Source organism: Pteropus medius, unplaced genomic scaffold, assembly GCF_902729225.1.
Source record: "Pteropus medius unplaced genomic scaffold, Ma_sr-lr_union100, whole genome shotgun sequence".
Lineage (NCBI taxonomy): Eukaryota > Metazoa > Chordata > Mammalia > Chiroptera > Pteropodidae > Pteropus > Pteropus medius.
In genome coordinates this window covers 370130-514308 of record NW_024355327.1, presented here as the reverse complement: position 1 = coordinate 514308, position 144179 = coordinate 370130, and the positions used below count along the sequence as shown (strand labels likewise).

Genomic DNA, 144179 nt, shown 5'->3' with positions numbered 1-144179 from the left:
AAAGGAAGAACAAATGAAGCCTAAAGTCAACAGAAGGAAAGGAATAATCAAAATTATGGAAGAATTAAATAACATTGAAAACAATAAAAAAGAAAAATAAATGAAACAAAGAGCTGGTTCTTTGAGAAAGTTAGTAAAATGGACAAACCCCTGGCTAGACTCACTAAAGAAAAAAAAGAAAGGACACAAACAAACAAAATCTGGGATGAAAGGGGAAATTATGACAGACACTGCAGAAATACAAAGGATCTTACAAGAATACTATGAAAAAGTATATAACACCAAATTTAATAGCCTAGAAGAAATAGACCAGTACTTAGAAAGATACAACCTTCCTAGACTGAATCTAGAAGATCTGGAAAATTTAAATAGACCAATCAGTAGTATGGAAATTGAAACAATCATCAAAAACATACCAAAAAGTTAAAGTCCAGGACCAGATGGCTTCATCAGTAAATTCTACCAAATATTCAAAGAATACTGAATACCTATTCTCCTCAAACTCTTCCAAAAAAATTTGAAGAGAAAGCAATACTCGCTAACTGATTTTATGAGGCCAATAGAACCCTGATACCAAAACTTGGTAAAGATAACACAAAAAAAGGAAAATACAGACTGATATCTTTCATCAAAACAGATGCAAAAATTCTAAATAAGATACTAGCGAATGGAATACAGCAACATATTAAAAAGATTATACATCACGATCAAGTGGGCTTCATCCCAGAGGCACAGCGATGGTTCAACATTGCAAATCGATTAATGTGATGCACCACATAAAAATATTAAATAATAAGAATCATATGATCACTTCGATAGATGCAGAAAAAGCCTTTGACAAGATGCAGCATTCATTTATGATCAAACACTTAACAAAATCAGTATAGAAGGAAAGTACCTTACATAATAAAGGCCAATTATGACAAACCCTCAACCAACATTATACTTAATGATGAAAAACTAAAAACCTTCTCTCTAAGATCAGGAACAAGACAAGGCTTTCCACTAATGCCACTGTTATTCAATATAACATTGGAGGGCCTAGCAAATGCAATCAGAAAAGAGAAAAATACAAGAGGCATCCAAATAGGAAATGAAGAGCGCAACCTCTCACTATTTGTGGATGACATGATTCTCTATATAGAAAACCCTAGACTCCACGTGAAAACTACTAGAAACAATAAGCAAATACAGTAAAGGTTCTGGATACAAAATCAATGTTCTAAAATCCATAGCATTCCTATACTCTAATAATGAATTGTCAGAATAAGAAGTGGAAAAATAATTCCTTTTGGAATTGCACCAAAAAGAATAAAATACCTAGGAACAAATTTAACAAAACATGTGAAGAACCTATAGAATGAAATCTACAAGACCCTATTAAAAGAAATCGAAGAAGTTACAAAGAAATGGAAAGATATTCCATGTATGTGGGTGGAAGAATCAGCATTGTTAAAACGACCTTATTACCTATAGCATTATACAAATTTAATGTAATTCAATCCCCATCAAAATCTCATTGGGATTTTTTGAAGAAACATAACAAAAAATCATCACATTTGTATGGAACCACGAAAGACCCCAAATTGCCAAAGCCATCCTGAGAAAAGGAACAAGACTTGAGGCATCACTCTTCCTGACTTCAAATTATACTACAAAGTGATGATAATCAAATCAGCATGGTTTTGGCAGAAAAACAGACACACAGACCAGTGGAACAGAATCAAGAGTCCAGAAATTAATGTGTGTTTATATGGGCAAATAATTTTTGACAAAAGAACCAAAAACATGCAGTGGAAAAAAGAAAGCTTCTTCAAAAGATGGTGCTGGGAAAACTGGAAAGCCACTTGCAGAAGAATGAAACTAGACATCAAAAGTAACTCAAAATGGATTAAGGATCTGAATATAACACCTGAAACAATAAATTGCATAAAAGAAAGCATAGGAACTATATTCATGAACCTTGGACTTAAACAAGATTTTAGAATTTGATCTCAAAGTCAAGGGAAGTAAGCAAAAATAAATGAATGGGACTACATCAAACTAAAAAGCTTCTGCTCAGCCAAAGAAATTGTCAGCAAGGTAAAGAGATAGCCATCCAATAAGGGCCTAATATCTAAAATATACAAAGAACCCATACAACTCAATAACAACAAAAAGGCAAATGATCCAATCAAAAAATTAGCAGAGGACTTGAATAGACAATTCCTCCTAGAAGACCTACAAATGGCCAACAAACATATGAGAAGATGCTCAACATCACTAGCTATTAGGAAAATGCAATCGAAACCACAATGAGATACCATCTCACACCTGTTAGAATAGCTATAACCAACAGGACAAAATTATAACAAATTTTGGAGAGAATATGGAGAAAAAGGAACCCTCATACACTGCTGGTGGGACTGCAAATTGGTACAGCCACTATGGAAAACAGTATGGAGGTTCCTCAAAAAAACTGAGAATTGATCTACGATATGATCCAGCAATCCCTCTACTGGGTATTTACTCAAAAAACTTGAAAACCTATATACAAAAAGATATTTGCACACCAATATTCATAGCAGCATTATTCACAGTGCCCAGGACATAGAAGTAAGCGAAGTGTCCTACTATAGATGATTGGCTAAAGAAGCTGCGGTACATATACACAATGGAATATTACTCATCCATAAGAAGAGATGAAGTTCTGCCATTTGCGACAACATGGATGGACCTGGAAATAATCATGCTAAGCGAAATAAGCCAGACAGAAAAAGTTGAAAATCACATGATATCACTTATATGTGAGATATAAACCTAAAAGCAACAAATGAGCAGGACAAACAAACAGAGACTCATAGACATGGACTATAGGCTAGTGGTTACCAGAGGACTATAGACTAGTGGCTACTAGTGGAGTGGGGGAGGAGCAGATAGGTAGACAAGGTAAAGGGTGGTCAAATATAGGGGGATAGAGGGAGAGTGAAGTGGGTAAAGGGGATCAAATATATGGTAGCTGAAGTTAAATGGACTTTGTGTGGTAAACACACAATAGATTATACAGATGTCAAATGATAATGTACACTTGAAAATTATATAATTGTATTAACCAATGTTACCCCAATAAACTTTAAAAAAGAGAAAAAACTAAAAAGCTTCTGCACAGCCAAAGAAGCTGTGAGCAGGGTAAAGAGACAACCATCTGAATGAGAAAATATATTTCCAAGCAATGTCTCCAATAAGGACTAATATACAAAATACACAAAGAATTCATACAGCTCAAAAGCAACAACAACAACAACAAAAATCTAATTTAAAAAATGGACAAAAGACCTGAATAGACACTTCTCCCAAGAAGTCATACAAATGGCAACAAACATATGAAAGGAAACTTAACATCTCTAGCTATTAGGGAAATATAAATCAAAACCACAATGTGATACCATCCCACACCTGTTAAAAAAGCTGTTGTCAACAGGACAAGTAATAACAAATGTTGGAGAGGATGTGGAGAAAAAGGAACCCTCATTCACTGCTGGTGGGACTGCAAATAGGTACAGCCACTATGGAAAACAGTATGGAGGTTCCTCAAAAAAACTAAGAATTGGGAGAGGAAAAAAAATGGCATAGATGATAGAGGCTCTGTTCATCCCTCTGGTGACCAAATTAAAGTTGTGACAAAAACATGGAACAAAGAGGAAGGAAAAATTGCCTAGGATCTAGACGAACAGCTATACAAATAGGGAGAAATCTAAGAAATCACCCTGCAATTACAAAAGGTAGGATACGGCGAGGACATGAAGCTGCCCTGTCCAGAGTGTCTGAGTGGGACAGAGGCTGCAGCAGAGGCAGTGGCAGAGGCAGTGGCAGCTGCAGACACCTCTTAAATGGGCCATGTCCACAAGCGAACTTTCACAGTAATGGACCTGCTCACCCTTAGCACCAGTGCAAGTTCAGCTGTGCACGGGGCACCAGGAATTTACAGAGAAACAGTGAGTTATCTGAGTGAGGGCTGCGGCGAGATTCCCTCTGTACAGAAGTGCCAGCGGTATCCATTGTTCCTCTCCTGAGCCCTCCCTCCTCCCAGTGTTTAGATGCAGTGCAACCATAGACAAGCCATCATCAAACTCGATAACAAGGTCTCTACACCCAGAGGAGTTCCTTAAACTCTGCCTCCCCCAACTCATGGCCCTACTCAAGCTGCATCTAGGTGTGTCCTTGCTTAGTCAGGTGCCCTTGGCTGAGCAGTGCCTAGACTCATACTGGTGGCAGCTGGCCTCGGTTTCTAGTGTGGCCTTTTGAGACAACTGTAAGCACAGCAACTATGGATTGCTTGCTGAATATTAGAGGTGGCCCCACAAGGGCACAGGCTTGAGCTAAATTTGGCCTGTAGCTGAACCCCTCTCAGGACTGTGCCACTGGACACCTACCACACTAATAAGACTGACAGACTTAAGAGCTTTACTTAATATATAGAAACAGACACAGAAAGGCAGCCAAAATAGGAAGACAAAGAAGCAGAAACCATATAAGAGAACAGAACAGAGATTCAGAAACAATGGATGCAAGCAATCTAACAAATGCAGAGTTCAAAACACTGATTATAAAGACACTCAATCAACTTAGTGGAAGTGTGGATGAATTCAATGAGAACGTCAAAAAAGAGATAAAATAAACATAAAAATGGAAATGGAAATTATAAAAGAGAACCAGTCAGAAATGAAGAACACATTATCTGAGATGAGAAGTATATTAAATGTAATAAACAAAGTGAATAAAGAAGAGGATCAAATGACCTATATAGAGGATGGGAAAGCCAAGGACACTCAATCAGAATGGCAAGAAAAAAGAAGCATAGACTATAATAATAATTTAAGGAGCCTATGGGACACTATTAAGGGTAAAAATATCCATGTCATGGGAGTACCTGAAGGAAAACAAGATGTTGAAGAGCTATTTAAAGAAATAATGATGGAAAACTTTCCTAACCTGGTGAAGGAAATAGACATCAAACCCCAGGAAGCTCATAGTGTTCCAAAAACCAGGAACCCAAAGAGCCCCATAGACACATCATAAACTCTGATGGCATTAAGAAAATGCCAAACGTTAAATACAAAAAGAGAGTCTTAAAAGCAGCAAGAGAAAAGCAGTTAGTTACCTACAAGGGAGCACCCATAAAACTGGCAGCTGAGTTCTCAAAAAAGACTATGCAGGACAGAAGGGTTTGGCAAAAAAATATTCAACGTGATGAAAACCCAGGATCTACAACCAAGAACACTTTACCCAGCAAAGCTATCATTTAGAGTTGAAAGACAGATAAAAAAATTTCCCAGACAAAAATAAGCTAAAGGAATTTATCATCACCAAGCCAATATTACAGGAAGTGTCATAGAAACTGCTTTAAGAAGAAAAAACATGTATCAAAAACATGGATAAAGAATGGTAATAATTACATACCTATCAACAAGTACCTCAAATGGAAAAGAATTAAATGCTCCAACCAAAAGATACGGTGGCCGAATGGATAAGAAAACAAGACCCCTACATATGTTTTCTACAAGAGACTCACTTCAGATTAAAAGATACACAGACTAAAGGGAAGGGCATGGAAAAAGATATTGCCTTGATGGACCTAGAGAGTATTGTGCTAAATGAAATTGGTTGGATAGAGAAAGACAAATATCGCATTTCACATACATGTGGAACCTAAAAACAAAATCAACAACAAAAGCAGAAATAAACTCATAGATACAGAGGATATTTAGAGGGATACTACATAGGAAGATGGTTAGAGGGGACCAAAAAAAGGCAAAGAGATTAAGTGGTACAGATGGATATTTGCAGAATAGACATGGAGATGTAGAGTGTAGCATGGGGAAGATGGGGAATAATGTCATAAATATGTAAGGGGGGAGAGGGGTACTAGATTTAGTGGGGTGATCACTTTGCAATTTACGTGGATCTCTGATCACTATGCTATACAGCTGAAACTACTATATTATTGTATGCCAACTATAATTGAAAAAATACCCATTGAATTCTACAATGTAAATATAAGCAACTAATTGTCTATTATATTTCAATAAAGACAAAAAAAAAGCGCTAAGAATTGATCTATCATATGATCCAGCAATCCCTCTCCTGGGTATTTACCCCCAAGACTTGAAAACTCATATCCAAAAAAGATATTGGCACACCGATGTCTATAGCTGCATTATTTATGGTGGCGAGAACATGGAAAAAAACGAAGTGTCTTACAACAGATGACTGGATAAAGAAGCTGTGATACATATATACAATGCAATATTATTCAGCCATAAGAAGAGATGAAATACTGCCATTTGCAACATGCATGGATCTCAAGATAATCATGCTAAGCGAAATAAGCCATACAGAAAAGTTGAAAACCAAATGATGTCACTTATATGTGAGATATAAACCTAAAAGCAACAAACAAACAAGACAAGCAAACATAGACTCATGGACATGGACAATAAATTTGTTGTTACCAGAGGGTAGAAGGGGAAGGGGGATGTAAATGGAGTAAAAGGAGTCAAATATGTGGTGACAGAAAGAAATCTAACTATGGATAGTGAACGCACAATTCAATATACACATGCTTTACTATTGAATTGCACACCTGAAACTTACTGGATTTCATTAACCATTGCCACCATAATAAAAAATAAATTAATTAATATAAAAAAATTTTTAAAGAAAAAGAAAAAATATAGAAATAAAAATGATGGGTCAACAAACCAAATCTTATGTGATGCAGTTAAAAAGGGGCTTAGAAAAAAAATTTACAGCTATAAATTTATATTTTAAAAAAGAAGAACAGTCTTCAATTAATAACCTAAACTTTCCACCTTAAGACACTGGGAAAGAAGAGCAAACTAAAGTTAAGCAAGCAGAAGGAAGGAAATAATAAATATTAGAGTGGAAATTAATAAAATAGGAATATAAAAATAATAGCGAAAAATCAATAAAACCAAAAGCTGGTTGTTTGGGAAAAAACAAGATTGACAATCCTCTAGGCAGACTGACTAAGGACAAAAGAGTCGACCGAATGCAGTAGGATCAGAAATGAAAGAGAGAACATTAATACTGGCCTTAATGAAAAGAAAAAGAATTATAAAGAAATACTATGAATAATTCTATACCAACGACATTAGGTAACTAAATGAAATGGACTAATTTCTAGAAAGACAAAAATTACTGAAATTAACTTAAAAAATTAGACAATATAAATAGAGCTATAATAGATAGAACAAATAACCAAGAAACTACCCAGAAAGAAAAGCCCAAGTCCAGATGTCTTCGTTGCTGAATTCTACTAAACATTTAAAAAATAATAGATATCAATTATTCACAAATTCTTTTTAAAAATAGACATCATAAGAAAATTATAGACTAATATCTCTTATGAACATGGACCCCAAAATCCTCAACAAAATACTAACGAACAAAATCCACAACATATAAAAAGAATTATACACCATGATCAAGTGGGTTTTATCCCAACAATGCGAGGTTGGTTTAACATCCAAAAATTCATGTAATATGCCACATTAATAGAATATAAAACAAAACAAAGAGAAAACCCCGATAATCTCAGAAAACATTTTACAAAATCAAATACCCTTTCCTGATGCAAACTCTCAACTAAGAATAGAAAAGAATCTCTTCAGACTGACAAAGGACATCTGTGAAAATATCTCACAGCCAACACTATACTTATTGCGACTTTTTTCTCATTATGGCATCTCTTGACTAGCTAATTAATTTTTTAATGTTGTCAAACTTGTCAATCATATTCTTTATTGTTGTGCTTGTTTATAAAATTCTTTTCTACTCCAAATTTACAAATATATTCTTCTTATAATGATCCAAATTTTTATATATTTGTCTTTTGCATTTAAGTCTTTAACTCAAATTTTTTCTATATGATAAAGTATAGGTCAATACATATATGTCCATTTTTCTAGAACTATTTATTTAAAAATTCACTCTCTCCCATCTGCAGTGTATCTTCTGTTCTCTATCAAGTGTCCACATGAGCGTTAGCTCTCTATTATGTTTGATTTCTCTACTTACCTATCCTGTGCCAATGCCTTGCTTCTTTAATTACTGTAGAGATTTTGAATGAGTCTCAATATCAGATGGAGCAAATTCTCTCATTTTGTTCCTTATTTTCACTCGTTTTAGTTAATTGCTCATTTATAATTCTATATATATTTAGAACTAAGTTCATCAATTTCCAAATTAGTTAGATTTTGATTGAGGTTGCTTTGAATCTGTGGACTATTGAGAGTAAGTTGCATTTTTATAATACTGGGTATTTCATTCCATAAATTTGGTATGCATCTCCATTTATTTGGGTCTTACTTAAATTCTCTCACGAAAATTTCATGGCTTTGTCCATAGATGTCTCATAGATCTCTATAGGCACAATTTCATTAGATTTAGTACTAAATATTGATTTTATTTGGTTTATTACTAAATATTACACATTCTGTGCAATTTATCCCATAACAATCGATGTATCATTTTATTTTATAATTGTCTATTACTTGTATATAAGAATACAATTGATTTTTGTACATTTATTTGCTTCTAGTACCTTGAAAGTCTCTAATTTTAATTATACAATTTTAGGAAGAACAAGAAAAAGAATTATAGTACTACCTCTTTGATTACAGAACTATGACAGTTAGCAAAATATAGTAACACATACTAACAAGGTAGATGTCTTGGTCAGCTCGGCCTGCTGTAACAACATACCATAACCTCGGTGGGTTAAAAAACAGATGTTTATTTGTCACAGTTTTGGAGGCTGGGATGTCTAAGATTAGGGAGTAAGCATGGTTAGGATCTGACGTGGTCCCTATTTCAGGTTTGCATATGGCTGCCTTTTTTGCTCTATTTTCACTTGGCAGAAAGAGGAAACTCTTGTGTGCCTTCCTCTTCACATAAAGATACTAATCCTATCATAATGGTTCTACTCTCATGATTTGATTTAATCCTAATTGCCTCCCAAAGGATCCACCTTCTCATCTCATCATATTGGGAGGCAGGACTTCAGCACATGAATTTGGGGGCATATTCTCAGCCCATAAAGTAACCAGAGTTTCAGTTGTTTTATAACTTGCAAACACTTAATATTTTCATTCTTTTCAAATGTTTGCCATTAGGTGGCATCTTATTGAGGTTTAATTTGCATTTTTCTGATGATTTGACATTATTCATCTTTTCATATATCTACTGACCTTTGGATAATCTTTGTGTGTGTGTGTGAAGTGCCTACTCAAGATTTTTTTCCATTTTTTTCTTGGTTTGTTTGATTTTTTCTTTATTTGTAGGAATTCTTCAAATATTCAGGATATGAATTGATGTCAATGTTTCTCTTATTTTGAAATTACTTAAAAATAAGTGTAGTTTATGGTGTACTAAAACACATAAACCTTGCTTTTAATTGGACTGTGCTTAGCAATTGATTTCTTCTAAGTGTAGTGCAGCCTTCTGGTCAATAGCAATTTCAGGATCTCAAATTTGTCATTAATCAAAACCAGCTATAAATCATATACAAATTTAATCAGCACACATGGTATATCTTCCACCAAATCAGTTCAAATATAGCAAGACATATCCAAACAGAGCTTATATCCCAGACCTGGAATTCTACTTCAGCTTGACTTATGTGTTTATCTTATAAATTGTCCTTTGTAAATCTAAGCCTTCACCTAATGATTGCCACATTCCATAGGCCTTCACAGTGCATTCTACTAAAAAAATAAGTGTGAAAAATCATAGAATCTCTAAATTAAGCTTGCCTTTTAGAAATTAAAATTTAATTTAACCTCTTTGTTAATTCAGGATATTTTTCTATCTCTAAGACTTCTTGCAGATATAATTATAGAACTACAGCTGACTAATGATGTTTTTAATATCCTGAGATACAATTTCCATGGGTATGTAACCTTAAAAACCATAAGTAAGTAAAAGCTCTCTTATCTATTCATACCTCAGCCTCATATTTCCCCTTAATCTTTTCCTTTTCCACTTTAAATATTATTTTATTTCTGTTGGAAAAGAAGGGAGCAAAACGGGTGTTAAATAATACTGCTTTCTTCTGCCAAAAGTAATATAACACCATTTTCCTGCTACTGTGAATTTATAACTTTCTTGTTCCTTTCTGCTATAAACTTATTTTAAAGCATGTGCACACACAAATACCATAGTTACTGTTTACTCCAAGGTAGAAGTGTGTGTGCAATTAAAATATATCAATATTTGTTTAATTAATAAGTGATTGCTTTCTAGAAGAGTCTGAGGTCTAAATGAGATCAACCATAGCTCATCTGCCATTCCAGTGTTGAACATTGAGTACCTTCTTACAAACTGGTTCTGAATTTGCTGCATCTCCTTCCTCTTCTCCTTTCTCTCCCCTGTATGTTGCCTCTACTCTCTACCTTTATTCATTACTCATCTTCATTTCTTTCATAACATAAGTTTTCATTATTGGACAGTGAAAATAAATTGGAACATTTAGGGCTGAGTTCCAGCTTATCTTCTTATTAGATAAATAAATTTAAACATATTATTTATTTTCTCTCTGTGTTGACTTTCTTAGTTTTATAATGGGAACAATAATAACCACCTGATTATTAGTGTGGATTAAATGTGATGTATTTAAAGATAGCTGACACACAGAAGGCAGCTTGTGAGGTCGGTACTCTTCTTTCTTCCTGATTCTTCCTTCCTACTCTCTTTTTCTCCTTCCTTTTTCTCTCCTTATTTCTCTCCTTTTCTCTGCCTTCTCCCCTTTCTATCTTGTGGTCTTAAACTCCCACAACACCTTCTGCTCCCATTCAATCTGTCTTGGCTAGGATGTGGGCCAAAATGGAAACCTCAGCTCTGAGATGACTGAGAACTATAGGATATTACATTTCACTATTGGCCTTATATCTTTCAGTAGTAGCCTACAGGCCCAGGAAAGGTATGGATCCTGTGAGTAGGCAAAACTCTTTTGATTTCTATTTTTTTGCTCCTGGTTTGACTGTAATATGGATATGTGATGCTTTCAGTTGGGAGTTTTGACATAAATCTACCATGTTGCCCTCTGAATCTAGACTAGTTTCTCTTCGTATGCTCCAAAGGTACTCAAAAGCTTATCAGAACTATTGAAACAAAGAGATATGGGAAAATGGTCTTCAGACTCCTTGATCTGAACTATGAAGTGGGGCCTGAAGAGAGTCTCCTTACCACTCAAGAGCCAATTATTACAAGACGAGCAAAGGTTAATAGTCATAGATGGTGAGGGGTTAACCCAGAAAATAGTCCCTCCACATACTGAGACGACAATTGGCTGTCTGGCCTGCAGCCATAAGGAAAGCAGTATACAAAGAGTTCTCGGCAAGGCCTGCTCATAAGGACACTCTCTGCTTCTGTCTTGCTCCCAAAGACGTTTTCTGCTCCTGTTTCCAAGCAGCACATCCTGCTCCAATCTGCCTGGGAAGGAGGCTGCTCCCCCAGTGAGATTATCTCTCCCTCTACTTGTGTGCCTAAAACCTTGCTTGCCCTTGGCCGTGTGTAGCCGCCTTCAGAGTGCCTCTGTATCATGAGTAATAAACAGCATGCTTCACTCCTCTGGTCTTCCTGGTGGTATTTTAAATGGAATATTCAAAGCCTAAGTGCAGGTTACTGGCCTGGAGCTCCTTCATTATAGATGGTAAGGAATTAGTAACATGTGAAGGGCAAGATAAGGTAAGAACATAGAAATTGGATTCTTTCTACCATTATTAACCATATGATCTCAGTATATCACTTCACCCTCTCTGAACTATAAATTCATAATGTAAACAATAAATATCATTTATTGTATACATGTCAAATGTCATGCCTCATGCTCAGTGCTTTATGTACTAATCATATTTTTTTTAATTTTCCATATTTCCTGATGCAGAGAATCTTTGACATCTTGTGGCCTTGATGACCCCTGGAAAGACTGTCTCTCCTGCTGAGGACAGTCATGTATTAGATCTTATTAGCTATTCTATTGTAATAGACCTAATTTCTACAAATAGTAAAAACTTCCCATGTGACTATGCCTTTCCAATGCAAACCAACTAATAAAGGTCATGCTTCAACCACTTTTTATCAAACTCTCACACTCTGGGCCACTATTTTCTTGCTCTAACCATTCCAGGGCCAGGTACCAGACAACTAGCTATAGCCCTTATGCCCCAGAGCCTGCCAAATTATTTAAACTGGTCGATCATTAATTTGTTTACCTTGTCTCACTCATTTCTTCCCACAAAAATCCCAATGAAAGCTCTTGCCCATATTTCCCCCTCACTCCCTCTTCCTCCTAACTGACACTGGTGCTTCCCCATGTGGCCCTGTGTGTTTTCCATAGCTTCCGTTCTAGGGATCTGTACAAATAAAAACTTCTTCATGACAATCATTGATGACAGATATTTCCATGTCCATGTATTTTTTTTTTTACCATACCTGATTAAAACAGAACAGGGTACATTTTATAACAATATGTTAATTCATTTAATCTTATAAGGTAAGTATTATTACTACCTGGTAGTGTGGGTTTGAATTCCAAAATCTCTATGGCCATAGTAGAGGAAAACTTTTTCATGGTTTCTCTAAAGGAATTTGAGTGTTTTTGAGTTCAGTGTCTTTTAACTATTATGCTCTGATTACAAACCCCAAGAAGAGCTCAGAAGTCTAGAGAAAGGAATGAATTTCTATCTTCAAACAAAGATCTCAAAGCCTCATAATCCACCATCTTTGGCTCAGGCCAGGAACTCTACTTGGAGTTCAGTTTCAGGAAGGACCTAGAAGACACAGGATTATTGGAGGGAAGGGGGTCAGAAAGGCACTTAGAGAATGAACAGGGGAATTTTAGCAAAGTAGAGTGATTTGGTTTTGGATTATATTACATGTTTGTCAAACTCCCTAAAGGAAGTTTGCCAGTGATTAATTAAAACAAAAAAGTAGAAACTGTTTAATAGATAAAGTTTATTTGTCTATCACATTCCGGGGTTTATGTGGAGTAAAAAATAAAAGGGTTCATTGTATTTCAAAGTAGTGCAGAGTTTATTCTCTAACATCTTCATTTTCTCATTGCATGTAACATCTGCTTTATGGTTTATCTCTTCATTTATTTAGGCCCAATATAATACATTTTAATGTATTAGACCTTCCTAGCTATTCTATTGTAATAGATCTATATAACGTAATAATTTACCTTTGTATACAGTCATATCATCTGAGAATAATGACAGCTTTGTTTCTTTCTTTCCAATCATTTTACCTTTTATTTCTTTTTTTGAGCATGATTGCACAAGGCAATGAGTGAGGTACACAGGAACCTGTAATCTTGAATAGAAGTGATGAGATCTGGCATCCTAATTTGTTACCAATCGCAAACAGAATGTGTTCAATATTCCTCATATAAATATTAAATATTTCACATTTAAGGTTGATGTTTACTATAATTTTTCAAAGATGCTAGATTAAAGAAATTATCTTCTATCACTAGGTTGCTTAGAGTTTTTATTATGATTGAATGTTAGGTTTTATTAAATACTGTTTCTGTCTCTATTGAGGTGATCACATGGGTTTGTTTGGGTTTTTTTCATTCTTAATGTGCAACTTAGAATGGTTTATTTTCCAATGACAAACTAATCTTGCAATCTTGATATAAACTCAAGACCAAAGTGACTTATAATTCATTTTAAACATGACTGTGTTCCATTCCTTAACTCTGAGGATAATTTGTATTTATGTTAAAGAGTAAGACTGACCTATGATGTTCTTTTACCATAATGTCCCTATTACTGAAGTAATTAATACCAGCCTCAGTTTTGCAGAAAACATTAAATATAGGCCTACCATATGACCCAGCCATTCCACTGCTAGGCATTTATCCAAGAGAAATGAAAGCAAATAACCATTCAAGATCTTATACATAAATGTTCATAGCAGCTTTATTTATAACTGGAAATAATATATTCATCAGCAGGTAAATGGATAAACAAATTGTGGTATATTTATGCAACAGTATAATATGAAGCAATAAAAAGAAATGAACTCTTGATACAAGCAACATGGATGAATTTCAAAATAATGATGCTGAGTGAAAGAATTGAAAAAGAGAGATCTTTAGAAACATGGCAGAGTGACAGACATCCCCAGATCTCTACCCTTGAAACAACAATAAACCGAACATGTAAAACTCAACAAAAAACACCCAAACTGCGCATGAGCATGTCTGAGCATGGGATCTGCACATAAGAGCAACCACAGGTCAGAATCCAGGGTGTCAGGCAGTGGACTGTGAGAAATAAAGAAGCTGCCTCTCGCAGCTGCCAGAGCTACATGTAGGAGGAGGAGGAGAAGAGAATAAGTAGCAAGTTCCCTGAACAGCCCTGCTTGAAAGAATTGAGAGTTCCATGAAGCCGGCAGCCCAGTCATAAGGGGAAAAGGCAGAGAAACGAGAAGTCAGAAAAACAACAGTTGATTATTACTGGGCGCAGATGCAAAACTGAAACTGAGCCACGTCCCCCACCCCCAAACCAGACAGACACTCCACTATACTCTCCAAGACCGAACACCACAGAGTCCCAATGGGAATCTGAGAAAACACTATGGAAGCTGTTGCTAACACTGACAGGGACTGAAACTGAGGTTAGCAAGTGTGATTAAATATCTATCAGAAAATAAAAAGGCATTGTTAAGGCTTTATATAAAGCAGGGATCCAAAAGGCTTAGACACCACCTACTGGAAACCAAAAGAAAAGTGCCTACTTTGCAGCAGGCTAAAGATAGACCTTTATATAATACATCTTCTTTTGGAAAGAAAAAAAAGCAGAATACATTTCCATTAATGCCCAGGCAGAGAAATAGTCCATTAAACACCATGAACAACCAAGGTGACAAGGCATTGCAGAAAGAAAGAGAAAAATCATCAGAAAATAACCTTACAGACATAGAAATATGTGACTTAAATGACAGAGAATTCAGGATGGTACTTTTGAAAAAACTCAGTGAATTCTGAAACGAATAGTATCAACAATTTCAGGAACTGAAAAAACACCTAGATAAGCAGAGCAAGGAGATCAAAACCCTCAAAAAGAACAGAATAGAACTTCTAGAGGTGAAGAACACACTGCAAGAGATGAAAAATGAAATAGCAAGCTTGAGGAATAGAGTCGACCAAATGGAGGAAAGGATCAGTGATATCGAAGACAGAAATCTAGAAATAAATCAGAAAGAAGAAGAGAGAAACCAAAGATTGAAAAATATGAAAGAGAAATACAGGAACTATCTGATACCATCAGGAGAGAAAACATAAGAATACTGGGCATTATTGAAGGTGAGGGAAAAAAGCAAAAACTAGAAAGCATTTTCAGACAAATAATTGACAAGAATTTCCCAAATCTAAAGAATGAGCTGGAGCTTGAAATTCAAGAAGTCAAGAGAACACCCAATTATTTCAACCCAAAAAGGCCTCACCAAGACACATTGTATTAAAATTATCAAAAATCAACGACAAAGACAGAATTCTCAGGGCAGGCATGGAGAAGAAAATGGTAACCCATTAGATTATTCTCTGACTTCTCAATGCAAACCTCACAGGCCAGAAAGGAATGGAGTCAAATATTTAAACTATTAAGTGAAATGAACTACTAGCCTGGAATAATGTATCCAGCTAAGCTCTCCTTTAGATATGAAGGAGAAATTAAGACCTTTCAGACATACAAAAATTGAGGGAATTCTCCACTACAAGGCCTGCACTACAGGAAATACTGAAAGGGGTCAGTTCACCTAAAACTAAATGACAAAAAAAAAAAAAAAAAAAAGGAGTGCAACCCTTACTAAGAATAGATTATTATAAACTTAAACAATAAGAAGAGAATTATTATAACAAGATAGTAATTAATGTTCAGCATACATAGGGACAAACTAAGACAACGATGACTGAAAAAGGGGGGATTCAAAGATCCAATATCACAAAGTGGAATGGAAATAAGGTATGCGCAGAAGAAAATGGATGACTGAATATATATAACTATCCTTTACATATTCGTAATGATAACCACACACCAAAGATTTGGAACTGAAGTATATAACATAAAACAAGAAGAACCAAAGGCAAAACCGACAAAAACCAACCAAAATAAAGAAAACAGAAATACAAGGACAAGGAAGCAATGGAAACACCGAGCTACCAGAAAGCAAAAGATAAAATGGCTATAAGAAGACCTCATATTTCAATAATCACCCTAAATGTAAATGGACTGAACTCACCAATAAAAAGGCACAGAGTTGCAGAATGGATCAAAAAACAAAATCCAACAATATGCTGCATCCAGGAGACACATCTCAATTCCGAAGAAAAATATAGACTCAAAGTTAAAAGGTGGAAGATGATATTTCAGCAAATGGTATTCAGAGAAAAGCGGGAGTAGCAGTATTAATATCAGACAAAATAGACTTCATAATAATAAAGGTAAAGAAAGATTCTGAGGGACACTTCATAATTATAAAGAGAATCATACACCAAGAATACATAACAGTTATTAATATCTATGCTCCCAATCAGGGAGCCCCAAAATATGTAAAGCAATTACTAACAGAACTAAAGGGAGAAAGAGACCAAAACACTATCGTGGTAGGGGACCTAAATACTCCACTATCGGACATGGAGAAATCATCCAAACAGACAATCAATAAGGAAATAACATCCTTAAATGACACATTAGACCAACTGGACATAATTGACATTTACAGAGCCTTCCATCCCAAAACAACTGCTTATACATTCTTCTCTAGTGTACATGGAATATTCTCAAGGATTGACCACATACTGGGACACAGATAGCTTCAACAAATACAAGAGAGTTGAAATCATGCCAACCATATACTCTGATCATAAAGCTTTGAAACAAAAGATCATCTGCAAAAAGAAATCAGGAAGAACCACAAATACATGGAGATTAAGCAACATGCTACTGAAGAATAACTGGGTCAGAAAAGAAATAAAAAGAGAGATCAAGAGATACATAGAAACAAATGATAATGATAGTACACCATATCAAAACTTTTGGGATATGGCAAAAATGGTCATAAGAGGAAAGTTCATATCATTATAGGCCTACCTCCAAAAACAGGAACAAACCCAAATAAACAACTGAATGCTTCATCATAAAAAGCTAGAAAGAAAGAACAAATGAAGCCTAAAGTCAGCAGAAGGAAAGAAATAATCAAACTGAGAGCAGAAATAAATGAAATTGAAAACAAAACAGTAGAAAAAATCAGTGCAACAAAGAGCTGGTACTTAGAGAAGATTAATAAAACTGACAACCTCCTGGCTAGACTCACTAAAGAAAAATAGAAAGGACACAAATGAATAAAATCAGGTATGAAAGAGGAGAAATTACAACTGACATCACAGAAACACAAAGGATCATACAAGAATATTATGAAAAAGTATATAACACCAAATATAATAACCTAGAAGAAATGGACCAGGACTTAGAAAGATACAACCTTCCTAGACTGAATCAAGAAGAACTGGGAAATCTAAATAGACAACTCAGCAGTACAGAAATTGAAACATCATCACAAACCTACCAAAAAGTAAAAGTCCAGGACCAGATGGCTTTACCAGTGAATTCTACCAAACATTCAAAGAAGATTTAATACCTATTCTTCGCAAACTCTTCCAAACAATCGAAGAGTAGACAATACTTCCCAACTCATTTTATGAGGCCGATATTGCTCTGATACCAAAACCTGGTAAAGATAACACAAAAAAAGAAAAATACAGACCAATATCTCTTATGAACACAGACGCAAAAATCCTAAATAAGATACTAGCGAATGGAATACAGCAACATATTAAAAAGATTATACAACACGGTTAAGTCGGCTTCATCCCAGGGGCACAGGGATGGTTCAACATACATAAATCTATTAACGTGATACACCATATAAACAAATTAAATAATAAGAATCATATAATCATATCAATAGATGCAGAAAAAGCCTTCAACAAGATACAGCATCCATTTATGACCAAAACACTTAACAAAATCGATATAGAAGAAAAGTATCTTCACATAACAAAGGCAATATATGACAAGTCCTCAGCCAACATTATATTTAATGGTGAAAAACTAAAAACCATCCCTCTAAGAACAGAAACAAGGCAAGGCTGTCCACTATTGCCACTGCTATTCAATATAACATTGGAGGTTCTAGCAAGTGCAGTCAGGCAAGAAAAAGATATAAAAAGCATCCAAATAGGAAACGAAGAAGTCAAACTGTCTCCATTTGCAGATGACATGATTATATAGAAAACTCTAAAGATCCCACAGGAACACTACTAGAAACAATAAGCAAATTCAATAAAGTTTCTGGATACAAAATCAACGTTCAAAATCCATAGCGTTCCTATACTCCAATAATGAAGCATCAAAAAAAGAAATGGAAAAATAATTCCTTTTGGAATTGCACCAAACAGAATAAAATATCTAGGAGTAAATTTAACAAAACATGTGAAGGACCTATAGAATGAAATCTACAAAACTCTATTAAAAGAAATCGAAGAAGATACAAAGAAATGAAAAGCTATTCCGTTCGTTCATTAGAAGAATCAACATAGTTAAAATGACCATATTACCTAAAGTATTATACAGATTTAATGCAATCCCCATCAAAATACCATGGGCATTTTCTAAAGAAATAGAACAAAAAATCATCACATTTGTATGGAAGCACAAATTTGTATGGAAGACCCTGAATTGCCAAAGCAATCCTGAGAAAAAAGAACAAGGCTAGAGGCATCACTCTGCCCGACTTCAAATTATACAACAAAGCAACAGTAATCAAAACGGCATGATATTGGCAGAAGAACAGACACACTGACCAGTGGAACAGAATCAAGAGTCCAGAAGTAAACCCATATTTATATGAGCAAATAATTTTTGACAAAAAAGTCAAAAACATACAGTGGAGAAAGGAAAGCCTCTTCAATAAAGGGAGCTGGGAAAACTGGTAAGCCACCTGCAAAAGAATGAAATTAGACTGTTGTCTATCACTATACACCAAAATTAATTCAGAATGGATAAGGACCTGAATATAAGACCTGAAACAATAAAATGCATAGAAAAAAACAGGAATGAAACTCAAGGACCTTGGACTTAAAGAGGATTTCATGAATGTGACCTCAAAGACAAGGGAAGTAAAAGCAAAAATAAATAAATGGAACATCAAACTAAAAAGCTTCTGCTCAGCAAAAGAAATTGTCAATAAAGTAAAGAGACAACCAGCCAAATAAGAAAATATATTTGCAAGCAATACCTCTGATAAGGGTCTAATATCCAAAATATCCAAAAAACTCATACAACTCAATAACGACAAAAAAACAAACAACACAATCAAAAAATGCGCAGAGGACCTGAACAGACACTTCTCCCTAGGCCTACAAACATATGAAAAGATGCTCAACATCGCTAGCTATTAGGGAAATGTAAATCAAAACCACGATGAGATACCATCTCACACCTGTTAGAATAGCTATAATCAACAGTGTAAGTAATAACAAATGTTGGAGAGGATGCGGAGAAAAAGAAAGCCTCATACACTGCTGGTGGGACTGCAAATTGGTACAGCCACTATGGAAAATAGCATGGACGTTCCTCAGAAAAACTAAGAATTGATCTACCATATGATCCAGCAATCACACTACTGGGTATTTACTCCAAAGACTTGAAAACCCATAAAGATATACGTATGCCAATGTTCATAGCAGCATTATTCACAGTGGCCAGGACACAGAAGTAATCGGAGTGTCCTACTGTAGATGATTGGCTAAAGAAGCTGTGGTACATACATAAGAAAAGATGAAATACTGCCATTTGCAACAACATAAATGGACCTTGAGATAATCATGCTAAGTGAGATAAGCCAGAAAGAAAAAGTTCAAAACCACATGATAGCACTTATATGTGGGATATAAACCTAAAAGCAACAAATGAACAAGACAGAGACTCAGGGACATGGACAATGGACTAGTGGTTTCCAGAGGGTAGAGGATGAGGGTAATGAGAGTAGGGGATGAGGGGACAGGTAGATGGGATAAAGGGGATCAAGTAAAGAGGGTAGGGAGAGGATGAAGTAGGTAAAGGAAAACAAATATATGGTAGCTGAAGTTAACTGGACTATGGGTGGTAATCACATAATAGAATATATAGATTATAAATTACAATGTATACCTGAAAATTATATAATTGTATTAACCAATGTTACCCTAATAACCAATTTAAAAATAAAATAAAAGAGTCCGTACTATATAATTCCATTTACATAAAATTCTAACAAATACAAACATATACCGTTCCATAGAACCACAAAGTAACAGAAAGCAGTGGTCATGGGAGGGGGATAGGGATTACAAAAGGATACGAGGAAACTTTTGGAAGTAATATCTATGTTCAGTATCTTTATTGTAGAGGCATTCTGCAAGCATAGTTATGGGTCTTTTCCTCCTCTCTGCCTCTGTCTCTCTGTCTCTCTCTCCTTCTCTCCCTCCCTTCTTCCTTCCCTCCATATTGTGAAAGTTCTGTGTCTGATTAGATTTGTTTCTTCTTTGAATGTTTTAAGGAAGTCTCCAGTAGATAATGGATATGGAATTTTCTCAGTAGGAAGTCTTTTGACAACTAATTCAACTTATTTCATAGTTTAAGACTATTCATAATTATGATTCCTTCTTGAATCTAATTTGATACATCATATTGTTCTAATATTTGCCCATTTCATCTAACTATTCAAATGTATTTGGCCAGATTCTTTCCACTTTTGTAGAAGCTGCTCCCTCTTCGTCTTAATTTGCCTGGCTCCACTCTTCTCATGGTTTCAGGTCTCGGTTTTAAACCTGTCTGGTTCTTCAGATATTGCCGGAAGTGTAATTCACTCATCTGGATGGGTAGAACCCACAGGGGATCTTTTTCAACGTTGTTTCTCCAGCTCCTTTAAAATGTGTGTTTTCCTTTCGAAAGGGGGCGACATTTAAACTAACTTGAAAAAAAGACAAATCTTTCAACAGAGAGTCAGTCACAAATTTACGAGCGCCAACTGTAAACAACAGAATGAGAGTCATCTGGGGCTAAAATAACCGACCCCTCCCGGGAACTGCCTGACCAGATGAACAAATTTTGACACGTGCCTTGACGTTCCCACCTCGCTCACTGGACTCACTCAATCCACTAGAAGAGTGTCCGCAAGATTTGTGGGCATGCCTGGCCAAAAACTCTCAAAGTACGGGAAGTTGGAGGTGGGAGAGGACCCTGAACCCACTCTCCGACGGATCCGAGGGGAGATCTTCTGTGTGCTGGGATGCTATAATTTCAAATTTGAGTTGGGACAGTGACGGAAAGGAAAGCGAGAGTGTGAAGAAAACATACAACCACGAAGGGATTCGAACCCTCAATCTTCTGATCCGAAGTCAGACGCCTTATCCATTAGGCCACGTGGTCTAACAGTTTTTTTCTCCTCAAAATGTATAACAAGCATCTGTACTATTTGGATTATTATCTAATGTAATTTTAATAAAAATATTATCTTCATAAGTAAATTCTCCAATGTTACACGGTAACAAGTTAAAGCTAGATGGGTATTCTGATTTTCTCCAAACTCCTGCCCTTTACTTCACATCAATTGCATTGAACAAAAATTTACACTTTTTGCCTCTCAGCCAGCTGCCTTAAACTGTAAAGAAATAGGAAGGTTTTGAATGTCCCTATGTAATCAAGGTCACACACACTCAGTTTGCCTTCACAATGGAGACTAAGTCAGAATTGGCACCCCCAGGAGTAAATGAAAATCATCACAAGGCAGGCCCCACTTCACCAATGGTCTCCTGACTCTATTTTAAGTGACTCTCTTAGCAATGTTTGTTTATTCCATTTCATTTTCTTCATTATCATGAGCAATTAGAAAATGTGTCTTCTTGTGAAGTCATGCGGTTGTGTTACGTGGGAGTCTGTCCTTAACCCAGACTTCAGTAAACATCCCAGGAATTAAACTTAAACTGAGACCTGAAAGGCGAGAAAAGGTAGCCCCCCTCCCAAAAAAAAAGAAATAAAGAAAGAAAGAAAGAGTATATCCAGTAGGTAGAATTTTGCCCAATTAATTTAAAAATTTAAATAAAATAGTAAATTCTGTAACAAAAATATATTAATTTCTAAATTTGACTAAAGAAAAAATAACAAATATGAATAGCTCTAAGTCATTAAATAAATTGAATAACTAGCCAAAAATCTTCCCACAGAGAAAACACCAAACCTAGGCATTTTCACCTTGAAGTCCTACAAAACATTTTGCAGAGAATAATTTCAGTTAGACATAAACACTTCCAAATATAGTAACAAAAGAAAGCCTCTCCATCTCATTTTGTAAGCCTAACTACATCCTAATATCAATTTTGGAGGCAAAGACAATGTGAAAAAACAAAGTCATGGGTCAGTCTCATTCATGAACATAAATGCAAATATCTTCTTTAAAAAAAAATGCAAACTGGATTCAACAATGTTTAAAAATTGTGAGACAAACTTGGGTTTATGCCAAAGAAGAAATGTCAATTTAACGTTAAAAAATAGTTGTTATGATTCATCACATCAAGAAATTAAAGGAAAAAAGTTATGTTCATCTCAGTACAGGTAGAATAAGCATATAATAAATTTCAATGTCCACTTATGATACAATAATCTAGAAATAGAAAAAAAATTTCTTTAACCTGATTTTTAAAATGCAAAAAAAAAAACCCTGCAGAAAACTTAATACTTAAAGGCAAAAATTCAAAACATTCTGTTTGATGTTAGTAACACATGGAGTATACCAAGAATCAACAATTCTATTCCCTTCTAGATAAAAGGAAAGAAAAAGTGTAATAAAAGAAAGAAACAAACAGAACTGTCTTTAACAGTTTGCAGGCTCGTGTACAAAGATCGATTAATCAAACAAAAATAAATGATTATAGTTAGTAAAAGAGTATTAACACATTTTCCTGACAACTATAAAAATTTTCATATACTATAGACTCTTTTTATGCTTTCACTCGACATCGTTGTTTTGAGATTCTTGTGTCTCAAAATAGTGTTGTTTGTATTGAGTTCATTTTTTTAATTGCTAGAGAGTATTCTGGGATAAAATTTCTCAGACAAAAAAATTTAAGCAAATTTGTGGCCAGTAAACCTGCCTTGCAAGAATTGTTAAAAGATTTTTTTATAGAGGGAAAATAATATAGATCAGAAACGTGGATCTACATTAAAAAAGAAGAGCATCCAAGAAGGAATAAGTGGTAAAATAAAAATTTTTGTTTTTTTAATCTCAATTAATCCAACAGATACGTTTGCTCAAAATAATAATAGCAGCATGTATTCAATTATATATGCTTATGTATATATGTGCTTCTGCATGTTTATTCATAGGTAAACTGATTGACAGCAGTGATAAAAGGGATATGAGAAAGGAATTAGAATTATTTTGCTCTTGTAGGGTACTCACATTATCTATGAAGTCGTATTGCATTATTTGAAAATGTACTTGGATTAGCTGTAATACGTATGTATTATATACTCTGAGGAAACCACTAAAAAGTGCTTTTTTTTTTTAATATAACCAATATGCTAAGAAAGAATAAAATGCAAACATATAAAGTGCTCAATTAAATACCATAAACGGCAAAACGGAGTGGAAGCCAAACTTAGGAACAAAGAACAAAGACAACAAAAAGAAAACAGTAATGAAGTGGTTGATATTAATCCAACTACGATTGGCCTTTGAACAACATGGGTTTGAATCCACTTACACGTGAATTTTTTCCAATGCATATACATTTGGCCCTCCAGGTTCACATAGCAGATTCAATCAACCTCTAATTCAAAAATAGCATTTTTGATCCGTGGTTGGGAATCCAACTGCATGCATTGTTCTTTGCCATTTTATATAATGGACTTGAGCATCTGAGGATTTGGGTATCTGTGATGGGAGATAGGGGTGAATCCTGGAACCAATTCACTGTAAATACTGAGTGACAATTGTAGTTAAGTTTTTAGAGAGTCAAAAGTTGTATGCAAATTTTCAACTGCACAGGAAGTTGGCATCCTCAACCTCTGCATTGTTCAAGGGTCAACTGTATATCAATAATTAATTTGAATGTTAATGGTCTAGCTGCATCAATTAAATGACTAAGATTGTCAGGGTGGATCAAAAAACATGACCCAATTTTATGTTGTCCTCAAGAAACCCCCTTTAAATATGAAGACGCATATGATTAAAAACAAATGGATGGCGAAAAATATACCATGCTAACACTAGTCGAAAGAAAGTAGGATTGGCTATATTAATTTTGAACAGAGCAGAATTCAAATAAGTAAAGTTATCAGGGATAAAGAAAGATATTATCTAATGATAAAGAGGTTAATTCTCCAAGACATAATTCTTTACCTGTAAGCACCTAACAACAGCGTCAAACTATATGGGGCAAAAATTCATAGAACTTCAAAGAGAAACAGATGATCCACTATCATAGTTGGACGCTTGAACAATTCTCTCTCAGAAATGGACTGATCAGCAGGCAGAAATCAATAAGGATACACTTGAACTCAACAACTGAATATAATTAACATCTATAGACTAATTCATCCAACAATAGCAGAATGCACATTCTTCTCAAGATCACATGGAACATAACCAAGATAGACAATATTCTGGGCCATGAGAGATACCTTGAAATTTTTTAAATAATAGAAATCATACAATATCTGCCCATAGACTATAACAAAATGAAACTAGAAATCAATAACAAAGAAAAGTGGAACATTCCAAAACACATTGATATTAAACACATACACATCTAAATAACACATGAGACAAACAAGAAATCTCAAGAAAAATTAAGAAATATTTTTAACTAAATGAAAATGAAAACATATCTTAACAAAATTTGGGGGATACAGTAAAAACAGTGCTTAGAAAGAAATTTATAGCAGTGGATGCACATATTGGAAAAGAAAAAGATCTAAAATTGATCATCTGTTTCCACCTTAGGAAACTAGAAAAAGAAGTGCAAATTCAAAGTAAGCAGAAGAAAAGAAATAAGAATTAGTGCAGAAATCAATGAAATCAAGAACAGAAAATCAATAGAAAAAATCAGTGAAATGAAAATCTGGTTCTTTGAAAAGAGACATAAAATCAAAAGCCTCTAATCAGATTAACTAAGAAAAAAAGAGACAGTACATTAATTACTAATATCATAAATAAAGGAGAGCATCATTATAGGTCCCATGGACATTAAAAGGGTAATAAAGAAATAGTTTGAAGAACTCTTTACCCACAGTTTGGATAACCTAGGTGAAATTAAACAGTTCTTTGAAATACACATTCTGCCAAAACTCACACAAGAAGAAATAGACAATTCGAATAAGCTTACATCATTAAAGAAATTAAATCAATAATTAATAACCTTCCAACAAAAACAACAAGCCCAAATGGATTCACTGGTGAATTCCATCAAACATTTAAGGAAGAAATTATATCAATTCTCTACAGTCTCTTTAAGAGGATAGAAGGAGAGGGAATACTTCCAAACTTGTTCTATGAGGACAGCATTACCCTAATACCAAAACCAGACAAAGACAGTACAAGAAAAGAAAACTACAGACCAATATCTCTCACAACCACGGATAAAAAAATCCTCAATAAAATATTAGCAAATCAAATCCAATAATGTATAAAAGAATTACAAACCATGACCAAGTGGTATGCAAAGCTGACTTGACATTTAAAAATCAATTAATGGAATAATATCTCAACAGGCTAAAAAAGAAAAATCATATGATCATGTCAATAGATGCAGAGAAAGTTTTTGACAAAATACATCTTTTCATGATCAAATAAATCAATAAAACTCTCAGTAAACTATGAATAGAGGGTAACTTTCTCAACTTCATAAAAAATATCTACAAAGGACCTACAACTCATACACTTATGGTAAGAAACATTAAGATCAGCTACAAGGCAAGGATATTCACTCTCACCACTCCTTTTTGACATTGTACTGGAAATTCTAGCTAATGCAATATAACAAGTAAAGAGGAAAAAAAGTATATATATTGGAAAGGAGAAATAAAACTGTTTGCAGATGACATGATAATTTGTGTAGAAAATCCAAAAGAATTGACAAAAAAATAAAACCCTCTTGAAACTAACAATCAATAATAACATGTTCTTAAAATACAAGATTAATTTACAAAAGTCATTTGCTTTCCTATATACCAGCAATGAAAGTGGAATCTGAAATTAAAAATGGGTAGGAAAAGTTAATATTGTCAAGATGTCATTCTTCCCATTTTTATCTATAGATTCAATTCCACTTGAACTTCCAACAAGTTATTTTGTGGATGTTGGTATCTAATTCTAAAGTTTATGTGAAGAGGTAAAAGGCCCAAAAGGGACAACACAGTATTGAGGAAGAAGAATAAAGTTAGAAGACTGACACTACCTGACTTGAAAATTTACTATAAAGCTACAGTAATCAAGACAGTGTGGTAATAGCAAAAGAATAGACAAATAAATTAATGGAACAGAACTGAGAACCAAGAAATAGACCCGCATAGACAACTGATCTTTGACAAAGGAGCAAGCAATACAATAGAGCAAAGAGGGTCTTTTCAGCAAAGAGGGTCTTTTCAACAAATGGTGGAACTAGATATTCACTTGCAAAAAAAAAATGAACCTAAACACAGACTTTATGTCCTTAACAAAAATTAACTCAAAATGGATCATCGATCTAATATGTAAAATGCAAATCTATAAAACTTCCAGTAGATAACAAAGGAGAAAACTTAGGTGACCCTGGGTATGGATACTACTTTTCAGATATAACATTAAAGTCATGATTCATGAAAGAAATAATTGATAAGGTGGACTTTATTAAAATTAAATACTTCTACTCTACAAAAGATAATGTTAAGAGAACAAAACAAGCCACAGACTTATTTTGCAAAACACGTATCTGTTAAAGGACTGGTATCTAAAATATATAAAGAAATATTAAAACTCAACAAAATACCCCACCAAAGAAGGTATACTGATGGCAAATAAGCATATATAAAGATGCTCCACATCATAAGTCATTAGGAAAATGCAAATTTAAATAATGAGATACCACTGCACACCAATTAGACTGTCCCATGGATCCTGAGAAAGAAGATACCTACTAAGAAGGGTGCCTGGTGGCTAATTGGGCTCAAATTTTTAAAAAATGATAAAATAAACAGAGCCCAGCACCCATTTCTGCACACAAATTGCAGGTCAGGGAGAAGTATGCCTCCTGCACTGTACTGCCTGCCTACATTGTGTTCTGCCACCTGAGCCAGTCCTTATAAAGGAGTTCCTGCAATAGTACTTCAACTACTAGGACTGAGGCTTTCCCCAACCAATTAGAGCTGTGCAGCGATATTCTATCAACATCTTCACTAACCAATCAGAGTGGCTCCATTCTGACCAATCAGGACAGTGCCTTTTTGACCAATCAAACTGTGAAGATTTGGAGCCCTCATTTCTATGACCATGGACCAGTCAGGGCCCAGGGCCAGGGACTTCTGTCTATACAAGTCAACTCCTCTCTGGCTTATAGAGTACACTTTCTCTTTCAATTGAAGACCAAGCTGGAGCTGATACAATGAAGATATCTTGCCAGAGTGAAGCAGACCAGAGCAGAGCAGAGCTATCTGGCCAGACAGTCATCTGACCCAGGGCCATTTACAACCATGCTACTTCATAATTAAGTCTTAACACTATTGAGCTGTTCCACAGCCGTGTTGTTCTTATAGATGTGCTATATCACAATTGAGCTATTTGCACTGAATAAAGTTTCCTTCATCATCACACCCCACATTGGGGATTCCTGTTGGTATTAAATTAAAGCCAACAACCATTGATTGACAGGCCAAAACCCAGAACACTGACAACATCAAATGCTAGGGAGGATGGAGAGCAACCGAAACTCTCATACATTGCTGGCTAGAATGCAAAATGGTACAGCCACTTTAAAAGACATCTTGTTGGTTTCTTACAAAACTAAACATACTCTTACCATACAAGCCATTGGTATTTACCCAAAGGAGCTGAAAACATATGTCCACATAAAAACCTGCACACAGATAGATGTTAATAGCAACTGTATTCATAATTACAATACTTGGATGCAACCTACCTGTTCTTCAGTAGGTAAATGGATAAATTAGCTGTGGTACATCCAGGCAGTAGAATATTATTTAGCACTAAAAAGAAATGAGAATTCAAGCAGTGAAAATACATCAAGGAAACTTAAATGCATATTACTAAATGAAAGAAGCCAATCTATAAAGGCTGTATATTGTATGATTTTATCTGTATAACATACTGGAAAAGGCAAAACTATGGAGACAGTAAAAAATTCAGTTGTTGTCAAGGGTGGTGGGTAGAGTGAAGGGATAAATAAGCAAAGCACCAAGGATTTTTAGGGTAGTGATAGTACTCTTATGATACTGTAAGGATGGATACATGTCATACATCTGTCCAAACCTATTGAATATACAACACCAAGAGTAAATCCTAATGTAAACTATGAACTTCAGGTAGTAATGTGTCATTGTAGATTCATAAAACAAATGTATCACTCTGGTGGAGAATGTTGATAATTGGGGAGACTATGCATGGGGTGGAGGTCATGCACATATGGGAAATCCCTACCTTCCCCTCAATGTTTCTGTGAACCTAAAACTGCTCTAAAAAAAATGCAGTCTTAATTTTAAAAAAGATTACTTCTCCACAATATTTTTCTGATGTACTCTCGTTTATACCTATATTATTTGTTCTTCATAACTATTTGTTCATAAATTATTTGTTCATTCAAATAATTCAAAGTAGTGAAATTTCAGTCTTATATATGCTTGATAAGATCAATTATATTTTAAAAAGTAAAGTTTAAAGCCTATATAATGTTATTCTGTATTATTATTTAATATTAAATATTTTATATACAATAAAATACATACAAATCAAAGTATATCACAAAATATTTTATTTTTAAAAGTTTATGCATACGAGAGAGAAGAGAGCTAGTGACTCAAAATAAAATGGCAATTGAATGTTGCTTTCTGCTCTTCTACATATGCCAAGGTTTTGGTCTCATCTGATCTGAATGTGTACTCTCAAAAAGGACAATCACTTCCACGTTTCTGTGCTGCTTTGTGCATTGTATAACCATAGATATTGTAAAAAAAAAAAAAATAGAATAATATCGGGTTCCTCACCATTTTTTGGCCCGCTTTTGTTTTCATTCTCTTCTACCTCTTAGAGCTTTCTATTCTGAATTTCATAGTAAAATATTTTCTTCTTGCCTAGAAGCCATCAAGCTCCGAATGGTCCTAACCTCCAGTTACTGACCTATATCCCCCAAGGATTCACTGGGACCCTTAAATTCAGTTGGACAGGCCTTCTAATCACTTATCCCTTCTTCCCTCCCAACACAGAGCAAGGGTGGGAACTCTGAATGACCACTGCTCTTCTTCAGCAGGAAATAGTTACAGAAGGTTGTTGTCACTCCAAAACCTGAAAGATGTTAGAATTTCCAGTCCTTGATGGGGTCATGACAGAGTAGTTAGATAGGTAGCGATGAGCCAGAGAGAGAAGGACAATGAGGGGTTAACGAGGCCCCAAGACTGGTTTAGCAGGAAAATATACATAACAGGACATTGTAGTTAAACATATACCCAAAGCTAGACAGAAAAATAAAATATCTGATGACTTCAGGTGACTCCCTCGTTTTCCCATGATCAGAAGCTAGATAGGAAAACAAGATATCTGATGGCTTCAGGCACCTCCCTTATACCCTCATAGTCAATTAACTACAGATGACAACTGTATGACCTTACTCTTGGGGCACTCAACCGATATAGGCAAAATTAGTTAACTGAGCCTGCGTCTACCCTCAAAATTACCATGACGCAGGCATATGACTTCCTATCTATGGGCATACACCACATATGCCTGGACCAGGAATAGGACATTCAGAAGAATGAGCTGGGAATTCATCCATTCAAGGTGGGAGAGACAGAAGGAGAACAAAGAAACGCTATTGCCCATATAAACCCCCAAGACTGAACTTCTCTAGGCACTCAGTATTCTATAGAGGCGCCCACTTGGCTTTTCTCCCAAGTGTAATTTGCTCTCTTTACTTAGTAAAATTGCTTCTGCTTGCTACTATCTGTCATTTCTATCTTTCATCTCGGAGCGAGGGATCTTTACACAAATCTTTTGTGAGAGAACCAAGGACCAAACCCCAGACTCACACGATGCAGACGTTTAAGTGCCAGTAACAGTTTTCTGTTTTTAAATGTACAGAAATGAAATCATAGTGGAGAAATTGTTCTAAGTTGCTGATTTTCTTTCAATGTTACATTAAGAAATATATCTTGTTCTTAATATATTATTATTGCTATTTTAAAACAAATTATTATTACTTAAAAGGAAACTTCTATTTAAAAGAGCAGCAACTCTGCTGACAACCATAAACTCATTCTGCCTCTGGGCAGTGAGAATCAGTTGAAGATGGAGAGGACAGCAGCAGGCAGCAAGTTAGGTAGTTGATGCCAAAAGAAATGTTAGGCCTCTGCTTTCCAAATGTCTGCCAGTTTCTGAAACTGGAATTTGTGATCCCTTCTTGAATTTTGTGTACTTGCACCCCTAGACTCTGGGCCCTTTTCACCAAGTAGTCTCCAGCTTGTCAGCCAACAATGAATTATGTATGATGGAAGCAGAGAATAAAACCACCAATGAGAAGTGATGTCACAAGTATGACAGAGTGAGAGATGTTCCCAGATCTATCCACTTGAAACAAAAATAAGCTGAATATCTAAAACTCAATGCAGGGGCAGTGCCCAGGGATAAGGGCAGAAAGAAGATAAGTGGTGATGGCAGAGAAGTAGCAGTTGATTATTACCAGCCATGGGTACAAAAATCAAGGCCTTCATTCCCCAAACCAGGCAGTACCTGCCCACATGTCATCCAAGACCAAATACCACAAAGCCCAAGGGGAATCAAAGCAAATGCTACCAAAACTGTCGCTAATGCTGACAGGGACTGAGGTTGAGGATAGTGAGCATGATTGAATATTTATAAGAAAAAAAAGGACATTTTTAAGACTTTAAATAAAACAGGTATCCAAGAGACTCAGACACAACCTACTGGGAAATGCCTTATACCAACAGTCTAAAGAGAGACCTTTATATAATAAATCCTCTTTCTGGAAAAATTATTTTAAAAAGCAGAATACACTTCTATTATTGCCCAGGCAGAGAAAAAGTCCATAAACACCATGAACAATCAAGATGACAAAGCATCTCAGAAATAAAGAGAAAAATATCCAGAAAATAAGCTTAAAGACATAGAAATTTGCAAATTAAATGACAGAGAACTCAGGATGGTGTACTTGCACCCAAAAATGCCTGAAAAAACTCAGTGAGATTCAAAATAATTCATATCGACAATTCAGAATTTGAAAAAAACAACTAGGTCAGCAGAATGAGATTTTAATAAGGAGATTGAAGACTTAAAAAGAACCAAATAGAACTTCTGGACATGAAGAACACACTGAAAGAGATAAAGAATAAAATAGCAAGCTCGTGAAATAGAGTCGACCAAATGGAGGGAAGGATCAGTGATATCAAAGACAGAAATATAGAAATAAATCAGAAGGAAGAAGAGAGAAACTGAAGAAGGAAAAATAATGAAAGAGAAATATAAAATCTAGCTGATACCATCAAGAGAGGAAACATAAGAATAATGGGCATTCTGAAGGGAAGGAAAAGGAGCAGGGATTAGAAAGCATTTTCAGATGAATAGTTGATGAGAATTTCCCCAATCTAAGAAATGAGCTGGAGCTTGAAATTCCAGAAGTCAACAGAACACCTAATTATCTCAACCCAAAAAGGCCTTCTCCAAGGAAGCTTGTATTAAAATTATCAAAAATCAACGACAAAGAAAGAATTCTCAGGGCAGCCAGGTGAAGAGAAGATGGTAATCTATAAAAGAAAACCCATTAGACCGTGAGAATTCTCAGCACAAACCTTACAAGCCAGAAAGGAGCGGAATCAAAAATTCAAACTATTAAGTGAAAGAAACTACCTCTCCTTTAGATATGAAGGAGAAATAAAGACCTTGCCAGACATACAAAAACTGAGAGAATACTCTACTACAAGGCCTGCATTACAGGAAATACTGAAAGGGATCACCTCACCTAAAACAAAATGACAAAAATATGTATAACTATGAGTAAGACCACTAGCAGGCAGATACAAGCAGAGGATTGCAACCCTTAATAAGAATAGGGCATTATAAGCTTAAACAATAAGAAGAGATTTCTTAGTGCAAGATAGTAATGAATGTGCAGCATACATAGGGACAAACTGACACAACAATACCAGAAAAGGGGAGGATTCAAAGATCAAAATTTGCAAAGGGGAATGGAGATAAGGGACACAGAAAAAAATGGAATATATATATTATATATATTTATATTTACTATCCTTTACATATTTATAATGGTAACCATACACCAAAGTTTCAGAACTGAAACACATAACATAAAACAAAAAGTACCTGAGGAAAACTACAAAAAGCCCAACCAAAAGAAACAAAACAAAACAAAGCAAACAAACAAACAAACGAAACAGCAACACAAGGACAAAGAAGCAATGGAAACACTGAGCTACCAGAAACAAAAGATAAAATAGTTATGGGAAAACCTCATATTTCAATAATCACCTTAAATGTAAATGAACTGAACTCACCAGTAAAAAGGCACAGAGATGCAGTTTGGGTCAGAAACAAAATCTAACCATATGCTGCCTCCAAGAGACACATCTCAGCTCCAAGGACAAATATAGACTCAAAGTGAAAGGGTGGAAAATGATATTTCAAGCAAATGGCATTCAGAGAAAAGCAGGAGTAGCGGTACTAATATCAGATAAAATAGACTTCAAAATAAAAAAAGTAAAGAAAGATTCTGAGGGACACTTCATAATGGTAAAGGGAATCATGCACCAAGAAGACATAACACTTATTAATACCTGTGCTCCCAATCAGGCAACCCTGAAATATGTAAAGCAATTACTAACAGAACTAAAGGGAGAAACAGACCAAAACACTATCATAGTAGAGGATCTAAATACCCCACTGTCGGATATGGACAGATCATCCAAACAGAAAATCAATAAGGAAATAGCATTCTTAAATGACACATTAGACCAACTGGACATAATTGACATTTACAGAGCCTTTTCATCCCAAAAGAGCAGCTAATACATTCTTCTATAGTACAAATGGAACAGTCTCAAGGATTGACCATATACTAGGACTCAGAGATAGCCTCAACAAATATAAGAGGGTTAATATCATACCATCCGTATCTCTGATCATAATGCTTTGAAGCTAGAGATCATTTGCAAAAAGAAATCAGGAAGAATGAATACATGAAGATTAAACAACATGCTACTGAGGAATTATTGGGTCAGAGAAGAAATAAAAAGAGAGATCAAGAGATATATAGAAACTAATGATAATGATAGTACAACATATCAAAACTTTTCGGACACGGCAAAAGTGGTCATAAAAGGAAAGTTCAAATCATTACAGGCCTATCTCCAAAAACAAGAACGAGCCCAAATAAACAACCTAACGCATCATCTTAAAAACTAGAAGAGAAAGAACAAATGAAGCCTAAAGGCAGCAGAAGGAAAGAAATAATCAAAATTAGAGCAGAATTAAATGAAATTGTAAACAAACAAAAAAAAAAACATAGAAAAAATAAGTGCAACAAAGAGTTGGTTCTTGAGAAGGTTAATAAAATTGACAAACCTCTGGCTAGACTCATCAAGAAAAGAGAGAAAAGACATAAATAAACAAAATCAGAGATGAAAAAAGAGAAATTATGACAAACACCATAGAAATACAAAAAAATCATACAAGAAAATTATGAAAGACTACATGACACTAAATTTAATAACCTAGAAGAAATGGACCAGTACTTAGAAAGATACAATCTTCCTAGACTGAATCAAGAACTAGAAAATCTAAATGGACTGATCAGCAGTATGGAAACTGAAACAATCATCAAAACCTACCAAAAAGTAAAAGTCCAGGACCAGATGGCTTCATCAGTGAATTCTACCAAACATTGAAAGAAGATTTAATACCTATTCTTCTCAAACTCTTTTAAAAAATCAGAGTTGAGGCAATATTTTCCAACTCATTTTATGAAGCCAATATTAACTCGAAACCAAAACCTGATAAAGATAATACAATAAAAGAAACTACACATCGATATCTCTCACAGACACAGATGCAAAAATCCTAAATAAGATACTAGTGAATTTAATACAGCAGCATATTAAAAGATTATACACCACGATCAAGTGGGCTTCATCCCAGGGGCACATGGATGGTTCAACATACATCAGTCTATTAATGTGATACACCACATAAACAAATTAAAAGATAAGAATTATATGATCATGTTGATTGATACAGAAAAAGCCTTAGACAAGATACAGCATCCATTTATGACTAAAACACTTAACAAAATCAGTATATAAGGAAAGTATCTTAACATAATAAAGGCCAATTATGACAAATCCTCTAAGAGCAGTAACAAGACAAGGCTGTCCACTTAATCACCATTGTTATTCAATATAACATTGGAGGACCTAGTGAGTGCAATCAGACAAAAGAAAGATATAAAAGACATCCAAATAGGAAACAAAGAAGTCAAACTATCGCTATTTCAGGATGACATGATTCCTTATATAGAAAACCCTAAAGACTCCTCAAGAACACTACTGGAAACAATAAACAAATACAGTAAAGTTTCTAGATACAAAATTAATGTTCAAAAATCCATAGCATTTCTATACTGTAATAACCAAGTGTCATAAAAAGTGGAAAAATAATTCTTTTTCAATTGCAACAAAAAAGAATAAAATACCTAGGAATAAATTTAACGAAACATGTGAAGGACCTATATAATGAACATTGTAAGACCTTATTAAAAGAAATTGAAGAAGATACGAAGAAATGAAAAGATATTCCATGTTCTTGGATTGGAAGAATCAACCTAGTAAAATTACCTTATTACCTATAGCATTATACAAATTTAATGCAATCCCCATCAAAAGACCGTCGGCATTTTTTAAAGAAATAGAACAAAAAATCATCAGATTTGTATGAAAGCACAAAAGGCTCCGAATTGCCAAAGCCATGCTGAGAAAAGGAACAAAGCTGGAGACATCACTCTTCCCAACTTCAGATTATACTACAAAGCAACAGTAATCAGAACAGCGTGGTATTGGCAGAAAAACAGACACACATACCAGTGGAACAGAATCAAGAATCCAGAAGTAAACCCATGTTTATGTGGGCAAATAATTTTTGACGAACCAAAAACATACAGTGGAGAAAGAAAGCCTCTTAAATAAATGGTGCTGGAAAAACTGGAAAGCTACCTGCAAATGAATGAAACTGGACTGTTGTGTATCATCATACACCGAAATTAACTCAAAATGGATTAAGGACCTGAATATATGACCTGAAACAATAAAATGCATCAAAGAAAACATAGGACCTAAACTCAGAGACCTTGAATTTAATGAGGATTTTATGAATTTGACCTCAAAGGCAAGGGAAGTAAAAGCAAGAATAAATGAATGGGACTACATCAAACTAAAAAGCTTCTGAACAGCAAAAGAAACAAGGTAAAGAGAGAACCATCCAAACTGGAAAATATATGTACAAGCAACGCCTCTGATAAGGGCCTAATATCCAAAATATACAAAGAACTCATACAACTTAATAACAACAATAACAACAACAATCTAATTTAAAAAATGGACAGAGGATCTGAACAAACACTTCTCCCAAGAAGACATACAAATGGCCAACAAACATGAAAGGATGCTCAGCATCACTAGTTATTAGGGAAATGCAAATCAAAATCACAATGAGATACCATTTCACACCTGTTGGTATAGCTGTTATTGACAGGATAAGTAATAACAAATGTTGGAGAAGATGCAAAGAAAAAGGAATGAGGGTTCATATACTGCTGGTGGGATTGCAAATTGTTACAGCCACTATGGAAAACAGTATGGAGATTCCTCAAAAAAACTAAGAATTGATCTGCCATATGATCCAGCAATCCCTCTACTGCGTATTTACCTCCAAAACTTGAAAATCCATATCCGAAAAGGTATTTGCACACCAATGTTCACAGCAGTATTATTCACAGTGGCCAGGACATAGAAGCAACCAAAGTGTCCTATGATAGTTGATTGGCTAAAGAAGCTGTGATACATATATACAATGGAATAGTACTCAGCCATAAGAAGAGATGAAATACTGCCATTTGCGACAGCATGGATGGACCTCGACATAATCATGCTAAGCGAAATAAGCCAGACAGAAAAAGTTGAAAATCACATGATATCACTTATCTGTGGGATATAAACTTTAAAGCAACAAATGAACAAAGGACAAACAGAGACTCATGGGCATGGACAATAGACTAGTGGTTACCAGAGGGTAGGGGTAGAAGGACTGGGGAGGTAGGTGAGGTAAAAAGTGTCAAATATGTGGTGACAGAAAGAAATATAACTATGGGAGGTCAACACACAATGTAAACATATATTCCTTACTGTTAAAATGTACAGTTGAACTTACCAAATTTCATTAACCAATGTCACCATAAAAACATTAATTAATTAAAAATAAGAAGTTCCTGAAGATAAGCATGAAAAAAATAAAAATAAATAAATGATACCTTTGCTTAGTAGGGTTATCCTGGTTGTAGGTCCTTGCTTTTCATCAGTTTGAATATTTCATGCCGAACCTTTCTGGCCTGCAAAGTTTCTGTTGAGAAACCAGCTGACAGCTTATGGGAGCTTCCTCATAGGTAACTAACTGCTTTTGTCTTGCTGATTTTAAGATTCTCTCTTTGTCTTTAACATTTGACATTTTAATTTTGATGTGTCTTTGGGTGGACCTCTTTGGCCTCATCTTGTTTGTGACTCTGTGCTTCTTTGGCTTGTATGCCTATTTCCTTTACTAGAGTAGGAAAGTTTTCCATTTTATTTCTTCAAATAGATTTTTAATGTTTTGCTCTCTTTCTTCTGGTATCCTATGATGCAAATATTGGTAAGCTTGATGTTGTTTCAGAGGTTCCTTAAACAATCCTAACATTTTTAGATTTTTTCTTATTGTTGTTCTAACTGGGTATTTTCTGCTTTCTCTTGCAAATCACTGATTTGATTCTCAGCTTCATCTTCTCTACTATTGATTCCCTCTAATGTATTCTTTTTTTCAGTTATTGTATTCTTCATTTCTGTTTTTTGTTGTTTTGTTTTGTTTCTATTTTTATTTTTTATTCATATCTTTGTTGAAGTTTCTCATGGAGATCACTGAGCATCCTTTTAACTGGTGTTTTGAACTCTGTATCTGGTAGATTGCTTGTCTGTATTTTATTTAGTTATTTTTCTGGAGCTTTGTTCATTTTTTCTTTGGGAACTTTTTTTGTCTCCCAATTTTGTCTCTCTCTCTGTTTTTGTTTCTATGTATTAGATAGATCTGCTATGTCTTCCAGTCTTACAGAGTGGCATTATGTAGTAGAGATCTTGTGTGACCCAGTGACACAGTCTCTCTGATATCCTAAGCCAGGTGCTCCTTCTGTGTTCCTTGGGTGGGTTACATGTGCCCTCTTGTTGTAGTTGAACTTTGGTTGCTGTTTGTACCTCAAAGGCAGATTGATTGTGAAGACTGGCCATAACTATAGTGAAGGAACTGTAATATAGGCACTAACCATATGGAGCAGGATTTGTGTTAGCAGTGTTTTGGTGCCTGCTCAGTCTAACCTTTGGATATATTGTTTGTGTAGGTGGCTATGTGGTGCTCTGAAGCTGGCCACTGGGTGTTTGGGTTCTGGGGTCTTTGGGGGCTCTTTTGCCGGCCAAGTTCAGCTGCTCTCTGTGTCCTGCCCAGGGTCACTTGGTATGAGCTATAAAGTGATTTTCAGGTAGTTGGCACTTGTGCTTGGCTTGGAGATGCCTGGAAGAGGCTAAGCTGTGAAACTAGGTTGGCTGTCATGAGTGCTGTTCTTGGGGCTGCTTAGCAAATGGTACAGGGCATTCCAAGGTTAGATGCTTCTTATTTGGGGTTTCTGAACCTTTGAGAGATTTTATAAAAGTCTTTAGGAGTAGCCAAGATAGGCCATTTGTGTGGAAAAGCCACTGGAATCGGCTTGGGTGGGCCCACAATTTGGGGAAGGGTTTCTGGGAATCACCGGGGCAGGGTGAAAGGTATTAACCAGGTTGATGGTGACTCAGATATGGTGCCCAGCTGGGTGGTGGGAGGGCTCAACAAAGGAACAATGGAGAAACTGGGAGAAAGCCATCCCTCCAGCTGTTGCCTTGAAGCCAGACAATTCAGTTCCTTCCTGCATGTCCTTGGCACCTTTCAAGCTGCTGCCCCAATACAGGAGCTCAGAGTGACTGAGTCCGTATGCCAAGTAAGTTCATGAGTGGGTCCTTTAAGAGGAATAACTGTGACTCAAGCAACCTTCCATCTCACTCAGCCACAATATCTGCTGATTTTCACAGCCAGAAGTTTTGGAGAGTTCTCTCCAAGGCATGGAGCTCTGAGCAGGAGTGCCTAGTGCGGGGCTGGGACCACTTTGCTTCTCACAGTAGACCTCAGCAGCCAAGATATCCCTCCAAAGTTTTAATGGCCACACATAGGTGTGATATCAGCTCGATCGGAGTCTCAGCCCCTTTTATTAGTCTGGTAGTGGCTTCTTCTGTATAACTTTTGTTATAGGATATCCATTCAGCTAGATTTCAGGTGATTATCAGTGATGGTTGTTCTATCGCTTAGTTTTTGATGTGGTCATGAGAGGAGGCAAGCACAATGTTAATCTACTCTATCTTTACATGAAGCCTAATCTCTCCATGGTTAAATTTATTCCTAGGGATTTTATTTTTTTGCTGTTATATTTTTTGGCTTTATTGAAATATAATAGACAATTAGTTGCTCACATTTACATTGTACAATTCAACGAGTTTTTGTTCAATTATAGTTGGCATAAATTAATATATTAGTTTCAGTTGTATAGCATAGTGATTAGAGATCTGTATAACTCACAAGCGATCACCCCACTAAATCTAGTACCCCTCTTCCCCCTTACATATTTATTACAACATCGTTAACGATTTTTCTTATGCTACACTTCACATCTCCATGTCTGTTTTGTAACTATCCATTTGTACTTCTTAATCCCTTTGCCCTTTTTCACCATCTCCCAATCCCCCTCCCATCTAGTAGCTCTCGAAATATTCTCTGTATCTATGAGTTTGTTTCCATTTTTATTGTTGTTGTTTATTTTTGTTCTTTAGATTCCACATGGACGTGAAATCATGTGGTATTTGTCTTCTTCTTACTTCATTCAGAGCAATACCCTCTAGGCCCATCAAGGCCATGTCTATTTCCATCCCCTTCCTTTTAGTCTGTTCATCTTTTTAATCTGAAGTGAGTCTCTTGTAGGTAGCATATGTAGGGGTTTTGTTTTCTTATCCATTCAGCCACCCTATCTTTTGGTGGAGCACTTAATTCTTTTCCATTTGAGGTACTTGTTGATAGGTATGTAGTTATTACCATTCTTTATCCATGTTTTCGATACATGTTTTTTCTTCTTAAAGAAGTTCCTCCAACACTTCCTTTAATACAGGCTAGGTGTTGATAAATTCCTTTAGCTTATTTTTGTCTGGGAAGCTCTTTATCTGTCCTTCAACTCTAAATGATAGCTTTGCTAGTTCAGCTAAAGTATTCTTGGTTGTAGATTCTGGATTTTCATCACGTTGAATATTTTGTGCCAAGCCCTTCTGTCTTGTATAGTTTCTTTTAACAACACAGCTGCCGGTCTTATGGGTAGGTAACTAACTGCTTTTCTCTTCCTACTTTTAAGATTCTCTTTGGCATCTGAATTATGATGTGTCTCAGTGTGCCATATTTGGGTTCACCTTTTGGGACTCTCTGAGCTTCCTGGTGTTGTATGTCTATTTCCTTCACCAGTTTAGGAAAGTTTCCATCATTATTCCTTCAAATTGCTTTTCGACTTTTTGTTCTCCCTCTTCTCTTTCAGGTACTCCTATGACACAGATGTTGTTACCCTTAATTTTGTCCCATAGGCTTCTTAAATTATTATTATAGTCTTGGCTTCTTTATTAGTGCCATTCTGCTTGGGTGTCTGGCTTCTCCATCCTCTGTATGGGTGGTTTTATCCTCTTCTTCATCCACTCTGTTTATTTCCTCTAATATACTCTTCATCTCAGGTTATGTATTCTTCATTTCTGACTGGTTCTCTTTTATAATTTCCATTTCCATTTTTATGTTTTTTATCTCTTTGTTAAAGCTCCCACTGAGTTCATCTACACGTCCCCTAAGTTCATTGAGCATCTTTACAACCAGTGTTTTGAACTCTGCCTCTGTTAGATTACTTGACTCCATTTTTCCTGGACCTCAGTCTGTTCTCTCATATGGTTTCTGCTTCTTTGTTTCCCCAATTTGCCTGCTTTTCTGTGTCTGTTTCTATGTACTAAGCAAAGCTCTTAAGTCTCCAGGTCTATTAGTGTGGATTTGTGAAGCAGGTGTCCAGTGGCACAGTCCTGAGATGGGTTCCGCTGCAGGCCAAATTTAGCCCGTGTCTCTACTCCTCTGGAGCCACCAGTTAAGATTCAGCATGCAATCCACAGAGGCTGTGCTTATAGTTGCCTCAAAAGGCCACACCAGAATCTGAGGCCTACTGCCTCCAGTGTGAGTCTAGGCACTGCTCAGCAAGGAGCACCTGACTCACTGAGAATATTACCTGGATGTGGCTTGGGTGGGACCACGAGTTGAGAGAGGCAGAGTTTTAGGGAGTCCTCTGGGAAGAGCGACCTTCATTATCCAATTTGATGACTCCTCAGCTTTGGTGGTACTGCATCGGCACACTGGGAGTGAGGAGTGCTCAACAGAGGAACAATGGATAGTTCCAGCACTCCTACCCAGCAGAAAGCCTTGCTTCTGGCCCTTGCTCCAACAACTCAGTGTCCTCCTATAAGTCCCTGGTCCACCCCCCCATGCAGTGTACTCTGCACTGGTACTAAGAGCAGGTGAGGCCATCACCTCAAAAGTCCAGTCACCAACACAGCCCCTTTAAGAAGAATCTACAGCTGCCGGTTGCCGCTGTCATAGATTCTGTCCCACTCAGCCACTCAAACCGGGAGGCCTTGTGTCTTCACCCCTTCCTACCTCATACCATTGCAGGAGTTGTTACCAGAGAGTGTGGTTCTCCTCTCAATGGCATTATCCAGGCTCTTGACATCTGGGACAAAGAACTGAGCAAGACACCGAAGTACAGAAGAAAAGAATAGCTTTATTGGAAGGGAAAGTAAAGCAACAGTACAATTCCAGACATGGAAGTGGACCTGAACAAGAGATGAGTGGCTCAAACGTGTAGTAACAAAGCCTTTGGGGTTCTTATCCCCATTTACTGTGGGTGGTTACTTTTCTTAGAGGAGTGGGCTTTCTTGATGGACAACTAAGATTGACAGGACTCAGTGACTCATTATTTGCTTTCTGCGCATGTTCATTTCCAGAATTCAGTCTGCTGTAATGATATTAATGAACTTCCTGGCATATACATTATATAATGATGGTATAATGAGCTTCAGTGAATCGAAGGTCATTATGGTCTTCATTGCACAGGTGTGAATGACTGGCTTCAACTAGTACCCAATTTTCTGCTTACTTGTTTCCTTGTATGAGTTACTTTTAGCCCAAAAATGCCTTTGGACTTGCTTAATTATGGGCGGACTGGGGCAGACCCTTTCTAGAATAGGATGATCTCAGGATTTTGCAAGCGGACCTGAAACTCCTTATCTAGCTTTCCTGCCTAAACTTTTTCTAAGAGCTAGGAACCCCTTCAGAACAGGGTCTTAAGTATCCCACTGAAATGTTACCTCTGTCCCTAAACAAGGAAAAAAGAAGATACAAACTTGTTATTTAAATCATACATTTATTAATTTTCTTATTATTTATTCGCTTGTTAAGCATGTAAAGGAAAACAGGCTTGATTAATATATTTCTTAAAGAAAACAACCTTGGACTCTCAGACTCTAAGGGCTTTGCCTGGCCTAAAGCCATTTCTGCCTATAATGGACCAAGAAGAACACTAAACTTCAATGATCCTTATCAATAGCCGGGTGACCTGAGCCACGTTTCAGGGTAATTATCTGAATTTCAGGGTAATTATCTGAGTAAGAATAAGACTTAACTAAAAAAAAAAAAACTATTAAAAGTTTGTATGTACATTTTGTAAATGATGGCCATATCAGGATGATTTCTTATTTCTCTCTCTCATTGTAGGGCTTCTGTTCATCTAGTGACTAGGCAACTCTATTTGCTGTTTGCTCCGTGTTTCCATCATAACTTTTATTTGGTCTCAAGAGGGGATAAACAAAGCCTCTATCATCTACGCCACATTTCCTAGGTTCCTGCTTTCATTTTTGCTGCTATTTTTAATAAAATCGTTTTCTTAATTTTCTTTCTGATAGTTCGTTATTGATGTATAAACATGCAAGTTATTTTTGAATATTAAATTTATATCCAGCTACTTTACTGAATGCATTTATTAGATCTAATTGTTTTTCTATGGAATCTTTAGGGTTCTCTCTCTATAATATCATGTCATACGAATAGCAGTAATTTCCTTCTTTTCAATTTCTGATTTTGGATGTATTTGTTTAGACTTTTGTTTGTTTATTTGAACTTTTCGTCTGGTTCGCTACATGACATCAATCTATGGGCAGTTATTTGGTGAAGGGACATCTTTATTTTAGTTCTGATCCTTTAAAGGGTAAATTCTTTTGGCACCCTGTTAGTATATCATTTCATTTATTTGGGGTTTCCTTCATTTGAAGAATGAACATTAGCTGCTATTCCCAAATTTGCCGAAAAATTATACAAATCATTCGTTTTATTGTTTGCACCCACTACTAGTAAGTATAATCGCCATGCATTTTTATTCTTTAATTTTGTGTTGATTCTGTCATTTACTTGGGTTCATAAAATCAGTGAGACAACCATACATCTGAAATAATCCCACTTGAACCATGATTGTAGTCTTTTTTGTCCTTTTTACTGGGAGTTCAAGTTTGCTTTTGATAATTGACAGTTTTGCATCATGTTCTCAGGGGATATATTTTATAATTTCTTTTCTTTCTTCTTCTTTTTTTTTTTTCTTATTAAATAACGTGGGTTTTGGTCAGGGGCTAATATTTTGGCCTCATTCAATGGGCTGGGTTCCTCCCTCCTCTTGAATTTTTTGGGATAGAAGAATTGGTGTTTATTCTTCTTTGAATATTTGGCTAAATTCACCTGTGAAGCCATCTGGTCTAGGACTTATTTGTTTTTTGGGAGTTCTTTGATTACTGATTGAATTTCATCAGTAGTAATCAATCTGTTTGGATTTTCTGTTGCTTCTTGATTCAGTCTTGGAAGAATGTATGTTTCTAGAATTATCTTTTCCAGATTGTCCAATTTGTTGCCATATGATTGTTCATAAAATTTTCTTATAATTAATTCTTTCTATTTCTATGGTATCAGTTGTCATTTCTCTTTAATTTCTGATTTTATTTATTTGAGTCCTCTCTTTTTCTTGAAGAGTATAATTAAAATTTATCAATTTAGTTTATCTTTCGAAGAACAAGCTCTTTATTTCATTAATCTTTTGTATTTTTTAGACTCTATTTTGTTTATTTTCACTCTGATCTTTATTATTTTCTTCCTCCTACTCACTTTGGACTTTGTTGTTCTTTTTCTAGTTCCTTTAGGTGTAAATTTAGATTGTTTATTTGAGATTTTTCTTGTGTCTTGAAGTAGACTTGTATCGCTCTCAATTTCCCTCTCAGGACTGCTTTTGATGTGTCCCCTAGATTTTGAGTCATTGTCTTTTTATTTGTCTCTAGGTATCTTTTGATTTCTTCCTTGATCCCATTCTTAACCCATTCATTGTTTAGTATCATGTTATTTAGCCTTTATGTTTTTGTGAGGTTTTTTTCAGTTTTTTTTTCTTGTAATTGATTTCTAGTTTTGTACCATTGTGTTTGAGAAGATGCGTGATATGATTTCAGTCTTCTTAAACTTATTGAGACTTGTTTTGTGGCCTAATATATGGTCTATCTTGGAAAATGTTCCATGTGCCTTTGAGAAGAATGTATACTCTGCTTCTTTGGGATGAAACGCTCTAAAAATATCAATTAAATTTATCTGGTCTAGTGTGTCATTTAAGACCACTGTTTCCTTGTTGATTTCCCATTTGGTAGATCTGTCCATTGGTGTCAGTGGGTGTTAAAGACCCCCACTATTATTATATTATTGTTGATCTTTCTCTTAATATCTTTATTTGTTTTATATATTTTGGCACACCTATGTTGGTTGCATAAATGTATATTAAGGATTATATCTTCTTGTTAAATTGACCCCTTCATCATTCTGAGATGTCCTTTCTTTCTTAGTATAGCCTTTGTTTTAAAGCCTATTTTGTCTGATATAAGTATTGTCACACAGCTTTTTCTTTTCATTTCCATTTGAAAGAAATATCTTTTCCATCCCTTTACTTTCAGTCAGTATGTATCTTTTGATCTGAAGTGGTTATCTTATAGACAGCATTTGTATGGGTCTTTGTTTTCTTATCATTCAGCTACCCTATGTCTTTTCTTTTGGAGAATTTAATCCATTTACATTTAACGTGATTATTACGATAATGTAGTTATTGACAATTATTCATATTTATGTTCTTTTGTTCTTTTTACCCCCACTTCTTAAGGAAATCTTGTTTACATTTCCCGTAATGCTGGTCTGGTGGTGATGAACTCCATTAACATTTTCTTGTCTGGGAATGTCTTTTATCTTTCTTTCAATTTTAAATGATAGCCTTGAAGGGTAGAGTAGTGTTGGTTGTAGGTCTGTTCTTTTCATCACTCTAAATATTTCATGCCAATCACTTTGGCCTGTGAATTTCTGTTGAGAAATTAGCTGACAGTCTTATGGGAGCTCCCTTGTAAGTAACTAACTGCTTTTCTTTTGCCGCTTTTAAGATTCTCTCTTCGTTTTTAAACTTTGGTATTTTAATTATGATGTGTCGTGTTGTGGGCCTCTTTGGGTTCATCTTGTTGAAGACTCTCTTTACCTCTTGGATGAGTATATCTATTTTCTTCACCAGGTTAGGTTAGTTTGCAATCATTATTTTTTCAAATACATTCTCAGTTTCTTGCTTCCTTTCTTCTCTTTTTGCTTCTCCTATGATGAGAATGTTGGTGCATTTGATATTTGCCCAGAAGTCCCTTAAACTAACCTATTTTTTAAAATTCTTTTTTATTAATATTTTGATTGTGTGTTTTCTGCTACCTTGTCTTCCAAATTGATTTGATGATCAGCTTCATCTAATCTGCCATTGATTCCTTCTAGTGCATTTTTTTTGTTTGTTTCATTTATGGCAATCTCAATTCTAATTAGTTCTTTTTATGGTTTCTATGTCATTTTTACACTATTTCTTTGTTGAAGTTCTCACTAAGTTCCTCAAGCATCCTTATTACTAGTGTTTTCAACTCCGTATCTGGTAGATTGCTTGCCTCCATTTTGTTTAGTTCTTTTTCTGGAGTTTTGTCCTTTTCTTTCTTTGGTAACATCTTTTTTTTGCCCCCTCATTTTGGCTGCCTGTTTGTTTCTATGTATTAGGTCTGTCTCTCAGTCTTTGTAATGTGGCCTTGTATAGTAGGTATCCTATGGGGCCCAGTGGCACAATATCCCTGATCACCTGAGCCTAGTGCTTTAGGAATGTCTCTGAGTGGGTTGTCTGTGCCCTCCTTTTGTAATTAAATCTTGATTACCATTGTTTCATCAGTGAGTGGGATTGACTATGAGGCTGACTTGCTGTGAGAATTAGCAATGACCATAGCATGTGAGCTATTGAGTTGGGGCTGACCCCATAGAGCAGGATTTATCCCAGCAGCTTTGGTGCCTTTTGAGATTACCCTTTGGGTTCCACTTGTGGAGCTATTCAAGTGTTTCTCTGTTGTGGTCTAAAGCCAGCTGATGGGTGGGCTGGTTCTGGGGCCCCTTAGGAAGGACTCCATGCAGGCCATGATCAGCCACTGCCTATGACAGGCCAGGGGCTACCTGGTTAGAGCTTCAAAAAGATCTGTGGTTGGTCACTGCCTGTGGTAGGAGAGGCCATGCTAGGATCTGAGGCAGGCTGCCACCAGTAAAAGGGGTAGGGAAATTCAACAGAAGGCATAAAGCATCCTGAGACCTTCCACTGCCTACCGGCTGCCAGTAATGCTCAGCACCTAAAAAAGTCTAGGACAGTAGGTGAATTTGTTGAAGCGGAGTCTCAAGGAGTCACTAGGGTGGGGCAAGTGGTGTTCATCAGGTTAATGCAGATTCAAATTTGGCTCCAATGCTGAGCCTGGGTCCACTCAGCAAAAGGCTCAGGGTACTCCAAAGCCTACTGACACCCACCTGGGGCCTGCTGACCTTTGAGAGTTTATTTAAAAAGACCGTTGTGGGGCCAAAACTTTCCTGCCACCAAAAGTGCCTGTTGTGGTTGAGGGAGTTGGGTGGGGCAGGGCCTCAGGGAGTCATCAGGGTTGAGTGAGTGGAGTTCACAAAGCTAATGCAGATTCAAATTTGGCTGTGTGGCAGGAAGGCTCAACACAGAGAAATGGTACCTGCCTGCCAGCTGGCTGTGTAACAAAAGGGCTCAACACAAGGACAATGGCAGCTGTTTCTCCAGTTCTTGCCCTGTAGTCACCTATCTCAGTTTCTTCCTGTACATCTCTGGCAACTCCCAAGATGCTGTTTCTCTGCCAGAGCCCAGGATAAGTGCCTGGAGTAAATGAGTCTGTGCACAGGCTCTTTAAGAGGAATTCCTGGGTTTCTAGCAGCCTTCCATCTCACTTGAATGAATGGAATCCCTGCTGGTTTTCACAACCAGATATTGTGGATGCTTCTCTTCCCAGCACTGGTGCTCTGAGCTAGAGGGCCTGGTGTGGGGCTGGGGCCCCTTGGTCCTCAAGAAGTACCTCTGCAGCTGAGATATTTCTCTCAATTCTCAATGCATAGGTTTGAGGTCAGCCCCTCACATGTCTCCACCCCTCCTACCGGTCTCTATGTGTTTTTTTGTTCCTTAGTTATAGGGTTTCTGTTCAGCTAGTTTTCAGATGGTTCTCCAGGTTGATATTTCTATAATTTAGTGGTAATTTTGATGTGGTCATGGGAGGAGGTAGGCACAGCATTTATCTACTCTGCCATCTTGACTGGAACTAGAAACGCACAATCTTGAACCTCATTCAGACCAACAGAATCAGAATCTGCATTTTAACAACTCCCAGGTGATTCATATGCACATTATAGTTAAGAAGCATGACCCTAGAACAATGGTTCTCAATCTACTATTTCTCAGAATTACCTCGATGGCTTGTTAAAATATAAATTGCAGTTTCTGATTCAGCAGGTCCTGGCGTGGGGCCCAAGAATTTGCATTTTTAACAAATTCCAAAGTGATGCTGATGCTTCTGGAACCACACTTTGAAAACTATGTCTTATAGCTTATAGCATATTAGGGATCCTTTTTAGCCCATCCTCTGGTCTCTACCCTATTTCCCGATAGATATTTGACCTTCAATACCTGGATATGAAATTGGCAGCAATGACAGGGACTTCTGGAATGGAGCATTCATTTAACATGTATTACTTAAATTTTTGTTGAGTGCTTACTGAATGGTGTTGCTACAAAAAAAAAATGATAGAGTCAAGGGAAGTATGAGAGAGGCTACTCTTACTGAGAATGTATCTTCATATGAATAAGAAAAATTTATGTTCCTTATTTTCAGTATTGGTATATTAGTAAATATTTGTTTTCCTGCTCTCTCCTTCCCTTTGCATATAAGGAGACAAGATATACAGGTAGAAGTGCTCACAGAAACCAGGATAGTCTCACTATTTTGAAAGAGGAACAGCCATTTAATAAGACATAAAGTAAGATTAATTCTCCCAGCAACTGCATGCAGAGAACTTGATCTCTAAACTGATTACAAGTATCCCTCCTTATTCAAAGAAAGATTCTTCCTCGTCTAGGTAAATCCTTCTACTTGTGACTTTGACTATATTCTACTTGCTTCCTTGAAGTCTAGATCCATCAGCGATCTCCACCCTGCTTCAAATCTCTTCCCGTCCTTCTCTTTCTCCCTTCCTTTCTTGTATTTATCATTATAAATAGCTTCTTGTCAGTTTCCTTGTCTTCCTTGTCTTAATGAATCAACTCAATTGCAATTTTTCTCATTTCTACTATTCCACTGAAACCACTATGAATAAAGTAATCAATGACCTCTGTTTATACAAAATTAGGAAACCATAATAAGATCTTTGGTGGCAAATGGTAGAAATCCTGCTTAAACTAGGTTAAAGAAGGAAAAGAATTTATTAGTTTCTTTTAATAGAATGCAAGAAAAAATCAAACAATTGAGTTCTGGAAAGGATAAGAATACAGTTGAGCCTTGGTAACAGCTGAAACCTGGGACTCTAGCACTGTCTGCCAAGGACTCTTATCATATCTGCTTTTATTGTAGATTCTCTCACTGTAGAATGGCTATCTTTACATGAAAGAGAAGCTATCATTTTATGTCTGGGCTGAAACCAATATACAGAATGTGTCATAATGCTTTTATTTCCATTAATGTCCAAAATTCTTGAAAAGGAAGTCAGTGGCCTAGTTATTATATCAGGTGTGCAACATGGATCAATCAACTCTGATCAGGTTAGTGGATTTGTATAAGATCCACATGGATGAGGGTAGGTTAAGAAGAAGAGAGTAAGAGTTCCCAGCAGAAGGGTGGAAGAACTGCTAAACAAACTGTCAATAAGTATTCACTTTAGACTCTCAAATTTTACCAAGAATTCATCTTACCAGCCTTCATTTTACCAGGGATTTTATAGAGTTGACAATTACTTGCATATATATCTCTCATTCCTTGGCTACCATTAAATTATTATTCCCACTTCTCTTCTTAAAATTCTTTCTCCATATCTTGTTGCATCCTTTTTCTGTCTGACTCTGTATTCCAAGTGTTTGGTCCTCAGAATTTCTCTTATTATTTCACACATTCTCCTTTAGATTTTATCCTGTTTCATGCTAGTCAAAAAATTTTCACCCTGGTTCCAAACTCATAGTGTAGTCTTCCACTGCAGCCTGAATTCCCTAATACACACTTCGAACTCATCAAATTAAAAAAAAAAAAAAAAAGTTTATCATCTTTTGTCTCTCTATTCCTCCCAAACAGACCTTCCTTGTATCTTGATCCTAAACCGATGAAATAACTGCCCTCAAGTAAAATATAGGCCACCTGGGAATGAGACAAAAATTTTACACTGGTATTATGGAAGTATCCTTTTAAAAATTGGGTATTTTGAAATTTTCAAAAGAAATCACTAACATATAATTAGACATTTTCCTCATGAAATAACTTAAGATTTTATCTCTGCAACAGTTACTTTCAGTTTATTATCCCACAACATAAAGAAAACATCCTTCTTTAAAAGGGAAGGATCTGTATTTCTATTAAAGGTTTGGACAATACTTTTCTTTAGCCACAGAGAAGTTTTAGTTTTATAAATCAGTGAAATGAAGGATAACAAGATCAGTAAATTCATAGTCAGTGGGTTCATTAACCAGCATCAGCATGGAAATTCATTGGGAAGAAAAATGCATAATTTATAAGTTTAAGGAACAAGCTTAATGTCCTTTAACATGTATCCTTAATAAATGCAGTTTCCTGTAATGAAATATTTTGTTAACAAGGCAATTATTATTAAAATCTTTGAATTTGACTGGAGACTTTCTTGCTCATTTAAAAAATAAACTAGCCAGAAATTCGATTTCTTGATGACAAGATGAAGATTATATATCTAACTTAAATATCACTTTAGCCCCATCTGATAAATGCTCTATATTTTCATGGCAATTGGAATGTATTTTCTAATCTTCTCTCCTTTCTTCATAACAAAAAGTAATGGCTTTGTACTTTCAAAAGTTCTTGAGTTCACCATAATCCTTTCAAGATTTTTAAATTAAATTCTATGGATTATACTTTATTTTGACCAAAGTTGAATTAGAGTATTTTCAAGTTTATAAATGTATATTCCTAGATACATTCATAACTTGATGCAACTCTATTGTTGTAGCCTTGACATCTGCTATTAAAGTTTAGAGAAATAACTTTTCGGACAATGTTAATACACATAGAATACAATTTCCAAATTAGGATTGTAATACATAAACTGTTTTATAATCTTTTTTTTTTTTCAGGTAATACAATATTTTGACAAACTTCCCATGGAAGAAAATACATCCAATTTTTTATTATCAAGACTGCTTGGTATTTAAATGCATCAAGGAAACATTACTTGAGTAAATACTTCCTCTAACATTGGCCCTTGGATGGTTTCCTTTTCTGACCTAGGGTAATAATATAAATGATCCTTATATATTAATCTCATAATTAGATTTGGGGTATATATTTCATAATTTCCTAAAAATTCTAGTTCAGTCAAATGTTACTAACTTTTTAGACCTTTACATTCTTATTTCTAAATTGTTGTCATGGAAGACTATAAAAATGTCTCTCTCCAGCTAGTATCCAGGAAATGTTTATCCACACCTTTATCAATATTGGCAGACACTGAAGGTTGCTTCTCCAGCAGCTTTTCTCCATTCTTCTTGATAACAGAATTCCTATTGCATGGCAATGTACCCCTACTTCAGGGGATAAATCACGATTTTTCTAAGCCAGGAGTGGCAATCCTTTTCCCCATAACCAAAGATCTGTGTAAGGTAAGTTATATGACCCAGTTATGGCTTTTTAGTTGAAGGAGGAAATTCGCTGGAGGCTTTTGGAAAATACTTTTTCTTAATGATGGAAGAGTTTTGAGGGGTTCTTCTCCCTAATTTCTCTCCCACTCATAATTGTTTTTGTTTTGTTTTCCTTTTATGACAAGTTGATGCTGGGAATGGCAAAGCACTTGTGATCTCTAATGACAAACTTGAGGACAAAGACCAATAGACAGAGTGGGAGAGAAACATGAAAAAAATCTGAATCCCTGATGATATTTCTGGGCCATTAAAATAATCTTGAGACCACTTTATCTTGTTATATATTTTTTAAAAATGGGTTTATAATTTAAATGACTTTTAGTCATTTAATATTGTTTTATGCTGCCAAGTACATTTTAATGAAGTTACATTTTTCAATCTTTATTAATCTAGTAAAATATTTAATCATTGTTTCTGGTGGCATTTCCTAAATTGAAATTGTTTTCTTATATGTGTTGACTCTTTGTACTTATTTCCCAGAAAAAGTATCTGTGTTGGATATTATTTTGCATAATTCGTCTTTCTCTGCCCTTGATATATCTTCCCTATGGGTGAAGTATACTTTCCCAATCCACTGACATTGAGTTTAGCAATATGACTTAATTTGACCAATGGAATGTGGTGAGGGGGAGGAGAAAGTGTGGTTCTGAACTAAGGTTTTGAAAGTCTTGGCAAAGTTTCCCATCCCACCTTCATCTTGTATTACATCAGAACAGCATATCAGGTAACTGCTGGTTTGGAGTGAGGAAACGTACTGAGACACATGGGTAACACAACAGAGCCCAGCCAATCCCTGAGCTCAGCAGGGCCTAGACAAACAAGGGGCCTGTAAGGGAGAAATAAATGTATATTACTTTAAGCCACTGGAATCCTTAACCCATTTTTTTCAGGCTGTTCAATACTTTTCTTATTTGAAAGATCACTGTCAAATTTAAATTATATAAATATAGTAGACCAATTGTATTTATCTATTATGTATTAAAATGTTTTTACAAATTAATTTTACCTTTATATTTATTAATATCTTTTTTCCAATGTAGAATTATAAATTTTCAGTGGGGTTAAATCCAGTAATTTGCTTCTTTGTGGCAACTTTCCTGGGAATCATTCTCTGATTGTCTTTTTCTTCCCATTATTTACACAACTATGCATCTATCCTAACATTGAAAAAGTACATTTAAACAATAATATATCCAGAATTTGTTTTGGTGAAAGTAGTGAATAAAGACCTTAATTTGTTCCAAAGGGTTAGCCTTTGGTCTCATGGAAAATTTTTACTTACTTTTTTGAAATACCATCTTTATGATACAACCTTCTATTGACTTATGAATTTGTGCATGAAAAATATAAGGCAAATTATACATGGAATTAATATTACCACTTATTAAAATGGAAAATATTCATACATTCGAGTCTCTGAGCTGACACCTATTTATCCATTTGTTCAAAAAATACTTACTGAGCATTACCATGTGCTAGACATTTTCTAGGACATGGGGATAGAACAATTAAAAAAAATAGATTTAACCCATCTTTTCATGGATACTATATTCTAGTGGGAAAACAGAAAAAAAATTATAAGATAAATTGAGAAAAATAAATCAGGAAAGGAGAATAAGGAATCAGGGCAGGGAGAGGATAGATAGTATAAGACATTCCAAGTTGTAGTCTTTGGATTTTACTTGGAATGAGATAGAAGCCACTGGAAGGTTTTGAGCAGAAAGTGACATGATTTAATTTATATTTTAAGACGATCTGACAGCTGAATTGAGAATAGATGGTAGGAAAGCTACGGCAAATTCAGTGAGATCATTGTTATTGTAATAATACAGAAATCTTAGAAAGAAAAGATGAGGAATGACTCAGTGCTTTCGATAATATAAAGGAAATCATTATTTGTTGTAAAGGAAGATTGGAATATATTAATGTGCCAATTACTGCATAGGTACAGAAAGCATTTACCAGATGGAGTTAACATCATTAAAGGTTAAATATATGTGTAATCTGCATGTCGTCATCATAAATTTAAATTTTTGGCTAGTTTACTTGCTAAGGTAAATAAGAAACTTTCCTTTCAAATTCAAAGATTTTTAATAGTAATTGCCATTAGGATTTTCAATGAAATATTTTGTCATTAGGAAACTGCATTTGTTGGATATAAATTTTTAAAACTTTGTGTTTGTTCCTTATATTTTAGAAAAAATTCTAATCATGCTAATGAAATAATCAGACTGAAACAGTTGAGAACCATATGATTTCACTCAGATGTGTGATAATCAAACTGAAAGCAACAAATGAACAAGACAAACACAAAATCTCATAAACACAGACAACAGTTTAGTGGTTATCAGAGGGAAGTGAAGAAAAGTAAAGTGTGAAGGAGGTCAAATAAATGGTGATATTAGGAGATTTGACTTTGGGTGGTGAACACATCATGCAATAAACATGATGTATTATTAAATTGTACACTCGAAATCTAAAAAAAAATCACTAACAAATGTCACCCACAATAAATTTAATAAATAAGTAAATAAATAAAATTATTACCATGCTTTGCCCAGGTTACTTATTGTTGCTGTTTAGTGCTTTAAGTTTCTTCTTGATGTTTTACCACCAATGATTATATATTATTACTAATATTATTTTACAGTAAATGTTTAGATTTCCCAGATTTTTACTTCCATTGCTTATCATTCTTTATTGAGCTCAATTTTTCCTTCATGATTTAATTTTATTTTCTCAATTATGTTCTTAATAGTTCTTCCAGTGAAAATTTATTGGTAATCAAGCCTGAGATTTCTAAAACTATTTTTGTTCCTCTGTCACTCTTGAACACCACAGTGATCAGTGGGTTGATCTATATAGGTCAATTGTTATTTTTTCTCTGCTCTTTAAAAATATTTTTTAACTCTGGCTTTTGTCATGGCTGTTGAAAAATTTGCCATAAGTCAATTTATTTGTTATTTATCTCATTTTTTTCTATATTTTTCCCCATTATGATGGATCTATGTATAAATTTAGTTTCATTTATCTTGCTTTGAGTTGGTCAGTTGCTTGAATTTGAGAGTTCAGGCCTTTTATCAATTCTAGAATATTCTTATGTTTTATCTCTTCAAAGATTGTTGCCCATTTTCTTCTTATAAACCAATGTTGGAACGTCTCAGTCTCTTCTTCATAACATCAGCTTTTTCATGATTTTCTGTTTTTTACTCTATTCTACCTTCAGCATAATTTTGGTTAGATTTATATTCTATTTTATATTTTAAACTTTGAAAACTATTCATAAAAAAAAATTTATAACAAAGCTACAAGGCATTAAAAACACAATAAGTGTTTTAGCCACTGTTATAGCCACCACCCATGTTAAGAAACAGAATATGACCTGAGTGGCCCTATCAAAATCACAATCCCCTCCTTCCTTCTTTAACTGAATACAGATAATCCCTGTCCGAATTCTGTGTTCATATTTTGTGGCTTTTCTCTTTAGATTTTTACCACATAGTAGTTCTAATTTATGCTGTTTAGGTTTACACACTTTTAAAACTTTTTATTAAAAAATTTTTATATAAATGTCACAATATTTGAATATTTTTCTGTAACTTGGCTTTCTCTTTCAATATATTCTTAAATGTAATCCATATTAATATGTGTAACTGTAGGCCACATCTTTAAAGTCAAGTTTATTGGGGTATAATTTACATACAGTAAAATGCAACATTTTAATTACATAATTTGATGAGTTTTTATATATACATATATACATACACATATACATATATAACCACCACAATCAAGATATAGAACATTTCGTCACCCCCCAAAATTTTCTCAGCAATGATTCATTTTTAGTATTCTAGTTGTTGAATAAACATAAACATTTTATTCTGCGAATGGATATTTGCGAATGGGTTGTTTCCCATTTGGACCTTTATAAACTTTGATGTTAGAAACATTCAAATACATGGATCCTGCAGATGTTCAACATATAACTAAGTGTGGATTTGTAAGACTGTAAGGGATGTATGTCTTCAACTTTAATAGGTAATAACTTATTTAATCAATTTTCTTTTCTACACTGAGCAGGAATATTTCTGTCATTTCAAGTTTCCATATATCTATAGGATTCTTTCTGGGATCTCTATTCTACTCCAGAGATTTATTGTCTATTGTTATCTTAATACCACTCTGTTTTAAACACTATTGTTTTATTAAAAGTTGATGTTTTATGTGAGAATAAGCAAGTTTTCTCACTTTTGTTTTTTTTAAGTGTTCCTTAGCAAGTCTGACTCTTTGCTCTTTATAAAATTTTAGATAGCTGTTACTTTGTATGAAACCTCTATTGGTATATTCAATAGAATTGTAAACTGGCACTTTTATATCAAGTCTTTCAATTATGTCCATCTTCTTTCATGTCTACAACCATTTCCCCAATTCAAGTCATTATCATTAAGCTATTTCATTACAAAATTCTTCTTGGTCTCCTTGCCTCTAGCACTCCAATTTATTTTCTACATTGTAGCCAGAGAAATCTTGCTAAAATATAAGTCAAGTAGCCTTCTACTTATCACCCTTGTAGTGACTTCCTGAATGCCTCCAGGATAAAGGCTAACCTCCTCAACTTGGTTCATCTTTATAAATCAGTTTCTGTTCACCTGTTCATGCTCACCTCTGGCCACCTTTTCCCAACATATAGCACCCTGCATTCCTTTGTGCTTCTATCACTGAGTTCATTTTTGGTTCCTCAAGTTAACTATGACAAATTTTTTTCAGATAGGAAAGAGAAATCTGGAAAATTTACCTTCCTAAAGAGGCAGAGATTTCAGTTAGAAAGTAATTTGCATTTAAATATTACTATAATAAAGCACATCATAATCATAATCACACTCTTAAGAATTATACATAACAGACTCATGCTCTTTTCTTATATTTTTTAACATAACCTTAGGTTTAAGGTTTAATTAAAATCATAATTGTATCAATCATAATAATAAAAATTGATTGTCAATTTAATTTAAAACAAATGTATCAATACAAAGCACATAGTATGTTCTTTGAACCAGTGTTTTATTTCCTGATTATAATAATTTCTAATTGTATAATGTTTGGAACTTTCACAAACATCTTTCTATCTTGGTGAACACCAGAAAAGATATTCTGGAAGTTACTATTTAGGAGAATCCAGGAAGAGTACAAATTGGGCTAGTTTACCCATCCATTCTTCAAAACTCCTAGCAGATTCACTGCAGAAAGTACACAGCCAAATCAGAGAAGAGGGTTCTTTCTATCAGGAATCCCTTTGGCACCTGACACAAAATCCTTTTCAGTCTCTGAAACATCACAAGGAGCCAGCCAACTCAGAAGTCTCCAAAAGTACCACCCAAGTACTACCTTCCTACTTTCTTCTCCTTGTCACAAAGCCCCCCTCTGCTTTTCTTCCTCACTCCAGTTCTTTCTCAAGCTTCTCACCACCAGAACTGAGAGGAAAGAGGTCCTCTGATCCATGCAAGTCTATGGAGGACTCATGGGTATAAAGTTGAGCAGGCCACCTGGTCCTCAACTGCAACTCCCTCTTCTATCTTGCTTCCTCTAAAGGTGTATTCATAGCAGTAAACCTTCCTCTAAAGGTGTATTCATAGCAGTAAACCTTGCTAGGAGGCCAAGTTTCATCTAAAGACTCCAAAATATGTACACACGTACACACACACACACACACACAAAGTATAAATTGGTAACTTGTCCTCTAAGCTCTAAAATTCTGGCTTTCTCATGGGGTTCATGTGAGAATTTTTCAGGACATTTGTGGGGGACTTGCCCCACAAATATATGTATAGAAAAATAGGTAGGTAGATAGATTACATAGATGATATAAGGTGATATCTATATCTATCTATCTATCTATCTATCTATCTATCTATCTATCTATCTAATCATTTAATCTTCCTGCTCAGGTAGTCAGAGAGCAGATGTCTGCTGCCTAAACTAACACCCAATCTGGAAATGGAATGCAAGTCTCCTCTTCTTGAAGTCGTCTCTACAAGTAATTTCTTAGCACAAAGCACTACATTGGAAGCCAGTTCTACCACTCCTTAGTTATTCTTCAAGGTATGTCTGTGTGCTGTGTGTGTGCATGTAAAGGGGAGGGGGATATTTCTAGTTCTAGTCATTGTCAGACTTCTTTAGCATATGAGGTCTCCTTGACCCATCCCTAGTTGTTGTTCTTCGGATAATAGGGAAAGTTCAACACAACATCCCATTATACACAAATAACAATATATACAATTAAAAACAGCACATACATAAATGATAAATGGAAACACATAGTAGTTGTGTGTATACAAGGAAATATGCAATTACATTTGCAGTGTATGCATATACCACATATCTACAGGCATGTGAACCAACTATAAAACAAGCAGAAAATAAGAAGAAAAACAAGGTGATCTACAGAATCACTAGTCATCAAATTCGTGTTAAGATTTTATGGTATGAAAACTATATCTCAATAAAGCTGTCGAATATAAATGTACAATAAGACAAAAAAACAGAGAGGTAGAAGGAAGAAAAGCAAATATTCCTAAATTTTAAAAAGGTAAAGATAAATCAATTCAGCCTCCTGGTAGTGAGTCATCTGCAGGAAAAATAGGCGTGAATCTAATTCAGATATCTGAGGCTTCACACCAAAAGTCTTGTCCAGATGATTCTAATTCTGTTCTCAGATATCTGATACTTTATATTTCTTAGAGAGAAAATAAGTAGATTTATTTCTCTTTTCAAATGTACTATTTGTCCCTTTCAGCTTATTTTCTACCAGACCACTTTAGGTACCTACAGAAATAAATATAAAATTACATACACTGCTTTTTAAAATTAAAAATTGGAAGCACGATACTTTATTAATAAAAACAAATGATAAAATTCTAAAAACATAAATGCCTTAGTTCTAAAATACAGTCACATTAGGTAGACACATGAGATGTAGGTGGGCAGAATTAAACCACTGTCAAGTACTTACTGTAACTTGCTTTCTTGTCTAGGAAAAGACTCATTTTCTTCAAGGATCCTGGAATGTTTTACCTTAAGGAGCCTGACTCGTGCTAATAGTCTGTTTTCAGTAATCCTGAGTGAGTACACAGATGGGAGAGCAGATAGGAGTGGCATTTTTCTGAATCATCTCCAAACGATAACAGAAGTTACTAAATATACTTCAAGTGTCAATAATACCTGACTTTGTCCCAGAGAATTTTAAAGGCAATCAGCTCAAGCAAAGTCTAAAAAATTTTAACTGATATAAACTTGTCATTATGGCCCAAATACCATTATGAAACCAGAATTATCAATATGAATTCAAAGCCATATAACAACTTACAAGATTAGTGTTTTCCCTCACTTACCCACTTAAACACTGCATCTAAACATGCACCTACAAAACAAACTTAACATCAGCTTCCAAGCTAACCTCCCAGGATCAGCTTAAAAGGCTTAACATTTTATTGACCAGGTCCTTCTCTTACATTTAAATTCTAATTCTTCCCCTAGAAGTCACTTCTCTTCACTGATTAATTCCGCTATTTCAAAGAAATCACTCCCCATCCTGAAGTCCTCCTACAATCTTAATATCATAATGAAATACAATAATAGAAAGACTTATAAAATACAATTTTTAAAAATTAAACAAATATAACAGAAAAAATAAAAATATATATAAACTCTACACTTTCTTAACTGGAAATACACCTATAGGCCACTTAAATAGAGAATTGCTATTTTAATCATAACTTTTCATATTTCTATAATGCCTATATGCGTGCTTTGAATGAATACCTAATATATCGATATTTAAAGTTTTTAACATGATAAGTAAGCTTGCTTCTTGTTTGTCAATTTGTCTAATCTAGGTTGGATTGATGGCAACACTATTCTCAGAGCATGATGTATATTTAAACTGTTTCTATGTTTTGTTTTAATAACATTTATAGTAGAGAACCCAGTCTCACAGAGATATGTTGACGGGAAGAGAAGAAGAGGTTTTAGAGCAATCTCAACAAGCTCAGGATACTTATTTTTAATTTTTATCCAAAATGAAGCAAGAGACACTGTATTTTCAAAATTCATTTTTAATCTTTCATCAGTAGCAAGTTTTAACAACTTATCCTGTAGAGTTATAGTTAAATTTATATTATCTTTTGATGAAAGAAATGGATTTTGAATCCATGAATTTCCTATGCGTAGATTTTCTTTTGATGGAAAATACAATCTAACCAATTTGTAAGATGTTCACTGATAACTCTTCTCAGATATGCAATATCAAGATCATCACCTACTTCACTGATAGTAGTTGTTAAATTACGGAACATATCATAACAATCTGTAGAAATTCTGTTTCTCCAAGCTTCTAACTTTTGTTTTTGTCCTTCTATCTTATCTTCCATTGAAAAACATGTTTTCTTTCCTTGATTGGAAACATTAAGATTAAAAATACTGAAGATATTTAAATAATAAATAAGCAAGTCTGGTTGTCCAATTCACATCTTTGAAAAGTTGGGACCAAACTGGCTTCTTGCTTTGTAGGAATACTAAGAGTTCATTTCGTATTTCAAACATTCTTGATAGAACTTTTCCCTGTGATAACCACCATATCTCAGCATGCAATAACAGTTATTTATGATCAGCTTCCATATTATCATATAATAAAGAGAATAATCTGGAATTTAATGCATTAGATTTTACATAATTCACAATTTTTACAATGTCAGTAAGCACACTATTTAGTTCAGCTGATTTTTTTTCACAGCAAGACTTTCTCGATGAATAAAGCAATACATTATTTTACATTCTGGCGCAAGTTCCTTAATCTTGGTCACCACTTCAGAATGTTTTCCTGTCATTGAAGCTGAACCATCAGAATATACTCCTATACAAAACTTAAATTCCAAATCACATTTGTTGACAACATAATTCTTCACAGCTTCATACAGTTCTGAACTAGTTGTGTTTGTTGGTAAAGAGGCTGAAAAAAAAATTCTTCTTTTATATCATCATGCCCAAACCTCACATATGCTAAAAGAATTATCATGTTAGCAATATCTCTGCATTCATCAAATTGCAATGAAAAATACTTTGCTACTTTTATTTGTTCTATGAGTTGGTCTTCCATATCATTAGCCAGTTCCTGAATACATCGAGCTATGGTGTCATTGGAATGCGGTACTTGAGCTACCTTGTTTGCTGCAGATTCACCCAACATTTCCAAGCAAACTTCTTTGATGCAGTCTTTCACTAATGTCTCAGCAATTGTGTATGGTGTTTTAGACTTGGCAACTGGAAGTGCTACTTTATGAGAAGCTCGCAAAGCACTAATGTTTATATGAGAGACACTGAACACCTGTTTTGGTTGACTTTTCAATTCACTACTCTTTTTTTCAAAAAATTCTTTTGGTTGTGAACTTATTTATGTTTTGAATATAAATGACGCTTAAGTTTTGATGGTTTCATTGCTTTATTAGATAGTACATCTCCACAAATAATACACTGTGGTTTTAACACGTCACCACCAATTATGGCTGCAAAACCAAATTCGATATATGAGGGATCATACTTCTGAGTAAAACTAGTATGAATTCTTTTTGTTTTCACTTCTTCAGAATGACTTCCATTGTTATAATTTCTTTTATTACTACTGCTATAGTCAGAAAAGGTGTATCTTTTTTTTTTTTGATAAAAAAGTCCAGTGAAGCTTGTTTAGCCATCTGCAAATTAGGATTAAAAAGAAATAATACAAATTTTTCTTTCCTACTTTATCTAATTAATGTTAAACTACAAATTACAAACTAGACTTGATTGAAAAAATGATTTTAAAATTAAGTTATAAAATTTTATCTGAGTTTTATATACTTTTGAGTTACAGGTGACAAACTAAAATATCACACATTATAACATGAACCTATTGTGCTTGACTAGTGTGCAATTACCACCACATGTGACTCACCTTGAGAGTTTAACAACACCCAAAGTGGTCTGTATTCTATGCAAAAAGATAGATTCATTAATCATGTGCTTGGGTGTCAGAGCAATGTCAAATTGTTATCAGTTTCTAAATACTTTCTAAATACTCATTATAGACTTATAGTTTTCAGACCAGCACTGGTGGTACTCTGAATGCCACTATACCAAATCATTTGTAACCTCTATATTTCAAAATTCTAACCTGAATACACAGTAACTCTACTTTATAGAACCTACTGATTTAAAATCTCATTGGCCTTATCTTACACTATCTATTTAAATCTGGAAACTAAACTCTTTTCCAACACAAACCCTATCTCCCAAACAAATTTATCATCCCCTGCTCTTCCAAAATATTTCTTTACTTGATCTGAGATGTCCTTTCTTAGCTTTATACAGTTCTGAACTAGTTGTGTTTGTTGGTAAAGAGGCTGAAAAAAGGAATCTTCCTTTATATCATCTTCATGCTCAAACATCACATATACTAAAAGAATTATCATGTTAGCAATATCTCTGCATTGATCAAGTTGCCCCCAAACTCACATACAATTAAAACAAAGTAGCATTAAATTCATCTGTACACAAATTCATCCTTCAGCATAAACATTTATCCCCTGAATGGTAGCTTTCTCATCCTCCCAAGAAATGCCCAACATCAGAAAGTAATAGAAAAAAGATGGTATGCAGCACCCCAGGACAATAAATAAGACAGCATTCAAGGTTACAACTTCCAACATGAAAAAGGTTGGGAAGGGCATTAAAAGTAATTGGCCTTCAAAAAGCTCACTGATAGGGTCTCAAGTATCTGCAAAAAATTAAGCAAATCATGGGGGTCCTGGTCTAAAATTTGGAACTGGGTATCCTGGTTTCTTCCCTGTGCAGAGACAATACTGAACCGATAGCCCTAGTGTTCGGACCCTGTCTATTAAATCTTTTAACAAAGTTTGTTTTCTTCTCACCTAGAGGCCATCAAGCTGCAAATGGTCCTTGACATGGAACCTCGAATGAACATATCCTTCTGCCGTGGACCCTTAGACAGACCTCTGGACCACCCCTGACTGCCGTTCCTTTCAACGTCCTTCCTTAGCATGAAGCAGCCAGAGAGGTCCCTTCACCCTAATGGCGGTTAGGGTTACATGTTCAGAGGGGGAATAGAAAAGTTAGTAAATGTTAGGCAGAACAGGGCAGTCCATGGTAGGAACATGTAGTTCGAGGCCACATCCAGTCAAGGAGCCCACAGTACACCCTGGAGTGCACCCTGGAGTGCGGGGTGGAGATGTGCCAACCAATCAGAAAAAAGCGCCTAGAAACCTTTAAACCAACCAATCAGAAAGAGGCACACCTGTCAGACCGCACCCCCCCTCCCATCTTGTCAGACAAGAAAGAGTAGCTAGCATATAAACTTTTAAAAGAAGGAGCTTTTTTTTCTATTCAGGGGCATCCCACTTTCAGGTATCCCCTCTCGCAAGAAAGCTGCAACTCTGCGCTTCAATAAATCCTATCACTTTACCTCTTAAAAAAAAAAATAATAATTGGCCTTTCTTTGGAGAAAAAATTTACAAAATGGCTATAACTGTGCTTTAGTAGAACACATCAAAAAAATTTCATTCATCATGATCACAATAAACAAGATTTTCCCCCTGCTTTGATCTATAGAAGATAGACTCTTACCCAATCTCCTACTTTGTCTGATGAAAATGGTGTCTCTGATGGCTTTAGCATTTTAGAAGGTTGAACAGTCAAACTCTGAATTTCATCATGTTTCCTTTTTATTGTAGTGGTCTCACAGCAAAGACTACAAGTTATTCTGTGATGGTAATCCTTGGTCTTACGTTGAGAGGGCACTCCACAGATTGCGTGGACATTTCTGTTACATGATATACAAATATTAGCACCCGTACATTGTTTTTCACAAACTACACAGGAAAAAATTTTAGTCTGTTTTTAGGGGGGGTTTTTTGGACCACCTTAGGAGTAATAAAAAGATTCTCTTCAATATCACTACTATCTGTTCCAGTCTCAAAGTTTACTTCATAGTGGGTTCTTAAATTGTTTCCAAATTCTCTGTTGGCCTGCTCTAATTCATTTTCTGTGGTCAGGCTAGCAACAAGTTCTTTAGTTAACTGAGAATGACACAGGTCGTTTAGTTTCAGAACTAAAATGTACCTTCACATGGAGTCTGTTGCATGCCTCTGTGGTAGGGTTGATTTTGGGTCATCTGAATGAACCACAAAAATCAGCATAGTGTGATGAATTGTTAGTTTGTATACAGGAGATAATCCTACTTTGGATACCTTATTAGTTTGATTTATAGAACTTTGGCTTTAGCAAGGCTGAGGCTTCCCATGGACAATTTTCAATTCTGGACAAATGTCACTGAGTTCATTGACAATCCATGTTGAAAACTCCCTCCCATTATCAGATTGCAGGACACTGGGTACTCCAATAATTGTAAAAATATCTAATAGAGCATGTGCAACTTCCCGAGGCCTTTCAGATTTTAATGACCGCAAAAAACTCAACTTCATATGAAGGTCTTGATAATGCATTATAAATTTAAACTCTCCATCAGGATTCAATTGCATGTTTATAAGAATCTACTTGGCATCTTGAGTTAACTTCCTTAATTGTTTTTGATATTAGAACTTTCTTGAGTTTTGAATTTTTCTGTTGGCATGGTTTGCAGAGTGTCAAGTACAGCATTATAACTTCTTTTGTGATGTTCTTGTATTTTGCTTGTAACTCTTTTTCCATGTAGGTATGTCCACCATGTCCAATGCTAAGATGTGTATCATGTAGAATGTCAAATAAGTTCTCACCGTGTAAATAATACCATATTTTATCTGCTTCCCCACTAATAGCCTCAATCAGCTTCCATTTCCTATTACGAGGATCACATCAAATCTAGCCAAGCAATGGTAATCAACTGATTCCTTTTATGCCTTAACTTTAGCCTCTTTCACTTCCCTTATTAATTGACAGTACTTTGCTTTAGAAAATATCTTGGTAGTTATTACTATTGTTTTCCAATAACACTGCTAGACTTCTGAAAAATTTTTCTCTCATGTTTTCTAGTTCAATTTCTGCTTCATTAATATCTAAGCTACTGAGATCATCATCATCCATGCATTGCAACATCATAGAAACCACAAAAATGACTCTAAAATATAAAGATAAAAATCAATTAGAATATTTGGAAATATAATTTAAAATACATATATTAACCAAATATATGTATTTTATATTTAATACACTAGAGCTTAGGGTAGAAGTAGAAGCTATGGACACATAAAGCAGGAGGATACAATTTTGGCTAAAGAGTCTAGTTTTAGAAGAATAAAGAGAGGGTAAATGAAGAATTCTAGACAGGAACAAAAAGTTCTAATACAGCAAAGAGTAGAAAGCCAGAATATGACTTTCCAAAGTAATATCTGAGGTTAGCCTCAAGGCAAAGCCCTGTTTTACGTAAAACAGGAAAGCAAATTGATGTTATTTTTTTATTAACTACACAAGAAAAAAAAATTTTGGGGGGGGGCTAGAAAAGCCTCAGCAATATAGTAATTAATTTTTTAAAAGCCCCAGACTATACCATATTTTGTTTTATTCAATCAGGTTAGCTGTTACAGCAACATCTGGGGTTAAGTTTCAACATTATATGTTTACATCAGCTGCCTTTCGGGGTTTGTGAAACTATGACTCCAATTCAAATATCCTTATTACTAATTTTAATAAAGAAAGAGTTGTAGATGAGTCTGAAGTAATGAAAAATTTCTGACAATAGAGCATATTAAAATAGACATTTAGAATATTTATAATAACAGAAACATTTAGAAAAATTCAAACTTGGCTAGACTTAAGGAAACTATTTTTAAAAAATCAAAAAGAGAGGGGAAAAAATGGTGTAGATGATAGAGGCTCTGTTCATCCCTCTGGCAACCAAATCAAAGTTGTGATGGAAACAAGGAGCAGCAGCAAGGAAAAATTCCTGGGATCTAGAGGAACAAGCCATACAACTAGGGAGAAATCCAAGAAATCGCCCAGCAATAGCAGAAGATAGGATGGGGTGAGGACGTGGGGCTGCCTGGTCTTGAGCAGCTGAGTGAGATGGAGGCTGTGGCGGCAGCAGAAGCCTCTTAAAGGGGCCGCGTCCTCAAGTAGATTTTCGTGGTGACAGACTAACTCACTCTGAGCACCAGTGCCGATTTGGCTGTGCGCAGCGGGCAGCAGGGACTTACAAGGAGACATTGTCGGAGTGAGGACCAAGACGAGAGTCGTATGTACAGAAGTGCCGGCGGTATCCATTGTTCCCTGTTGAGCCCTCGCCCCTCCTCAGGGTTTGGACACAGCACTGCCATAGCCAAGATGTCATCGAAATGGATAACAGAAGTCACTTCACCCAGAGGATTCCCTTATACTCCACTTTCCCCAACTCACAGCCCCATCCAAGCCACATCCAGTATATCCTCAGCGAGTCAGGTGCTCTTTGCTGAGCAACACCTAGACTCGCACTGGAGGCAGCTGGTCTCGGTTTCTGGTGTGGCCTTTTGAGGCAACTATAAGCACAGCATCTACGGATTGCATGCTGAATCTTAACAGGTGGCCCCAGAGGGGTAGGGGCTTGGGCTAAATTTGGCCTGCAGCTGAACCCCTCTCAGGACTGTGCCACTGGACACCTACTTCACTAATAAAACCTGGAGACTTAGGAGCTTTTCTTAGTACATAGAAACAGATACAGAATAGCAGCCAAATGGGAAGACAAAGAAGCAGAAACCATATGAGAGAAGAGAACAGAGATCCAGATATTAATGAAGTCAAGTAATCTAACAGATACAGAGTTCAAAACATTGGTTATAAAGATGCTCAATGAACTTAGAGGAAGTGTAGATAAATTCAGTGAGAACTTCAACAAAGAGATAAAAAACATAAAAATGGAAATGGAAATTATAAAAGGGAACCAGTCTGAAATGAAGAACACATGATCTGAGATGAGAAGTATATTAAATGGAATAAACAAAGGAATAAAAAAAAGAGAATAAAGAAAAGGATCAAATGCCCCACCCAGAGGACAGGAAAGCCAAGGACACAGAATCAGAATGGCAAGAGATAAGATGCCAAGACTATATTAATAACTTAAAGAGCATATGGGACACTATTAAAGGTCCAAATATCCTTCTGATCAGCGTAACTGAAGAAAATCAAAATGTTGAACAGCTGTTTGAAAAAATAATGATGGAAAATTTCCCTAACCTGGTGAAGGAAATGGACATAAAGCTCCAGGAAGCTCAGAGAATTCCAAAAATCAGGGATCTATAGAGGCCCACATCAAGACACATCATAATTAAAATGCCAAAGTTTAAATACAAAGAAAGAATATTAAAAGCAGCAAAAGAAAAACAGTTACTTATAAGGGAACACCTGTAAGACTGGTAGCTGATTTCTCAAAAGAAACGATGCAAGAAAGAAGGGCTTGGCAAAAAATATTTGACAGGACGAAGACCTAGGATCTACAAACAAGAATAATTTATCCAGCAGAGCTGAAGAAGAGATAAAGAGCTTCCCAGACAAAAATTAGCTAACGGAATTTATCACCACCAAGCCAGTATTACAGGAAATGTTAGAGAGACTTCTTTAAGAAGAAAAAACATGTATCAAAAATGGGAATAAAGAATAGTAACAACTATAATCGATAAGTACCTTAAATGGAAAAGAATTAATTGTGCCAACCAAAAGACAGAGTGGCTGAAAGGATAAGAAAACAAGACCCCTACATATGAAAAGGAAGGGGATGGAAAAAGATATTGCTCTGATGGACCTAGAAGGTATTTAAGTCAGACAGAGAAAGATAAACACTTTACGATTTCACTTATACGCAGAATCTAAGGAATACAAAGAACAAACTAATCAAAAACAGACGCACAAATTTGGAGGACAATTTGGTGTTGGACAAAGGGGAGGATTTGGGGGCTGGAGAATGGGGTGAGAGAGCTAAGAAATTTAGTAGTTAATGGATGGTCAAAGGGATGGGAAGCATGGCATAGGGAATGCAGTTAGCATTAATACGTTGGGTAGGTGGAGGGTCAGGGGAGGGAGGGTGCAATTGGGGAGATCATTTTATGAACTATATAGATGTATAACCAATGTACTGTATACTTGAAACTAAATTTTAAAAAAATGAAAAAGAATAATTTGGAATTAGTACATCAACTCTAGACAGCCCTTTTTTTTTTTTTTTTTTTTTCCCAAGCGAGGCAACCCTTAGTTGACCTCATAGATTGCAAGGACCTTGTCAGCTTACACTTACAGCACTTGGTCTTCCTAGGTGGTCTCCCATCCAAGTACGAGCCAAGCCCAACCCTGCTTAGCTTCCGAGATCAGACATAATCGGGCTTGTTTGGGACAGAATGGCCATAGACACCTCTAGACGGTCTTACAATTGTTTGGAAAAAGTACTTTCTCTCAAGTCAACATTGTTGAAACCACCAATTTTCATATCAAATATTGAACTGGTAAATTTAAATCCTACTCAAATGTTCATAATTTCCAAAACTAGGTTCAAATTAATGATATGTTACTGTTTGTTTTGGCCTCACTTAACTCTCTACTGTTCTAATAAGACTTCCCTGATCATTTATTTTAAGCTCACCTTGAGTTCTTGAAAAACAATTTATTCATAACACAAAGTAGCAATGTAACATTTTCTTCTTTAACTGTTTCATATGTAAAACTAACAAAATTGTCAGTTGCTAAAGAAGCAAGGATCACTATTTCTCTAGTATCTTTTCCATTATCTAACACATTATTACAAAGAAAAGTGTTGGATAAAAATTTGCTGACTAACTTTAAAATGAAGATAACAATACAATGATAAGTGCTACCTCATATGTGAATGAAAAGATCATTATATGGATAGTATTTCCTTCGATGCTGATACATTTTGTGCCATGCTATGGAACCATGAACAGAAAAGGAAGGTAAATAACTACGAATTTGGAGGAAGAAAGGAATATAGAGCATAGAAATGAGAACCAGGAGAATATAAGCTCCAGAAGGTAGTAGAATCAGTACTAGTAGGTATAGGACAAACAGGTAATAGAGAGTTGCTAGGGCTATAAGAGAAGAAAAAAATTGTATTGAATATACTTAAGTCTTTTGGAAAAGATAGCTGCTCCAGAACCAGGCCAGCCTGTGCTCCTGCCTCCACTACACTATTACTAGTTCTTAGAACTCATACATGACAAAAATTGTGGCAAATGCAATAGAAATGGGACCTATGGCTACATTGATAAGTGCTCAACATTTGTATACAGAGGTAATTTTGATTTATCCACAGGTACTTAATTCCACTGCAAAATATCCATAAAAAAATCTTGTGTTCAATTTTTTTTTACATTGCCTGACTGTTTAATTCAACTCCTTTAATAACATTACACTATATTGGTTGACATTTCCTTCAGTTAAATTCAGTAGAAGATGCAATGGAATGGGATTTGATAACTTTTCGATAGCTAGACCCCTTACTCTCCCGAGCCTCATACTCTTTCCAGAGGCTAAATTATCCTCACCATTATCTTGAAGTGGGTGTGGCTCTGGAGATTCACATTCCATTCTGTCTTCAACAGACTGGAGCTGGGTACCTAAGGACTCCTTTGCAATATCCAGAGGAGTCACTTCTTCCATAGGAACTTCCAGCACATATATGCCCTGTGAGACCCGGGGACAAACAGGTACAGTGGGAAATTAATACAAATGATCATTCAGAAATCATAGATAAACCTCAAAACATTCTTCTACTGAAATAGAATTAAAAAGAAAAAAGTCTTCTTGAATTCTTTAGAGGAGTGCAAGAGAGACAAGAAGAGAAAAAAAATGCTGAGATTAAAGCCAGAGCCATACAACAGAAACTGTCTTCATTGGCTAGGAGTTAATATGTGTCCCTGTGGTTTCTGTTTTGAGGAATAATAATAGAAAAACATTAGAGAAACATGGCAGAGTGAGAGACATCCAGATCTCTCGCCTTGAAACAACAATAAGCTGAATATCTAAAATTTAAAAAAACAAAAACAAAAAGCAAAATAAAAACACCTAACCTACACACCAGTGTGTCTGAGTGTGGGATTTGCGCTTACGAGCTACCACAGGTCAGAACTCTAGGAGTAGGGAGGTAGAATGGAAGAAACAAAGAAGGTTCCTCTAGCAGCACCCAGAGCTCCCTGCAGGAGGACGGGGAAGGGAGAAGGTGCAGCAGGTTCCCTGAACAGCCCTGCCTGGGAGTGCTGGGAGTAGCACCCAGAGGCAGTGACCAATGATTAGGGCAAAAAGCAGAGAAGTGGAGATGGCAAAGAAGTAGGGATGGCAGAGAAGCTAAGCAGATTATTAGCAGCTGTGGTTGCAAAACTTGAGGCTGAGCTACAGCCCCGTCCTCCAACCTAGAGGGCCCCTCCCCATATCTTCTGAGATCAAACATAAAGGAGCCCCAGGGAATCTCAGCAAATGCTACCGAAACTGTCACTAACACTGAAAGCGACAGAGATAGAGGATATCGAGTGTGACTGAATATCTGTAAGAAAAAAAAAAAAGGCATTGTTAAGCCTTTATTTAAAGCAAGGATCCAAGAAGCATAGGCAACACCTACTGGAAACCAAAAGAAAAACATATACTTTGAATAGGCTAAAGACAGAGCTTTATATAATAAATCTTCTTTCTGGAAAAAAAAGTAGAATACAATTCCATTAATGACCAAGCAGAGAAATAGCCCATTAAACACCATAAAAAACAAGGTGACAAGGCAGCTCAGAAAGAATAAGACAAATCTCCAGAAAATAAGCTTAAAGACATAGAAACTTGCAAATTAAATGACAGAGAATTCAGGATGGTACTTCTGAAAAACACTCAACGAGATCCAAATAAATTCATATCAACAATTTCAGGAATTGAAAAAACAACTAGGTCAGCAAAATGAATTCTTTAGCAAGGAAACTGAAATCTTCAAAAAAAATTAAATAGAACTTCTGGAGATGAAAAATATACTGAAAGATATAAAAAATGAAATAGCAAGCTTGGGAAATAGAATCGATCAAATAGAGGAAAGGATCACTAATATCGAAGACAGAAGTCTAGAAATAAATCAGAGGAAAGAAGAGAGAAACTAAAGAATGAAAAATAATGAAAGAGAAATTAAAAAACTAGCTGATACTATCAGGAAAGAAAAAATAAGAATAATGGGCATTTTCAAAGGGGAGGAAAAGGAGCAGGGATTAGAAAGCATTTTCAGACAAATAGTTGATGAAAATTTCCCAAATCTAAGGAATGAGCTAGAGCTTGGAATTCAAGAAGTCAAAAGAACATCCAATTATCTCAACCCAAAAAGGCCTTCTCCAAGAAACCCTGTATTAAAATTATCAAAAATCAATGACAAAGAAAGAATTCACAGGGCAGCCAGGGAAAAGAAAACCCATTAGATTATCGTTGGACTTCTCAGCACAAACCTTACAAGCCAGAAAGGAGTAGAAACAAAAAATCAAATTATTATGTGAAAGGAACTACCAGCCAATATAATATATATATATATATATATATATATATATATATATATATATATATATATATATATATATATATATATATATATATATATATATAAAACAAAGCTCTCTTTTAGATATGAAGGAGAAATAAAGACCTTTCCAGACATACAAAAATTGAGGGAATTCTCTGCTACAAGGCCTGCATTACAGGAAATACTGAAAGGACTGAGATGGCCTAAAACAAAATTACAAAAAGAAAAATATATAAATATGAGTAAGGGGACTAGCAGGCAGATAGATGCAGAGTAGTGTAACTATCACTAAGCACAGGGCATTATAAGATTAAACAATAAAAAATGATTTGCTATAGCAAGATGGAAATGAATGTTCAGCATACATAGGGACAAACTGAGGCAACAATGACAGAGAAGGGGAGGATTCAAAGATCCAAAATCACAAAGAGGAATGGAGATAAGGCACACACAGAAGAAAAAATATATATATATCACTATCTTCTACATATTCGTTATGATAACCACACGCCAAAGATTCAGAACTGAAGTATATAACATAAAACAAGAAGGACCAGAGGGAAAATCCACAAAACATGATGAAAATGAAAAAAATAGACACATAAGGACAAGGAAGCAATGGAAACATTGAGCTACCAGAAAGCAAAAGATAAAATGGCTATAAGAAGACTTCGTATTTCAATAGACACCCTAAATGTAAAGGATCTCACCAATAAAAAGGCACAGAGTTGTAGACTGGATCAGAAAACAAAACCTAACCATATGCTGCCTCCAGGAGACATATCTCATTTCCAAAGACAACTATAGACTCAAAGTGAAGGGTGAAAAATGATATTTCAAGCAAATGGCATTCAGAGAAAAGCAGGAGTAACGGTACTAATATTGGATGAAATAGACTTCACAATAAAAAAGGTAAAGAAAGATAGTGTGTGACACTTAATTATGATAAAGGGGAAAATGTGCCAAGAAGGCAGAACACTTATTAATATCTAAGCTCCCAATAAAGAAGCCCGAAAATATATGAAGCAGTTATTAAGAGAACTAAAGAGAGAAACAGACCAAAACACTATTGTAGTAGGGGACCTAAATACCCTACTGTCAGATATGGACAGATCATCCAAACAGAAAATCTATGAGGAAATAACATCCTTAAATGACACATTAGATCAACTGGACATAATTGACATTTACAGAGCCTTTCATTCCAAAACAGCTGCTTTTACATTCTTCTCTAGTGCACATGAAACATTCTCAAGGATTGACCACATACTGGGACACTGAGATAGCCTCAACAAATATAATGGAGGGGTGAAATCATACCAACCATATTCTCTAATCAAAATGATTTGAAGCAGGAGATCAACTGTAAAAAGAAAGAGAGAACAAATACCTTATTCTTCAGTAGCTTGTTGTTTAACAAGTGGGTCGGAGAAGAAACAAAAAGAGATCAAGAGATACATAGAAACGAACGATAATGATAGCACCACATATCAAAACTTTTGGGACATGGCTAAAGCGGTCATAAGAGGAAAGTTCATATCATTACAGGCCTATCTCCAAAAACAAGAATTTCTCCAAAGAAACAACTTAACACCTCATCTTAAAAAACTAGAAAAGGAAGAACAAATGAACCCTAAAGTCAGCAGAAGGAAGGAAAGAATCAAACTTAGAGCAGAATTAAATGAAATTATAAACAAAAAAATAAAAAAGTAAATGCAACAAAGAGCTGGTTCTTTAAGAAGGTTAATAAAATGGGCAAACTCCTGGCTAGACTCACTAAAGAAAAATAAAAAGGAAACAAATTAACAAAATCAGGGATGAAAGAGGAGAATTCATAACTGATATCACAGAAATATAAAGGATCATACAAGAATATTATAAAAAAGTATATAACACCAAATTAAATAACCTAGAAGAAATGGACCAGTACTTAGAAAGATACAACCTTCCTAGACTGAATCAAGAAGAACTGGAAAATCTAAATGACTGATCAGCAGTATGGAATTTGAAACAATCATTAAAAACTACCAAAAAAGTAAAACTTTGGACCAGATGGCTTCACCATTGAATTCTACCAAACATTCAAAGAAGATTTAATACCTATTCTCCTCAAACTCTTGCAAAAAATCAAAGAGGAGACAATGTTTCTCAACTCATTTTATTAGGCCAATATTACCCTGATACCAAAATCTGGTAAAGATACCACAAAAAAAGGAAACTACAGACCGATATCTCCCATGGAGATGCAAAAATCCTAAATGCGATACTAGCGAACCAAAAACAGGAAAATATTAAAAAGATTATACACTAAAATGAAATGGGTTTCATCCCAGAGGCATAGGGATGGTTCAACATACACAAATCAATTAATGTAATACACCATATAAACAATTTAAAAAATAAGAATTATATGATTATATGGATAGATGCAGGAAAAGCCTTTGACAAGATACAGCACTCATTTATGATCAAAACACTTAACAAAATCAATATACAAGGAAAGTACCTTAACATAATAAAGGCCAATTATGACAACCCCTCAGCCAATATTATACTTAATGGTGAAAAACTAAAATCCTTCCCTCTAAGATCAGGAACAAGACAAGGCTATCCACTTATCACTACTGTTATTGAATATAGCATTGGAAGTCCTAACGAGTGCAATCAGAAAAGAGAAAGATATAAAAGGCATCCAAATAGGAAATGAAGAAATCAAACTGTCACTAATTGCAGATGACATGATTCTCTATATAGAAAACCCTAAAGACTCCACAAGAACACTACTAGAAACAGTAAGCAAATACAGTAAAGTTTCTGGATACAAAATCAACGTTCAAAAATCCATAGCGTTCCTATACTCTAAAAATGATTTGTCAGAATAAGAAGTGGAAAAATAATTCCTTTTGCAATTGCAACAGAAAGAATAAAATACCTAGGAATAAATCTAATGAAACATGTGAAGGACTTATATAATGAACACTATAAGACTCTATTAAAAGAAATTGAAGAAGATACAAAGAAATGGAAAGATATTCCGTGTTCTTGGGTTGGAAGAATCAACATAGTTAAAATGACCTTACTACCTAAAGCATTATACAGATTTAATGCAATCCCCATCAAAATCCCATCAGCATTTTTTAAAGAAATAGAACAAAAAATCATCATGTTTGTATGGAAGCACAAAAGACCCCAAATTGCCAAAGTCATCCTGAGAAAAGGAATGAGGCTAGGGGCATCACTCTGCCTGACTTCAAATTATACTACAAAGCAACAATATCAAAATGGCATGGTATTGGCAGAATAACAGACACACATACCAGTGGAACAGAATAAAGAGTCCAGACATAAACTCATGTCTGTATGGGCAAATTATTTTTGACAAAAGAGCCAAAAACTATACAGTGGAGAAAGGGAAGCCTCTTCAAAAAATTGTGCTGGGAAAACTGGTAAGCCACCTACAAAATAGTGATACTAGACTGTTGTCTATCACCACACACCAAAATTAACTCAAAATGGATTAAGGACCAGAATATAAGATCTGAAACAATAAAATGCATCGATTAAAACACAGGAACTAAACTCATGGACCCTGAATTTAAAGAGGATTTTATGAAGTTGACCTCAAAGGCAAGGGAAGTAAAAGCAAGAATAAGTGAATGGGGCTACATCAAACTAAATAGCTTCTGCACAGCAAAAGAAACAAGGTAAAGAGACAACCATCCAAATGGGAAAATATATTTGCAAGCAATGCCTCTGATTAGGGCCTAATATACAAAATATACAAAGAACTCATACAACTCAATAACAACAATGAAAAAAAACAATCCAATTAAAAAATGGACAGAGGACGTGAACAGACACTTCTTCCAAGAAGACATACAAATGGCCAACAAACATGAAAGGATATTAAACATCAATAGCTATTAGGGAAATGCAAATCAAAACCACAATGAGATACCATCTCGCACCTGTTAGAATAGCTATTAATAACAGGATAAGTAATAACAAATGTTGGAGACAATGTGGAGAAAAAGGAACCCTCATACACTGCTGGTGGGACTGTAAATTGGTACAGCCACTATGGAAAACAGTGTGAAATTTCCTCAAAAAACCAAGAATTGATCTATCATATGATCCAGGAATCCCTCTACTGGGTATTTACCCCAAAGACTTAAAAACAGATATCTGAAAAGCAATTTACTCATCGATATTCATAGCAGCATTATTCAGTGTGGGCAGGACATGGAAGCAACCGAAGTACCCTTCAATAGATGACTGGATAAAGAAGCTGTGGTACATATATACAATGGAATATTAGCCGTAAGAAGAGATGAAATACTGCCATCTGTGACAACATGGATGGACCTCGAGATAATCATGCTAAGTGAAATAAGCCAGACAGAGAAAATTGAAAATCACATAATATCACTTATATGTGGGATATAAACCTAAAAGTCACAGTCAAACAGGATAAACAAGCAGAGACTCATCAACATGGACAATAGACTAGTGGTTACCAGAGGATAGTGGGGAAGGGCGGGAGGGGCGGAAAAGGGGTCAATATGGGGTGAGAGAAAGAAATTTAAATATAGGCAGTGAACACAGAACGCAATGTATATATTGCCTTACTGTTGAACTGTACGCCTGAAACTTATTGGATTTCATTAACCAATGTCACCATAATAAAAATAAAAATTTAACAATTTAAAAAAATATGTTGAAGGACTCTCTCTTAAATTATGATAATTGTTAAGAAAATTATAAATGAGTTTTAATATCAAGAATTAAAAATAAATACTTGGGGTGGGGGGCACGCACATTATCTAACAAGGACTAATGAGATGTTTAAACCAGGAAGGAATGTGCCAGTTGTTTTAGACCAAATGTGAAAAATAGCCCAGTGTGTTATGGATGGGGGCGGGGGGGAGCCAATTAAGTTGGATAACTGTATTGTGTGAAAAGAAAACATTATCTTCTCCTTATACTAATCATCTAACATATGGTTTATAATTAAATTTTCCCAATTGTCTCCTAAGTATATTTTGTTTTTTCCTAAGTCCATGATCCAATTATTATTTATTCATTGTAATACCGCTTGCATCTTTTAATCCAAAATAGTTCCTTGCCTTTTTTGTGATATTAAATATTGAAAAGAAAGAGCCAATTGTCATATAGAAAATTCCACATTAGAGATTTATCTGATTGTTTCTTCACAAATAGATGTTGGTTAAACATTTCTGGAAGAATACTACGTAAGTGATGCATATTTACTATGCCATATCACAAAGTACATATTATCAAGTTATGTCATTGTTGATAATGCTAAATTTGTTCACTTAATTAAGGTAGTGACCACCAGATCTGTCAATTGGAAAACTACATTTTTCCTACTATAATTTATAAATCAGCTAGGAGGTAAAAATTTGGAACTACGTAAATATCCTATTCCCCAGTGATTTTAGCATTCATTGACTTTTGCTTGCTTGAATAAAATTTTATACTGGGGGTTACAAAATGGTGACTTCCTACTTTTATAATCCTTCTACATTTTTAAATAGCAAGAGCTTTCTGTCCCTCAAGAGTTTATCTGTTTGTCTCCCTTTTTCAGTATCACTATTGACTTATTTCATAACTCATTCCACCCTTATTCACTTTGATGCTCAAACTGTCGCAAATTTGGCCAGTGGGAGCCCCTTTGATCTGGCCCCTGTATCCTTTGATATGACTCCACTAGTTTTTTTTTTTTAGCACATCCATGCTTTCTAGAATAATAAACAATTGCAAGGACCACATTGTATTTTCTCTGTCCCAGATGTAGTTTCAACTCTTTTTCCAAGAAGTCTTAATTCACTTTAGAAGGCAATGGTGTTTAGTAACTAGATTGAGTAGTAAGTAGGCTCATTGTTAATAAGACATCATTGCCTCTAGGCCTTTTCATGGATAGAGCTGGTAAATGCATTTTATGAAATATCATGAATTCAATTCAATTTCAACACCATAGGATTTTCCTCACCTTTCTATATTCCATGTTAACATCTCCCTTCTCCTACAATGAAAAAAGAAACAGTTCAAAACAATGTATAAATACTCATTTGCTCTAACCTACGATAAACACAAAATAGTTTCAGAAGTATGCTTTGTGTCATAAAACACTTCCAACATATCTATTAAGTAAAATTCAACATATTGCTGTAGCTTTATATGTCCATAGTCAGTTTCCCAGTAAGAGTATATATCACCTGAAATATTTTTTCCCTCTGTGTTAATTTGATATACAATTGAGTTCATTTTTTCTGTTTGTTTTGAATTTAATAGTTTTTTAGTACTTAAAACATTTACATGATATCAAAAATCAAAATATATATTCAGAGAAGTCTTGCTTGTATTCACGTAGTCTGTATTCTACTCTTACCTACTTCCACAAGAAACTATATTTTTGTTGTTGTTGATACTTTATCCTGTTTATTTTTGCAAAAGTAATTATATATATACACACACATATAAACACACATTTGCATGTATATGTGTGTATATATGTTTTATGTGGATGTATATATTATATACAAATTAAATGCAAATGTGTATACTTATTTTTTCATATATATTGTAGTTCACACCTTCCTTCTTTCACTTAATATAAAAATATTATCCAGAAATCATTTCATACCAGTTCACAGATATCTTCCTCATTCTTTTTGTATACATAATACATTATATTGATGCACCATAGTTTATTCAATCACTCTTAGATGGATGGGCACTTTGATTGTTTACCTTTAGCTTTTACAAATCCTGCTGCAATGAAAACCTATGCCTATGTTGTTTCTTATTTGTATTTTCAAAGTAAATTCCAAGAAGCAGTATTGCTGGGTTAAAGGGTAAGTGCACAGATAGGTGTTAGATGGTGCCAACATTCCCTCTGTAGGGGATGGTACCATTTTGTACTTCTATCAGCAATGTATGAGAGGACCTGTTTTCCTAGTCAGGCAACAGACTGTGTTGCCAAGCTCTTGAATTTATGTCAATCTGATAAGTGACAAATGGTACCTCAGTGTAGTTTTGGTTTGTTCTTATGATTGAAGTTGAGCGTATTTTCATATAGTTAAAGACCATTTGTTTATGTTTGTGAAAGGTGTTCATGTCCCTGGATCATTTTTATTGCATTTCTGTTAAAGGGATTAGCTTTTAACTATGCTATATTTTGCAATTATTTTCACTAATTTATTATTTTGATATACATGTGGGGTTTTTTTCAGCCTGCATTTAAAAAATGTTTCATATAGAAAATTTTTTTTGTGATATTACTTCTGAATTTTGAATAATTCTACATACCCAGATTATAAAAGAAGTAATTCATGTTTTCTCCTAGTTTCTGAATGTTTAAAATTTTATATAGTGATATCTGACACATGTAAAGTTTATTCTGGTTCCGGTAATATGATGTAGGGTAAAGATGTGATGTTTCTTAGAATGACTATCCCTTTGTCCCAATATCATTTATTTAAAAGTCCATTTTTCCCCAGAATGATTTTAGTTGGCACTTGTATACTCAATTTTCATATGTGCTCGTCTACTTTTGTACTTCCCATTATTTCATTGATCCATCTATTCATGTACCAGTACCACAATTTTACCTGAAGAGGCTTTATAATGTTAGTATCTAGTAAACTATCCTCTTCTTCACGCTCGAAGTTTTTTCCTATCAATTCTTTCATGCTTATTTACACATATAAAGTTCATGTGTTTTAACCCTTTTCTTTTAATAACTAAGCAATTAGTTTTGTTTTTCCTAAGATGGCGGGTAAAAGTTCACTTTCTATTGTCTTTAACCTTTGGGTTCTAGGCAGCACAGGTATCTTTCCTGGGTATAGATGAACCTATAATATAGTAATATCTCATTAAGTTATTGCCTAATATGGTAACCTCTTTAGAATTCACTTCAATGGGCATTAGCTTCCCAGGTTTCGGTTTGCTTACTTTGTATATCTCAGCTTCCCTGGGCTCTATTTGCTTACTTCACTTCCTTATGTTATTCATTACTGGCAGGTGATATATTTTGGACTCTGTTATTTTGTGTCACCCCCAAATTCCTAACACCCAATTGAAAACTGAAATCCTACTATCCAATGTGATGATTTTAGGAGGTAGAGTCTTTCAGGATGATTAGGTCATAAAGGCAGAGTCCTCATGAATGGGAGTAGCCCTCTTTAAAAGAAATCACAAAGAGCTCCTTAGATCCCTTCTGTCATGTAAGGATACAACGAGAAATCTGCAACCCATAAGAGGGCCCTTATCCAATCATACTGGCATCCTGATCTCAGACATCCAGCCTCCAGAATCAGTTTATGTTTTTTTACAAGGCACTCAGTCTGTGATATTTTGTTATAGCAGCCAGAGTGATCTAAGACAGACCAGTATTTTATGATTATAAGGTTAAATAAGGAAGAAGATGAATAGAAGAGGACATCAATGGTTACAAATATGTTTATCTTGTAGGAATATTCAGATGTTATTACCAGTAACTTTGAATAAATACTGCCTTTACTTTAAAAGCCTGTTTACCTCCAAATTATCAATATTGCACTGTTCGTTACACTGCTGTTTGGTCAGGTTTTACTTGGGAAACCAAAAGAACCTATTTAAAGCTCTAATGTATTTCTTCTTTCAGCTTTTGTGTAATTTAATTCATTAAATCTTTGTAAAATGTGAACCTGTAAATTCAGTTGTCACATCATCCAACACGTATATCCTTCTGAACTGCTGGAGTCAATTCTTGATTATGCTAAGCCTAGAAATGATAGTTAGTGTGAAATAGAGGACACTTGTAATAATCTGGGAAGGTGGCTAACAGCTTACTGTTTGGCACAGTTTGTTACTAGTAACCCTGAATGTTCCTGTGTGGCATTTCAATCATTAAAACACTGTATTTATGTTATCAACTTACTATAACTTTTCCACTGCAATAGTATGTCTGCCTTTTAAGTTTCCAGATGAATTGTGAAGCATCAATACCATTCACCAAAAGAAAAAAAAATTATGTTACAGTGTGTTGTCTACTTTAGTTTAGGAGAGCTTTTAATAAATAGACCTTCTACTCATTTCTACTTATGGTTCTTTGTTAGTCATTGAAGCAACAGATACACTGGGAGTGAGGACATACTAGGTAAATTGTATTCTGAATCTCCCCATTGTGAAATCTAATGAAATAGATTAATGAAAATAAGTATTCAATAGCCAATAACCTCCCAAAGCTATCTTAAGAGAATAGATAGCCTCTGGGATTAATCAAACATCCATAGTTATTTCTAAACTGAACAAGAATGAAAGTTACTTAAAAAAAAAAAAAAAGCTATTATCTCCCTTAGAACAAAAATTCTGATTTATATTTATTTAGTATACTTCACAGTGAAGAGTATGGCACCTGACACCACCTCTCTGAGTGTGCTAGTTAGAGTGGAAGTAGCCTGGCCATTTCACATTCTTGCCAAGCCTGTTCTCTTACAAATAGCCTTGTAGCAGTCATACTGCATTCAAAACAACCATTTCAATTGTTTTCCCTGCCAAATATTATGGAGGACAAACAAAGAAAACAATTTGGTCTATCAATATATAAGAACCTCATGTGGAAACCTAATTAACCCATGCTTTGTATCTACCTTACAAAATCCAAATTAAAATTTAGCTCATCCTCTGGTAGGCATTTATGAATTTGATTAATTCTGAAAATTTCCCTTAGTAGGCCTTGCTTTTACAAAAATAATTTCTCATTCATATAACATATGAATTTAAGAATATGCATATAGTCAAGTACCCTAGCCTATTATGCAAAGGACATCACAATGGGATATAAATCTTTTTCTTAATACAATTTTTTACTTAAGTATTATAAACTTAGGAAAAAGTGCACAGCTCAAAAATGTGAAGCTCAATGATTTATCACAAAGTGAACCACACTGGTCAAAGAACAGAACATTACCAGTATTTCAGAAGGCTACTTGTGCCCTATCCTCTTCCTCAAAAGTAACTACTACTCCAACATGTATCACCACAGATTCATTTTGCTTTTTGAACTTTACATAACAGAACCATACAATATATATTTTTGGTCTGGCTTCTTTTGCTCAACATTATGTTTGTGAAAGTCATCCACATTGTTGAATGTAGTTGTTCATTCACTTTCATTGTTGTAATAGTATTCAACTGTGTAAATACACCATAATAAATTCATCCATTCTACTTTTAATGGGTATTTGAATTATTTACTTTTGGGCAATTATAATAACGCTTGCTGCTATAAATATTATCCTACATGTCTCTGAATGTGTTTCTGTTAAAAATAAACCTTGTAGTAGGTTACCTGAATTATGCAGTACATTTATACAGGGTAGATATTTCCAAAGTGGTCATAACAACTTATTCCTACCAGTAGTACATATGCATTCCAGCATCTCAGCATCCTTACCAAAATTTGGTTATGTTAGCACTTTTAATTTAATCCCCTCTGATTGAAATAAAGTGCTATTGCATGTTGTTTTAATTTGCACTTTCTGATTACTAAGATTGATTAATTGTTTTAAAATTTAATTGGCTAATTGGTAATACTTTTTGGGAGACGTGCATGTTCAGGTCTTTTGTAAATTTTCCATTGGGGTATCAGTGCAACGAAATAAGTACAAAAGTCAATTATAATGCACATGTAAGTTCTTAATATTGCCTTAGAAATGTTATTCATTAATCAATCTAAATTACAGAGCCCTGAATGAAGTTGTGACACAACCTAAATTACCATAAAATACTATTGATTTGCATGTTCTAATTTATTTAAATTCATTTACTGAATCTCCATTTGTGTACAATGAAAAGAAATGCTGGTTTAAATAATCTAGGATTATCCTATTATTCACAATAAAGCAGAATTATCTAATTTTTGCTGGACTAGGAAAGTTAATATAGGTATTGATTTGTGTATTTGCAAGTGTCAGCTAATGAAAATGTTATGCTTTAAAATGTATAGTAGATTACAAATAATTGTATACTCTTCAGCAATATCCATGGAAAGAAATTATTTTGTTTCTATCATCATCCTAGTCTCCCGAAATTTATCCTCAACTGAATAAAGAAGTTTCTGAAATGACTTTGGCACATAGTGATTAAGATTAGAAACATAAAACATTATGGAGAAAACTTTTCTGAGCCACTAATATTAAACCATGACTATTTTAGATTGTATAAAAACAATGTTGATGTTTTTTCCCCCTCAATTCTATAGACCAGTGGATCAGCGGAGAACAAATACTGTCGGAATATGAACTCTAATAATACAGATTCACCAAGCAGAACAAGATGCTGAAATAGTTTAAAGGATTTAAAAGATGTCAGGGATAGAACCTATTCTGCTGTATGGCTGTATGTCTGTCCATAGATACTGAATCCAAATTGCACAAAAACCAGAATGTTACAAAAGGAAATATTCATTGATATTGGAAATGAAATGAAAATATGAATTTTGATCAATGAAATTCAAATATCAATTTGAAAGGAAATGAAAGTGAAGGTGTATTAAATATCATGGCGAGATTTAAGGAATTTATCATGCTCTTTTCCCTCAATCTGGACACCATATTATAAATTTACTTCCTCTCCTTAAACATATAAAATATATAAGAAACCGAATCGATTTTCTTTTAAAACAAAATTCAGTAAATGGTTCAGCCAGTTCCCTTTGGTAAGATTTTCCCTTCTCTGATTCTAAGACTATCTCATGTAGCTTGCTTTGTATAATATAATAGCATGCATTTCAGTTTCCCCAAATCTTTTCATAACTAGGGCAAACAGGACCCTGGAGTGAGGGATGTAAGTCATCTGGAGAAAGGGTAACCCACTGCTTGTAAGTAAACAAGCTATCAATTCTATAAAGTTAGTTTAAGCATAAACAGCTCTTAGAGCTGAAACCGAGGGTCCTCATAATTTGATTTTATTTGTGACTATAGCTTTAGAAATCATTTTCTCTTCCTACACCTCCTAGACCTAGCTTCTCCCTGAGGCAGCAGAAGACAATAGGCCAAATGTGACTAGTGGTCACTAGGTCTGGACCTCTGGCAGGCTAAAGATAACATCTTGACCTAACTTATGTCAAATGAAGCCTATGCAAAATGACCCCCTGGCTATTTTTCCATGAAACCAGACAGAGGGATACCAAAGCAGACCTCAGAGCTGTCCTCAAGACCTGAAGAAATGATTTATTACCATTACTTCACCTCTGCCTAATCAAATCCTAACACAAGCTGAATACCTACCCCACAATGTCTTGTGATTTTGCCCCATTTAATTTGTAACCTACATGCCATCACGGAATTGGGTCTTTCTGATCATGAGCTTGCCCACACTTCAGATTGGCCAGTTCTATAATAATAACCCACTTCTTTTCTTCACTGTGAACTCCTGCTTGAGCATTTCTCTCAGCCAGTGCACACAGGCAGATGGACTCAAAAAATTGGGTTTTAGTAACAAAGCAACTAAGATATGAGACAAAATATGAATATGGCTCATTGTGATGCACCCACCACACAAGCTTATGTGTGCACACACACATATCTAGCCTGTTACTTTCTCTACCATCAGAGGGAACAATCCAAGGCAGGTAAGCCTGTTCTTGGAATAGAAGGAATTCTATTCTGCCTCTACCACAGAAATGTAAAGGGGATGGTAATAACAAATTACATAACTGAAATTACTTTAAATTGGTTATGACAGTCATTTATCTTTCACTATACAATTCTTAGATTTGATTTTTAAAACTTCTAATAAGAAACTCTTGGTTTTAAAATGGTGGAATAACTATGGCTGTATTCATTAGAAATCCACATATTTCCCAATTAGTTAGAACACCCAATTTATAGTGGCTTAAACAAATAGGGGTTTATTTTTGTCACATGAAGTTTATTTCTGTCACAAGAAGTCCAGAGGAGGGCAGTTGCTGGCAGTGACTCACCTAACTGTTCTTTTCAGGGACACTGCATTTATATTTCTGCTCTGCCATTCTTAACATATCAGTATTTTTCCTTATGCTTATCATCACTTCATGGTCATAAGATGGCTACTACAGCTCCACATATTACATTCATGTTGAAGACAGGAAATAAGAAAAAGCAGAACTAAACACATCTGTCCCATTTTATAACACAAGTAAAAGCTTCCCCAGAAAATATGCTTATTTCTCCCTGGCCAGAAGTATGTTCCATGGACAACTCTAGAACAAGGAAAGCTGAAAAAGTATTTAATTAGGTACACTGCCAACATGAACAAAATAGATATTGTTTAAGAAAAAAAGAAGGAAGACTACATATTGGATTGGCAGCTAAAAGTATCTGCAACAATGGCATTTCCCTCCTTCTTTCAAAAATCACAGAGGAAAAAAATATGAAAAAACATTTATGAGAACCTGATACTCAACAAGACTAGGCTATATCTATAACTCTGAGTCATATAAAAAGCTATCAAATATGTTCAGAATATAATCCAGGATTGCTCAAACACCAAGTTCTAGCAACAGCTGCATTTTTCAACAAAGCTAGAAGAAGAAAACTGTAACGGGGACAAATATATATTGTTTATTTGAAACAAAGGGAAAAAATGTGCTGATTAGAGAAAACAGACTGCCCGTAGAGGCATCTATGCTATTACATAACATATAAACTCATTAAAAAAAAAATGTTTTCTGCAAAACTGCACCAAAAATACAACAGAATTGGAGTTCTGGTCAAGACAGCAGAGTAGGTAAACACTGTGCTTTCCTCATCCTGTGACCACATTAAAATTACAAGTAAATTATAGAACAATCGACCTGGAGAACCATTTCAAGACTAGCTGAAAAGAAGTCCTATAATTAAGGATATAAAGAAGCAACCTCAACTGGTCGGAGAAGCGGAGATGCAAAACAGGCTGGCCCCATACCCACGTGTGATGGTAGGGAACTGGGACTGACATCTCAGTTGCAGAGGTCCTCCTGAAGAGCAAGGGGTCTCAGCCCCGCACTGAGGTCCACATCCCAAAGCACCAGTGTCAGGAAGAGAAGTCCCCACAACTACTGGCTGTGAAAATCAGTGGGGATTCCATCCATCCGGTGAGACTGAAGGCAGCTACAAACCCAGGCTTCCTCTTAAAGGGCCCACACACAGACTCTCTTATGCCCAGGAACTCAACCTGGACTCTGGCAGAGGGACTGAGGATCAAGAGGTAGCAAAGACATACAGGAAAAGACTGAATTGTGTGGCTACAGGGTAAGCTGGAGGGAAAGCTGCCATTGTCCCTGTATTAAGCTCACTTCTTGTGTAGCTGGAGGGCAGATGCCAAACTTCTTGTGTTGAGCCCTCTCCCAACGTGGTCAAATCTAAGCTTTCATTGGCCTGGTGAGATCTGCTCACTCCACCTTGGTGATTCCCTGGGACCCTGCACCACCCAACTTGCAAAACACCAGAGGTTTTTCCCTGGTTGGCAAGAAGCCAGTGTTGGCCCATGCTACAGTCTTTTCTGGAGAACTCTTAGGGGTCCACAGGCCCCAGGTAGGTGGCGACTGGCCTCAGTGGGCTCTGAAACTTTTGTGAAGTGAACCCAGGCTCAGGACTGGGGTCAAATCTGAATCTGCATTAACCCATTGTAAACTGCTCATCCCAATCTGGAACTCCATCCCGCCATATTATACACCACCAGAGGCTGTTTTGGCAACCTGCAGGTAGCCAGTATTCACTTGCATGGTCTTTCTTAAGGAGTCTTAGGCCCCATTTAGGTGGTAGCAGGCCTCAGGGTCCCCTGCACATTTGCTGAGCTACACTAGCCTTCGAATTGGTGATGGCCAGACTCAGTTTGCAGCATGGCCTGTCCAACACAACTCCAGGTCTAACATAGGCAACAACCAACCACAGATCACTTTGTAGTTCCTACCAGGTAACCCTGGACCAGTCTCAGGCAGTGGCTGACTTTGGCCTATACAGGAGCCCCTCTCAAAGGGCCCTCAAACAAGCATACCTGGTAGTCAGGTTCAACCACAAGAGAACACCATCCAATTAGCCTCACAAGTGGTATACCCAAAGAATGTTCTTTGGAAGCACCAGAACCTGCTGAGGCAAATCCCATTCCATGAGATCAGCCACCACAAAGCAGCTCATATGCTGTGGTCATGGCCATAGTCAGTCAACGTGAGAGTCAATCCCACCCACTAAAATGCCAACAGCAATCAAAGCTCAATTACCAAAGGAGGGCACACACAACCCACACAGGGGATATCCCTGGAGCATCCAGCTTAGGTGATGAAGAAGACAGAGCCACTGGGCCCCACTGGACATATACTACATAAGATCAGCCTGCAAAAATGGGGATACATAGCAGATCTACCTAATACATAGAAACAAATAGAGAGGCAGCCAAAATGAGGAAACAAAAAAAAAACATGTCTCAAATGAAAGAACAGGACAAAACTCCAAGAAAAGAAGTAAATGAAATGGAGGCAAGCAGTCTACCATGTAAAAACTGTAAAACACTGGTTATAAAGATGCTTAAGAAATTTAGTGAGAACATCAACAAAGAGATAGTAAGCATTAAAAAAATACACAAAACCATAAAAAAGAACCAGTCATAAATCAAGAATACAATAATGAAATGAAGAATACAATGGAAAGAATCAAGAGCAGATTAAATGAAGAAGAGAGTTGAATCAGTGATTGAGAAGACAAGGTATCAAATAGCCAAAGGAAAAAAAAAATTTAAATGAGATAGTTTAAGGGACCTCTGAAACAACATCAAGCATAAAATCATTTGCATCATAGAAGAACTAGAAGGAGAAAGAACAAGAGATTGACAACATATTTGAAGAACGGTGATGAAAGACTTCCCTAACCTGGTAAAGAAAATAGACATGCAAATCCAAGAAGTGTAGAGATACCAAACAAGATAAACCCAAACAAACACACACCAAGACACATTATAATTAAAATACTAAAGGTTAAAGACAAACAGAGAATCTAAAATGCAGCAAGAGACAAATAACTAGTTACCTACAAGGGAGTTCCCATAAGACTGTCAGCTGATTTCTCAACAGAAACTTTGAAGGCTGGAAGGGATTGGCTGGAAATATTCAAAGTGATAAAAAGCAGGGACCCACAACCAAGTTTACCATTTAAAACTGAAGGGGAGATAAACAGCCTCCTAGACAAGAAAAGCTAAAGAATCCATCACCACCAAACCAGTATTATAAGAAATGCAATAACTGCTTTAAATGTAAATGGATTAAATGCTCCAATCAAAAGACATGGGGATAAGAAAACAAGACCCATACATATGCTGTCTATTAGAGACTCACTTCATATCAAAAGACGCACACAGGCTGAAAGTAAAGGGATATAAAAAAATATTTCGTGCAAATAGATTTAAAAAGAGCTGGGATAGCAAGACTTAATCAGACAAAATAAAGTTTAAAACAAAGCCTATAATAAGAAAGAAAGAAGGATATTTCATAATGATAAAGCGGTCAATACAACAAGAAGATATAACACTTGTAAACATTTATGCACCCAATGTAGGAGCACCTAAAAACATAAAGCAAATATTAACTGACATAAAGGGAGAGAGTGACAGTAATACAGTCATAGTAGGGGACTTTAACACTCCAGTGACATCAAGGGTTAGATCTTCCAAACAGGAAATCAACAAGGAAACTAAAACCTTAAATGACATACTAGACGAGATAAATTTAGTTGATATTTTTAGAGCATTTCACCTAAAAGCAGCAGAATATACATTTTTTTCAAGTGCACATGGAAAATTTCCAAGACAGATCACATGTCAGGCCACAAAACACAGATCAATAAATTTAAGAATACTGAAATCATACCAAGCATTTTCTCCAATCATAATGGTATGAAACTAGAAATCAATTACAAGAAAAAAAAACCCCACAAACATAAGAGTCTAAGTAACATGCTAGTAAACAATAAATGGGTTAACAATGAGATCAAGGAAGATAATCGAAAGATACCTTGAGACAAATGAAAACAAAAACACAATGACCCAAAATCTATGAGACAGAGAAAAAGTGGTCCTAAGATGGAAATTCAGAGCAATACGGGCCTACCTCAAGAACAAGAAAAATATGAAATATTCTGACCTTACGCCTAACAGAGCTAGAAAAATAAGGAAGGAAATAATAAAGATCAGAGCAGAAATAAACAAAATAGAGTTTAAAAACCAATACAAAACATCAATAAAACCAAGAGCTGGTTCTTTGAAAAACAAACAAAATTAATAAATCTTTAACCAGACTCATCAAGGAAAAAGAGAATCCAAATAAATAAAATCAGAAATGAAAGTGAAGAAGTGACAACTGACACAACAAAAGAAATACAAAGAATTATAAGAAAATACTGCAGATATATGCCAACAAATTTGACAATCTGGAATAAATGAATAAATTCCTAGAAACATACATTCTTCCAAGACTGAATCAGAAAGAAACAAAATCTGAACAGATCAATTACTACTAACAAAATTGAATCAGTAATCAAAAACCTCCCCAGAAACAAGTCCTGGACCTAATGACTTCACAAGTGAAGTCTACCAAACATTCAAAGAAGAATTAACACCTACCCTTCTCAAGCTATTCAAAAAAATTTAAGAGGATGGAAGGCTCCCAGCCTCATTTTATGAGGCCACCATTACCTTGGTTCCAAAGCCAGACTAAGACATTACAAAATAAAAATAAAAAATTATAGGCCGATACACTTAATGAACATAGATGCAAAAATCCTCAACAAAATATTTCAAACGAATTTAACAATACACATACCATAATTAAATGAGATTTTTTTCCCTGGGATGCAAGGTTGGTTCAATATTCGCAAATCAATTAATATGATATGCCAAGTAAACAAAATGAAGTCTAAAAATCATATGATCATCTCAGTACATGCAGAAAAAGTATTCAACAAAATCCAGTATCCATTTATGATAAAAATTTTCAGCAAAGTGGGAATAGAGGGAACATACTTCAACATAATAAGGCCATATATGACAAACCCACAGCTAACATCATATTCAATGGGGAAAACCTAAAAGTGTTTTCTTTAAGATCAGGAACAAGACAAAGATGTCCATTTTCACCACTTGTATTCAACATAGTATTGGAAGTCCTAGCCACAGGAAGCAGACAAGAAAAAGTAATGAAAGGTATCCAAATTGGAAAGGAAGAAGTAAAACTATCATTATTTGCAGATGACATGATACCATATATTTAGAACCCTAAAGAGTCCACCAAAAGAAAACTTAGCACTGATAAATGAATTCAGTAAAGTAGCAAGACACAAAATAGTATTCACAAATTAGTTGCATTTCTATACACCAATATAATGAATTATCAGAAAGAAAAATTAAGAAAACAATTCCATTTACAGTTGCATCAGTAAAAATAAAACACCTAGGAATAAATTTAACCAAAGAGATAAAAGACTTATACTAGGAAAATTATAAGACATTGAAGAAAGGCACTGAAGACGATACAAACAAATGGAAGTATATACTGTGCTCACGGATAGGAAGAATTAACATCATTAAAATGTCCATACTACCCAAAGCAATCTAGACATTCAATGCAATAGCTATCAAAATACCAGCAGCATTTTTCACAGAATTAGAATAAATAATCTTAAATTTTATATGAAACAACAGAAGACCCCAAATAACCACAGCAACCTTGAGAAAAAAGAACGAAGTAAGAGGTATCAGAATACCTAATATCAAACTGTACTACAAAGCTATAATAATCAAAACAGCACGGTACTGGGATAAAAAACAGGCACATAGATCAATCAAATAGAATAAAGAGCTCAGAAATACACCCACGCCTATATTGTCAATTAATCTATAACAAAGGAGGCAAGAATTTACAATGGAGTGAAGACAGTCTCTTCAATAAATGGTGTTGGGAAAACTGGACAGATATATGCAAAGAAAATGAAACTAAATCACCTTCTTACACTGTATGTAAGAATAAACTCAAAATGGATTAAAACTTAAATGTAAGACCTAAAATTCCTAGAAGAAAACAGTAAACTCTCTGACAAGTGCTCTTAGTTTTTTGATATGTCACCTAGGGCAAGGGAAAGGGAAAAAAATAAACAAATGGGACTATATGAAACTAAAAAATTTCCACACAGCAAAGGAAACCATCAAGAAAATAGAAAGACAATGTACTGAATGAGAGGAGATATTTGCAATGATATATACAACAAGGAGTTAATATCCAAAATTTATAAAGAACTCACGCAACAAAACACTAAAAAAACTAACAACCCAACTTAAAAATGGGCAGAGGATCTGAATAGACATTTCTCCAAAAAGTCAAGAGATATATAAAAAGATGTTCAACGTCACTAATCAACAGAGAAATGCAAGTTAAAACCACAATGAGATGTCACCTCACACCTGTCAGAATGGCTATCGTCAGTAAATCAACAAACAAGTGTCTGCAAGGATGTGAAGAAAGGGGAACCCTTGAACACTGTTGGTGGGATTGCAAATTAGTGAAGCTGCTATGGAGAACAGTATGGAGGTTCCTCAGAAAATTAAAGATAGGACGACCTTATGACCCAACAATTCCACTTCTGGATATTTATCCAACAAAATCCAAAACACTAATTCAAAAAGATATATGCACCCCTATGTTTACTTCAGCATTATTTACAATAGCAAAGATATGGAAGCAATCTAAGTGCCCATTAATAGACAACTGGATAAAGAAGAAGTGAATGAATGAAATATTATCAGGCCATAAAAAAGAATGAAGTCTTACCATTTGCAACAACATAGATGGACCTAGAAGGTGTTATGCTAAGTGAAATAAGTCAGATAGAGAAGGGCAATTACCATATAATCTCACTTATATGTGAAATCTAAAAAACAAAATAAGTGAACAAACACAACAGAAACAGACTCATAGATGCAGGGAACAAATTGATGGTAACCAGATAACAGAGGATTGGGGGGTAGGATGAGAAATGTGAAGGGATTAAGAAGTACAAATTGGTAGTAACAAAATAGTCATGGGATGTAAAGCATAAGAAATATAGTCAATAATATGGTAATAACTATATATAGTGCCAGGTGGGTACTAGTCAGGGGGATCACTTCATAAATTATATAAATATCTATGCTGTACACCTGAAACTAATATAAAATAATATTGAAAATCAACTGCAATTGAAAAATTAAAAAAGAGGTGGGGGTGAAGGAGAATAAGAGGTTCAAATTTCCATGTATAAAACAAGTCTTGGGGATGAACGTATAGCATAGGAAATATAGTCAATAATACTGTGATAGCATTGAATGGTTGTCAGATGGTTTCTGGACTTATCACGATGATCATTTCTTTATGTATATAAATGTTGAATAATATGGTGTATACATGAAACTAATATAACATTGTATGTTAGCTATATTTGAATAAAAATCTTTTAAAAATAAAAAAAAATTACCAGGGCTTTAAAGAGGAAAAAAAAGGATTTATGGAGAAAATAAAGCTACTGGGTAGACTATTTAAAATCTATACAACTTTGCCACCAGAGCACTAATAACACTATAGCACCCTGGTAAAATACACAAGGATAATCAAAACAACATTAAATAAATATTAAACATAGGATTTTACCTTAGACAGGTGAAACTATCTTGTTAGAAAGAGGCATAAAGAAAGGGTGAGGCATGAATCTATTCATCTACACCAGTGATCAAATAATACCCAAAACCAGAATTTGCAGCTACCAGTGTGGTTAATCCCACTTGCTCCACCTTGGACCCATGCACTCAAAATTTCCACAGAAGATGGCACCTCCAATTTCTCACCTGCTGTCTAGGTTCGTCAATCTCCTTCTCCAAATCCCCCAGCACAGTCACTATCTCCTCTCCACTCTCAGGATTGTGCTCCCACACCCAAACCTGGAGCTCCTCAGGCAAAATGGTCAGGAACTGCTCCAGCAACAACGATTCCAAGATCTGCTCCTTGGTATGTATCTCTGGGCTCAGCCACTGATGGCAAAGTTCCTGCAGTTGGTTCAGAGCCTTGCTGGGTCCAGGTGTCTCCTCATAGCAGAACGGCCTGAAACGCTGAGGAGAGAGTTCCCTGGTATGAGACAAATTCTTCTGTAGGCAGGATTTTGGGCCCAAACATGACCTTCTTCTTTAACCTTTACTTTGATAATCTCTCCTTGTTCCTCTGAAGCCTGGCCAGCCAAAGCTGGGCCATTGAGGTTGCCGCCATTCTGAATTTGAAGAGCTCAGAGGAAGGCTCTCTCCAAATTGGGTCTAGTCAGATGGGTAATTTTACCTGAGGTTCCCACCTAATCTTTGGTCAGAAAGTCTTCAGTATAAAAAAAATTAAAAAATAAAAAAACAACAACAACAAAAAACACTGTTGACACTGAAAAATTACAGACGCAGTTAAAAAAAAAAATTTTTGTTTACAACACAGGGCAGTTAATCAAGCAATTCTGACAAGACCAGAAATAGTACAGAACTACTCACTAAAAGGTGCAGGGTCACAAACTGAGCGACAGGTTACTTGCAAGACAGAAAACAGGTTTTCAAGGATACTTTGCTCCTAATTTAAGCGTGGTTACACAAGCCAAGCAAGGAAACCAGAGACAGGGTCGCTCAGAGTTCCCTGCAGGCCTGGCCCGCGGAGAGAGGGGCTTCTTCCACACCACAAACTGTCAGCAGAGGAGGTCGGTCCGATTGTCGCCGCGCAGACTGACCCTTCCCCTCGACCGCAGCTTCCGCCCGGAGGAACTCTGACCCTCTAACAAAAAGCCTGAGGAGTTGGCGTAGGGAAGCCTTCCCAGACGGAGGCGTCGGCTCCTCGAACACCCCCAACGCAAGCCACTTTTCGTTCCCGCCTGGCTGGGTGAGACGCGCAAACTTCCGGTCCGCTCTAGGATGCCCGGTGGTACAATCATCTCGGTGGTCGTGATAACGCCGGTTGGTAAACCCAAGGAGGCAAGTTCTCCGTAAACTGTACAGAGACTTAACTCCCGAGTTACTCAGTTATCTGTCATCAGTGGACAGAGTCACGATGTGAGCAGAGCTGGTATAGAGGCTGCCCTGGGCTTCCATGTCTCGGTGATAAACCGCCGTCCGCAGTCAGATTAGCGGTACTCAACGCGGCATTCTAAAGACAAAACTAGAAGAGCTTCCCAAATCAGTTAGTTTGTAGGTTCCCCTCTGAACTTTACCTAGTTAGTTTAGGGCCAATCTTTCCTTTCCAGGTCACTGTAAGTCAGATTTGAAAACGAACTGTGAAATCTAGTCCCATTTTTCCATTTTATAGATGGGGAAACCAAGATCCATAGAAAATGAGCTTCTCCCTAATCCCAGTAATAGCTATTTTTGCTCCTTCTGGTCCTGTGAGTTGTGACTGTAAGTGGTGTGGGAAACTGGCCCCCAGAAAACTAACGAGAAAAATCTGGACGTCTCTTCAGAGCCTAGTAAGTCACTTAAGTGTGGAGCAACCAGAAAATTCCCACCTGACACATGCTCCTTCAGGCAGCGCCAAAGCAAGGTATGTGAAGGTGCACGGAGCTGGCAGTGTTAGAGTGGATGGAGTTAACTAAAGAGAAAACGCCCTTGGCAAGAGGAAAAGGCTGCTACCAGAGGTCTGAAAGTGCAGGAATCACTGCAAGTGTCACCCTTGATTCGTCTTCCTCCTCCTCATCACAGCCTTGTTTAGAACACTCAATAAATAATAGATGCCCAAGGAATATTTGTTTAATTGCTTAATGGCTCCACTTCCCTACTCTCTCTCTCCTCCTACTTCACTCATATTTTGGCATTTCTTATTTGAAAGGCTTTGAAGAATCAGATTTCTTTTGGAAATTTCTAAATCAAAAATTCTTACCCTCAGTGTCTGTGAATTGTCTTGAGTGAGTCACTAAACCCAGTGAAATTGTATATAAATTTTTTATCTATATGCCTGAGGCATCAGATCTTCAAGGGACAGAGATGCAGCCTCCTCATTTATTTTCCTAGCCACTATGAACACATTGCGCTTATCTTTGGTGGTTGTCCCCTGATCAACCGTTAAGCCTTTGCAGTCAGTGATTCTATCTTCTACCTCTTTCATTTTCTACACAGTATGATCACGGCCATGCTGAGCACAGCAGTAGGCAGTCAACATGGAGTAAACATGATTTCTAAATCCTCTACTGAAGGACATTGACTTTTTTGGTAGATTTGCACTTTTAATTACTAAAGTGATATATACCTGTAACAAACTATGTATCGCAAAAGTGAGCATGGCAAAAAGTAAAAATCTCCATCCTGAAATTTATTTCACAGAAAAATTCATGCCAAGAGTTTGCTATATAGTCTTCGAACTTATTTACAATTGAATACATAAATTCACAATTTGTGACTTACGAAAATTAGATCATGCTATATATTACAATCAAGCAAATTGTTCAGTTTTGTTTGTTTGAAACTTAAACTAAAACTGCCAAGCCAACATGTGAGTACCTACATATCCCATTTTTTTTAGTAGCTGTATATTATTTCTTTTAAATGGATGGGCATATTTTCAAGTTTTTGACATTGCAAAATATTACGATGAACATCCTTAGACATATATTTTTATTTTTTATTGTATTTCTGTAGAATGGCTTTTTAAAAGAAAAAATTGGTGAGCTAGAGGTTATTTTGATAGATATTGCCAAACTGCCCTTCAGAGGAGTATTTATCATGAGCCTCACTAAGTGTAAGACCACTCACTTTTACAGGCTCTTTCCCAAGGCCCTGGCACTGCCTTGTATGAACATGCTTTCTTAAAATTTGCAAAAGTATATTATAATTAAAATTAGTTAAAACTGCTGCCCCTTTCTATTCCAATTTATTCTCAGATACCTTATATATGACCTGGAGTAGCCATATCTAATTTTGTAGCTATTCTTTTTCTTAAAGAGGACCCTCTAAGTTAGTTATGTAAGCTTCAGGCCTCACAAAACCTGGATCTGCTCTGCTGTTTTCCAAAAGCTAATTTATGCTCCCAACAGAAGTGCAAGAGTGTTCCAATTGTCCTGAATTACATTTTGCCTATTGTCTCTTCTTCAGCAATAACAAAGCATTAGATTTTATTATCAGATTGATCTAATTGAATCCAGACCTAACTCTTCTGGGTTAGAGCTGCTGTAGTTATCCAGGAAGTACTTAAGTAACAACTAGGATTGTGCACGTTATTTTTACATTGGTCCTATGGTGTAATGGTTAGCACTCTGGACTTTGACCACAGCCATTCAAGGTCAAATCTCCATGGGACCTCTTAAGAGAACCTTTTATATGTTCTTGAGATGGCATATGAACATGAAATAACATTCCTCTGCTTTACACATTTGTAGTCCTATGCAGCACTATTCCATTCTCCTCAGTTCAAACAGAAGAACCAAATACTTTCAAGTGGGAAGTAACGAATTCCTTCGAATTCAGCTTTCAAAGCACACAAAAAAGTTTACCAGCAAGGAGACTGACTAGAAATGGGCGTTACTCTCAGCGACCTCAGGAACTTTTCAGTGGCGGGGCGGAGAAACTCTAGCAGCGCAAGAAGTCCTGTGATGGAGACAACACTGCCTCAAAATCTCCAAGTACAACGGCCTGTCGGCGGTTCCTAAGTCTAAACCCCATCCATGCTCGGAGTTGCACTTTCTTCCCTGTGAACTTTCATATCCTGGCTCTCTTCTCACCCTTCTCAACATCTCCATTTCACCGAGACTATTCATGCTGGTATGCTTTGTAGGAACAAAGTTCTCTTTCTCACCACCTACCGCAAACTGTAAAGCCTGCCTTGGAGACTCCTCGAAAGCCAACAGCTGCGGAATGCGCGGTCCCAGCGTTCTAAGCCGTCCTAGCGCTCCAGTTGGAGAGAAACTTCGGGTGGGTCGCTAGCATTACCAATTCAATACGAATCGCCACATTTGTTGTGGGAAAAGCTCAAAGAAAGGTCTGCACGCGGTGGAGGGGCCTAAGGAGGAACAAGACCTGTGCCCCTGAAAAATGTGCAGGCAGGGAATGAGTGGAGATAAAGGTAATCAAACCTGGAAAATCTGGATAGTTCTGGGTAAACACTTATTTTGCCGTTAGAATCATGAAAGAAACGTCGACCAGAGGAAAGAGATTTTCTTCAGCAGGAAAGGAATTAAATTAGTAAGAGACAAGTATCTATGTCCTGTACAAATTAATTTTTTCTGTCATAGGAGACAACCTTTAAATCCAGTGATCTATTTTCAGATTCCTTATTCAACATTTTAACGTTCTCATATGTGTAACAAAAAAGCAACAAACTCCTACTCTTTCCAATTCCAGTAATTCATTAAGCTATAAATATTTTATTAGCTCATATTATGAATTATCACTGGCTACACAGAGAATCTGTAACAAATTAAAGTTACTAAATTTATGAAAACAGGTTATTTTGGGGCCCACTATGGGTGATTGTACCTCCGTTTTTATGGTCTGTGATGATGCTAATTGCAGAAGGAAATAACATATTCTGCTTGAGGTATTGTTGCCTTTGCAGATGTGGAGAATACATCTCAATCCTCACAATCATACCCATAATCAGATATTTTTAGATACATTTCACAGCAAAGCAAAACAAATGATGCTTAGAGTGGTTCAGTTGCTTGGCACATATAAAATGAATAGATAAAACCAGTACAACTAGGTATTAAATATGGAAATCCTTTTTGAACACTTGAATGAATGAACACAGCCAGAGGTTCATCCAGGATTTGCTGACTGGCTCCAACTAGCCTCTGGAGACTAGGGTCCCTCTGCTGCTGCACTCTGCATTCAAGGATCAAAATTTCCTACCTCCAAATTACAACGTTTCCTGGAATTCCAGCTTTCTGGAGCTCTACTTCTGATCTTAGCTTTGGCAAGAGTGAACCTATTCTCTCCCTCTCATGTTCCTTTACCTATTGCCATAAACTCACCTCCAGCATGCAACTACCCACCACAGGAAACTCACCTACAATCCATGCAGTGGTCCCCAACTTTTTTGGCACCAGTGATCCTATGAGAATCTAATGCCTGATGATCTGAGGTGGAGTTGAGGTGGTGATACTAGCACTGGGGAGTAGCTGCAAATACAGATGAAGCAATCATCATATTTATTTTTTGAATGAGGTCAGCTGCTATGATTTTTCTTAAGCCTTGAGTTAGGACTACCATTTTGTTGCTTGAATCACTTATGGTTCACTTCTTTTGTGTCCTTCTTTCACAGTCCAAGGAAACCTAATTTTATACCAGTGACTTCTAATTTTATACCAGTGACTTGAAAACTATTTCTCAATACAAACTTTGAGAGGAAAATTTCCCCTGTTAAATTAACAAAGATTTTATTTAGACAATTTTCCTTCCAATTCCCCCCAGAGAACAAGGATCATATTTTATTATCACCATATTATACCCAATGTATTGGTATTGTAGTGAACACACAGTAACTATTTTTGAGTGATTGAATGAATAAATTTTTTAAATCTAGATTTTTAGTATAGAACCACAAGGTACAACAAGAGACTACTTTAAATTATCTGTTTTTTGAGCTAATAAATAACATTATAGGATTTCTATGAGGATCGAATGAATATGTAAAGTGCTTTAAAATGTCTGCCATTTAGAATCACCATATAAGTGCTTAGCTTTATCATTATTATCATCTAAAACCAGTGGGAGGTGGCGGGGTGGGGAAGGGGAATGAACCAATAACCTGTATAGGCAATCCATAGAAATAGAAAATCAAATGGTTAACATACAAAAACATACAAAAAGTTTCACTTCACATATATTTAAAGATTTGCTAATTAAAATAATAATATAATATTTTCCTCTCCATTAAATTAACCAATATTTATAAAATTAATAATAAAAAGTCTGGGCAAGAGTGTTGAAAAGCAAGTGTATTGAAATACAGCTGTGAGAATGTAAACTGGCACAAAAACATTATTATTTTAAACACACATGTAGGTAGATTGATAAAGAGTTGTTAGACTGTATCAGTGAGGGCCATTTAGCCTCAGTTTCCATTTTATGAAGGCTTAAATTTAGACTTTTCTTGATATCGCCAAAGTACATTGTACATACAATTATTATATGTTTATTTGGTGTTAAAAGAGTTCACCCGTAAATATTTCAAATATGTTCTAATTTCTAAATCTTCCTTTTGCACTTTTTTTATATGTTGGAAGACTCAAAAAATGGAAATACATGGACCTTTTGCAACTTCTGAAAAGCCATTATTGGTATTATCATTAAAAATATCTACAAGATTATATACCAGTTGTCAAAAGTTGTTATCTCTCGGGCTGGAATTATGAGCCGCTTCTACTTCCCATACCACTTTTGTAAGATTTTACTTTTTCCTTTAGTCCCAAGCACGTATTAATCAAAAAGATGAAAATAGGACTTCTAGCTTTTAGTCCAACTTGTCATCACTACCATCCTCATAACAAAAAAAAAAAAAAGCTGAACAAACTGAAAAGCAATTCTTTGTAGATCCTTCAGAGAATTGAGGTCCCAGGACAAACTGCTGCCTGAAAACTGGAAAGACAGGTGAATAAAGGAAATTACAATTTATCAGGACCAGGAGCCAAGAGTAAAAACTGGCTGCTGAAACCATTACCTGGGTAGGAAAACTTAAACTATAATTAGTTAGTTGTTCGAGACTCAATGTAGAGTAGCTTGAGAGTTGAAAACTCCAAGATGGTTCTATCTTGGGAGAAACCCATACTTTCCTGAGTTTTACCTCCAGAAACTCTACCAGGTTCTCACTTTGAAAGTCAGAGAAAAATCTCTCATGCTTCTGGCAGGGAGTTACAGCACTCTTATGAATGAATGAATGAACGAACGAATGAATGAATGAATGAATGAATGAAAAAATCTAGTTTTTTTAAAAATAAAAAAACCACAAAGCATACACAAAAACAGCAATTACACATAAAACTTCCTTTACAAGCAAGAATTCCTAACAAGACCTGTCCTCAAGGGAAACTATTTTACACAGTCTAACCTACTAAGGTTAACAAAGTCTGACTGATCTGGAGGAAGGGAAATACCCAACTCCAGCTCCCTCTATCTTCTTCCATGGAAGAAAACAATTCAGGCACACAAAAAGATTGAAGCTTAATTATAGGACTAGAGAATGCTTCCCTTGTCTCCAAACCTTTCCACCATATCAGTAAGGCTCCAGTATAATAACAGGGAATTGTAGCTAAAAGAACTATAATACACAGACTTCATTAAGAGGTCTTTAGAAAAAGATAAAAACAAGGTAGATGAAAACAAAAACATTAGAGGAATACTTAGCTTCTGACATCACAGCTCCAGCAAATAGTAAAATACAGCCTATCTCCTAGCCAGATAAACATAAAACCTCATACAAAAGACCTTCTTACCTCACTTTTACCCAATATATCATGTCTGGCTTTCAACAGAAAATCATAAGGCAGGCTGAAAAGCAAAGGACATAATCTAAAGATACAAAGCAAGCATCAGAACTAGAATGGCAGAGATTTTATAAATATTAGATCAGGAATTTAAAATAACTATAATTAATATTTTAAGGGATATAATGAATAAAAGTAAACAATATTCAAAAACATATGGCTAAGGTAAGCAGAGAAATGAAAAAGCTATAAAAGAATTTTTAAATGTTGGAAATCAAAAACACAATAATGTAAATAAATAATATGTATTATGGGTTTATCAATAGACTTACATGGCAAAGAATCAAGGAAAGAATTAGTGAACAGAAAAAATATGTCAGTGGAACTTCCAGAACTGAAATGTAAAGAGAAAAAAAGAATGAAAAAGATTGAAAAGAATCTAAGAACTGTGGAGGAAATTATAAAAGTTGTAGCATACACATAATATCACAAGGAGAAGAAAGAGAGACAGAAACAGAAAAAATATTTGAAGTAATAATGGCTGAGAACAAACACCAAACCGCAGACCCAGGAAGTTCAGAATATACGAAATATGATAAATATCAAAAACTCTGCACCTCAGCATGTCATAACTAAACACAAAATAATGACCAACCTATCATATTAAAAAAGAAATTCTAAACAAATATCAACTCACTATTTTTTAAAAAATGAAGAAAAAAGTCTCGAAAGAAGCCAGAGAATAAACAGAACTTACCTACAGAATTACAGGGATAAGAATTACATTGGATTTTTCTTTTCTTCAGAAATAATGCAAGCAAGAAGAGAGCAGAGTAGCATATTTTAAGTATTAAGGGAAAAGCAAAACACCAACCTAAAATTCAGTATCCAATGAAATTATCCTTCAAAACTGAAAAGGAAATAAATACTTTCTCGGACAAAAATTGAGGAAATTTGTCACTTACAAAAATGTTAAATAAAGCTATTTCCCTTTATTTGGAGAGAAGAAAAACTATATAGGTCAAATAACCAGATTAACATAAAGAAAAGGATAGTATTAGGAAAGAAATTGAAGTTACAAAACTCTCCTATTTTTCTTAATTGATCTCACAGATAATATTTTGTTAAAAATAATAGGAAGCAGGTCCAAGATGGTGACATAGGAGAACACTGAGCTTGCCCCCTCCCAAGAACACGTTAAACATATACCCATAGTTAGAAAAATTTCTCCTGAGAGACAGCTAGGAGCCAACTGAACTTCTGCACAACAAACAAGAGAGAGAGATCCCATAGTTAAGGCCTGGTAACTGCAAAAGCTCTCCAGGAGCTGAGAGAACTCTCAAAGACCAGAGAAACCAGTGAGGACAACTATTTGTTTCTCTTCACTTGGATAGCATTCAGGAGCTCTATCCAGCTGCTCTGGCCAACCTTCAGGCCACTGTAGTGTGTCTCCAGTCACTCCTCTCAGAGCTAACTCCAGCAGGAATAAGAGAGTGCCACACCCCATGTACACAGGGCCCCTCCACCCAGAAATTGATCCAGCATGTACAACAGGGTGCTGCTGCACATACTCACTGGACTACACATGCACATAGGGCTGCCCTGCTTGGAGAAAGTAAGGAAATAACAATGTGCAGTGGTATATGCCTATAATGGTGCCCCATCCAGATAAAGTACAGAACTAGTAGGATGCTATTGCTTGTGCACATGGGGTTGCCCTGTCCGGAGAAAGCACGGAACTTCTGGCATGCTGTAACATGCATGCACAGGGTAGGCCTATCCAGACCTGGGCCAGACAACAGACAAATAAAACAACAGGGTACACTATGTGCACACTGGGCAGCTACATCTGGAACAGACAGACAAAGAAGTGTGCACACATCAGGCTGCCCTGCCCCAAACTTGTTCTGGCTGTGGAAAGCCAGAACAACAGGGAACTAACTACCACACATGCATGTACGCCAGGCCACCCTGATCAAAATACACTCTTTCTGGCCAGGTGGCATACCAGGCATTATACACACACACCTGGACACCAACCTGCCTGCCAAAACCAGCCAGCAGACAGTCTACACAAGACCACTTTTTTAAGATTGGGAGAGGCCACTTCTACACAAGACCACTTTTTTAAGATTGGGAGAGAGAGCTATTTAATATAATTCATAGGAGCAAACATAGAAAGTCAAAAAAAAATAGGGAGACAGAGGAGTACGCCCTAAATGAAGGAAGAAGAAAAATTCTAGGGGAAAAATTCTATTGAAACAGAAATAAATAATTTCCCTGATAAATAATTCAAAGAAATTGTCATAAGAATACTCAACAAACTTGAGAGTAGAATAGAAGAACTCAGAGAGAACTTCAACAAAGAATTAGAAAATGTAGTAAAGAATCAATCACAGATGAAGAATACAATAATAGAAATGACATATGCATTAGAAAGAATTGATAGTAGATTAGTTAATACAGAAAAATGGAAGAGAAACATAGAATAGTAGATATCACCTAATCAGAACAAAAAAAAAATTTTAATTTTAAGTAAGGATAGTATAAGGGATCTCTGGGATTATACCAAGTGCTCTAATGTTTGCATTAAGGGATCCAAGAAGGAGAAGTGTGAGAGAAAGAGGCAGAAAATATATTTAAAGAAATAATAATTGAAAACTTTCCTAATCTGGAAAATCTGTTTTCCTAAAAAGTAAACAGACATCCAGGTCTATCCAGCTGGAGGCACAGAATTCCAAAAAAGATGAACCCGAAGAATACTACACCTGGTAAGGTTATCATTTAGAATTAAAGGGAGAAAAGAAGTTTCTCAGACAAGCGAAAACTGAAGGAGTTCATCACCATTGAACTGGCTTTACATGAAATGTTAAAAGGTCTTCTTTATGATGAAAAGACCATAACCAGAAATAAGAATATACAGGAAAGTAAAATCTCAACTGGTAAAGGAAAATATATAATAAACACAGTGACTCAACCACTTAAAAAGCTAATGTAAAGGTTAAAAGACAAAAGTAGTAAAATTATCTATTTAATAAATAAGGGATACACAAAACAAAAAGATATAAAATATGACCAAAACCATAAAACGTGAAGAGGAAGTAAAAAATGTAACGATTTTAGAAAGCTTTTAAACTTAAATCGATTAGCTTAAAATAGGCTGCTTTGGATATAGATGGATATATATGCAGCTCCTGGTAACCACAAACCAAAAACCTACAAAAATACACAAAAAATAAAGAGAAAGGAATTCAAACAAAACACTAAAGAAAATGAGCAAACCAAAAGGAAAGAGATCAAGAGAAGAAGAAAGGAATAGAGAAAAACTACAAAAATAATCATAAAACAATTAACAACATGGCAATAAATGCATACCTATCAATAATTACTTTAAATGTAAATGGACTAAATGCTCTAATCAAAAGACATAGGGTAGCTGAATGGATAAAAAAAAAAAAGACCTATCTATATGCTGCCTACAAGAGACTCACTTTAGATCAAAAGACATATATAGACTGAAAGTGAAGATATAGAAAAAGACAGTCCATGCAAATAGAAACAAAAAGAAATCTGGGGTAGTACTCATATCAGGCAAAATAGACATTAAAACAAAGAATGTAAAAAGAGATAAAGGATAGTCCATAATGATAAAGGGGTAAATCCAAGAAGAAGATACAATTGTAAAAATCTATGCACCCAACATAAGAACATATAAGTATATAAAATAAATGTTAATGAGCATAAAGGCAGAAATTAACAGTAGTACAATAATGATAGGAGAATTTAATACTCCACTTACCTCAATGGATAGATCATCTAGACAGAAAATTAATAATAATGTCCTTAAATGGCACATAAGAGCACATTGACTTAATAGACATTTATAGAACATGTCATCCCCAAACTGCAGAACACACTTTTTTCTCATGTGCACATGCAACATTTTCCAGGATAGATCACATATTAGGCCACACAACAAGTCTCAATAAATTCAAGAAGATTAAAAATATATCAAGTATATTTTCTGACCACAAATGCATAAAACTGGAATCAACTACAGGAAGAAAACTGGGGGAGAAAATCAAATACATGGGGATTAAACAAAATGCTACTAAACAACCAATGGATCAAAGAGAAAAATTAATCAGAAAATTAAAAACTACTTGAGACAAATGAAAATAAAGACACAACTTTCCAAAATGTATGGAACACAGCAAAAGCAGTTCTTAGAGAGAAGGTCATAGCTATCCAGTTCTGCCACAAGAAACAAGAAAAATTCCTAATAAGCAATCTAACTGTACCCTTAAATGAACTAAAAAAAGAACAAAAACCCAAAGTAAATAGAAGGAAGGAAAAAATAAGAATCAGAGCAGAAGTAAATAGACTAGAGGCTTAAAAAATGGGGGTGGGGGGATAATGTAACTAAGAGCTGATTTCTTGAAAGGATAAATAAAATTGACGAGAGAGAGAGACTAAATAAATAAAATCAGACATGAAAGATGACAGATTACAATTCATACCACAAAAATATGAAGAATCACTAAAGAATACTATAAACAATTATATACCAACAAATTGGACAACCTTAAAAAAAATGGATAAATTTCTAGAAACATATAATCTTCCAAAAGTGAAGAAACTGAAAATACTGATTATCAGCAATAAAATTGAAGCAGTAATTAAAAAGAACTTCAAACAAAGAAAAGCCCAGGACCAGACAACTTCACAGATGACTTATACCAAACATTTAAACAAAAATGAATATTTATTCTTTTCAAACTGTTCCAAAAAATTGAAGAGGAACAAACACTTCCAAACTCATTCTGTGAGGCCAACATTACCCTGATACCAAAACCAGGCAAAGACACTATAGAAAAAAAAAAAATTACAGGCCAATATTTCTAATAAAGATAGATGTAAAAATTCTCAAAAAAAAAAAATACTAGCAAACCAATTCAACAATACATTAAAAAGATTATACATAGTAATGAAAAGGAATTTATACCAGGAATACAGGGATAGTTCAATATCTGCAAAACAAGTAATGTGATATGTTACATCGACAAAACCAAGGATAAAAATCATATTATCATCTCGACTGATGCAGAAGCATGTGACAAAATTCAGCATCCATTTATGATGAAAACTCTTAAAAAAGTGGATATAGAAGAAACTTACCTCAAAACAATAAAGGCTATATATGACAAACCCACAGCTAACATTATACTCATGGTAAAAAGCTAAAAGCTTTCCTTCTAAGATCAGAAACAAGTAAAGATGCTCACTCTCCCCACTGTTATTCAATATAGCTACAGCGATAAGAAAAGAAAAAGAAATAAAAAGCATCTAAATTGGAAAGGAGGAAATAAAACTGTCACTATATGGAGATGACATGATATTATATATAGAAACCCTAAAAAATCCACCAAAAAATTAATAGAATTAATAAATGAATTCAGCAAAGTAGCAGTACACAAAATTAATGTATAGAAATGCATTGTATTTCTATACATTAGTAACAAGTAATCATAAAGAGAAAATTTTTTAAATACCATGTAAAATTGCATAAAAAATAATAAAATATTTAGTAATAAATTTAACCAAGGCAGTAAAGACCTGTATTCAGAATACTAGAAGACACTGAAGAAAGAAATTGAAAAAGATACAAATAAATGGAATGATATACTGTGCTCATGAATTGGAAAAAGTAGTCTCATTAAAATGTCCATACTACCCAAAACAATCTATAGATTAATGCAAACCCTATAAAAATACCAATGGCATTTTTCAGAGCTAGAACAAATAATCAAAAAATTTATATGGAATCACAAAGACCTTGAATAGTCAAAGCAATCTGGAGAAAGAAGAACCAAGTTGAAGGTATCAAACTCCCTGATTTGAAATATACTACAAAGTTAATAATAATAATAACAATAATAATAAATTAATAATAATAATAAAAGTATGGTATGGGCACGAATCAGACACATAAATCAATGGAACAGAGTGGAGAGCCCAGAAATAAACTTTCACTTACATGATCTATGACAAAAATATACGGCGAAAAAAATAACAATTTCTTCAACAAGTGATGTTGGTAAAGCTGGACAGATACACACAAAAAAGTGAAATGAGACCACTCTCTTACACCACATGTAAAAATAAAGTCAAAATGATATAAAATTTAACTGTAAGCTCTGACACCATAAAATTCCTAGAAGAAAACAGATAGTAAGCATGATGTCAATATTAGTAATAATTTTGAGATGTGTCCCCTCAATCGAAAGTAGAAATAAATAAACAAATGGAACTATATCAAACTAAAAAGCTTCTACACAGAGGAGGAAATCATCAACAAAATGAAAAGACAACCTGCTGAATGAGAGAAGATATTTTCAAATAATACTTTCAATAGGGGATGACATGCAAAATAAAGTAATTCATACAACTCAATAACAAAAATATATAAACAATCCAATCAAAAAATGGACAGAGGACATGAAGAGACATTTCTGCAAAGAAGACATACGGAGGCCAACAGAAATATGCTCAGGATCACTAATCATTAGAAATATGCAAATCAAAACCACACCTCCCACCAGTTAGGATGACCATTATCAAAAATTTAACAAATTACAAGTGTTAGTGAGGAAATGGAGAAATAGGAACCCTTGTGCATTGTTGATAGGACTGCAAAATTGGTGAGGCCACTATGGAAAACAATATGGAGTTTCCCCAAAAAACTAAACTACTATATGATTCTGCAATTCTTCCTCTGGGTATTTACCTTAAAAATAGAAAAACATTAATTTGAAAATATGTTAATTGCAGCATTATTTAAAATAGCCAGAGTATGGCAACAACCTAGGCATCCATTGATAGTGGATAAAGAATATGTGACATGTAATTATTCGACATTAAAAAAATAATGAAATCCTGCCACTTGTGACAACATGGATGAATCTATAAGGTATTATCTAAATGAAATCAGTGTGACAGAGAATACCACACAAATACCACATGATTTCATTTATGTGAAATTTTTTAGAAAATCAAAACACTGAACAAACAAAACAAAACAAAAAGATACTCATGGTTTTTTTTTGTTTGTTTTTTTTTTTTTTTTGTTTTTTTTTTTTTGGAGAAACATGGCAGAGTGAGAGACATTCCCAGATCTCTCCCCTTGAAACAACAATGAGCTGAACATCTAAAACTCAACAAAAACACCCAAACTGCACACCAGCATGACTGAGCATGGGATCTGCGCATAAGAGCTAACAAAGGTCAGAACCCAGGGTGTTGGGTGATGGACTAGGAGAAATAAAGAAGCTGCCTCTTACTGCCAACGGAGCTACCTGTAAGAGGAGAGAGGAGGGGAGAAGGTGATGTGAGGTCCCTGAACAGCCCTGCCTGGGATTATTATGAGTTCCACGCTGCCAGCAGCTGGGCCCAGTCATCAGGGCAGAAAGCAGAGAAGTGGGATGGCAGAAAAACAACAGTTGATTTTTATCGGCTGTGGTTGCAAAACCGAGGCTGAGCTGCAGCCTCTACCTCCCAACCCAGATGGTCCCTTTCCCCATACCCTCCAAGACAGAACACCACAGAGCACCAGGGGAATCTGAGCAAATGCAACCGAAACTGTTGCTAACACTAACAGGAACTGAAACTGAGGGTAGCGAGCATGATTATCTATAAGAAAGAGGCATTATTAAGGCTTTATATAATGGAAGAATCCAAGAGGATTAGACATCACCTATTGAAAACCAAAAAAAGGTGCCTTCTTTGCAGCAGGATAAAGAGAGACCTTTATATAATAAGTCTTCTTTCTGGAAAAACAGCAGAATACACTCCATTAACGCCCAGACAGAGAAATAGTCTATTAAACATCATGGACAACCAAGGTGACAGGCATCTCAGAAAGAAAGACAAAAATCTCCAGAAAATAAGCTTAAAGACATAGAAATATACAACTTAAATGACAGAGAATTCAGGATGGTACTTCCAAAACAACTCAGTGAGTTCCGAAACAAATTATATCAACAATTCCAGGAATTGAAAAAACAACTAGATGAGCAGAGCAAGGAGATCGAAACCTTCAAAAAGAACAGAATAAATCTGGAGATAAAAAAAATACATACGCACACTACAAGAGTTGAAAATGACATAGCAATGTCATTTGACAAACTTCATTTGGGAAATAGAGTTGACCAAATGAAGGAAAGGGTTAGTGATATCGAAGACAGAAATCTAGAAATAAATCAAAAGGAAGAAGAGAGAAACTGAAGAATGAAAAATAATGAAAGAGAACTTCAAAAACTAGCTGATACCATCAGGAGTGGAAACATAAGAATAATAGGCATCACTGAAGGCAAAGAAAAGGAGCAGGGGCTATAAAGCATTTTCAGACAAATAGTTGATGAGAATTTCCCAAATCTAAGAAATGAGCTGGAGCTTGGAATTCAGAAAGTCATCAGAACATCCAATTATCTCAACCCAAAAAGGCCTTCACTAAGACATATTGTATTACAATTATTAAGAATCAACGACAAAGACAGAATTCTCAGGGCAGCCAGGGAGAAGAAAATGATAACTTATACAGAAAAAACCATTAGATTATCATCAGACTTCTCAGTGCAAACTTTACAAGCCAGAAAGGAATGCAATCAAATTTTTAAGCTATTAAGTGAAGGAACTACCAGCCAAGAATAATGTATCCAGCTAAGCTCTCCTTTAGATATGAAGGAGAAATAAAGACCTTTTCAGACATACAAAACTTGAGGGAATTCTCCACTATGAGGCCTACACTATAGGAAATAGTGAAAGGGGTTAGCTCACCTAAAACAAAATGACAAAAAAAAAATGAGGAGTAAAGTGAGTATCAGGCAAACAGAAACAGAAGAGTGCAACCCTTATTAAGAATAGGGCATTGTAAGCTTAAAAATAAGAAGAGAATTGCTATAGCAAGATAGTAATGAACGTTCAGCATTACATAGGGACAAATTTAGACAACAATAACTGAAAAGGGGAGGATTCAAAGATCCAAATCACAAAGGGAAATGGAGATAAGGCATGTGCTGAAGAAAATAGACGACTGTATATATATATATATATATATATATATATATATATATATATATATATATATATATATATATAATTTTATATATATTTAAAATAGATGACTGTATATATATAATATAATTTTATATATATAAATATAATATAATTTTCTTATATTATATATATACACACACACATACACACACACACACACACACACACACACATATATATATATATGTAAAACTATACATATTCGTAATGGTAACCACTGAATTGAACAGATTCAGAACTGAAGTATAGAATATAAAACAAGAAGAACCAGAGGGAAAACCCACAAAATCCGACCAAAATATTAATTAATTAATTAATTAATTAATTAAAATAAAACACACACAACAAGGACAGGGAAGCAATGGAAACAACGAGCTACTAGAAAGCAAAAGATAAATGGCTATAAGAAGACCTCGTATTGCAATAATCACCCTAAATGTAAATGGACTGAACTCACCAATAAAAAGACACAGAGTTGCAGATTAGATCAGAAAACAAAACCCAACCATACGCTGCCTCCAAGAGACCCATCTCAGCTCCAAGGACAAATACAGACTCAAAGTAAAAGGGTGGAAAATGATATTTCAAGAAAATGGCATTCAGAGAAAAGTGGGAGTAGCAGTACTAATATCAGATGAAATAGACTTCAAAATATAAAAGGTAAAGAAAGATACTGAGGGACATTTCATAATGATAAAGGGAATCATGCACCAAGAAGACATAACACTTATTAATATCTATGCTCCCAATCAGGGAGTCCTGAAATATGTAACGCAATTACTAACAGAACTAAAGGGAGAAACAGACCAAAACACTATCTTAGTAGGGAAACTAAATATCCCACTGTTGGATATAGACAGATCATCCAAACAGAAAATCAATAAGAAAATAATAACCTCCTTAAATGACACACTAGACCTACTGCACATAATTGACATTTACAGAGCCTTCCTTCTCAAAATAGCTGCTATATATTCTTCTCTAGTGCACATGGAACATTCTCTAGATTCAGCATCCATTTATGATCAAAACACTTAACAAAATCGGTATAGAAGGAAAGTACCTTAACGTAACAAAGGCCAATTATGACAAGCCTTCAGACAACATTATACTTAATGGTGAAAAACTAAAACCTTCTCTCTAAGATCAGGGACAATGCAAGGCTGTCCACTATCATCACTCTTATTCGATATAACATTGGAGGTCCTAGCAAGTGCAATCAGAAAAGAGAAAGATATAAAAGGCATCCAAATAGGAATTGAAGAAGTCAAACTTTCACTATCTGCAGATGATATCGTCTATATAGAAAACCCTAAAGACTCCACAAGAACATTACTAGAAACAATAAGCAAACACAGTAAATTCTCTGGATACAAAATTAACGTTCAAAAATCCATAACGTTCCTATACTCTAATAATGAAGTATCAGAAAAAGAAGTGGAAAAAATAATTCCTTTTGTAATTGCAACAAAAAAAAAAATAAAATACCTAGGATAAATTTAACGAAACATGTGAAAGACCTATATAATGAAAACTACAAGACCCTATTAAAAGAAATGGAAGAAGATACAGAGAAATGGAAAGATATTCCGTGTTCGCTGATTGGAAGAATCAACATAGTTAAAATGACCACATTACCTAAAGCATTATACAGATGTAATGCAAGCCCCATCAAAATATCATCGGCATTTTTTAAAGAAATGGAACAAAAAATCATCACATTTGTGTGGAAGCACAAATTTGTATGGAAGACCCTGAATTGCCAAAGCCATCCTGAGAAAAAAGAACGAGACTGGAGACATCACTTTGCCCAACTTCAAATTATACTACAAAGTGACAGTAATCAAAATGACATGATATTGGCAGCAAATCAGACACACAGAGCAGTGGAACAGAATCAAGAGTCCAGAAGTAAACCCATATTTATATGGGCAAATAATTTTGACAAAAAAAGCCAAAAACATACAGTGGAGAAAGGAAAGCCTCTTCAGTAAATGGTACTGGAAAAATTGGAAAGCCATCTGCAAAAGAATGAAACTAGACTGTTGTCTATCACCACACACCAAAAGTAACTCAAAGTAGATTAAGGACCTGAATATCAGACCTGAAACAATAAAATGCATAGAAGAAAACATAGGAACTGTACTCAAGGACCTTGGACTTAAAGAGGATTTTATGATCTCAAAAGCAAGGAAAGTAAAAGCTAAAATAAATTAATAGGACTACGTCAAACTAAGAAGCTTCTGCTCAGCAAAAGAAATCGTCAACAAGGTAAAGAGACAACCATCTGAATGAGAAAATATATTTGCAAGCAATGCCTCTGATAAGGGCCTAATATCCAAAATATACAAAGAACTCATACAACTCAATAACAACAACAACAAAATCAAATGATCCAATCAAAATTTGTGCAGAGTACCTAAACAGACACTTCTCCCTAGAGGACATACACATGGCCAACAAATATTCGAAAAGATGCTCAACATCGTTAGCTATTAGGGAAATGCAAATCAAAACCACAATGAGATACCATCTCATACCTGTTAGAATAGCTGTAATCAACAGGACAAGTAATAACAAATGTTCAAGAGGATGTGGAGAAAAAGGAACCCTCATATACTGCTGGTTGGACTGCAAATTGGTACAGCCATTATGGAAAACAGTATGGCGGTTCCTCAAAAAAACTAAGAATTGATCTACCATATGATCCGGCGATCTCAAAGATTTGAAAACCCATATCCAAAAAAGATATTTGCACGTCGATGTTCATAGCAGTGCCGAGGAAATGGAAGCAACCGAGGTGCCCTACAATAGATGATTGGCTAAAGAATCTGTGTACATATATACAATGAAATATTACTCAGCCATAAGAAGAGATGAAATATTGCCATTTGCAATAACATAGATGGACCTCGAGATAATCATGCTAAGTGAAATAAGCCAGACAGGAAAAGTTGAAAACCACATGATATCACTTATATGTCAGATGTAAACCTAAAAGCAACAAATGAGCAGGACAAACAGAGACTCGTGGACATAGACTAGTGGTTTCCAGATGGTAGGGTGTTGAGGAGGAGCAGGAAGGTAGACATGGTGAAAGGGGTCAAATATATGGTAGCTGAAGGAAACTGGACTTTGGGTGCTAAACACACAATAGAATATAGAGATGTCAAATTATAATGTACACCTGAAAATTATATAATTGTGTTAACCAATGTTACCCTAATAAACTTTAAAAAATATCTAATCAATTGTCAAAAAATAGAATTCAAAAGATAAAATATTAAATATTAAAATCTGTGTTCTATAAAATAAAAGACTGTTCAATTTCTCTAACAAAATTGGTCCTATTAGGGGAAAAGAAAAAGATACTCATAGAAACAAAAAACAAACTGGTGTTTGCCAGAGGAGAAGGTGTGGAGCAATGTGTGAAAAAGGTGAAGGGGAATATAGTCAATAACAGTGTGATAACTTTCATAGTGACACATGATCACTAGATTTAGTGTGTTGGTCACATAGAAAGATATATAAATGTCTAATCACTATGTTGTACACCTGAGAAACTAAAATAATATTGTAAGCCAACTACACTTAATAAAAAAGTTGATAATGAAAAACACAAAATAACAATAACGACAATGTACTTGGTGATTATAGCTTATAGGTCAGTGAAATTAATGTCAGCAATGTCATAAGGGATGGGAAGAGAGAATTGGAATTAATTTGTTATAAGTACTTACCTTACCCATGAAAGAATATAGTGTTATTTGAAAGTGGAATTGAATTAGTTGTAAATGTATATTGCAAATCGAAGGAGAGACACTAAATGTTTTTTAAAAGAAGTATTGTTCATTATATAAATAGAGCAGAAAAGTTGTTAGGGGCCAGAAGGTGAGGAAAATAAAAAAAGTTTGGTAAAAAGTTACTTTCAGTGTAAGATGAATAGAGTCATAGTATCTAATGGATAACATGGTGATTATATTGATAACATTTTATTATATAATTGAAATTTGCTAAAATTTCACACAAAAAGTAAATATGTGAGGTGATAGATGTGTTAATTAACATGATGTGCAGAACCTTGTTAGAATGTATATGTATTCCAAATCACACATTGCACACTTTAAATATCTTACAATATTATTTGTCAATTTTACCTAATAAAGCCTGGGGTGAGGGAAAATATAATTCATATACCAAGACAGAAGAGAAAATGTAATCATATAAAATGCTCAGTAAAAACACAAGTAGGCAGAAATGAGAAGATAACAAAAACAACAACAACAAAAAAAACAAGAACAGCAAACAGAAAACAATTACAAATATGTGAGATAACCCAACTCTACCAATAATCACTTTATATATGAATGGGCTAAATGCATCAATGAAAAGACAAGAGACTGCCTGAGTGGATAAAAAACATAACCCAACTCTAAGTTGTCTACAAGAAACTCACTTTAAATATAAAGATACAATAGATTAAAAGTAAAAGATAGAGAAAATATATCATACTAACACTACTTTTAAAAAGCTCGAGTAGCTATATTAATTTCAAAGATGACTTCAAAGCAAGGAAATTAGAAGGGGTAAAGAGGGATATCATATGATAAAGAGGTCAATTTTCCAAGAAGACTTAGCAATCCTTAATGTGTCTGTGCCTAAAACGGCACCAAAATACATGAGATGAAAAAACTGATAAAAGTGCAAGGATATATAGTGAATCCACTATCATAGTTGGAGATTTCACATCCTTCTATCAGTAATAGACAAATAAGCAGGCAGAAAATTTGATAAAAATGTAGTTTAACTCAACAACACATCATTCAACTGGATATAATTGACATCTATAGAATACTTCATCCAACAACAGCAAAACACTCATTTTTTTCAAGCTCACATGGAACAGTCACTAAAATAGACCACATTTTGTGATCTAAACACACCTTTAATAATTTTAAAAAATAGAAACTGTACAATGCTTGCCCTCAGACCACAATGGAAGAAAACTAGAAATCAGTACAGAAATATACCTGAAAAGTCCCCAAATACATGGAGATTAAACAACGCACTTCTAAATAATACATGGGTAAAAGAAAAATAATCTCAAGATAAATTAAAAATATTTTGAATGAAATAAAAATAAAAATACAACCTATCCAAATTTATGGAGTGTAGCAAAAACAATGATAGTGAAATTTATAGCATTTAAAATTAATATATTAGCAACAGATTCAAGTCAAGATAATAGAGTAGGTGAACATTGTGCTTGCCTCCTATCAAGACAACATCAAAATTACAACTAAACTACACAACAACGATCTTTGAGAATTGTCTAAAATCTAAGTGAACAAAAATCTTATAACTAAGCATATACAGAAGAAGCCATGTCCAGACTGGTAGGAGAGGTGGAGATGCAAACAAGCTAGTCCCACACCCACATGTGGCAGTTAAAAATTAGGAGAGATATTTTGGCTATGGAGTTTCTCCCTGAAAAACAAGGTATCTTAGCCCAGGCTCCCCAGCCTGGAGTTCCAGTGCCAGGAAGAGAAGTTCCCAAAACTTCTGGCTGTGTAAACCAGAGAAGGTTGTGGCTGTGTGAGGTAGATGGCTACTGGAGTACCAGGCATTCCTCTGAAAGGACTGTGCGTGGACTTAATTGCTCACCAACTCACTTGCTCTGAGCTCCAGCACTGAGGCAGCAGCTTGAAAGTGCCAGGGACATACAGGGAGGAGGGCAAGGGTTGGAGGGGCAGCTTTCTTTCAGACAGAAGTGCTGGCAGAAGACTTTGCTCCTTTGTTGAGCCATCCCACCACCCAGCCTACAGGTGCATGCCCAAGAAGTCCCCATAACTGAGTCTCTATCAACCTAACATATTCACCCTGCCCTGGTGATTCCCTGAGAACCCACTCCACCCAACTTGTGGGCCTATCCAAGCTGCTTCCAGAGGCTTTCCTATATAGCCTGCCTTGGCTCATGATGTGGACCTTCCTAAAATTTCTCAAAGGTTTACAAACCCCAAACACACAGCACCTGACCTGGTGTGCCCTGTATGTCTTGGTAAGCATCCCTAAGCCCAGCGCTAGCAGCAAGCATCTCAATTTGCAGCTTAGTCTATTCCAAGCCCAGCACATGTGGCAATCATATACAGATCACTTTTTAGCTCATACCAAGTGGCCCCATGCTGAGCAAATGCAGCAGGTGACTTTGGCCAGAAACAGAGCCCCTCTCAAGAGGCCCCAGAACCAATACACCTGGTGGCCTGCTTGAGACCTCACCAGAGCACTACTCAATTACCTTCACAAATGACACAACCAAAGCGCACACTGGGCTTGCACCAGAGGTCTGCTAAAGTGAATCCTGCTCTATAGGGTCAGCCCCTGCACAACAGCTACTTGACTATAGTAACCTGCTAGTCCTAACAACAAATCAACCCAAGAGTCAGTCTCTCCCATTGACATGCAAACAGCAACCAAGTCTCAACTACAACAGGAGGGCACAAACCACCAATACAAGGGACACACCTGGAGCACCTGGCTCAGGTGACAGAGGAGACTGTGCCACTGGGCCCTACAGAACACCTACTATGTAAGGCCACTCTATAAGACCAGGAGGCATAGCAGCTATCCCTAATTCATAGAAAACAAACACAGAGAAGCAGCCAAAATTAGGAGACAAAGAAACAGGTCCCCAATGAAAAAATAAAACAAAGTCCAGAAAAAGAACTAAACAAAATGGAGAGAAGCAATCTACCAGATGGTTATAAGGATTCTCTATGATCTCAGTGAGAACTTCAACAAAGAGATAGAAAACATGACAAGAAAACTTCCCTAACTTGGTGGAGAAAATAGACATACAAGCCCTGAAGCACAGAATCCTAAACAAGATGAATCCAGCGAGGTCCACACTAAGACACATTGTAATTAAAATGCCAAAAGTCAAAGATAAATAGAGTATCTTAAAAGCAGCAACACAAAAGCTGTTTGTTACCTACAAAGGAGCCCCCATAAAACTTCCAGCTCACTTCTCAACAGACCCTTTGCAGGCCAGAAGGCATTGACATGAAATACTCAAAGTGATGAAAAGCAAAGATCTAGAACCAAGATTACTCTACCAGGCAAAACTATCATTTAGAATTGAAGAATGGATAAAGACCTTCCCAGACAAGAAAAACCTAAAGGAGTTCATTGCCACCAAACCAATATTACAGAAATGTTAAAGAGACTTCTTTAAGAAGAAGAAGGAAAAAAGATAACATATGAATAATAAAATGGCAATAACTACATATCCAGCAACAATTAGTTTGATTGTAAATGGATTAAATGTTTTAACCAAAAGACATAGGGTGGCTGAACAAAGAAACAAGACCCTTACATATGCTGCCTACAAGATATTGATTTCAGATCTAAAGACACACACACAGACTGAAAGTAAAGGGATGGGAAAAGATATTTCATGAAAATGGAAATGGAAAAAAAAAGTGCTAGGGTAGCAATACTTATACCAGAAAAAACAAACTTTAAAACAAAGGATATAAAAAGAGACAAATAAGGACCCAATAATCCCATTTCTGGGTATTTATTTGAAGAAGCCCTAAACACTACTTTGATGGGATATATGTGTCTATATGTTCATTGTAGCATTATTTACAATAGTCAGGATATGGAGTCAACCTGGGTGCCTATGCATCAATGAATGGAATATTATATACGTATATACAATGGAATATTACTAAGCCATAAAAAGAATGGCATCTTGCCATCCACAACAACATGGATGCACCTGAGTGGAGTTAGTCAGCAAGAGAAAGACAAATGTCATATGATTTCACTTATATGTGGAATCTAAAGAACAAAATTAACAAACAAAACAGAAACAAACTCATAGATACAAAGAATATTTTGATGATTTCCAGATGGGAGGGTATAAGTGGGAATGGGTGAAAAGGGGAAGCAATTAAGAAGTACAAATTGGTACTTACAAAGTAGTCATGGGGATGTAAGTATAGCATAGAAACTATAGTTCATAATATTGTAATAACTATGTATGATGTCAGATGGGCACTAGATTTATTCAGGGTGATCACTTCATAATTTATATAAATTGAATTTATATAATTTACGTTTACGTAAATCTAATCACTGTGCTGTACACCTGAAACTAATATAATATTGTATGTCAACTCTAATTGACAAAATACAATTAAGAAAAGATTCTTCTTGAACCCTGATGATGCATTTTGATGTACTGTATTAACCCCTGGAGAGTGTATCTTAGTGCAAGAAACAATAATAAATTTCTCTTTTATTTCAAGGTTAATCATGTTATCACTGGCAAATACTGTACCTTGTAAGGGAAATCTCTTCTGGAGATGAATGCAAGGCAGAAACAGGAAGAGGAACCTCCAGTGACTGAAATAACATCTCTGTACGTTGTTTTTGTTTTTGAAAACTTTATATTAAAGTATAAAAACATACCAAAAAAGTTCACAAGTGATGCTTGGTATTTTTTCATAAAGCGAACTTATTCTTATGACCAACAGCCAGATGAAGAGACTGAATATTTCAAGCACCACAGAAGCTCATCTGTTCTTCAGACCCACAAGAGAGTAACTAACTTGACTTCTTACACTATACATTAGTTTTGACAGTTTTTAAACTTCATACAAGTAGAATTATACACTATGTTAGTTTCTTTCACTCAATATTATGTTTGCGATTTTTTTCCTTTACCCCTATTTGTTTTGCAAGGGATATATGGGATCAGCTGAAAAGAAAAAAAAAAACTCCCCAGTACAAATTCTTATCCTGATTATCAGCTGTCTTATCCACTTCTGTTGGCAGGAGCCCCCGCATTGGATGTTTGTCTACGGGACATAAGGACAGACTCAGCCTAGGAAAGTGGGAACAGGAGAGTGGCTGAGAAAGTAAAGATTATTCAAAAGTGATGGGAAAGTTGAAAACAGACACAGGAGTCAGTTTGAAAGGACCCTCACTGGCCAAATCTTGAACTATTTGTACACCAAAAATAATTAATTATTGTAATAAATTATAAAAATAGAAATCCATACAAATAATAAATTGACGAATGAAGAAAATAATGGGGGGTGGGGCAGGAACTCTTGTTTAGTAGCATGACAAGCACTAACTGTAAATGTAGCGGGCAGGCCGGAGTTGGAAAATCATTTTGCAACTATCATAATAAAGACTGGTTCAGATAGTAGATGTAAAATCTTAGAGAAATTTTGGTGAGGAGCAGGATATTTGCAGTTTTAAATTGTCACCCCAAAAACCAAGTGATGAAACTTAACCTCACCAGTGAGAGACAGATAGTCCTCACCTGTCTCCAGATATGATCATTTGAAGAGCTCACATTATCTATGTAGTATTCTGGTGGGGAATGCATAACCTGAATCTAATCATTAGAACACATCAGTCAAACTCAAGTAAAAGACATTCTAGTAAAAAGAAAAGAAAAGAAAAAAAGGGGGGAGGGGAGACAGTATTATTCAAATAGCATGTCAATGTTATAAAAGACAAAAAAAAAAAGCTGTGGAAATGTTGCAGATTGAAGAAAACTAAAAAGATATGCCATCTGAATGCAATACCCTAGATTAGATCCTGTACTCAAGGAGGAAATTGGTCATATTGTCCTGTAGACTGTAGATTAAATATAGCTAGTCTACAAAAGTTAAATTCAATAAAGTTCATGATAGTACTGTGGTTATGTAACACGATGTATTGCAATTTACTCTCAAATGAGAGAGACACAAAGCAAATGATAAAGCAAATAAGGTAAAACATTAAAGATAACTAAATCTGGGTAAAATGTATATGGGTATTTTGGGTATTACTTTTATTTACTTTATTTTACTTTTTATTAAGTTCGAAACGGTTTCAGAGGGCGATTTGGCACTAGAGGCTCCCGAGAAATCAAGAGGAATGGATTTGAACGGGGCTGGGCCAGCTCTTTAAAATACAGGAAGCTTCCCTCACCCTCACCCCACTACCATTCGAGGAACCAATAATTCTTCATAGCTCTCAGGTTCCCTGTCTCTCGCGGAGAGACAGAAGTCAATTTTGCCTTACCTGATCATCTTTTATCTAAACAACAGCCCCTCTCCACCCCACCCCACTCTACCCGACCCTGGACCAGCTCCGCATAGCAGGGGACCGTCAAGGTTTTGCGGGAGATAAATGTTGGCTCAGATTGCGGATCTTGCCACCTATGGCCAGATCACCCAGTCTTGTGTTTCCAATTTGTCCTAAGTGATCGATCCAGGACATCTTGAACTCGCAGGGACGTTTCTTGCCATCATCTCAAAACATTGAGTAGATTTTTTTTTTTCTGGCCTCAGGACATGGAGATGATTTAGAGGGTCTTTGTTCCAAGGGAGGCGGTGCTGGGTGCGGGAACTGCAGCGCCCCTTTTGTCTCTACTCCTGCTGCCTTTCCAAAGCTACCTTCTCAGAAAGTACCCGGGCTACCTAACTACCTGCTGCAGTCTCCTGAGGCCTTACACGTGGAAAAAGCAGGAAATGAAGCTAGAAAGGGAGAGAGGCAACAGATTGTCTCTTTTAAGCCTCCTACCTTTGGAATCTCATTTTGTTGCTTTTTTCTGAGGCAAATGCGTATTATGTTTCTCAAATAGGGAAGTTTACATTCACGTTTCCGCTGCAATTTTCCAAATCTTTTGAGACGAGAAATAAAGATTATAAATTTGGAAAGAATTCCAAAGTGGCTGTAACCTAGTTGGGGGTGTAGCTCAGTGGTAGAGCACGTGCTTAGCATGTACGAGGTCCTGGGTTCAATCCCCGGCACCTCCACCAGTTTTAAAAGGACATCTTTGTGATGAGAGCACTGATGTCTTCTTTCTCATTCACTTTTCTGCCTTCCTCTACTTTCTTTGTGGTACCCAATTTCTGCCCGAAGAGCATTGCCACCACCAGAAATATCTTTGATTATATGTAATAAGCATTTTAGCTGGTTAAATCAGCCTCGTTTCTTTGAATTCCATGCTAAAAACAAAAAAGAAGGAAACAGAAAGACGATTAGAATAACACCCTTAGTTTCATTTACTTTCTTTTGAATTCTGAAGAGTTCATGGAGCAAATAATACAATGGAGGTGGAATAGCAGCACAATATCTTATTGATTTCTTCCTTATGAGTGTCAGACCACCCACACTTTGTGGTTTCTTGAATCACAAGATATGGAAGCTATGTACCTGTTATAAATGTAGGGTTGTATGCATAGGAGGGACAATAAAGTGCTGTCTGTCATAGTATATGATGCTTTTTAAGCCTAAATTGAATGGTACAGATTGGATGAAGATTGGCTGGTTCAGTGAAGCCAGAACCACTGCTACCATGCTGAAATAACCCATTGTGAGTGTGAGAAACCAAGCATCTAAGTTTACCTTCTTTAAGAATATTTAAATAAGAGACTTCTAATCAAGATGGAAGAATAGGTAAATGCTGTGCTCTCTTCTTCCCATGACCACATGAGAAAGAGAAGTTAAGAAAACAATCCCATTTACAATTGCATCTAGAAAAATAAGATATCTAGGAATAAATTTAACGAAAGAGGTAAAAGACTTGTACTTGAAAAACTGTAAGACATTGGTGAAAGAAATTTAAGAAAGCACAAATAAATGGAAGGATACATTGTGCTGATGGGTAGGAAGATGGTAACATTGTTAAAATAGTCACACTACCAAAAGCAATCGACCAATTCAATGCCATCTCTATTAAAATACCAATAACATTTTTTACAGAACTAGAAAAAAAATAGTCCTATGACTAAGGAAGCAAGAATATACAATGGCATAAAGACAGTCTCTTCGATAAATGATATGCAGAAAAAAAAGAAACTAGTCTACTTTCTTACACCATACACTAGAACAAACTCAAAATGAATAAAAGACTTAAATGTAAGACCTGAAACCATAAAACTCCTAGAAGAAATAATAGGCAGTAAACTTTGAATAATAATACACACAATAATACACACACACACACACACACACACACACATATATAATCTTCTGGGACAAGGGAAACAAAAGAAAAAAGAAACAAATGGGGCTACACCAAACTAAAAAGCTTTTGCACAGCCAAGAAGACCATCAACAAAATGGACGACAACCTCCTGAATAGAAGATATTTGCCATTTCTCTAAAGAGGGTATACAGATAGCCAATAGAAGTATGAAAAGATTCTCAATATCACTAATCATCAAAGAAATGCAAATTAAAAAACCACCTATAAGAATGGCTATCATCAATAAACCAACAAACGAGTGTTGGCAAGGATGTAGAGAAAAGGAAACTCTCGTGCACTGCTGGCGAGATCGCAAATTGGTACAGTCACCATGGAAAGTTGTATGGTGGTTCCTCAAAAAATTAAAAATAGAACCACCTTATTATGACCCAGTTCTACTGGATATTTATCTGAAGAAATCCAAAACACTAGTTTAAAAAGATATATGCTCCCTCATGTTTATTTCAGCATTATTTACAATAGCCAAGATATGGAAGCAACCTAAGTCTCCATCTGAGTGTCATTTACCTCTTTGGTTGAATTTATTTCTAGATAATTTATTTTTTTGATGCAACTGTAAATGGGATTGTTTTCTTAATTTCTCTTTCTGATAGTTCATTATTAGTGTATAAAAATGAAAGTGATTTCTGAATATTAATTTTATATCCTCAGATATAAAATTACAACATCAGATCCCACAAGGTTAAAGGCTTAATCCCACAAGACTGTTCCCAGTTCAGATACCAATTGCAAGTAATAGGTCCTCAGGTCACCACAACTTTTGTCCATCTTGGCAAGTCACAGGTTTCCATGACCTTCTCCTACTTGGATTTGATTATTTGCTAGAACAGCTCACAGAAATCAGGGAAATACTTACTTATATTTATCACTTTATTAAAGGATATGATAAAAGATACAGATAAACAGCCACATGAAGAGATACATAAGACAAGGTCTGGGAGAGTCCTGAGTATAGGAGCTTGTGTTCCCATGGAGTTGGAATGTGTTATTCTCCCAGTCTGTACATATATTCACTAACCTGGAATCTCCCAAACTCCCATAAATTAGGGATTTTTATGGAGGCTTCCTCACATAGGCATGATCGATTACTAACTCCATTTCTAGCCCTTGTTCCCTCTCTGGAGAATAGGGGGTGTGGCTGAAAATTCCAAGCTTCTAATCATGGCTTAGTCTCTCTGGTGACCCTCCACCAACCAGGAGCTCACCCATAGTTGCCTCATTATAACAAAAGATGCTTCTAGTGCTCTTATCACTTAAGCATTTTACAAGGGTTTCAGGAGCTCTGTGCCAGAAATGGGGACAAAGATCAAATACATATGTGTGTGTGTGTACACACAAACACACACACACACACACCATATCACAGATATTTCAAGTGAAATTTTTCTCAGTCATTGAAGCTTTCTTAAGTAATCTACTGTAACATAATTCCAGTCTTCTGGTTTGCTAAGTATATCTTATTGAAAGTATTGGACGCTTTAGTTCAAATCTTTATTGAAAGTTTCTGAGGAAAGATGGAAGGAAGGAAGGAGGAAAGAAGGAAGGAAGGAAAGAAGGAAAGGAAGGAAGGAAGGCTGAAGGAAGGAAAGCTGAAGGAAGGAAGGAAGGAAGGAAGGAAGGAAGGAAGGAAGGGAGGGAGGAAGGGAGGAAGAGAAGGAAGATGAATTAATAAGAGTGAATCAACAAATGAAAAAAAGTCTGAAGAAAATGTTAAATGTGTTTAATCACTTAATCCTTGTTACAGGCTAAATTGTGTGCCCCCAAAATTCATGTTAAAGTGCTAACGTCCAGTACCTCAGAATGTGATTGTCCTTAGAGATAGGCTCTTTAAAGAGGTAATTAAGTTAAAGTAAGGTCGATAAGGTGGGCCCTAATCCAATAAAACTGGTATCTTTATAAGAAGAGGAGATTACCATATAGACACACAAAGGGAAGATTACATGAAGATGCTGGAAGAACATGGCCATCTACAAGCCAAGGATAAAGGCCTTAGAAGAAACTAATCCAGCCAACACCTGATCTCAGACTACTAGCCTCAAGAATTGTAAGAAAATAGATTTCTGTGTTTAAGCCATGCTGTATGTGATAATTTGTTATGACAGCCCTAGAAAATAAATACAATTCTAAATGCTGTTCAGGAAACAATTTTTAAAAATAATACATGTAGTTGTTACTCTCATCACATTCCAGGGGTAAAAAAAGAATTTACATTCATTGGATATGTATTGACATTTAGCATCCACTCCTTTATGGTAGACTTTAGCATCCACTCCTTTATGGTAGACTTTCTATCCTGGGGGGGCTGGAAAGCTAAAAAGTACATATTTCCCAGACCCCTTTGCACCTAAGGATTTTTATACACATGAGGTTAGACCAATTATTAGATGATTTTGGCAATTTTCTGCTGGGAGCAAGACTGTAGACATGTGCTTTCTCTGAAGCACTGTTAGGGGTCTAGCCTCGTTATGACTAGAGATAAAGTAGTGGAAGAAACAATGGCCATAGTCTACGTTCCAAAGTCCAGTCACCAGCTGTATGAGTTTGGGAAGAATTATAGAGAAAATAGTCTACTATCTTTAACTTTGTGTTTTCTTAAATTGAAGCTACAGTAGTATATTTTGAATCTCAGTAATTTTATTAATAGTTTTCCTTGTAGATTAGTTCTATAGATATTTTTTGGTGCCATACTTGAAGGTCTAGTCTAAAGTCTTTCTCAATCACTTCTGATGATTTTATACTAATCCAATGTCCTGCTTTAAGTCCTTCCTGCTTAGAACACTTAAAGTGCTCCCTGTTTCCTACACTGAACTCTGAATTATGTAGGTAATATAATTATTATGTTTATAATTATTATATAATATTTATAATTAATAAAAAATTATTTCTCAGATTAAGAAATATCATAATAAACTATAATAATAATGGGTTATAACCTATTGAATTTGATAAGAACCCGAGTTTATAGAAATAAACAAGTAAATTAAGGAGAAAAAAAATTGTTTTTCTATAACCCCTAAGCTGTACTCTAAATTCCCATGACTGTTCTGTAACTACAAATTTGTACTTTTTTATCCCTTCACCTTTTTCACTCAGGCTCACAACTCCTCTTCCCTCTGGCAATCACCAGTTTGTTCTCTGTATCTGAGTCTGTTTTCTTTTTTGTTCCTTATTTAAATTAGTTTCAGGTATACAATACATTGATTAGACATTTATATAGTTTGTGAAATGATCCCTGATTACTCTCTCATCCATCTGGCTCTACACATAAACATCGCATTGACTATATTCTCTATGCTGTGCTCTACATTCTTGTGACTATTTTTTGACTATGAATTTGTACTTTTTCAACCCTTCATCTTTTTCTCTCTGTCACTTAAACACCCCTCTCCTCTGACAGTTACCAGATTGTCCTCAGTATCTGTAAGTTTTTGTTTAGTTTGTTAATTTAGTTTGTTCCTTAGATTCCATTCTGCATATAATGAAATCATACAGTAATTGTCTTTGTCTTTGACGTATTTCACTCAATGTAATACCCTCTAGGTTTATCATGTTCTTACAAATGGTAAGATTTTATTTTTTTAATAGCTGAATAATATTCCAATGTGTATATGTACCATAACTTCTTTATGCAGTTATCTGTTGATGGGCATTTAAGTTGCTTCCATATCTTGGCTATTGTGAATATTGCTGCCGTGAACATAGGGGTGCATAGATATTTATGAATCAGTGTTGTGGTTTTATGGGTTTGGGGAGGTGGGGCAGAAATACCCAGAAGTGCAATTGCTGGGTCAAAAGGCAGTTCTATTTTTAATTTTTTGAAGAAACTCCAGACTGTTCTCCAGAGTGGTTTCACCAGTTTGCAATCCCACCAACAGTGAATGAGGGTTCCCTTTTTTCCACATCCTCTACAACACTAGTTTTTTTGATTTATTGATGATAGCCATTCTGACAGGTGTGAGATGATATCTCATTGTGGTTTTAATTTGCATTTCTCTAATGATTAGTGACATTGAGTATCTTTTAATATGTCTGTTGGCCATCTGTCTGACTTATTTCGTCTTTGGAGAATCATCAATTCAGGTCTTCTGCCCATTTTTTAATTGGATTGTTTGTTTTTTGTTTTTCATCAAGTTGTATGAATTCTTTATAAATTTTGGATATTAACTCCTTATCAGATGTATCATAGGCAAACATCTCCCATTCAGTAGGTTGTCTTTTTGTTTTGTTGATGGTTTCCTTTGCTGTGCAAAAACTTTTTAGTTCGATGTAGTCCCATTTCTTTTTGTTTGTTTGTTTCCATTGCCCAAAGAGATATTTCAGAAAAAATATATTACTAAGAACAATGTTAGAGTGTTTACTTTGTTTTCTTCTAGTTTTATGGTTTTGAATGTTAAATTTAAACCTTTAATCCATTTTGAGTTTATTCTTGTATATGGTGCAAGAAGGTAGTCCAGTTTCATATTTTTGCGTGTACCTGTCCAGTTTTCCTAACACCATTTATTGAAGAGATTGTCTCTACCCTTATTATATATTCTTGCCTCTTTTGTCATATAATAAATGAAGATATAGACATGAATTTACTTCTGGGTTCTCTATTCTGTTCCATTGATTAGTCCGTTTTTATGCCAGTCTGTTTTGATTACCTATAGCCTTGTAGTATAGTTTGATATCAGGTAGTATGATGCCTCCAACTTCTTTCTTCTTTCTCAAGATTGCCACGCCTATTCGAGATCTTTTACACTTCCATATAAATTTTCGGTGTTTGTTCTAGCTCTCTGAAAAATGCCATTGGTATTTTGATAGGGATTGCATTGAATATATAGATTGCTATGGGTTGTATGGCCATTTTAAGGATGTTGATTCTTCCTACTCATGAGCATGGTATATGCTTCCATTTATTTGTATCTTCTTCAATTTCTTTTTTCAATGACTTTTAATTTTCTGAGAATAGGTCTTTTACCTCCTTGTTAAATTCCTAGTATTTTATGGTTTTCGATGCAATCGTAAATGAGATTGTTAATTTCTCTTTTAGATAGCTTATTATTGTCATATAAAAATGCAACTGACTTCATAATATTAATTTTGTATCCTATTACTTTACTGAATTCATTTATCAGTTTAACAGTTTTTGGTGGAATCTTTAGGGTTCTTTCTATACAGTACCATGTCATCTGCAAATAACAACAGTTTTACTTCTTCCTTTCCAGTGTGGATACTATTTCTTTTTCATGTCTGATTGCTGTAGCTAGGACTTCCAATACTATGTTGAACAGACGTGGTAAAAGTGGGCACCTTTGTCTTGTTCCTGGTCTTAAGGAAAACGTTTTGAGTCTTTCCCTATTGAGTAGATGCTAGCTCTAGGATTGTCATATATGGTCTTTATTATGTTGAGGTATGTCCCTTCTATTCTCATTTTGCTGAGAGTTTTTATCATAAATTGATGCTGGATTTTCTTGGACGCTTTTTCTACATCTATTGATATGATCATATGGTTTTGATCTTTCGATTTGTTAATGTGGTGTTTCCATTAATTGATTTGCGAATTTTGAAACAACTTTTCATCTCAGAAATAAATCCAAATTGATCATGGTGTATGATATTTTTAATGTATTACTAAATTTGGTTTGCTAATATTTTGTTAAGGATTTCTTCATCAATGTTCATAAGAGATATCAGCCTATAGTTCTTTTTATTTTTTAATGTCTTTATCTAGTTTTGGAATCAGGGTAACAGTGGCATCATAAAAAAAAATTAGAGATACTTCTCCCCTTTTGAGTTTTTTGTAATAGCTTGGTAAGAATAGGTGTTAATTCTTCTTTGAATGTTTGCTAAAATTTACCTAAGAAGCCATCCAGTCCAGGACTTTTGATTTTTGAAAAAATTTTTGGTTACTGATTTGATTTCATTGATGATGATCAGTTGATTCATATTTTCTGTTTCTTCTTGACTCAGTCTTGAGAGATTGTATGTTTCTAGGAATGTATCCATTTCTTCCAGATTGTCCAACTTGTTGGTATATAAACACTTATAGTATTTTTTATAATCCTTGTATTTCTGTGGAGTTTGTAGATACTTCTCCTCTTACATTTTATATTTTAATTATTTGTTTTTTCTCTCTCTCTTTTGTTTTTTCATAAGTCTGGTTAAAGGTTTGTCAATTTTGATTATCCTTTCAAAGAACCAGTTTTTGATTTCATTGATCTTTTCTATTGTTTTTCTCAACTCTATTTTATTTATTTCTGCTCCGATTTTTATTATTTCCTTTTACTCACTTTAGGTTTTATTTGCTGTTCTTTTTCTAGTTTTTTAAGTGTAAGGTTAGATTTTTTTGAGATTTTTCTTGTTTTTGTTTGTTTGTTTGTTTGTTTGTTTTCAGGGGGGAGTAAGCCTGTGTTGCTATGAATTTTCCTCTTAGAACTACTTTCACTGTGTCACCTAGATTTTGAGTCACTGTGTTTTCATTTTTATAGGTCTCTAGGTATCTTTTGATTTCTTTTGAACTTATTTTTAACCCATTTTTAGTTTAGCAGGATGTTATTTAGCCTCTATGTATTTGTATATTTTTTTCTTGTGATTGATTTCTATTTTCATACTATGGTGGTCGGAGAAGATACTTGATACGATTTCAGTCTTCTTAAATTTATTTAGATTTGTTTTGTGGCCTAACATGTAATCTTTCCTGGAAAATTTTCCATGTGCACTTGAGAAGAAGATATATTCTGCTGCTATAGAGTGAAACATTCTGATAATATCAAATTAAATCCATCTGGTCTAGTGTGTCATTTAAACACACTGTTTCCTTTGATTTTCTGTCTGGAAGATCTGTCCATCGGTGTCCATGGGATGTTAAAGACTCCTACTATGAGTGTATTACTGTCACTCTCTCCCCTTATGTCCATCAATAATTGCTTTATATATGTAGATGTACATGTGCTGGATGAGTATATGTTTACTAGGGTTATGTCCTCTTGTTGTATTGTTCCCTTTATCATTATGCAATGCCCTTCTTTGTCTCTTATTACAGTCTTTGTTTTAAAGTCTATTTTATCTGATATAAGTATTGCTATCTCAGCTTTTCAAAAATTTCCATTTGTGTAAACTATCTTTTTCCATCCCTTTACTTTCAACCTGTGTGTGTCATTTAATCTGAAGTGGGTCTCTTATAGACAGCATATGTATGGATCTTATTTTCTAATCCATTCAGCTATGACTTTTGATTGGAGCATTTCACATATTTACATTTAAAGTGATTATTTATAGGCACATAGCTATTGCCATTTTATTTTATTTTTATTTATTTATTTATTTATTTTTTGCAGAAGTCCCCTTAAGATTTCTTGTAATACTGACTAGTTGGGGATGAATTCCTTTAGCTTTTTCCTGTCGGGGAAGCTCTTTATCTCACCTTTATTTCTAACTGATAGCTTTACTGGGTAGAATAATCTTGGTTGTAGGTGTTTACTTTTTATTACTTTGAATATTTTTTGCCAGTCCCTGGCCTGCAAAGTTTCTGTTGAAAAAACAGCTCACATCCTTATGGGGGTAAGTAACTAGCTGCTTTTGTCTTATGGCTTTTAAGATTCTCTGTATGTCTTTAACCTTTGGCATTTAATTATGATATGTCTTCATGTGGGTCTGTGTGAGTCCCTCTTGTTTGGGGCTGTTTGTGCTTCCTGGACTTGTATGTCTAAGTCCTTTGCCAAGTTAGGGAAGTTTACTGTCATTATTTCTTCAAATAGATTCTCAATCTCTTGCTCTCTCTCTCTTCTACTTCTGCTACCCCTATAATGCAGATATTGACAAGCTTGATTTTGTTCCAGAGGTCTCTTAAACTATCCTTATTTTTTTATTCTTTTTTTCTTGTTGTTATTCTAATTGGGTGCTTTTGCTGCCTTGTCTTCCAACTCACTGATTTGATCTTCTGCTTCATCTTATCTACTGTTGATTCCTTCTAGTTTACTCTTTATTTCTGACTGGTTCTTTTTATGGTTTCTATGTCCTTTTATGCGGACTGTCTCTCTGTTGAAGTTCTCATTGAGATCATCTACTCTTCACTTAAGTTCATTGCTCATCTTTATAACCATTATTTTGAACTCTGCCTTGGTGGGTTGCTTACCTCCATTTCATTTTGATTTTTTTCTGGAGCTTTCTCCTGTTGCTTTATTTGGGGCATAGTTCTTTGTTTTCCATTTTAGTTGACCCTCTGTGTTTGTTTCTGTGTGTTAGGAAGATTTGTTGTATCTCCCCACCTTGACCCAATGGCCTTATGTAGTAGATGTCCTGTATGGCCCATTGGCACAGTCTCCCTGATTACCTGCTTTGGGGGCTCTAGGTGTGTTCTTTATATAGGCTGTGTGTGCTCTCATGTTGTAGCTAAGCCTTGATTGCTGTTAGCACGTGAGTGGATGGGATTAACTCAGGCTGATTATGGGGACTGGCCATGAACACAAGGTATGTGTTGCTATGTGGAGACTGACCCTTTAGAGTGGGATTTGCCCTAGTAGGCTTGTGTACTTGTTGAGATCACTCTTTGGGTGTACCACTTATGGGTCTAGTCAGGTGCTACTCTATTGTGTGTTGGTTCTGTGGCCCCTTGGGAGTGGCTCTCATGTAAGCCAAGGTCAGGTGCTATCTTCGATTGCTTGGAGCTACCTGCTATGAGCTACAAAGCAATCCGCGGATAGTTGCTGCCTATGCTGGATCTGGAGGCAAATAGGAGAGGCCATGATGCAAGCTGAGGTCGGTTACCACCAGTCAGGTTTGGGGCGGCTTAGTAAAAGAACCAGTGCACCTCAAGGCCTGAGGCTGTCTGCTAGCTGCTCATAAGACTGCAACTGGGAGAGCTTTTGGGTGGTACATAAGTTGGATGGGGCGGAGGCCCATGGAGTCATCAGGGTACAGTGTGGGCCCCAGGCCTGGCTGGTCCCAGGTCTGGGTGTGATCCAGGCTCACGGCTAGGAATAGGACCCCAGATTTAGAATGTTACATTAGTGTAGTAGAGCACCTGCACCTAACATATGTAAGCATGATTCATCTTACTGTATCACACATGTGTGGCAGAATGCCACTATTTTTCTCTGATATATATAAAGCCCATGCAGTTCTCTGATGGGGCAGAAGCGTTTCCCCCACAGAAGAGTGTTCCCTACAATAGAAGCACACTTCCCGCAATAAAGTTGGTGCCTGCCTTTTCATTCTCATGTCAGTTCCTCGTGCATTCTTCCAACTGGGCATCTCACCACCAAAACCTTCCCTTCTCGGTCAGCTCGGCACTGACACATGGTGTAGCTGTTAGGATGAGGTGAGTATGGCCCCCAGCACTGGGGGCAGTCCATGGGTGGAGGAGTCCCAGGTGGAGGACATATGGCCCCCCGACTCCCAGAGGTATCCCATGGCCACCCCCGGAGGATTAAAATGGAGTGAAGCCGCATCCAGAGGACATCCGGAAAACCCTGGAGATGTTGGAGCTAATTGTCCTGACCACTCATGGGAAGGCAGGGGGTCAGGTGGCCTAGAAGTTCCTGGCGGTGCTACGGCAGGCCAGCCTAGAAGTTCAGGATCAGGCTCAGTGGATGCAGCAGCTACAATGCCAGGAAAGAGCGCTGGAAAGGTGGCTGGTGACAGCGGAACACATGCTGCAAGGCCCTGATGGGTCACTGCCATCGTCCCAGTCTGGGAGCCCGCCAGCAATACTGCAGCTGGCATGGCCAGTGATACAGCAGTAGGTTGAAGTGGAACAGCCATTGGTGGCAGAGGGTGGGGGGGCCAAGTTGGCAGCACCCCACAGGCTATAAAGCATACCACCTTAATCCAGTACATTCATGCCAAACTCCGGGACCTGAAAATACAGATATGGCAGAGAGCTGGGTAGATGTTTCCAGGGTGGCTGCTGTGGCAGTGGGATGATGGGGCCAAAGGGAATGAATTATCTCCGGAAGAGATAGCTCAGCTGGCCTCCATAACAGTGATACTGTTCCTCAAGCAAAACCTCCAGAATGTGGCACGTATGACACAGGTGCAGGCAATCACTTCCTGATTAACTGGCTCATGTCTGTCACACGGGCCGACCTGGGAGAGCTGCCAGAGACATTGAGCACATGGACCATGTACTTAGATCTGGTCCAGATAATTTGGAAAATGGGCATGTGACAGACGATGTTTGCGCCCAGTATACAAGCCCTGAAGAAGAAGTATTTACAACCTGCATGAAGGACTTGATTTTGACTTCTGGCCCCGCTGGTACTTTTGGCACCATGGCGGCACTGCTGGCCCCTTACATGGATAGGCAGGTCCATGAGGTGACATCTAAATTGGAGGATGTGGAAGCAAAATGCAAAGCATTCAACCAAGTGCACGCCAAACCATCTGCCGCACTCCCAGACCAGCCAGTGCACAGTTAGAGGTGCGGCCGGAAAGGTGGGATGGGACAGACCCCAGCCTGTTCAGCCGTGGGAGTGAGCCACAGGCAAATGTGGTTTGATCTCCTTACGGCAGGAGTCGCTGCAGAAAAGATTGAGCAGCAACCTAATGAAGTGCTTCTGGCACTGTGGAATGTTCCCACCTTTCACTGGAAGGCAGCCCCCTGACCAGCAATTCACCCTTATTCCCAGGAAAGCCACTACTCGTGAAGTGCAGCTGACCTGATTATCTCCCTGATTAAGGATTTGGCCATGGCACCCAGTTGGCAAGGGAGCCATTTGACCTGAGGCCATGTGTGGAACTGACTATACATTGGTTCCCTCACAATGTGCAGAGGGTGTTAGCCCTCATGGACACAGGTCCTGACAGCATCCTGCTTTATGGGAATCTGGACAAGTTTCCTGAGCCCACTGCAACCATAGAAGGATATAGGGGTCAAATCATTCACGTGGGACATGTCCCTATGACATTGGATATCGGCAGATTACCTCCTCCAACATACCAAGTGTATATATTCCCCATACAGGAGTACATTTTTGGGACTGATGTTTTGCAAAGCTTGACTGTGAATACTACTGCTGGTGAATTCCACCTTTGCATCAGGGTGGTGAAAACTATTATCCGGGGACATCCACACCATGCCCCACTGGTCTTGCCCCAGGCCACCCCAGTAGCGAACACAAAACAGTATCACCTGCTGGGCAGCCATAAGGAAATTGGATGTACTATAATGGAGCTGGAAGAAGCTGGTGTTATTTGTCCTGCTCATAGCCCATAAAACTCCCCCATGTGACCAGTGAAGAAGCCTGATGGTGCCTGGCACATGACAGTTGACTATCAGGAGCTGAATAAGGTTACACTGCCCCTATATGCTGCCTTGCCAAATGTCACAGACATTACAGACCAGCTGTCACATGAACTTGGATGATACCATTATGTGGTGGACTTGGCAAATGCCTTTTTCTCCATTGCCATAGCCCCAGAAAGTCAAGAACAGTTTGCCTTCACCTGGGAAGGGCAACAGTGGACATTCCTCATCTTTCCCCAGGGCTATCTGCACAGCCCTACCCTGTGCAGTGATCTCCTGGCTCAAGATTTAGCCACATGGAAATGACCACCAGCAGTGCACTTGTATCATTTCATTGATGATATAATGCTAACCTCTGATTCTCTTACAGAACTAGAAGCAGCAGTGACCAGCCTGCGAGAAGCTCTCGCTGACTGGGGTTGAGCAGTCAACAAAGACAAGGTCCAGGGACCTGGGTTCTCTGTCAAATTCTTGGGAGTTGTCTGGTTGGGTAAGACAAAAGTAAAGCCGGAGGCGGTGACTGATAAGATACAAGCATATACCCAACCTGAGACTGTGAAGCAGCTCCAAACCTATTTGGGACTATTGGGGTTTTAGAGAGTGTTCATCCCCCATCTGGCCTACCTGATGCGACCCCTGCCCCATCTAGTGTGATGGGGTGCCCAGTGAGATTAGACCCCCAAGATAGAAGAGGACTTTAAAACTACAAAGCAAGCTGTAGCACAAGCCCAAACTCTACACGTAGTAGATCCAGCCCGCCCATTCCTGCCCTCCCATTCCTGCTTACGGTGCAGGCGGATGATGCAGGATTTGGATGGGGCTTCTGGCAGAAGCACAGTTCCCAGAAGGTACCATTAGGCTTCTGGTCCCAGTAATGGAAAAGCGCGGAAGCATAATATTCTCTGATGGAGAAGCAATTGGCTGCTATATATGCAGCTCTTCTGGCCAGTGAGGCCATCACTGACCCTAATTCCATAACCGTGCAATTCAAATGCCCTGTGGAGGAGTGGCCACAGTCTTTGGGTAAAGACTTCCCATACGGGAATTACACAGACCCCTACAATGACCAAGTGGGGGGCATACCTGGAGCACCAGGCGCAGTTCTCTGAAAGCCACCTGTCAGGTCAACTGCACTCCCTACTGGGACCAGTACAGTTTCAAGCAGATCTCCTGGCAGAGCCTGCTGAAATGGAGAATGTACAGAGTTCCTATGTAGAGGATCGGGCTCCCATTCCTGAAGTTGCCTGGTACACAGATGGCTTGTGCCATGGGCAGCCCCCAACATGGGCTGCCATGGCATTGCAGCTGTCCACAGAAAACTTTTTGTATGAAACTGATACTGGGCAGTCCAGCCAACGGGCTGAGCTTTGCACTGTGTGTTTGGTCCTCGTGAATGAAACTGGCCCAGTGCATGTCTGCACTGACAGTTGGTTTGTGTATCTAGGTGTAACTCTGTGGCTGCCCCGGTGGACTGCCCAGGAGTGGATGATAGACCACCACCCCTTATGGGGCTGGGGGTTGTGGGAAGATCTCTGGAAGCGGGGTCTTCAGCAGGGACCCACCATATACCATGTTCCCAGCCATTGGCCATTACAGGCCCTGGGCAATGATGCAGCCGATGCGTTGGCACAAGTTTGCTCCACCCGTGTACCACCAGTTCTGGCCTACACTGACCCTGGGCTCCACTGAAAACTGGGACATGTAGGGGCTTGTACCACAGAACAGGTAGTGAAGCAATGGGAGCTATTGTTGAGCTGGGCACAAGCACAAGTTGCCATGTCACAATGCCTCTGGTGTGCTGAGCAGCACCCAGGGATACAGTGGGTAAAAAGTACCCCAGGCATGGTGCCCCAGGGGAGTTAAGCCACTCCAAGAACATCAAGTGGATTATATAGGGCCTTTGCCTACAGACTGAGGACACTGCCTTGTGTTCATAGGTATGGACACAGCCACTGGCCTAGGGTTTGCATGGCTAGTAGCAGCTGCTGATCAATGCTATACTGTGATTGTGTTGAAACACCTTATGGCTGCCTATGGCTGGCCTTTATTAATCACCAGTGACAGAGGCAGGAGGTACAGACCTGGACCCACACCAATAATGTGCGGTGGCAGTTACATGTTCCTTATCTCCCACAGGCAGCTGGAATGGTAGAGCGGTTCAACATTCAACAGCTTGCTAAAGGACAAACTGTGTGCCTTAGGCCCAGGCTGGTGCCATTGATACACTAACCTCCCACAAGCTATCTGAATGAGCAGCCTTGGTGAATGGAATTGTCTCCCCTTGACAGGGTTGTAGCAGGCTTTCTGCAGGCTATCAAAGTGTGCCTGGGCACCGCTTATAAACAGCTCTTGCCCCCAGCCTACTGGGAACTTTGCTCTTGCCAGCCCCAGAACCTTTGGCAGCAGGTAAACAGGCCATCTGGTTATGGCCCTGGACTATACAGGTAACACGAGAGCCATGGGTAGCCCTGGTGGAGCCCTGGGGACAAGGCTTATGCAATGGGTTGCAGGTAGAAATTTGGATTTATATTTGACCCACACCCTTGCAAGTATCACTCCCGAAGAATGCAGAGAGTTCACTATTAATGGGGAGTTTTGTACTTAGCCCCTGGCCCATTTCTCTCTATACTGTAATGCCAGTGGAGACCCCCTGGTCTGCTACTCTTGGAGAAACTGTCTGGTACCACAGGCCAGAGGCAGCTCCTCTCCCGGCCACCTTTTTGTCTTAAGTTGGACAAGTGGCCTGTGTCCTCCTAGAAGGATAGGACTTGCCCCTAGTGGTCTCTTTGTCTACTCTATCCTATCACCCAGGCTGACAACAGGGAATAGTGTCATGTCCTGGGCTCACATGTTTGCTGCTGTCCACAATGTTTCCCACTGATGAATGTGTACTCAATTGCCTTTCGAAGCAGCCAAGGCACTGCCATGGTGCATTACTCCAGCCATGGCTGAGAACTGGACGTGGTTGTATACCAGGAACGTCACACTTGAATAAGACCAGTGATAACAGGCCACAGAAGCGCTACTCCACTGCGACAATCACAACTCCTTACCCCTCATAGGCTATGTCATTTTCAATGGATGAGGATGGCTAGTGGGAAAACACGTGGAACTGGGGGAGCAGGCCCCGCACTGTGTAGAGCAAGTGAGATCCGTACCTAACAGTATCATGGGTGGCTACTCACCGAGATGTGTGCTAACACCACCCCTGCTAATGTTCCCAAGGGCTGGTGGAATGAGTGACAAGATGTCGGTACAGAGCCTACCGAATGGCTACCTCAGAGTGTCTCTGGGTCTGAGGGCACTATGGCTGGCCCTACTTGCCTGCTGGCTGGACTGGCCATTGTACCTGGGGACGTCTATATTTAGCTGGATGCATATTACCCACTTTGCCCCAATTGCCTCGCAATTGAGATCCCGTATATCACCGCTGGCACTGGCAGAAATGGGCAGTATGGTGGTTCTATCCCCTGGCGTTATTCATTCCAGGGGTGGGATCCATAGATGTAGAATTACAGGTTGAAGCCTTAGCCCAGTATACCGCACAGGCATTGAATGCTACGCGTCAGGCTATAACCCTTTTAATGGATGAAACCACACAAATGCAGAAAGTAGTTCTGCAAAACTGCATGGCCCTCAATCTCCTAACTGCTGCTTAGGGTGACACCTATGCCATACTCCATGTAGAATGTTGTGTCTACATTCTTGATCATGCCAGTCAAGCACAGGCAGCCCTCCAGGAAATGGATGCTGAAGTCCAAGCCATCATACTCTGGAAGAAGACTCCTTGACAACTTGATAGAATTCCTTGGGTCCTCCTGGTGGTGGGCAGTAGCCACCCTAAACCTTGTAGCCTGTAGCCTGTTGGTGTTTTGTTGTTCTTTATATTGTTGTTGTGGGTTGTGGGCCCGAGGTAGTGCCCTCTGGGCCAGATCCCATGCTGTGACCTTGGAGGGGTGGAGTGTAGGCCCTAGGCCTGGCTGGTCCCAGGTCTGGGTGTGATCCAGGATCACGACTAGGAATAGGACCCCAGATTTAGAATGTTACATTAGTGTAGTAGGTCACCTGTGCCTAACATATGTAAGCATGATTCAGCTTATTGTATCACGCATGTGTGGCAGAATGCCATTATTGTTTTCTGACATATATAAAGCCCATGTGGTCCCCTAGCAGGGAAGAAGCGTTTTCCCCGCAGAAGAGTGTTCCCTGCAGAAGCGTGTTCCCCACAATAGAAGAGAGCTCCCTGCAATAAAGTTGGTGCCTGCCATTTCATTCTCATGTCAACCCCTCATGCATTATTCCAAGTGGATATCTCACCACCAAAACCTTCCCTTTTTGATCAGCTCAGCACTGACATACAGTGAGCATATTTCACCTGGCCAATGAAGAGTCAGGTTTCATGCCAGTGCTAAATCTGTGACTTTCTGTAAAAGTCTCAGATCATAACAAGGCCAGTCACCTTCCACCTCAGACCCCCGTGATCTGCCCAAGAGACATTGCAACTGTGGCTGGCACCAGTGGCCCATCCTACATGTGTGGGCCACATGAACTGAGGGCTGCTGGTTGACAATGAATGCACAGCTCAGAGACTGTGCAGAGTCAGGCTGGCTGTCTGGCAACAAGCCCACAGGGGCAATTGGTGTGCTGGCTGGGGTGGGGCCCCAGGGAGACAAGAGAAGGAGTGAGCCAATCTCACCGAACCAATGCAGCCTCAGAATTGGCCATGTGGGGGAGGGTTCAACAAAAGCAAGATAATGCCCACTTGTAGACTGCCCCAGAGCAGGCCCAACAAAGGAGCAAAGGCAGCTATCCGTCTAGCCTTCGACACAGTGCCATGCAACTCAGTCTTTCTCCATATGTTTTTTGTACCTCCCAAGCCCCTGACCCTATGCCCAAGCCCGGGGTGAGTGTCTGTGAGTGAGTGAGTCTGTGTGGGCCCTTCCAAGGGGACCTCCAAGATTTCAGGTTCCCTCCATCTCACCCAAGACGGCGAGAATCCCCACTGGTTTTTACAGTCAGATTTTGTAGAACTCTTCTTCCCAGAACTGGAACGCTGGGCTAGGGCCCCTCATTTCTTCAGTTGGGGCCTCTGCAGCCACACTCTATCTCCCACTGCTCAATCTGCACGAATAGGTAGCGGGATCAGCCCATTTCGCATCTCTACCCCTTCTACCAGTCTCGATGTGGCTTTTTCTTTATATCCTCGGATGTATGTGTTTTGGTTAGCTAGGCTTCAGGGGGTTCTCCAAGTTGTGTGTTTTATAATTCGGTTGTAATTTTAATGCAGTCACTAAAGGAGGCAAACTCTGCTTTTACCTAGCCCTCCATCTTGTCCAGAACCAAAACTCATAATAGAAAATCAACTTGTAAATGTAAAATGAATGATTTAGAAAATCACCATTTGGAAAACATTATGCTAATAATTGATTCAGGCAAGGATCATTGGTGAGGGTTAAATTAAGTGGGTGAAAGTTGAATAAGAACAGGATTATTTGCATAGTCTCAAAGTATCTCCTCACAAGATATTCGTTAATTGCAAAGGAAAAAGTACGTACGGGAAAACCTGGCAGACACCATCATAACCAAGTGATCAAAGTTAACATTACCAGAATGATACAACTGACATTATATGTCTATTGATATGATGTGCTGAAAGGAACACAATATCGATTCTCTTGAATTTCTATGCACATGTATAGCCTGAACTGTGAGGCAATAGCAAACTAACCAAAATTATGGAACATTCTACAAAATTACTGGCCTTTATTCTTCAAAAATGCTGATGTCATAAAAGAAAAAGAAAGATCTCAGATTAAAGAAGATGAAAGAATGACAACTGAATTCAACAGTAAATAAGATTTTCTTTTGCTAAATAGGGAATTATGGGGGAAGGCTGATATCAGCAATATGGCAGAGTAGGAAGCTCTGGACCTCCTTTTCCTACATACACACTAATTCACTAAAAATTTGTGGACAAATATTCTTTCTGAGAAATCAGAAATTAATGGAAAGGAATCTGAACCTCAGGAGACCATGAAACCAGACTCACCGAAGCTGGTAAGGAGATTCAGAACATCTCCTCACCAAAGACCCTGTCTCTGGTGCAGTGCAATATAAGCAGGAAGAGACTCTCTAGCTCCCAGCTTCACACAGAAAAGGAAGGAGTTGATTTGTACTTCAAGAACCTCAACTTTTCAAAGAAGATTGGTTCACCAGAGGATTGGCTTCTGTCTTGCCAGTCTTGGAACTTTGAGAAGTCTTGCACAGTTTACCCATCTGCAGGAGAATAGAGGTAACAGCTTTGGCTGGTAGATACCATAAATCCTCCTTCTTGCTCAGGATGGAGCTAGAAAACAACGAAAACAAAAATTAACCCTAGTTCTCAACTTCCCCCTTTACTGGAGCTGCTGGAAGAATTAGCACCTGTCTCACCAGTCCTGGAACTCTGATGGATCTGGCACAATCTAACTTTACATATCAAAGAACTAGAAAAAGAATAACAAATCCAAAAGTTGGCAGAAGAAAGGAAACATTAAAGATTAGAGCAGAAATGAATAAAATAGACTAGGAAAGCAATTTAAAAATTAAAAAAAAACTAAGAGCTGGTTTTTAAAAGATAAACAAAATTGATGAATGCTTAGGTAAACTAATGAAGAAAAATAAAAAAGATTCAAATAAAATCAGAAGTGAAGGAAGAGATGTTACAACTGATGCCACAGAAACAAACAAAAAGGATCATCAGAGATTACTATGAACAATTACACACAAAAAAATAGACAACCTATAAAAGAAATAAAGTCCTAGAAACATCAATCTGCCAAGACTAAATCATGAAGAAATAGAAAGTCTGAACAGACCTATAACTAGTATGGATGTTGAGTCAAAAATCTCCCAAAGAAGTAAATCCCAGGACCAGATGGCTTCACAGGTGAATTCTACCAAATATTTAGAGTAATATTAATGCAAGCCTTTCTTAAACTCTTCCAAATATTTGAAGAGTAGGAAACACTTTCAAGCTCATTTTATGAAGGTAGCTTTACCTTGATATAGAAACCAGACAGAGATATCACAAGAAAAAAAAAACTCAGGCCAATATCCCTAATGAATATAGATGCAAAATTTCTCAACAAAATACTAGCAAATTGAATCCACCAACAATTCATTAAAGGCTTATATTCCATGACTAAATGAAATTTACCCCTGGAATGCAAGGATTGTTCATCGCCAACAAATAAATTAATATGATACACCATCATTAACAAAATGAAGGATAAAAATTGTATAATCTTCTCAATAGATGCAGAAAAAAGCATTTTAAAAATTCAACATCTTTTTATGATTAAAAAAAACTCAACAAATTAAGAATCGAAGGAAACTACCTTAATATATTAAAGGCTATATATGAAAATCCCACAGCTAATATCATACTCAACAGTGAAAAATTAAAGGGTTTTCTTCTAAGATCAGCAATAAGACAAGAATGTCCACCCACTTATATTCAACATAACACTGGAAGTACTAGCCATAGCAATCAGGCAAGAAAAAGAAATAAAAGCATTCAAATCAAAAAAGAAAGATGTAAAATTTCCCAGTTTGCAGACAATATGATCTTATATACAGAAAACTCTAATGACTTAATTCAAAGACTGTTAGAACTAAACAAAAAATTTAGTAAAGTTGCAGGATAAAAAATCAACATACAAAAATAGTTGTGTTTCTATACACTGACAAGTTATTTGAAAAGAAAATGGAGAGAATAATCACATTTACAATAGTACCAAAAAGAGTAAAATAAGTAGAACTAAACTTAACAAAGGAAGCGAAAGACTTCTATACTGAAAACTACAAAACACTGATGGAAGAAATTATACAAGACACAAACAAATGGAAAGATGTCCCATGATCATGGATTAGAAAACTTAACATTGTTAAATGTCTGCACTATACAAAGAAATCCGCAAATTCAATGCAATCTCTATGAAAATCTCAATGGTATTTTTTACAGAAGAAGAAATAATTCTAAAATTCATATAGAACTGCAGAAGTCCATAAATAGTCAAATCAATCTTGAGAAAGAAGAGCAAAACACATTACAAAGCTACAGTAATCAAAACTATATGGCACTGGCATAAAGACAGACATATGAACCAATGGAACAGAATAGCAAGCCCAGAAATAAACTCACACATATATGGTAAACTGTTCTTAATAAGGGTGTCAAGAATACACAATAGGGAAAGGACAGTTTCTTCAATACATGGTGTTGGAAAACTGGATATTCATATGCAAAAGAATGAAATTAAACAATTATCTTACATCACATATACATATCAACTCAAAATGAACTAAAGACTCAAACAAACACTTGAAACTGTAAAAATTCTAGAAGAAACTATAGCAGAAAAGCTTCATAACATTGGTATTGGCAATGATTTTATGACTATAACCCTGAAAGCAAAGGTAACAAAAACAAACAAGTGGAATGACATCAAACTAAAAGGATTTTTCTGCACAACAGAAGGAAAACAAATCAAAGGAAACTTTCTTTTGGTAGATCGAAAGGGCAATCTACAGAATAGGAGAAAATATTTGCAAACTGTGTATCTGTTGACAGCATAATCTCCAAAAAATATAAGGAATTCCTATAACTCAATAGTAAAAAACAATCAAACAAAACAAAACTAAGCTAAACAAAAACATCACTAACCACCTGATTAAAAAATAGGCTAACAACTTAGCTAGATATTTCTCCAGAGAAGACATACAAATGGCCAACAGGTATAATAAAAAGCATGGTCTATATCTCTAATAATGAGGAAAATGTAAATTACAACTGCAATAAGATATATTCATTCAGACCTTTCATGACGGCTATTATTAAAATGACAAAAAAAAATGGTGAGGATGTGGAGAAATTGAAATGTGGAGAAATTGGCACAGTCAGTTGGGATGCAAAATGGGGCAGCAGCTGTGGAAAACAGTATGAAGATTCCTTTAAAAAAAAATAAAAAATAAATAGAAGTACCATATAATCCAGGAATCCCACTTCTAGGTATTTATCCAAAAGTATTGAAATTAGGATCCCAAAGAAATATTACCAGTCCTGTGGTCATTGCAGCACTAATCACAATAGCTACTATGTGGGGAAAGCCTAAATGCCTATTGACAGATCAATAGATAAAGAAAATGTGACATAGACATACAATGGAATACAATTAAGTCTTTAAAAAAGAGAAAATTCTAAAACATGTCGCAACATAGATGACTCTGGAGGACATTATTCTAAGTGAAATAAATCACAAAAAGACAAATACAGCATGATTCCACTTATACAAGATATCCAAAATAGTCAAATTCATAGAATCAAAGAGTGGAATAGTGGTTGGTTACCAGGAGGGAGAAATGGGGAGTTACTAATTAATTGGCATAAAGATTTAGTGAAACAAAATGAATATGCTTTTAAAAGCTCTGCTGTACAACATTGTACCTATAGTCAACAGCAATGCATCGTGAACTTAAAAATTGATTAAAAGGATAGATCTGATGTTAAGTGTTTTTACTAACATGAAATATAATTTTTAAAAAGTACATTATATGGAAAATTAACAAAGTCCGAATAAAGCCAATATGTTAAATAATAGTATTATATCAGTTAATTTCTGATTTTGATAATTGCACTGTAGTTATGTAAGAGAATATTATTATTAGGAAACATACACTGAAATACTTAGAGATAAATAATCATTATGTCCACAACTTACTCTCAAATGATTCAGGAAAAAAAAAAATATATATATATATATATATATATATATATATATATATATATATATATATATAAAATAGATTAAAGTAAATGAGATAAAATGTTCATATTTGGGAAATTTGGGTAACAGACATATAGGAATTCATTTTTCTATTCTCACAGATTTCTGTAAAAATAAAACTACTTGAACAGTAATAGTTAAAAGAAAAAGAAAAGAATAAGATATAAGATATCTTAGGATAGTAGTCAAGTCACTTAACAAATGTCCACATCTCTATGTAGGACATGTAAATGTTATCACCCAAACTCCATGTTCCTTTCCTTTCTGTACTCCTTTCCCTTTATTGCCAGCTTTTTCTCTGCAGTTATATGTACACAGATTTTGTTTTTCACAATAACAATTTTATCCATTCAATGAGTACATATTGCTTTCCCCAGAGGGAGGAAAGCATCTCAGGATTGAATTGAGAGCCACTTTGCTTTTCAATCTATGCCCCAGTGCAGAATCTTAGAAGTTCTTTGTTGGTTGCACCATGAGGAGACTATGTCAGCACTTTACTGACCTTGAGGAGAATGCAGAACTCCAATAAGTCTCCCCTTGGGGCTCAGAAAACCTTCACAGACTTGACCTCCAGTTTCTCTTATTTTAGTAGGTAGGAACTTCCAAATATATGGTGATAGAAGGAAATTTAACTTTGGGTAGTGAAAACACAATGCAATATACATATGACATATTATTGAATTGTACACTTGAAACCTATATGATTTATCAACCAAAGTCACCCCAATAAGTTATATTTTAAAAGTGATTTTTAAAAATGGAATGAAGTGCTAAAATTTCCAAACAGAACTCCCTGTTAGCACAAATGAATGCTCACTAAAACATAATTGAGTTCAATGCCATTAGGTAAAGAGAGAAAGAGGATATTATTTTTTCTTATTGATCTACAATTAAGCAAAAGGAATGGATGCATTTATATATTTTTCTGCCAAAATTTTCCTCTAAAAGTCTTGAAAATTAATACTTGTGAACAGTACAATACTCGGAGTTGCGGAAATAGGCTCATGCTCAGTTAAGGTAGATCTACTGATTCGGACCACAAGAATCTACTGATTCTTGTACCTGGCATACCGGCCCACAATCACCTTTGACCAGATGTCTGTCTCTAATGGCCCGATTTGAGTCAACATAAAAGAAAAAAAATAGTCCTATAAAAATCAATATCAAGAAGCAAAACTCCAGAGTAAACCCATATTTATATGGGCAAATAATTTTTGACAAAAAAGCCAAAACATACAGTGGAGAAAGGAAAGCCTCTTCAATAAAGGGTGCTGGGAAAACTGGAAAGCCACCTGCAAAAGAATGAAACTAGACTGTTGTCTGTCACCACACATCAAAAATAACTCAAAATGGATTAAGCACCTGAATATAAGACCTGAAACAATAAAATGCATAGATGAAAACATAGGAACTGAACTCAAAGACCTTGGACGTAAAGACGATTTTATGAACATGACCTCAAAAGCAAGGAAAGTAAAAGCTAAAATGAATTAATAGGACTACACCAAACTAAAAAGCTTCTGCTCAGCAAAAGAAATCATCAACAAGGTAAAGAGACAACCATCTGAATGAGAAAATATATTTGCAAGCAACGCCTCCAATAAGGGCCTAATATACAAAATATACAAAAAATTCATACAACTCAATAACAACAACAACAAAAATGATCCAATTAAAAAATGGCCAGAGAACCTGAACAGACGCTTCTCCCTAGAGGACATACAAATAGCCAACAAATATTTGAAAAGATGCTCAACATCACTAGCTATTAGGGAAATGCAAATCAAAACCACAATGAGATACCATCTCACACCTGTTAGAATAGCTATAATCAACAGGACAAGTAGTAACAAACGTTGGAGAAGATGTGGAGAAAAAGGAACCCTCATATACTGCTGGTTGGACTGCAAATTGGTACAGCCATTATGGAAAACAGTATGGAGTTTCCTCAAAAAAACTAAGAATTGATCTACCATATGATCCAGCAATCCCTCTACTGGGTATTTACCCCAAAGACTTGAAAAATCCGTATTCAAAAAGATATTTGCACATCGATGTTCATAGCAGCATTATTCACAGTGCTCAGGACATGGAAGCAACCAAAGTGTCCTATGATAGATGATTGGCTAAAGAAGCTGTGGTACATATATACAATGGAATATTACTCAGCCATAAGAAGAGGTGAAATACTGCCATTTGTGACAACATAGATGGACCTCAAAATAATCATGATAAGTGAAATAAGCCAGACAGAAAAAGTTGAAAATCACATGATATCACTTATATGTGGAATATAAACCTAAAAGCAACAAATGAACAGGACAAACAAACAGACTCATGGACATGGAGTATGGACTAGTAGTTACCAGAAGGTAGGGGGTGGAGGAGGAGTGGGGAGGTAGATGATTAAAGGGAATCAAAAATAAGGGGACAGGGGGAGGGCGAAGTAGGTAAAGGGGATCAAATATGTGGTAACTGAAGGAAACTGGACTTTGGATGGTAAACATACAATAGAATATACAGATGTCAAATTATAATGTACACCTGAAAATTATATAATTGTATTAACCAATGTTACCCCAATAAACTTAATTTAAAAAAAGATAAAATGAAAAAAAAAAGCAAAACATGTCCCTATAACAGCTTATGTTTTCTTAACACTCATTTGTGATTAATTCTATCAATTTATAAAAGTCAAGGATTTTTTGAGTGGCCCATGGACACCCAAGAGCTTAAGGAGGTCAATGAACACCTTGAAAGAAAATTAGAACAGCATTAAAAGAAACTGAGAACAAAACACAATAG

General features: G+C 36.1%; 1 protein-coding gene, 2 non-coding genes and 1 pseudogene across 3 annotated transcripts; 1 reads left to right on the top strand and 3 right to left on the bottom strand.

The window, feature by feature from the left end:
* Positions 1–21469: 21469 nt before the first annotated feature.
* On the bottom strand, positions 21470–21542 carry TRNAR-UCG (transfer RNA arginine (anticodon UCG)). Its single transcript has one exon. It is a non-coding gene; the product is annotated as a tRNA-Arg (tRNA).
* Positions 21543–56151: 34609 nt separating this feature from the next.
* On the bottom strand, positions 56152–129601 carry LOC120599514 (SCAN domain-containing protein 3). Its single transcript, XM_078120682.1, is given in 24 exon segments — positions 56152–56733; positions 56766–59370; positions 59373–59616; positions 59618–59901; positions 59904–60131; positions 60134–60568; positions 60571–60832; positions 60835–60867; positions 62795–63051; positions 63054–63281; positions 63284–63361; positions 63364–63406; positions 63409–63717; positions 63719–63999; positions 64002–64131; positions 64133–64266; positions 64269–64283; positions 68686–68833; positions 76693–76725; positions 91566–91876; positions 91879–91981; positions 92391–92730; positions 95352–95644; positions 129560–129601. Coding segments are annotated over 23 exon segments (4635 nt in total). The 3' UTR covers positions 56152–56733; positions 56766–58966.
* Positions 67418–67536, bottom strand: LOC120599560 (uncharacterized; annotated as a pseudogene).
* On the top strand, positions 119014–119085 carry TRNAA-AGC (transfer RNA alanine (anticodon AGC)). Its single transcript has one exon. It is a non-coding gene; the product is annotated as a tRNA-Ala (tRNA).
* Positions 129602–144179: the final 14578 nt, after the last annotated feature.